Here is a 144,179-nt window from a genome sequence, read left to right as displayed (position 1 = left end):
TTTGTAGCCTTTTGCACTACAACATCAAAGCCACCTTTTGCTCAGTTGAATTACACTACTCACACTAATTACACTAATTACAATTCTTTTCTCAAAAATAGTGGAACAGAGACATGATTAATTTTTTTTAAAAAGGATATGAGAGCAGAGGCAAGAAAAAAAACCCAAAAAACAAAAAAGTCCCATAGTAACTTTATGTTAGCATGCAGTAGTTCTTATTTTTATAAAACAAAAACAGATTAGTCCTTTTCGATTTATAATTTTGTGACCTATATGGAGTTCTCAGGTACTGTTTAGTATAGACAAATGTATGGACTGGTTGCATACTCTTTGAAAGTCATAGTCTTGTTATGGTTTCCAGAATTGTCAGATCAAGCACAGAATATTCCATTGGAAGGCAGCTATGCTAACCGCTATACCACCAATGCTGTACTAGAAATATTCCATTGAAAATTAATTTTAAATTAGGTTATTTCTTTCTACATTATTCCTATTTCTTTTTTAAACTTATTATGTATGCAATTCTTGTTTTTTAATATTGATGTATCTTACATTACAAATTGAATTTGGCAAACTTATATGTGAGTTCTAGTGGGAATACTAATGAAATCTAATGGGAAAATTTTGAGTGTGTGGTATAAGAGGTAGAGCACTAGAATACAAGCAAGAATGCTCAATTTTTAAAATTCTATCTCTACCATTGACTGACTATTTAGCTTTGAAGAAATCGTATAATATTTCTTGGCCACGGTTTCCCCAATATTGTTAAATCAGGAGTTAAATTTAAATCTGAGTTTCCAAATGTATTTCCATGAAGCCACCAAGGCACTGGCTTGAGTGTACGTAAGCATCATCTGGAAAGCATGTGGATTCCTGGAACTCTTCTTCCCAATCCCAACATGCTGACTGAATAGTTCTAAAAATATGCACAGTTGTATGAATTTTAAGTAGGAGATCTTGGGCATTCAGCAGTAGGTTGGCCATCCATGATACTGAGAAATACATTCTAGTTTTGACTGGATGCCTCAAAAGTCATGTTAAGTGAAGAGGTTCCAGAGTACTCAGCATCCTGTTTGTCTGTCTTATACACTAGGTTCCCTTACGTTTTTCCCTAACTACATGAATTGATCATTGAACCCAATGTTTCATACCATTCTCAGACGAAAAGAAGAAACAAAATCAATTCAGTTATTCAAGGAATTATTTAGTGTAAATCATTAATTCCCTTTTATTGTTTGGACTCCTAATCCAGAATGTTTTAAAAAGAATACTGATTTATTATGAATCTGTCAGTTTGAAGGTTAATCATATAAAGGATCTTTATCTATGCTGTGACCCACAAGTAAAACAAGAAAAAAGACAAATGAGGATATATAACATGGAAGAGCATGTTTTACATAATACACTTCTCAGAACATAGACAAGTATATTAATTTGTTTTCTTGAGGAAGATACAAATAAGAAGAGATATTCTTCATTCGATCTAAGCATACATCAGTCACAGTGTTTACATTTCACTAAACACATGGAACATGATTTCTCTCACTAATTTTTTGGATGTGGGGCAGTAGAAATAACAACTGGGTATGCAAATTGAACAAATGTGTACCTCAAAGAGAAAAGCCACTGCAAAAATTAAATCAGGAATCCAATAGCATTAGTTACTCTTGAATAAATTGACTATAAAATTAAATTAGTTCAGACTATTAAAATTTATTTTCTAGAACTATACATAGAGAAAATGTAGATAAGTATCTCTAGTTAATTGTATGAGCATCCTATTGAGTGAAAATAAGTTTTCCAGTTTTCTTGCAATATAATTGACATATAATGTTGTATTAGCTAAGGAGTACAACATAATAATTTAAGTTATGTATATATTGTGAAATTATTACCCCAATAAATTTAGTTAACATCCATCACTTCACATAGTTGCCATCTTTTTTTTCTTGTGAAAAAGTGTAGAACTTTTAAGATCTAAACAAAGCATGAGTATTTTACCTTCTACTTCATATCTCCTACTCATCCCCTTCTCATGTGAAGAAGGGTAGCTAACTAGTGTTAAAAGATAAACTGAGGCATACTCAACATTTTAAGAGCTCATTTATTCATCAAACGGGCCAGTGCCAAACCAGAAGTTGTTCGGACCATTCTGCTGGGGGGAATGGCATCAGAGGAAAGACATAGAGAAAGAGCAGGAGCAAAGAAAAGAGATTATCGACTGGCTCTGGCTTAAAGCTTGGTTGGCTGTTTGTGACTGGCTGTCCTTAGCATTCTGATCTCGTAGCTTTGAGGCATTTACAGGTTTAGACGATAGTTGGCTTACATGGGCCACCACGGCATTAGAGTCACCTCAGTCCAATGGTCTCCTTGTTTAATTAATTTAACAATCTTTACTCTTAACTATTCCAGTTAAAAGGGTAGTGATCTCTAAATCACGGCAGTATTATATCTTATTTAATATTAATTTTGAGGGTTCTCAGTTTTTCTGTCAATTGTGCTCAAATATTTAAACCTATTTGCCACATGAGAGGACTAATGTATTTTTTCACAGTATAATTATCAGCTATTATGCTTATGTTATGTTTCAAATTTTCTTACGGCTATGTAAAATATACTTAAATGAGTAACCAACGGCAATTTTGAACATAAGGCATCAATACTTATGATTAATGCTTTCTAAGAACAACGTTTCACAGCATAGGTCTTAAATTATTCTCTTCAGACTAAGGATACAATATTCTGGTTGCTTGTGGTTGATTTTTGAAGAAATTCTCCCTTCTTCCATTTTACAGACCAGACATAAAAGGGACATGTTACATGACTTCATATTTTAGAAGAATTAAAACTAAGTCTATAGTAATCTCATTAACTATCAGTGGCCTGATTAAAAACTAAATATGATGTGATTTTGAAATTCTTAATTTGCTCTTATTGGGGAGGAAGAAAGCTTCCCTCTGTCCTTCTATGTCCTTCTGGTTGGTCAAAGAATTAAATTGACATGAGGCAGCTTAACAGGAGAAAATCAAATTTAATTTTGTATGCAAAGGAATGAGGATCAGAGATCACCCACATATCTGAGAGGTTCAAAGAGAGAAAAGTAAAATGAAAAGTATATGCCATTCTGAGCTAAGAAATGGGACAGGGGACCTGGAGCTTCCAAGAACTAGAGGGTCATTCACAGGATGATGAGAAGAGCAGATGTTTGGTAATTAGATATTTTCCCTGCCTTACAGATGGGGCTGCTTAGATAAAATCTGTCTCTGGTAACCATAAGGACTCTTTTTCTGGGAAAAAATCCCAATTTAAATTCTTCTTGGTAGTTAAGGGAGGGGGGATAGTTTGTCTTGACTTTAGCTCAAAATAATCCTGCAGCAAAAGTGACACATTTTGGGGAGGCTTGTTCTGAAAACCTACATTCTAATATAATACTCAATTTTCTCATTGTATACAATCTTGTAAATTTGTTCCTCTAGACACTTATTGATTAATTTCTGTCTGATTCAGGATGATTCAGATGTGCTTTTAAGTACTTTATGCCATGTAGAGCATTAATTAGTAATTGTTAGTTTGAAATGATGGAGTGGCCATTACTAGATTCAGAAAAGGGGAGTCAGTCATACTCCTGGCTCTGCAGTCGAGTGAAAAATCAGTAATATGGATAGATTACCAAAGTGTAATAAAAAAACCTGGGCATCAGGATTGTGGGTGATACAAATATAGTCAATGGAGATGATAATAAATTTTTCCAGCCTTAAATATTTTAACTCAGATCTTTGTATCTATCTCACTATAAAATACTCCAGATTGTTTTGGGAGTGCTTTCTTTATAAAATGAAGAGGAGCTGAATATGCCACCCCCAAATATGCCTCTTTGGCATAAGGATTATTTGGGGCTGTTTACTTTTGAGAGGCCACAAACAGAGGAATCTCTGAAAACAAAGTAGAAGTAGCCTTACATTTATAAGAAAATCTCCATTTGTAAGTGTCTTTCTGTAACAAGAAGAGAAGGATGACTAACTCTAGAAATTCCTAGTTTTCCTCCCTCACAAAAGCAATAATGAAGGATTAGATGTTTTAATTTCCAAAGCATCTGTGACAGTGTAAGTAAACTTCAGTCAGCTATCTTTAATATCGGCAGTGTCAGGGAGGAAGAAATTTTCCTCTACCCTTCTAGGTTCTTCTGGCTGGATTAAGAATTAAATTGACATGAGATAGATTAATAGGAGAAAATCAAACAACAATTTAATAACCTGTACACATGGGAGAGACTCAGGAATGGGTGGTAACAGGAACTTCCCAATTCTTCTGTTTCTTAAAAATAATCAGGCAAAATTAATCTTCATGACAAAGAGACACATTTTTGAGGTGGCAAATTTTGTTCCCCTACATTAATCTATTACCTAAACTTGTTACCTTGAAGGAAACTTTTATTTTTAGCATATTCAAAGTTATACATTTTCTATTTGAGATTTACAAAACAAATATGTGTATTTCTGTTTTGAAATAATTGCCTAGTAACACAGCTTTCGCAGTTTTAATCTTCCATTTTGTAAGAGTTTGTGTGGAAGAGACTGTCCCAAGTTAAGGAAAATAGTTTACATCTGGTGACAAAAATATGACTCGTGAAACTTTTTGAATAAAAGATTCATATTCCACAAATGTACAATTGTATTTGTGCAGATGCATACTATAGTAAGGAAATATTCTAACCATAGCTAATTAAAATAAAGAAAATACAAGAGAAACCAGATAATTATTTTAAATTACATGGATACTTTATACCTTAAACTTATACAGTGCTGTGTGACAATTATCTCAATAAAATGAGAAGATTAATTAATTAATTAATTAATGAGTTCTAGCCTGGAAAAATAAAAGTAAAAAAAATTACGTAGATGCTTATTTCTTGTCTGTAAAATTTAAATGTACCCTATTCATGTATTTTATTAATATTTTCTCAAATGTTTCAAATACAATCATGTTATTTTATCTTTTTGTTCAAAATGCAGTTTTTACTCCCACATCATCCTTTTCCCAGGCATTTAAAATCCAGACTTATTTGTAAATCCCTCCTGATAATTCATTGTCTTTAAACCCTTGCTTTCTATTGGTCAAACTTTAAGGCAAAACAAAACTTCATGAAACTAAATTTCTTTCATTATTCCTTTGACACAAAGTATTTTTTTTTCTATTTTAGATGTTTATATCTGCTGGATTGTACTTTGTATTTTGGATTTAAATAAAAGATTAAAGCAAATTCCACGGAAAATACCTTTATGCCAAAGTAATATCTCTTGTGAGCCCATAAAAAATAAATTAGAAATTTTAAAGAACTTACTGGAGAAAAAAATCAATACATTCAGTTTTGAATTAAATATGAAGCTTTCGAGAACTCATTGTCTTCTCACTTTTAATTCTTCTCATTTCCAGTTGAGTAGGGGATTCACCCTCCCTTTGCCCTCTTCTCCTTATCAGGTGATATACTGAAGCTTGAGGACAGGAGTTAGTTTTGTGATACCTTTACTCGAATCCCTCATTAACTCTAGCTGCTCACAGAGACCTTGCAGGCCCCCTTTAAATCTCTCTAAACAACTGATCTCAGTGATTTCCTACATGGCTGTAAGCTCTACAGATTTATAACACTGTGCTCATTCATACGCTCTATTTCCTTTTAGGAGTTTTAAATTTCCTATAAGTTGTTAGCATTATGTGTCCCTTTGCTCTTGTGTTATGGAGCCAGATGAAGAGGTGTGATCAGTGCTACTTTAATAACCTATTCATTATTTATCATGCTGCTGAAATGGAGCATTTGCTATCTCAATTCAAGTTCTGGTTTATTTAGTTATATCTAAATTGAAGAACTCTTTGAGTTGCTTTTGCCACTACCCATTAGGATAGCTTGTTCCTATTTTCATAGGCAGAAACTCTGATAGTGATGCTGAAAACTCAGCCTCTGTGCATCAGTGCCAAATCGAATCTCAGAGACAGAGTTTTGGGTGAGGTAGAAAAGAGGAGCTTTATTGCTTTGCCAGGCAAAGGGGAACACAGCAGGTTCATGCCCCTCAAAAACTTTGTGTCCCCACCCAGGAGGGTCTGGTGAGGAGTTTTATAGCAATAGTTCAAGGGTGGGGTTGCTGACAAGATTAGGGTGTGTGCAGGGCCTTCACTCCTTTAATCTGGTCTCAAGTAATCTCTTGATGTGCTTCTCTGGTTCCTTTAACCTGGCTTCAGGTGGTCTTCTCTGGAATGAAGAATGCCAATGTCTTCCATTTGTTGGGTTTTAGATCTGTAAAGAACTCAAAGATGTTGTTATATGTATCCCTTGAGGTGGAACCAAGATCCTGCCTCAAGGCTGCACTATTGTTTCTTGGCTGTCCCTCTCTTGTCTCTGCATCCCCTCCCTTCCCTGACTAGCAGCTGTTCAAATCTGCCCTTTGGAGCTCAGGGAAGGTTGTGGAGGCTGGAGTCTATTCCCTACAAACAAGGAGTAGGGAACACAAAGAGACTTCCATACCCAGGAGGCCCACAGGATTCTGCTTGACTTCAATACTGTGATAAAACAAAATGCTAAAGGTTAATACTGATCTGTTTTTTTTTATGTTACTTAATCATGAAATAATATTAAAGTTATAGCTGCTGATTAAGTAATTTTGGTTCCCATAGGGACATTTTGATATACCTGGTATCTATGTCCCGGGAAATATAAATATACTCATATAATTTTCTTAGTATATTTCTTCTCTGGGATTTAATGACTCCTTTTTTTTTTTTTTTTACTTTATTAATTGCATAAGTTGTTTTGATCTGTTTTCAGTTTGGCAGATAACTTGTGATGAGCCAAATAAACTCTTCATGCAACTGTATATTGCAGAGGAAGCTTCTGTAGGAGAGCAAAACTTGCCATCCCAAAATGTTTCTTTGACACGTGTATTGTTTCAACCTGAAAAAGATCAAGGTCCAAAAGACCCAGGAAGAAACTTCGACTTTCCCCCTTAACTGCATAAAAGAATTTAGATAACGGGCCTGCTCCCAGAATAGAGCCATTACTAGAGATCTCTGCAAAGACTATGCGCTAGGTGTGGTTGGGGAAACTCAGCAAGGCCTAGAGATCAGACTCTGTGTCCCACTGTCTCTGCAGGGCCCAGGAAACATTGTTTACCAAACATTTGCTTTTCGATCTCCCTCTTCCCTTTTGAAGTACCAAACAACTTCCCCCAACATCCTCTTTTGTCTTTAAGATGGCATTTAAGGTGAGAGTTTTGGCCATTTCAGTGAGTTACTCAGTATTTCTGGGTCTCCCGTATGCACACATGTTATTAAATTTTTGTTTCATTTTCTCCTTTTAACATAGCTTCTGTCAATTTAATTCTTAGACCAGCCAGAAGAAACTAGGAGGATAGAGGAAAATTTCTTCCTCCACAAAATTAACAACTAATTACTGATAATCTTTGGTTTTACTTTTGAATTTAGAAATGTATCCAATTCAAAATAAAAGATGAGCAATATTTTATGATAAATTATATATATATTCCATTATGCTTAGAACTTTAAAAAAATTATTCATATACATTTTGTTTTTATAACTGCTAATCATATTCTCTTAGATTTTCAAGTTTTATTAATTGAAATGTTTATGAAATGAATTATACCTAGCTTCCAAAAATGTATCTTCTTCCTCTAGGAAGTGTGCATGTGTATGTATGTGTGTTTAATTAAAAAGGATTATATCTTTATACTCCTATTTCAGCCAAGTGCTTATTTCTCCAGTCCTTTTTTTTGATCATAATTTGATCTCTGTTTGATGTCTGATATATCAAGAAATTAAAGAACCACTAGTAGTAAATGCATATTTACTTAGAAACAATATAAAAAATGCAGCTTGAAAGGAATATCAAAAGACGTTAACCATCAGTTCAGTAGGATTGTACCACCTGTGGTGAAATAAACAGTAATCTTTTACTTTCTCCTCCTGCTTTATTTAGTATTATGCATTCTAGAGTTTTAGTATCAAAGTGCTGTCTCCAACCAATGCCACTTCCTCTTGGGTTTCAGCAATGATAGGTCAGAGTTCACCTGTGGCTCTAAAACCTGCTAAGGGTGAAACCAAACAATAAAACTTACTTTATATAATTTTATTAACAGTTAACAGAAAAAAAATACACTTGCAGTAATATAATTATTTACATAAAAATGCTTTGTATCTTTCTGCCTGTTTGAATAACTAAAGATCAAATTTAAATTTTTAATTTAAAAAATTTAATTTATATTTGCTATTTAATACTATTTTATATATTTATTAATATTTATATTTTATTAATATTTGATATTATATTTAATATTAAAATTTTTAAGGCTTTTTGTAAATCAGTTGTTTCTCCTTTACCATAAGCATATCTTCTTTTCCTATTCCATACATTTTTAATAATTTTAAAAAGTAATAAATAAAAGCTCAATTTCCAACAAAGGTATTGCTAAAGTTAGTGAGTGATAAATGCTATTACAGGAAATTTCTAAATTTATTTTGGTGTTCAACATATATTTTATTTATCAATTCCCTTATTGATAGGCATTTATTTTTTCAAAAGTAAAAATTGTGCAACAAATCATCATTACAGATGTGCTGGAAGGTGGATATTGAATAATATCCTCTCATCTGAGAAGGAACTTTAAGACCGGAAAACAAAGCAGGCAACTCCATGAAGTGCAATTATAAAGTTTATTGTGGCAACTTACATACAGGGAGAATTGAGCAGAAGAAGATCCAGAGGCATTAGCAGCTGCACTCTGCACCACCAAAAGGGGTACAGGGGCGCTTAAAGGAGACAGAGCTGAAGACAGAATCTGACTACTAAGGGAGAAGCACTTTCTCACAGACCAGTACTGGGGTTTTTTCCTCCCCGCAGGGGTCTCATGACCATAAACTATATGCATCAGAATAAGACCCTCTTCCAGTTTTTAATATCAGATGAAAGCAAGAGTAAAAGTTGAGAGGACACTTTTCTGACTTGGGTGCATTCATTGTGAGCAGGCTAAAGCTCAGTCATGCAGAAAAGGGAAGGGTAGGACTTTAGGACTAAGATGGAGCTGACAAAAGTGGACTCAGTGTGATTCAGCCATGCATAGATGTCTCCTTGTGAACATATAAAGATTTTCTTTAGAATAAATCCCCAAAGTGTCATATCTGGGTCAAAGTGTCAGAAAATTTCAGTTTTATAAGTCACAGATAAATTGCTCGGCATAGTCACTATATTTATATTTTAACTCACTAACTCCCCAAAAGTTGTAAGCTTTGTGAATAATTACCATACCACAACATGTCATGGAAGGTGAGTAACGTACATAAGGAAATTGATGATGAAAATCCTTTGGTAGCGATTATCAATCATGTGTATAGGTCCATTCAGGAATGATTTTTCTAAGAAGAACCCTTAAGTGTTCTGTCATATACCCTTTTAAAAATGTTTTCTTTGGGGGAAATTTTAGAATTGTAGAAAAGTTGCAAAGATAGTAAAGAAAATTCCCACGTACACTTCACCAATTCCCTCTAATGTTAATAACTAAGATACATTTTTCAAAACTAAGAAACCAAACATTGGTACATAACTAAATTCTACACTTGATTTGGATTTCACCAGTTCTTCCATTTATGTCCTTTTTCTGTTCCAAGATCCATCCATGATACCACATATCACTTTGTTGTTATGTCTCTTAGTCTCCTCTGGTCTATGAAAGTTTCTCAGTCATTCCTTATTTTTCATGACCTTGATACTTTTGAGACATACTAGACAGGTATTCTGCAATATTCTCAATTTAGGTCTGTCTGGTGTTTTTTCTCATGATTATACTGGACCGATGGGTTTTCAGAAAGATTCAACAGAGTGAAATGTCCTTTGTATCAAATCATATGAAGGAGAACATAATAGCCACAGGACAGCACTCACGTTTGTAAATTTTATCACTTGTTTAAGGTAGCACTTGGCAGTTTCTCTGGTGTAAAGTTATTATTTTTCTCTTTCCTTACTCTATTCTTTGTAAACAAATCACTAAGTCTAGCCCACTTCAAGGGATGGGAGGATCAAACTTCATCCACTGGAGAGGAATCTACATATATCATTTGGAAATCTTCTGTAATGAAGTTTTGTTCTTTTTTGATCTTTATTTATGCAATTTTTAAATTTATATATGTATAGACTCAAGGGTATTTATTTTATAATTTGGGTTTATGTTATTTACATTGTTTTTAAGTTTTTTAGCTTTGGTCCCACATGCCCCCGTCCTCTTGTTTTTTGAGTTCTTCTTAACTTTCTGGTACTACAAAGTACTCCAGGCTCATCCTGTATTTTCCTTTCCAAGGGCTAGAATCAGGGATTTCTCTGAGCAATTTTCTTGGACAATGATATTTAGAAACCAAGATCTGATGGAGGGTATGCTCACTGCTCTTGAGGTGTCATTGCTTTGAGGCCTTCTCATGGACAGAGTTGTGTAATATATGTATGTATACATATGCATAAACACATTTATCATTGTTTCTGTGTCTAATCATCTGAATATATTTTAGGCTAAGTATAAATTTATATTGATGTCTCTGACTCTTATCCTGTCATGTGCTTTTAATTCCTCTCTCTCTTGCTTTATTTAAAGCATATGCAGACATTGGCACTGAAGAATGTAAATATTAAAAAGCAATTATACACAGTATTCATAGATATGTCCATAATTTATATTTTATATATTAGCAATGTTTTGATCTATCCCATGAACTAATCCCAATTAATCATAAGAAAACTAGATATTTATGGAAAATAGGTAATTGACTCAAGTTAAACATTTATTCAGTGGAAGAACCAGAAAACAGTACATGAATTAGGACAGATATGTCAGATGTCTTAGTAGTGTTTTCACATTTATTTCAAGTTGGGGTGAAAAACCTCCCACATTACCTTTAAGATCATGTGTATATGGTGACAATGAAGATACAGAATGGGAAAAGAGAAGTTGGAAGATGAGAGTGATATAAAAAATACTTAAAGCAATAAATATAGATATGAGTTGCATTAAATATTTATATGTTAATCCTTTTTTAACTAAATAGAGTTAATATAGTAAGTTTAAACATTTCTAAGCAGCATAAATGCCTTAGGAAGGATTTATGGTAATAAAGTTATTTGAAATTTCTTATGTATATGTTAGCTGACATTAGCATAAGTAAATTGCTTCTGTTCTGGAATTTCTCTTAAAGCCACTTTTGAATTTGATAATTCCTTATCTTTTAATATTCAAGTCATACTTAAATGAGAAATGAGAAGAAAATTGTGTCTGTTACTCCTGGACATTCAGTATGTTCAAGGATTTCTAAGCATAGCACATGGAACTAACTACCATTATGCAGCCACTGGGTGCCAGATTCTACACAACTCAAAATAGAGACCTCAATGATCTACCGAGATAGGTGATCAACTATAATATTTAATCTCTTCCTATATTTGGTTTATTTCCATGGACTATTATTTTGGAACTCAACAACAGAGCAGCAGAGGGCCTCCCCTGATAATATCTAAGCTGGCAGTCACAAATGCTTTTTTAGCAGTTTTAACAAGTATCCTTTGTGAGCATGGAGAGAAAATAAACTTGACAGTCTAGTATTGAATCTTCTTTCACTCAGGAAAATGTCTCTTAATTAGATCCTAATACTTGCCTTATCAGTGACATTGAGACTCCAAGGAAACTATGAATAGTGCTTCACAAAACTTACAGGTTTTTTAGAAAATAATCAGCAATATAAGCTCAAGAACAAAAAAAAGGACATAAAATCTAACTCCTCTTTTTTCCATGATTCTTAGTTGGTTGAAGCAAATAGACATCAACTGTAAGTAATTCTTGAAAGAATATTCAGTGCTGTAATCCAATTGTATAATTATTTAATAATAAAGGGTTCCAGGAATAGTGATTTAGGATATTCGAGCCAAGTTTAAGTGATAAAATTTTATTTTACATGTTGAGTGCCCTGATGTTCTGTGTAGTAGTTTCCTTCCTTTTATCCCCAAAGTTTTTATTTTTTTATTTTGAAATTTTGCAGTTGCCTCATACATTCTAAGTAGCTAGAGTTTTGTTTCTTCTTAGTTTCTTAGATATCTGAAATTCCTTTTTTTTAAAACTTCACAAACATTCCAGACATAGTAAGTAAGTATTTAAGTTATTTTCCATTATCTGAGGAAATTTTTTTTGAGTTGGATGACTCTTCCAAATTCTAGAATCAGATTCTTCCAAATATTAGTACATTTTTACACATCATTCAAAGAGGCACATTTATTAATATAATCAACAGTTTTACCAGAAAAGCCTTTAAGTTTTAAGAAGCTGTCAAGCTCATGATGGCAGATACGAGTTTTCTAAAATTTTAGTTTTTATTCAAAAACAATTTTTTTGTTTCTATTTTTAATTGAGATATAGTTGATGTACAGTTTCTATGTTAAAAGTTCAATTTTTATTATTGGCAACAAATTCTGTTATTTTGTTTTCTTTGAAATGACTGGCTTACTTTATCTATGTTCAAGAAAATATTTGTTAAATACTCAAGTCTGAATAAGCATAATTTGTCTGTCAGTTGTTTCATCAAGTAAAAATATTCTTCCATGGTGAAAAAGTTACTTTACCATCAACTCAAAAGAATTGCATACGTGCTTTTAGATAACCATCATATGTCAGTATGCAGCAGCAAGGCTTTGTATGTTCTGGTTTCATCATACAGAATATTTTTTAAAAATGTACTTAAGAATGAGCTTTCATAAAATTGATACTTTTTTTTTTTTTTTTTTTTGTGGTACGTGGGACTCCCACTGTTGTGGCCTCTCCCGTTGCGGAGCACAGGCTCCGGACGCGCAGGCTCAGCGGCCATGGCTCACGCGACCAGCCGCTCCGCGGCATGTGGGATCTTCCCAGACCAGGGCACGAACCCTTGTCCCCTGCATCGGCAGGCGGACTCTCAACCACTGCGCCACCAGGGAAGCCCAAAAATTGATACTTTTTACTGATATCAGAAAGACAATCTTCACTGCAACTTGTTTTTCTCTTCTGAGTGCATGGTGGAAAAAATAACATAACTATTCGTACAGCTTGGTACCACTGACTTGATTTGTGTTAAGGCAATGGGAATTTAAATCATCATGTAAATGACAACAAAAATGTTTCTGAATAAACCCTGAGATTTAAATTGGTTATTCAACTCTGAATATTTTAGCACCATTTCTATTCATTTCCAAGCATTCCTATAAAAGAATATTTTCTTTGATGATAAGTGGTATTGATCCAACAAAGCACAGAACAAGTCTACCTATTATTTATAGATTCATCTCTTTGTAAAGCATAGTTACAGTTCTGCCGATAACATACAGTATCAATTCATGCTTGCAGATAAATCTTTAATTTGGCAAGCTACTGTATTTTTGGAAAATGGAATATTGTGATGTCTATTACTGACTTTTCATCAGGCAGGTATTCAGCAATGTCAACATCATAAAGTTTTATTAATCATTTAGTTACTATGTGCATTTCTCAAACCAACATAGTATGATGGCATACCCTAATAAGCTGCTCCAGTGGCTATTTCATTTTCACTTTGAAAAATTATTTTAAAAAAATGCAGGGCTCCTGAAGAGTTCATCAAGTCTACGTTTACAATATTTAATTCAGTTTTCTTTTAAAATCTAGGCAGTTAGTCTTAAAATGATGCTACAACTTAGCTGGCAGCATAAAATTATGGGAAAAATCTCTTGTTACATAAGACATAAATTAAATTATTAACATCTATAAAGCCTAAAGAAGGATAAAGTTTGCCTTATCTGTGCTCACCACTTATACATTTTGTCCATTTTCTTTGGAGTAGATTCCTTTTCATGCATCAGAAAACTATGATACGTCTGTTTCATGTTTTTTCAGCATCATTAGACATAGATTATGTGGGCTGAAAGGCAAGTCTTCCATCTCTGCCTTTTAAACTCATAGTCCACTTTGAAATATTAGAAAAATACATAACAAATACACTTTATTTTATAATAGACTAATACTATGTTCTTTGTTTTAATAGAATTTATTTATTTATTTTTGGCTGCGTTGGGTCTCTGCTGCTGCTTGCGGGCTTTCTCTAGTTGCAGCGAGGGGGGGGCTACTCTTCGTTGCTGTGTGCAGGCTTCTGATTGTGGTGGCTTCTCTTGTTGCGGAGCACGGGCTCTAAGTGCATGGGCTTCAGCAGTTGTGGCACGTGGGATCAGTAGTTGTGGCTTGAGGGCTCAGTAGTTGTAGCTCGAGTGCTCTACAGTGCAGGCTCAGTAGTTGTGGTACATGGGCTTAGTTGCTCCATGGCATGTGGGATCTTCCCGGACCAGGGCTCGAACCCGTGTTCCCTGCATTGGCATGCCACCAGGGAAGCCCTAACACTATGTTCTAATATTTATCGGATAAATGTGAAATTGGGAAGATTATAACAGATGTAACTGAAGATAGCAGTAAGAACAGACGTATCCAGAAGAGTATGATTTAATGTTTGAATATGTACATATTTATATACTAAATCTACTCACTTAGAAAGTTCTAGAAAACCAATACACAACTATACTCTCAATTATTCAAAAGAGTGCTGACATCATTATACAGCATGTAGCTTCTGGAAAACAAAAACAAATACTTCTCTGCACACTCATGAGAGATTGAAAGTGAACAAGAACAATAATGATTTAGTAGTATTATGAATGCAGTTTGATCTTGCCAACTCCCAGAGCGGGTTACAGATTCTTCCTTTACTACTGCAGGACTAAAATTAAAATACTCAAATTTATTATATATACAAGGATGTGTATTGTTTTATAATATATACTTTGAGACATACATGCATATGTGTGCACCTAGCTCTGACATAAAATAGATTTCTAACTGTCAGTTGAATGAACCCAGCTCCGCCAAGAAAGCAGGGAATAACAAAGAGAAGGAAGTTGAGCTGAGGCCAATGGGGTCATACAGAGGGTGGTGGGTGCAGATCTTCTGATTTTTCAGAAATTTAACTTTCTATAAGATATATTTTTCTATAAAAAGATTGGCAAGCAATAATTTTTATAAATACTATTTGCCCCTCCTCCCCAAATACATCATTTTACTGAATTAATTTGTATCATGGTAGTTTTCCAAAGAAGATTGCCATAAAATAATTTAAGAACCTCCTCTGATTTTCATGCTCCTCATACTCCAAACAATTTTCTTGACTATCCTTCAGTATAATCAAGTATAAACCTTGATTAAGTACTCTCTTCTGATTCTCTCCTCCCATTACTATTCACTCTTCAAGACTTTCTAATTTGGCTTCCTGCACCATCACTATATTTAAACTGGTTTTGTAAATGTTACCAATAAATTCCACACTCAAAAATCCAATAGACACTGTTAATCTTACTAAATTTTTCTGAAATATTATAAATGTGCACTGTTTTCTCATTGAAATAAAATTATCTAGCTCTTTTTTTAGTCAGACAGGGCAACCTTTCTTGCTTTCCTTTGCTTGTTTATGTTTCCAAATGTCAGAGTGTCCTGGTTATAAGTCTTGCAAATTTAGCAATGCCTTCTCTCTTCGGCACAGTCCTTGCTATAATCATTTTGACCTGAATGAGAAAATTGAGGACAATAAAAAAAACATACAGGTTAATTCGAATGATTCGTTATTATCTTATTTCTTACTATATAAAATTCCAAGCATTACTCACTCTGGTTTTGCGTTAAATAAGATAGGATTCTTTGATATAAAATTCCTGGACCTAAGACCAGACAGGCCTCACGAAGCATTGACAATTAGTTATTTTATCATTATAATTATAAATGTAGAACAGAGAAATTTCTCCCAAAGCCTGTCTCCAAACATTGTAAACAACTAGGCTACAGTTTCTTTCCTTGGACATAATTTGTGGACTCACGTTAACATCTCTACAATTTTGTTTTACTTTATGCAAAGGAATATGCTTTCTCCCAGTTTACTTATAAGGGCGTAAATGACAAAAGAATAAGCAGGCAGGATTTCTAAACTAATGTTATGAAGCAAGGGAATTTCAAGTGTTCCATGTAATTTAACCTCTTTGCAGATTAAAGGTAGCTGTAGAATCTTTGACACTCCTCTTATTGAAAGGCAGGTCTTTGTTCAATCCCTTTGAATATGAGCTGACCTGTGACTGCTTGAAGTAATAGAGCATGGAGGAGATGACACTATGTCAGTACTGCTTCTAGCCTCTTTAGGCTCTTAGCATTCCTGAGGAACCCTGAGCTGCCATGTATGAACTTAACTATACACTGAAGAGACCACATAGGGTAGCCCTAAGGCTACCTGGAGAGAGAAAGGGGACCAGATGATTCCTTTCTTCCAGCTGTCACCACCAGTTCTCCAGACTAGAGCTGCCAGTTGAATACCACCTAGTGACTCCAGTTGATGCCACATGGAGCAGAAGTATCCAACAGCAAGTTGCACCTGAATCACTGATTCCAAAGTTATGAAATATGATTAAATTGTGGTTGTTTAAAGTTACTAAGCTTTGAAGTAGTTTGTTAGACAGCAGTAGACACCAGAATAAAATTTGGTAACTGGTAGTTGTTTGCTACCATAATAAAAATCCAGAACATGTGGCATTGGCTTTGAAACCAGGTTAGAATTTGAAAGGACCTTACTTTTAGTGGAAGCTGGCAGTGTTACCTGAAAAACTGGATTTGCCTCTTGGTGGGTGTTGAGTCAAAAGACACAACCAAACCAAAGAGTGGGAGAAGAAAGTATTTATTAATGCAGCAAGTAAGAAGAACAGCCGGGATCTTGCCCAAAGCATTGTCTCCCCAACAGCAAAATTGGGAAAGTTTAAAGCTAAGGGTATGTGCATATTCATGAAGAGGCTTGAGCAGAGGAGAATTCAACATAGAATTGGGACAAATTTTGGCCAAGTCCAAAATTGAACTTGAATTGAAGCCTTGAGGATCAGAAAAAGTTAACATCATCTCTTAGGTTCCAGTTGATTTGGTGGTTGAGCACTTCAGGCTAATCTTTACCATAAAAACAGAACTGGGAGTCTACAACTGATATATTATCTTTGCTATCGCTACTTCTCTTGCCTGATAACAGTCCTTTATCCTGCATTCTTTTCTTACTTAACATTATAAATTACTGACACCTGCTCAAAGACAAGCATTGTGGCCAGGCTTAGATCACAAAATAGCTTCAGCCAAAATGGCTTCTCTTATGTGAAGAAAGGCATGCCTGGTTCTCTTTCTCTGGGGATCCTCTAACCTCGATCATTTAGCCACCATCAAACTCCAAAAATAACATAGCCAGATGAGAGAGCACACACTGAGATGAGTGGAGCCAGTCCAGACTCAGAGAACTACTCAGCAGAGTAGTGAACTAAACAATGCTTGTTTTTCAAGCTGCTGAGTTTCAGGGTGGCTTGTTATGAGGCAAAATGTTACTGATGCAACCGTTTTAGCCTATGTCCTAACTATTACAGAAAAATGGTACCAAGAAATGGGTTGCTGTCATAGAAATTACCTACATTCAGAGCAGGCAGCAAGGATAAAATTACAACAGGCTAGAAAGCTAAGGATGTAAGTTAGGGAATGACAAAACATCTGTAAAGCTGTTACCTGAAATACCTTGGAAGTTAAACTATATAACAACACAGCCTATAATTTTTGCATAATTGATTGCAAAATTGATTGCTTTTAGAATGTGTATTTCAGTAATTATTCAAAACATTACAGTAAAATCAGGAAGATATGAACCCTTCACTAGGGAGAAGCTTCCAATGCCCACATTATCTATTCTTATCTAAAGAAAACTATATCCAATATATTGTTGGTGATGAAATAGAATTATATCTAATATAGTAAAAATAAAGTAGAATTAACGTCCACTGGAGAACAGTGTATTCTTGTTTGCCCTATAGCTTTATGGAAGCCAGTCTCCAAGATGACCCTCAGTGACCCAGACTTCCGAGTACTCATGAACTTGTGTGGTCTCCTCTCACGTTGAATAGGGTAGACTTGTATGATCAGAGGATATTAGGGAGGTGAAAGTATATAATTTCTGAGGCTAGATAAGAAAAGGCAGACTGACTTCTGCTTTTTTGTCTCTTGGCTCGCTCACATATGGGGAAGCCAGCTGCCTTGTCATGAGAACACAAGCAGTCCTGTGGAGAGAACTACAGAGAATTAGGTGGAGGACAGAGGCCTCCTGTCCACAACAAGCTGGCCATGTGAGTGACCCACTCTGGAAGTGTATCTTCCAGTCCTAGTCAAGCCTTCAGATGATTGCAGCCCTGGCTGACATTGTGACTGAAATCTCATGAAAGTTCCCCAAGGAAGAACTGCTTAGCTAAGTGGCTCCCAATTTCTGATCTGCCCAAATTGTGAGAAATTACATTTTCTTGTTATTTTAACTATATTTTAAGACAATTTTTATTACAGCAATAAATAACTAAGGCAAACTAGAAACAAAGTTTTTATGGTTAAAGTTTTACTTGAAGGCTGAATTGCCACTTACTCTGTGACCTTGGGCGAGTTGCTTATTTTCATATGTTCATTTCCCTAATCTATAAAATAGCATAGTTATTACATTGTTGAGGTGTGTGAAATTTAAATTAAATAACATACATATAGTGACTAAAAAAGTACCTGGTACATAGTAAACACCTAACCTCTACAAAAAGTCATTTTTGTGAAAGGGCTAGTTGATCAAGTTTGACTATACGACATATCACATTTGACTGAATTCTAATACTTCAGGCTTTGTTTTCCAAAATAATACTGTTACTATTTTTTTCTCATAGAATATTTCTAGAACTTGCTTTCAGTTCCACTTTTTTCTTGTTTCACAGAATCATAGTGCATTTTGTACTCTTGCTATAAACAAACCAAGCTTTATAAAGATAGGCAGTGATAGTCTCTAACAGATGAAATAGTCATCCTAAGGCATAGCATGGAAGATATATATCACTTCAAGGTCTTTATACAAAGTGGAGACTTCTATTAATATTAAATATGTACTTCTCCAATTTTAGACTCACATCTTTATCTGAGCTTCACACTCCTTGGGAGACATATCAAATTGCAATTCTTGCCCTTTTGATGTTTACTACAGCAAACAACTTACTTCCTATGGTGCTATTCATTTTACTCTCATAAATAAAACATTTTTTCATCTATTGTATATTTTATTTGTTGTTGAGAGCAAATCCTAGGACTAGCGTCAGGGTTTATCTCTTTGGTTTTGTCATTTTATTGTTCCTTTAAGCTACTGTATATTGGGAATACTTATGCATTAATACACTATGACTATTAGAAGCTTTCACTTTGTATAACTTGTGTCTGCCTTCCAACTCCCCAAATGACTAATTGTTCCTTAAATAATTCTTCCTTTTCAAGCTGAGCTATTTCTCATATATATGGTGAAAAAGTCATACTCCTAAAGAAGAAATAAGGACAAAATTCACTAACTGAACTCTGTTTAGAAATTTTGAAAATTTTTACTTCAGTAATCCAGGTTAATTTTTGAATCAATCATCCCTAAGTAAACAAATTAAAAAATTATTGCTTAAGGTGGTTAATTATGTAGTAATTTAATAGAGATGCTGCTTTCTAAATTGAGCTATTCTTTATTAGTTCAACATAAATTATCAATAGTTTTAATATTTGGAAGCAAATGACAATGGGATTTTCAATTATATTATTATATTAATATAATAAACTAAGGAGAACACTTGAATACATTATATAGGAGAAAGTAGTAAAGGCTATTGTGCTATCATTGGTTTTATTCTTGAGTTGGTTAATCACCAACATGAAGAACACACTTTCATTAAGCTTAATGTGCAAAACATTGAACTACATGTGCCAGACACTTGCTTCCAGTTAATAAGGTGGAATTTGCAGGAAAAAATAACCATTTAGGTGACATTGTAAAATTGTTGCTGCCAAGCAAGTCAATTTGCAAAAAGTAATATCACATTTTTGTAACATTTGTTTAAAATTATCTATCTCATGCTGACTAGTTACCATACACAGCCAGAGATGTAGGCAAAGTGGCCATCAGTCAAGTGTGTTGTATGGTGTTTAACACTCAAAAGAGAGAGGTCCACTCTATTTCCTCCCCATTCCTATCTCTGCTTGATAAGGACAGAGCTTGTGGCTGTGGAAAAATATCCAGTCATATCATACAGATACTTGACAGGAAGAGCATTATATATTCATATAATAATTAGATATAAATATTTATATAAGTATACACATGCATCCACATTCCTACTGGATTGCTTCTTGCTTTACAACCCTACACAGACTCTGCAGAGCCTCCAAAGGGATTATCTCCATTCTGTGTGTAAACTATAAACACTTTATATTTCTTCCTAAATGATCTGAGAGATTTGGGGAAAAAAAACGGATTTTTTTTTTTCAAAATCAGAAGACATGAGTTTTAAGAATAAATTGGTGCAGGAGTTTTCAAGCCTGTGTAATCTGGAACAATATTTACCAGAGTATTTTCTTCTAATTTAGCTCAAATACTCTTATTGTCATTATACTTTTGCTAGCTAAAATTTTAAGACATTGGTGTGCCCTATGCCCAAGGTAGAAATGGGAAATACATTTTGTATGTATAATAAGTACTTAATTATTAAACATTGATCAAGCAGAATCAAACAGAATGGATTAAGCCCAAGGAAGAAAGACAGAAAAGAGAGGAGGGGAGGAAGGAAGGAAGGAAGGGAGGAAGGAAATAAACCATCTGACACTTGATTTTCCCTCAAAAAACACCAAGTTTACACAAAGGGAAATACCTCAGTGTGTTTTCTGCTTTCTGCTTGAGGAAGAAGAGAAGCAATAATGACCTCTGAGTCTAGAAACCCTCCACCAATGACTAGAAGTTAGTGAGCTTAAATGAGAAGAGGATTTGCAACCAGGCAGATGAGCTTTTGAATCTCTATTCTATTACTCACTCTGTAGTACTAACTATACCTTACTGAACAATTTAAACCCAGTCAGTCTTTAAAATAAGAATAATAAAAATTAAGTTCCAGCTTCTTTGATGAAGAATTAAATGAAATGGTATATCTAATACCCCTGACATGAAACAGTTTTTTAAATGTACGTATTCTTTGGGACTGTGAACTATTGCTGGAGACCAGAACTGAACATAGGCTAAATTTCCACAGCATATCTTTCTAAATTGTTTGAGTTTTATATCAAATTCTATGCAGTAATGGCTAAACCCTATATTTTTTTAATCTGTCTGTCCTTCTATCTATCGACATGTATATTATTAAAAGAGAGACTACAAATCTTCAAATGTTTATTTTAAATAAATAGTCTGGCCTAGTAAAAATCTGCAAGTTAGAAAACAAACATGAACCAACCCACAATAAAAAGAACAAAGGTATAAACCCCAAATTAAAAAAGCACTGTTTTTGGGCTTCCCTGGTGGCGCAGTTGTTGAGAGTCCGCCTGCCGATGTAGGGGACGCAGGTTCGTGCCCCGGTCCAGGAAGATCCCACATGCCGCAGAGTGGCTGGGCCTGTGAGCCATGGCCGCTGAGCCTGCGCGTCCGGAGCCTGTGCTCTGCAACGGGAGAGGTCGCAACGGTGAGAGGCCCGCGTACCGCAAAAAAAAAAAAAAAAAAAGGCACTGTTTTAAGTAAGATTTAAATAAATAAGAATTTCTCTAAATTATAATGTAAATTGCATGGTATTAAAACTTTGGTTCAGAACCATAGATAAACCAATTAAAACCTTTTTCCAAATCATTTCCTTTAAAGGTACAGATTTATTTAGACGTCTAAGGGAAAACTAACTGGAAAATCATAGAGACATAATAAAATATTTGCTACACTCAAGGAGCAAACCTGACACAACTGCGATGTTTTAAATTTTTTATGTTAGTTCATAGCATAAAATGTTTATAGCATCATCAGTACATAACATATATCAAATTTCCATAGAGTGTAAACAAGGTTGAAGTACATTTAGGACCTTTTCATTTTATAGGATGCAAAGTAGGACTAACATAAAATTGGAATAAATGTTAGTATTGTCATATTATTCCAATCTGATTATTTAATAGTTACTGATCTTGTCAGTCCTAGTGAATTCCTCCAAAATTGTGGAGAAGTGTTGTCTTTCTAAATATGGTGAGAAAAAGTATAACACCATCAAAGAAAAGTAATAACTTTTTCCTGAAACATGATTATTCAGAAGCTTGAGATATGAGGTAGCTAAAAGGGCTTCTTGACTGTGGTAACTTGGCTCCTAACTTTATCTATAAGTAGAATTTTAATGTTATAAAAGTTATAAAAATAGATACTTCCAGTTCAATCAGAGAAAGATAAGTGCAAGGAGTGATGGAGTCAAACTTTGCCATTCCAGAAAAATTAGAATAAAAAAATAGAATACCTGAAAGCTATGATTTTGTTCTTATTTTGTGTATGTGTGCTGTTCAATTTGTTAGACGTTCTAATGTAATATGAAACAATCTTAGTACAAGTATCCTGTCTAGCCCTGCTTTTAATTAAAAATGGTTTCAATATTTCATCAGGATATTTTCAGTGATTATTATACTTAGAATGTTTAATTATTTTGTCATTTAAGATTTCTATTAGAAATAGTAACTGGGTCTTATTGAATACCTTTCAGTTTTTGTTGTTATAGTACATTTGTTTGCTGCTTTTTCTTGTTGATACAATGGGTTAGACTAATAAATATAGCAATGAACTACTTCAAAAATGTATTCCTTTAAAAGCTTTTTAAAGAATTAGCTATCGAACTCACTCAGTAATGCATTTTCAATACATTTAATTTATCATTCCTTGACTTCATTTATTATCTTGTTACCTGTTTTCCTATCTTGTTTTTAAATAAGTTTTATATATGAGTGGGACTTCCAAATTTCAGTTGTGTGTAAGGAGCTTGGAAATCTCCAGCAGTCCTAAAACAAGTAGAAAGCTAAACAGACTGAAAAGTCAACAACTATTCTTGGACCTGTAATAGCAGGGAGGACACAGGGCAAACAGCTGCTCCCTGGAGAGACAGACAGGCAAACAGAGGTACATGGCTTTTTGGAGCAGAGACTCATGCGTGGAAACTGCTCAGAGAACCAGTGCTCTGGTAGGAAAACCCGAACTGCAATTGACAAATTTGCTGGAGGCTCAGTGTGGGCAACTCTGAGAGTGAAACACTCCAGAGGGACCTTGTAGTAAGTGGACCCCTAGCAATATCGTAAAATTCACCTCCAGGAGCTCAATCAGATTCCCACAGTAAATATAGGAGAAAAATCTCCTCAGCCTTCAACCAGAGGAAAGGGAAAGGGGACCATTTTGAAATGTCAGAGTACTCTGCTCGTCTTAACCATGCTGGCCCTTAGGGGAAACTAGTTAAGGAGAGCCTCACTGACCTTTGAGAGGGAAACACCCAATTCCAGCCAGCTCTCGCCTTCTACATGGGAGAAGGGAAACGCACAACTTCAGCTACTCAAGCCATCCTGTCCCAGACAAGTGGAGAGAAAAGAGCTGAGAAACACTTGTGAAATTCACAATCTACAAGCATAGGTTCACTAAAAGACTCAGCCCTAATCATAAGACTGTACAATACTTCCAACCCAACACCTCACCACCACATTAACAAAGACCTATTTACAGCAGTTCCTTTTACCCAGTACATCAAATCTGGCTGTCAGGAAAAAATTACAAGGCACACCAAGAGGCAAAAAACACAATTTGAAGAGACATAACAAGGATCAGAACTACACATGACAGAATGTTAGAATTATCATACCAGCAAATTTAAAACAAGTAGGATTAGTATGCTAAGGGCTCTAATGGATAAAGCAGACTCCATGCAAGAACAGATGGACAATGTAAGCAGAAAGATGGAAATCCTAAGAAAGAACCAAAACAAAATGCTAAAGGTCAAAAGCACTGAAATAGAAGTGAAGAATGCCTTTGATGGGCTTATCAGTAAACTGGACAGGACTCAGGAAAGAATGTCTGACCTAGAGGATATATCAATAGAATCCTTAAAAATAAAAATAAAAAGAAAGAAAGAGAGAAAGAAAGAAAAAAAAAACACAATAGGATATCCAAGGACTGTGGAAGAACTACAGAAGGTGTAAAATATATGTAATATGAATATAAAAAGGAGAAGAAAGAGAGAAAGGAACAGAAGAATATTTGAAGCAATAATAACTGAGAATTTCCCCATATTAACATTAGACACCGAACTACATATCCAGGAAGCTTAGAGAAAATCAAGCAGGACACATGCTAGAAAAACTGTACCCAGGCATCTGATCTTCAAACTACAGAAAATCAAAGATAAAGAAAAAATCCAGAGATTCTTTCTCCTCTGAAAGAAGCCAGAGATAAGAGTTACATTCAATTCTTCAGAAACCATGCAAACAAGAAAGAGTAGAATGAAATATGTTAAGTGTTGAGAGAAAGAAAACAAACAAAAAACCCACGAACCTGGAATTGTGTATCCTGTGAAATAATCCTTCAAAAGTGAAGGAACAATAAACTCTCTCAGACAAAGAAAATCTGTAATCAGTTGCCAGTAGACCTGATTTACAGGATATGTTAAAAAAATAAAAAGTTCTTCAGTCCCTCACACCATACACAAAAATAAACTCCAAATGGCTTAAAGACTTAAATATAAGACATGACACCATAAGGCTCCTAGAAAAGAACATAGATAAAACATTCTCTAATATAAATCCTACCAAAGTTTTCTTAGTCAGTCTCCCAGGGTAACAGAAATAAAAGCAAAAATAAATAAATGGGACCTAATCAAACTTACAAGCTTTTGCACAGCAAAGGAAACCATAAACAAAATGAAAAGACAACCTACAGAATGGGAGAGTATATTTGCAAATGATGCAACTGACAAGGACTTAATTTTCAAAAAATACAAACAGCTCATACAACTCAATAAAAACAAAAGTAAAAAAAAATTTAAAAATTGGGCAGAAGACCTAAATAGACATTTCTCCAAAGAAGACATACAGATGGCCAATAAGCACCCGAAAAAATGTTCAGCATTGCTCATTATTAGAGAAATGCAAATCAAAACTACCATGAGGTACCACCTCACACCCGTCAGAATGGCCATCATCAAAAAGTCTATAAATAATAAATGCTGGAGAGGGTGAGGAAAAAAGGGAACCCTCTTGCACTGTTGGTAGGAATGTAAATTGGTGCAACCACTATGGATAACAGTATGGAGGTTCCTTAAAAAACTAAGAATAGAGTTACCATATGATCCAGCAATCCCATTCCTGGACATATATCTGGAGAAAACTCATTCAAAAAGATACATGCACCCCAATGTTCATAGCAGCACTATTTACAATTGCCAAGACATTGAAGCAACCTACATGTCCATTGACGGATGAATGGATAAAGAAGTGGTGTGTGTGTGTGTGTGTGTGTGTGTGTGTGTGTATATATATATATATATATATCTATATCTATATCTGTGTGTGTGTATATATATATATATATACACACACAAGGTGTGTGTGTAAATATATATATGTACACAATGTGTGTGTGTAAATATATATATGTACCCAGTGGAATACTAGTAGCCATAAAAAAATGAAATAACGCCATTTGCAGTAACATGGATGGACCCAGAGGTTATCATATCAAGTGAAGTAAGTCAGACAAAGACTAATATCATATGATATCACTTATATGTGGAATCTAAAATATGATACAAATGAACTTATTTACAAAAGAGAAACAGACTCACAGATATAGAAAACAAAATTATGGTTACCAAAGGGGAAAGGAGGGAGGGATAAATTAGAGGTTTGGGATTAGCAGATACAAACTACTATATATAAAACAGATAAACAACAAGGTCCTACTATATAGGATAGAGAACTGTATTCAATATCGTATAATAAAATGTAACAGAAAAGAATATATATGTATATATAAACTAACACAGCATTATGAATGAACTATACTTCAATTAAAAAAAAAGTTCTTTAGTGAAAAGGAATATAACATAGATTAGAAACTCAAATCTACATTAGAAAGGAAGTGCACTGAAGAAGAAATAAGTGAAGGTAAAATAACTTATTTTTCTTATTCTTAATTGGTGTAAGAGATAACAGTTTGCTCAAAATAATAATAGCAACAATATATTAAGTTATGTATCCTTATGTATAATCTTATACATAAGGTATGCTTATGTATAAGCTTTATATACTTATATATAAGTGAAATGAGTGGCTGCATGATTGGAGGGAGGAATTAGAATTATTTTGTTACTATAAGGTATATACTACTTGTGAGCAATATAGTGTTACTTGAAAGTGGACTTGAATTAGTTGTAAATGTATATTGCAAGCTCTAGGGAAACCACTAAGAAAAGTTTAAAAAAAGTATAACTGATATACTAATAAAGGAGAGAAAATAGAATCATATAAAGTGCTCAGTTAAAACCACAAAAGGCAGAAAAAAACTGGAAGACAAAAACAGGAACAAAGAGCAAGGGCTGCAAATTGAAAGCTCTAATGAATATAGTAGATATTAATCCAACTATATGGATAATCACTTTGAATATCAGTGGTCTAAATGCACCAATTAAAGGACAGAGATTGTTAGAGTGAATCATAAAACATGGCCCAACTATATGTTATCTATAAAAAACCCACTTTAAGTATGTAGACACGTATAGATAAAACATAAGTGGATGGAAAAAAATACACCATGCTAACACTAATCATAAGAAAGCAAGAGTAGCTGTATTAATTTCAGACAGAGCTAACTTCAAAGTAAGAAAAATTATTTGGAAGAAGGGCATTGCATAATGAAAAAGGGCTCAGTTCTCCAAGAAGCCATAACAATTCTTAACATGTATGCTAATGACAACAGAGTATCAAAGAAGTGAGGTGAAAACAGATAGAACTACAAGAGTAAATAGGTAAACCCACTATCATAGTTGGAGATTTCAACACACCTCTCTCAAAAATGGACAGATCCATCAAACAGAACTTCAGTAAGGACAGTTGAACTGAATAACAAGTGTCAAACTCAATATCAAGTGAATATAACTGACATCTATAGCCTATATCATCCAACAACAGCAGAATACACATTTTTCATAGGCTCACATGGAACATTCATCAAGATAGACCACATTCTGCACCATAAAACACACCTTAATGAATTTAAAACAATAGAAATTATATAATGTCTGTTCTCAGATCACAATGGAATTAAACTAGACATCAGTAACAGGAAGATAAAATTAAAATCTCCAAATATGTGGAAATTAAACAATATATTTCTAAATAACACATGAGTAAAAGAAGAAATCACAAGAGAAATTTTAAACTATTTTGAATTGAATGAAAATGAAAACACAACTTATCAATGTCTGTGAGATACAGCAAAAGCGGTGCTTGGAGGAAAAAGGGTTTTCTGGATCAGGGAAGCTGATAAAGGCTGATATCAGTCTAAGCTTTTGTTTTGTATAAAATCACAAAAAGACCTCCTAACTGGATTTATCCCAGTTTATGTAATTTTCTATTACAGATAATAGAAAGGGCTTGTGCCATTATTGGTACCACATTGTAACCTTGAAATCAAAGGCTTTAGGCTTAGAGATCAGGCTTACAAAAATGCATACATGCATCTATTAAATCTTTGGCTTCTGCTTCAAGCCAACAAAGGAAAAATTACCTTCAACAATCAATTGCCTTTTATCAAGTTGAAAATAGTGACATACATTTTTTTCTTATCTAGGAGAAGTTATAAGATGAATTTGAGAAAGGATGGTGAAAAAAATAGGAATCAAAGTAAGGAGTGTTTTTGTTGTTGTTTGGTTGGTTCATTTGTTTTATTTTCAATAAGATATTTTGATAATAAGCACTGGTAACATTTCCATTAAAATGGCTTCCAATGATTTCCAATCAAACAGCATTAATACCAAAACAAGCGGTGGGAAGAAGTTGTTATATGACATATCTGAATGTGATTTTTATAATACTGTACACATTTTAGGGGAAAAGGGGTTAGCCTTGTTATCTTTCTTTTTCTAGAGTTTTTAAGGCATTAGATAAATTTGTTAGTCTTTTCAATAAACATTTTGTATATAATTTGTCCATTCCAAAATCATTTCATGGAATATATTTAGAATCACAATAGATCTTACTAGTGTAATCATACATTGTTGAATAGAACTGAACAACTAATTCAGTATCTAAGTCCATGAAAACTTCTGAATATCTGTAGAATAAATTGGTATAAATATAGCACCAGACTTCAGATTTTCAGTGAAAGATAAATTTTAGTTTTTTGGAGAATTACATTATTAAGCAAATAAGAACTTGTTTCCCCAGCCAGTATCAACTTCCTTGGGCATCCCACAGCGTTCTATCATTACAGTGGCATTAGAGCTAGTCTATTATTGAAATTGCTTCTGTGAATTCATCTTCTATTTGTACATGTTTTACTTTAAGTTTCTTAAAGTTATATAATGAAAATATTTTAATGAGGAAATAGTAGCCTGTAGGATTAATAGAAAGAGCAATTTTGCTCCTAAGTATAAACAATAGTTTTTCATTCATTCATTCATTCATTAACTTAATCCACACTCACCATTTTCTACTTTTTAGAGATTCATCGTTGATGTATTGGTACAAAAATTAAGGACCTTCCCTGATTTTAATTTGTGGATAGGTTGTCTCTATTAAGTGAGTAGTTGTTAAAAACATCTTTAAACTTGGAAAGAATAGGTTATGACTGAAGAATTCCAATCAGAGTTCAGAGTCCTCAGCACTAATGAAGAATTTTGTTAACCCTCCACAAGGTAGTGTATTTCACTCAGAGGATAGAGTCACAGGTGTGAAATTCCACTGGTGAGGCAAGATGCAAGTGGAGAGTGGAGAACCCCAAAACTGGCTAGGAAGCAAAATGATTAGAATTAAGGCTGGACACTCAAAAATTTGTCTCTCTTCTGTGTCATTATGTCCATGGTTACAGGGACACAGTTGAAGCTGTGTCTTTAGCAGACTATGAAATATTTTGTGTATATTTACATCTTTTCTCTCTGACTTTTGAATCTATGATATTACCTAACACATAATGTTGCTCAGTAAGTGTTCGTTGAATGGGTAAAATAAAGTAAATACTTTGTTAAATGAGAAATGCCATGAAAATTAAAAATACAAGTTTTAGGCCTTCCCTGGTGGCACAGTGGTTGAGAGTCTGCCTGCCAATGCAGGGGACACGGGTTCGTGCCCCAGTCCGGGAGGATCCCACATGATGCGGAGCGGCTGGGCCCGTGAGCCATGGCCGCTGAGCCTGTGCGTCCAGAGCCTCTGCTCCGCAGCGGGAGAGGCCACAATGGTGAGAGGCCCGCGTACTGCAAAAAATAAATAAATAAAAAATAAAAACATGAGTTTTAAAGACCAAGAAATTCACTAGTCTTAATAAAACCCAATATTCTCCAAAACATTTGGTAATGATTCTATACCAAAGGTAAACCTTTTAAAATATTCTCTAAGACCCATGACATTTTTAAAAAATCATAAACGTTGATTATTTTAGTCTAGCACCAATTTTAGGTCACAAGTACTTAAAACAAATCAATTTATTTAAAAGTTCTGGTTTTTGTAATGACCCTTTATAATAAAATGTTCCCAATACCTTTGAAATTTTTCAAAATGCCCTGAAGTATAATTCCTCCATTGTAACTGACCTTGTATCAAAACTTTGTTTCAGATCAATATATTTAATATCTCTATTTCATCTTCTGCCCCGTTATTGAAATGAAAAAAATGATTTATGTTTGCAGCATATGGCAAATCACTTCAAGATCAAAATAATAATAAAGTAGTATATTTAAAAACAAATTAGTTTCAATGAAAACCTGTCACCATTAAGACTTGTACAAAATATTCATTACAGCTTTATTCAGAATAGCAAAAATTGAAAAACAACCAAAACGTCTATGAGTAATCAATAAAATGGATCCAACTACTAAGCAATAACAAGCAAAAAATTACCCACATACACAACATGGATGAACCCCACAGGCATTGTGCTAAATGAAATCAGCTGGTCGCAAACAACTTCATACTATACGACTGCATCTTTTTAAGTTCTAAAAAAGGCAAAACAATAGTGATGGTAGATCTGTGGTTGCAAGGGGCTGGGGATGAGAAAAAGAGACTGACTACAAAGGAACACAAAGCAGATGGGATGAAACTGCTGGAACATGTAGAGAAGTGAAAAATCAAACCCAAATAAAGATGGTTGCTGCAGAGTTAACCATCATTTTCCAACAGAGTCTAAGCTCAGAATAAACTGATAGGAGATGCAGGAATGAGCAGTGTATCTACCAGCTTTTAGGTCATGGATAAAGCAAAGCAGGATAGAGAGAGGTCACTTATGTCTCTACATGCCATTCAGTAGTAACTTATAAAGATCCAGAATAAATTCTAGAAAAGGCAACAGGAAAGAAAATGTGCAAAAAACATTATATTACTTCCAAACATGATTTACCCTACCTAAACCACTGAATAACAGATCTCAGTGGTTTTCAAACTGTGGTCTAGGGGTTATTTTTGCAATAATATAAACTCTTAGTAATGTCGTTGTCTTTTTCACTCTCATTCTCTCCCGATGTATAGTGGAAAACTTCTCAGAGACTACGTGATATGCTGACATCATCACTCTGAAGATTAATGAAATGTGTGTTTCTATATTCTTGGGTTTTAAATGGTTTTTGGTTTTAACTATTAATGTGGTAGACATTAGAAGAGATAACTCACATAAATAAAAGTATAGAAATAAGTCCTAAGACCAAAAAGTTGGAGAACTGCTAGTGTAGTTAAATAAATAATGGGCCACCTACCAAGACTGGAGCTAGAACCACCCCTTCCCTCCAGCATAAAAAGCAGCACTTGCTTCCAAGTCCAAGCTGTGAGAATTACTTTCTAACCACAGCAAAATATTTCATGGGGAGCTCATATGGCTGAAAAGCCGAACATAGTTAAGTTTCACTGCAGACCTCTGTAGGGGACACAGATGAAAAAGAAAAAATCTGAACATTCCTCCACTCAATAATGTAACATTACCATACAGCATTTCAAAATAGGAGCATCCTTATTTTAGTCTGCTCATGACAGACTATGCTCAGAGGAAGCTAATTCAGAAGAATAAACAGACTAGCACAACTACAAGAAATATATACTACATCTCAGAGCGCTGTTCTTGTGGAAGGAAAATCAAAAGGGAGTAGGTATTCCTAAGAGAGCTCTCTAAAATGAGGTTGAGAGGCCATTGAGGACGTGTGACTTACGCACATCTCAGCCTGGATGGAATCTGACCTTTTGACCACTTATTGTCCTAATGAAGGCATCCAGAACATCTGCCAGAAATTCAAGATACTTTTGGGACCCTTACCCTAAAACAACTCATGACAGACATCCCTTAAAGACAAATATTTCCCTTCTGGTGTCAGAGTACAGCCTCATGGCCTTTGTCTTTATAAGTCCCGGACCTCTTCTCTTCCCCAGAATCCTCTTTTGATTTAAGTCAAATCTGAGTCTCCTGAAGTGCAATTAATAAGACCCCAAATAAACTCTCTTATTTGCAAACTTCTGTGTATTTTTTTTTTTTGGTTGACACTCTCAAATATAAAAGCACAACAAAATACAAACAAATATTTGAGAAATATAAAAAATATTAAAGAAAAATTTACTATGAGCAATGAGGACAATTGGTCGAGCCAAAAGCTGTATCTATGAGTCTCAGGACAAAAACATAACACTATGAAATAAATATTATAGCAAGAATCAGGAGCATGTTATATTCAGAAAAAACTAAAAACTAACTTCTCTAGAAGGAGAGCAATCAGAAAATAAGAAATAATTATGTTAAAACACAATTTCTATTCTACTTCAATAGAATGTCTAGAAAAGATAATGCACATGTAAGTGACCTTCAATTTAAAATGTAAAATTCTCCTGAAGGTTCAACAATAAGTAAAAGAGATATAAGATGTAATAGAAAAGTTTAGAGATATAGAGCCCAAAGCCATATGTTCAAGCATCCCTATTAAAAGAGAATCAACAAGAGAAAACAGAATTTAGGGCTATAACTAAGAGCTGAAAATATACCTACTTATCTTTACATTTAGATAGTCTACTAATGTTTGGCAGAAAATTATTTTAAATATACATATACGTAGATATATACTCATAATGTTTCACAAAAAATAATTTAAAATGCTGAAATTTTTAATAATTATAACTTTACCTCCACAGTAGCAAGAATAAGACTGGCACGAGACATGTCATGAATAATATTTGATGCAAAGTGACTGACAAGCAGCAAGTCCTTTGTCTCTTCAAAGTTTTGATTACCATTGATCCTAGAATTATACATGACAAAAACAGTAAAATGTGAGGGCAAAATGAAAATATTGTCACGTATGTAACAACCCAAAAACCTTATCTTCCTGATAGTCTTTCTAAAAACAGCAATTTTTTTCATCAATGAAATGAGTTTTTAAGATCTTCATTTTCCTAATCAATAAATTCTGGATGGTTTCCAATGGGCCATTTCTGCTTGACATTTGCTAACAAAACTAACAAAAATATCCGTTACGAAAACAAAAATGACTTGATGAAGTGCACTAGAAAATGTAAAGGAGGAAGTTGTGCTCTACATCTAACCCGAGAGTGCGATGGATAAATGTGCCATTAGGCAGGAGCAGCCGGCCCAACAGTCTATGGGCCCAAATTATGTTAGGAGAACATATGAGAACTACTAGTGAAGTGATGAGAAGTCACTCATGACCCTGTACAATTTTACTGCATAACTGATGAAATCTATTCCTAAAATCATATATTCAATCATTTATCTTCCAGGGCATATATATGAAGGAAGCAAACCTAGGTGTATGCATACAGCATATATATGTGATATGCTACCACCCATCCACAGTGGTTGACAAAAGCATGATCATTATCTCACATGGTAAATGTCCATCAAGGGTCAGCTGGGGCTCTACTTTGCTTTGTCTTCACCCGAGAGCCCAGACTATTCACGTTCCATTTTTGGGTTTCCACATTTGTTGAGGTGGGAAGGAGTGCACGTGGTAAACTGTTCTCAAGCTCCAGATTTTCAGCCGGAAGTATGGAAATTGCATGTTTTCATGGACCTTTTTTTTTTTCATCAAAGCACAGCTAGCTTTAAGAGCAGTGAATTGTAATTCTCTGTCTAGAGGAGAAATGACCACAAATTTTTGCTGAATAGCATTTATGACTAACATTTTAAAGAATACCTTTTGTTTAATTTTATCATAATATCATCTTTGACACAAAAGGATTAAACTTATTTCTGTAAAAGAGGGGTATTAATTCTTTTAGCACATGCAGATTTAAGTCTGGGTTCTTATCCTATGGCCAAAGACCCATTATGTAATTAGGAGAAAATCATCCTGTCTCTAAGATCTTCCATTTTCCCAGGCATAAAGTCAATCTCAAAGATCTTCAACTTTCTTATCAATAAAATCCTAGAAGGTTTTAAAGGGGCCTTCCCTTCTTGCTTGACATTTGCTTCTACTTTACAGACAAGACATAAGAAATTTAGTACACAGAAAGGTTAGGTGACAACGAATTTCACAGTACATGTTCATGACCAATTTGAAATCTATTACACTATTTATATACCTCAGCTTACATATATTTTATTTCAAATACACACAGCAAATCCCTCAGAACAAAAGCAAAGGAGTAGTAATAATAATCGCAACTACAAAAACAGAATCTGTCTTAAAAAGGCCAAGTGATCTATTTTCTTCTTCAAATCTCCATTTGCCTATCACATACTGGGCTCTTAGAGGCAAATGATGGTTATAGAATGAAAAAATTAGATAAATTTAGAAGTGCCCTGAAAAATATGTCACGTCATAGTCAAGACAGTATGTAAGATGTATTGCATGAAATAGTTGTCAGCAAAATGCTCTTCAATCTCTGCAGGATTCTCTACACTTGAAAGAACAGATGCTCATTGTATTTGATGAGCTGCAGAACCACTGCCTGCATTGAAAACGAAACAATCAGGAGTGAAGTGACATTGAGGTGCAGCAAAAGCAGCCACTTTGCAACAAGTTTATATTCAGCCACTTTTACCTTCCTTGAGTAGTTTGTGAGATTCTGGTAACAAAATATCAAGAAAATATTTATTCCTTTTTCTTGATTTTAAATTATGGATTTGCTTAATTCATTTTTCCTCTCAATATGGGAAACAGCAAATTAAATACATGCAACCAAGATTTTTATTTTCAATGATATAATATAAAAATTACTGCATTCTCCTTATAAAAATGCAAGACTTGTAATGATAAAGAAGTTAAAAATAAAATTATCTTTCATTTTCATATTAAAATTGTCTTTCAACATTCATTTCATGTTTCTCTCCCAGAATCAGTTACTGGTTTTAGTTTTGTGTAAATGTTTACAAGTAATGTTATATGTTTATATGCCTCTCCACGTATAAAGTTTATGTAGATATATATTGTGTGTAAGTGTAAATATGTTTGTATTTGTGTACGTATATTGTATTCAAGATATAAATTATTGAGTTGTAATGTGTTTACTTCTGTGTGCATCGTGTTATTTCTCAAATATAAAGATCTCCTTCAAACTTTTTAAAGTTCAGTAGTAAGCTGATATTAAGCTAGTTATGTTAGGATATGATCAGACTGGTTCCTAAAATGTGGAAATAATTCTATACCTATATAGTAACTAGCATTTACCCCAGGACTTCCTAGTTCCCCCAGCCACCTTGCCTCTCCCAAGGAGCCCCATGCCCCAGCAATCAGCTTGACACTTGGCTAGCAGAAGTCCTTCAAACCTTGCTCCAGAGCCCAGGGCAGCCAACAATTATTCTGAATGGCCAAAGAAGTTAATTATTATCAGTATCGCCCCAGGATATATCAAAACATAATTTGCCTTTTTTTTTTGCGGTTTGCGGGCCTCTCACTGCTGTGGCCTCTCCCGTTGCAGAGCACAGGCTCCGGACGCGCAGGCTCAGCGGCCACGGCTCACAGGCCCAGCCGGTCCGCGGCATGTGGGATCTTCCCGGACCGGGGCACGAACCCGTGTCCCCTACATCAGCAAGCGGACTCTCAACCACTGCGCCACCAGGGAAGCCCCTGTCATTTTGCCATCGGTCATTCTTTCTCCTACCTTCTTATATTACTTGTCTTCATAACATTTTTCATCTTCTAATAAATGATCAAAAATAATCATAATTACATTAACTTGATAAGGGTGGAAGGTTTTCCTGTGTTTTTACTGCTGCATCCTAATTGCCAGGCATATGGCAGCCTCAAGGAATGTTTATTGAATTAACATCCTCATGCTCCTACCCACACTGAAAATCTCTATAATTTTTGCTAATAAAATAAACTAAAAATATCACATTGTTTTGTCCATTAGCATTTCCTGCTTATAAGTGAGATTGGACATAATATTTTCAAAAGATTACTGCTTACATACATATATATATTCTATAAATTGCCAGTTTATTGTTCACTGATTTGTTTTCTCTTATATCGGTCTCTGTTAAGTTTGTTGAAGTCCTTGTACTTCTGAAGGCAACTTGCTATCAGACACATTTCAATATATAGTTTTCACTTATTCCTTTCCTTCATTTATGTTGTTTAACTTGCAGATTTAGCTTGATTTCCTTTATTTCTAGGGTAGAATTTTCTTTTTAATTTCTGTAACTTAAAATTTTTCTTTTCTTGTTAGTTACCAGCTTTATTTCACTGCAGTAAGAACAAAAGACTTGCATGACTTCTTTTATTTTGAAAAATGTATTTTTTAAATTTTCAGTAAAAGTTAGTCACATTAGACAGGCCAAGTGGGTTTGTACTCGGATTATATAACCCCAGGGCCTCAGTGACTTGGCATGTAAACATTTCTTCTTACCCTTTTTGGGTGGCTGTGGAGGCTCACTTCTACACACTCACTCAGGGCAAATGGGATCTTGAACTTCTGTCCTCCAGGGCTATGACATAATACATTTCTATTGTTTAAGCCACCCAGTCTATGGTATTTTGTTAATGTCAGTGAGTTGACTAAGACAGGGCATTTCATGTGCCCTCATCCTCGGTGGCTATTGAAGAATATGCCCAGCTTTCACAGTTCTCTTCATACTCACTGCAGATTGGGGTCCCAAGGGCTGTTTGCTTTCAAAGAGTCATGGGAATTTTCAAGTCTAGACTCATGGTTTGTTTAGCAGCACTTCAGTCTCTATTCACATCCACTCGAATCTAATCAATTCCATGTGCCAGCTATTTTTGGAAAATAGTTTTCAGATCTGCTATCTTTCTTTACTTTTTGCCAAATGTCTGTCTCTCAAATTAAGCTTTCATAGTCCTCTGGCAAAAGCTATACCCCTACTCTGATTCATGTCCTGAATCATTTTATGCACTGACAGATATTACTAGTTTTCATACCATTGTACTGCTATATTTTCCTGAATTACCTTAATCAGGTGAGAAATTTTAATAATAAGAAAGCAAGCTACACTCTTAGTCTGACTTTTTCTTCCAGGCTGAATTTCAGAGGCCTTTGTTGCTACCATATTTTCATGATTTTATCTCCTGCTGTAAAGATTAAAAAGCATTTTACTGCTTCATTATTTGTATACCCTGAATTTTTCAGATTTCTTCATTACTTTTTATTTTGGCTTGAAAACAATCTATTTTCTGAGTTCATCATTTTCATGTAATACCTGGTCATATCCAGTCAGTAGTGATCAATACACAGTATTATAATTCAATTGTAGAATATCTTCTCCACGATCTAAAAAAGTTCAGTAGGCAAACGATCTAGCTTCTGAGCTATATCTGATGAGTTTTACCAAACGTTTTGCCACTTCATGGCATAGAAGGCTGTCCTTCCATTCTCAGGAATCAATTTCTTAATTGCCCATCACCTGGTCCTTAAAATAATGCCAGCTATTTTAGGCTTCTGATAGGACAACCTCACTTCCAATAACTATACCATTATTTATATTAGGATAGGATTGGATAGCATAGAATGGATATGCTATAGTAATACCAAAATTCCAAAGGCTTAAAACAACATATCTATTTCTAATTCTTATGGCATGTATGATGTGAGCTGGCAGAGGTTTCTGCTCCCTTAGGAGGTGGGATCTTTGAATTTGGACTTGGCCTGGGATTGGTTTTACCAATGGGATGGTGGGAAATGCGATGCAAGCAGAGACTTGAAACCACCAACATGAACCAAGTGAACCATAATAGTGCACAAGAAGATGAGGGGACACGCGGAAGAGAAGGGAGTGCCCTGTGTCACAATTTACTAACTTCCAGAGATAAGAAGGTCATTTCAGATCATCTCACTACTGGCCAGCTGTCAATAGGCATATGATAGAGCCCATCAGAAATCATTTGAACTCCCTCAGACCAGGAGAACTACCTAGACACTAAAAAAATCATGAGCTAAATGAAATAATTAGCTTTTTAAGGCAATATGTTTATGAAACCAAATAGATTTTCAAGATTTAAGTTTCAGATTTTTTGTTGTTGTTGTTACACAGCAAAATCTAACTGATACATGAACTATTATCTAGAAATGGGGTGCTGCTGTAAAAAAACCTAAAACATGTTGTATTAATTTTGTGTCTGGAATAAGTGAAATCTGGAGAAGCATCAAGGAAATTGTGGAACTTGGAAAAGTGGCATAAAACTGCTATATCAGGCTGGAAAAATGGCAACCTGTATTATACGCTGTTGGAAAAATTGTTAAAACTGCTGCCTATGGCAACTTGGAATATAGAAATGTACCTGTGGAGCTTAAGAATCTGGCCAAAGAAATTGCTAGAATTTAATATAGAAAATTCACAAATATTTATATCTTTGAATAAACAATATTAGCAGTTTTCTCAGTGAGTCCCCCCTTGCCCCCCTTATGTATATTCTGGTATGTTTAAGAAAAATAGATGGGTGTAATCATGTGCTATAGAAGAACATGATTATATAAATATTACCTTATATCAACTTTACAATGCATGCTGAACACATTGAACTGAAGTATTACAAAACAAACTTGAATTTAACATGTGGTGAATCATTTTGAAAGGAAATTTAGGTGTGATTCCAGTGCTTAAAGTTAAAATTCTAATCACTCTTAAATAATCATAATGCTATACTATAAAGAAAGATTAAAAACAGAAGTTTGTAATTAGGATTTGAAAAGTGTGTATAATATAATAGCAAATGCCCCATATATTATCTAGGGGAAAAAAATAGCAAATGCACCAGTCAAAACAAAATTAGCTTGAAGAAAATGCATTTATTCCATTTTCTTACTGAAGATAATTATGTATCTTTGATTTTGTATTTTCACTTTCTTTTCAGTCTAATCATAGACTTTAGACTTTCTGCAAATGTCATTTTATAGACTCATCTTGTTTTGAAAATCTCAGTAAAGAATACATTAGTGTCAGACAAATGTATCCAAAAAGAAACCCAGTAAGCAGAATGGGAAATCCTGTTTTTAATTTGATTTATTTCTGCTGAAAGCCATCACTAAACTTTATCTAAACATCAAGGAAATACATGATGAGACAGTATCCATAATTCTTTAAATATATTTACTACTAAATTCTATATTCTGAGCACAGTGAAAATAAAAATAACTAGGATTTGGACAAAAAATTCATATATTAATATGTATATATTTACTCTCAAAGTTGGTGTGCCCAAGGGCTCAGTCCCTGATCATTTTCTGTCTATACTCACTCACTTAGTGATCTCATCACATTCCTGACTTTAAATATCATTATAACCTGATGATACAGAATATGTATTTATGTCAGAGAAGTTTCTCTCAAACTTTAAACCTGAGCCCAAATTCTACTTGTTATTTCCACTCAAATTCCTAACAAATATCAAAACTTAGTTTGTCCAGAGCTGCCCTCCTGATCTTCCCACATCCCAAACTGCTACAATCACAGCCTTTCACATAACATTTGATGGGAAACTCATTGTTTCATTTGCTCAGACCAAAAAATTTAAGGACAGTTTGATTTTCTTTTTCTCACACCCCACATCCAGTTCATCAGGAAAACCTGTTGGCTGTACCTTCAAAAATATATCTAGAATCTGACCACCTCTCTCCATCACCATGTTCCTGATATGATTCCCCATCATCTCTGCCTGGACCACTGCCATACCTTCCTAACTGTTCTCTGTTTCCGTCCTTCCTCAGCTATATTCTTAAACATGTATATCAAGTCATGACTCTCCTCTGTTCAAAACCCCACAGGAGTTCCACATATTACCAAGAATAAAACCAAAACCAAAACTTTCCTCATTTCTCATTCTGCTCAATTCACAGGGGTCTCTTTGATACTTCTTGGTAGAGTCAGGTACATCCTTATCTTAGGACATTTGCACTGGCTAGAATGCTCTTCTCTCAGATATTCACTTTGCCAATTTCCACACCTTTTCAAGTTTGTTCAAATGTCACTATCACATTGAGGCCAACCTTGTCCAAACTGCAACATGATCACTGCTTCCTTTCCACCCACTCTTGATTTTCCTTATGCTCCTGGGTATATATACACATTGTGTGTGGGGGTGTCTGTGTGCATTTTACTTGTTCAATAGCATTTATATAGTGCCTGGTACATGTGCTCAAAAAATATTTGTTGAGCACATGTAAAAATGAATGTTAGTGAATGAACATTTATGACTAAAGAATTCTAAAATTAGCTAGAATGCAAATAGAGTAAAACACAATTGGTAAACACTGCAATGTAATTTCTAATTTCAGAGGATTAAGTCATTTCAATATCATCTTCCTTAGTAGTACTTAAATTATTAGAAATACATTTAGCTTCCCTCTTTTCTCAGGCAAATCTCATTTCATTTATACTTTTTTTAAAAAAAAATTATTTCTGGCTGCGTTGGGTCTTCGTTGCTCGGTGCAGGCTTTCTTTAGCTGCAGTGAGCGGGAGCTACTCTTCATTGTGGTACGGGCTTCTCATTGTGGCGGCTTCTTTCGTTGCGGAGCGTGGGCTCTAGGCGCGCAGGCTTCAGTAGTTGTGGTGCGCGGGCTCAGTAGTTGTGGCTTGCGAGCTCTAGAGCACAGGCTCAGTAGCTGTGGTGCACCGGCTTAGTTGCTCTGCGGCATATGGGATCTTCCTGGACCAGGGATCGAACCCATGTCCCCTGAATTGGCAGGCAGATTCTCAACCATAGCGCCACCAGGGAAGTCCCTCATTTATACTTTAAATGTAAACTTAATTTCCCTTCTCTTCTGAATATATTCACAAATAAAGACAATTTAATTTAAAAATATGCATGACCATAAAATAAACCCTGTTAATGGGATTGTTTTAGAACATTTACATTTAATTTAAATGTAGATAAGTATAAACTGCCACCTTGCTGTTTGGTTTATATTTATGCCATGTGTTCTTTGTTCTTCTTTTCCTCAACAGTTATAGTTTTATATTTATACAAATATATAATTTTGAGATCTAATATGATAGGTAAAGCTATTTTATAATTGCATACAAGACTAACAAATGGAACTGTAATGCTGAATCCTATTCAGATTAGGAAGATGTATTGACAAAATGACAACAGCAATTTCATCTAGTATTCAAACCAGTTTTGATTTTGTGTTCACAGTTAGGATTTGCTTTGCCCCGTTAAGTTCACAAAAGTTTTGTACATTTAGAAGTTGTAAAATTAAATTTTCATATCTAACTAATATGCTATTTGACAATATTGTGATTCTTCTTTTAGAAAATAAGAAAAAGACCAAATTATGATGTTGTGCACAAGATATGATAACTAAAGATGTCATGTCTCCCCTGCTCACTTAGCATGAGAATTTGGGGGTGAAGATAAAGTGTAATATTCTTTGTAGACAATGGGCATTGGAGACATATTGGGTCTAAAATGTCACATGGAACTAGGGAGCGTGGTAGTAATAAAGACCAAATTTAAACATAGAGATGTATTCAGATTTCATCAACATGATTCTGTGTTTATTATATCTTTTCTTAGTGTATTGCTTTGAGGCAGCAATAGAAGGTGGAATTTAAATTTTTAAAAAATATATAAAAACTTTACAAGCTTTTAAAATTAAACGTAACTCTCACAAATTTTATCTCCTCCCTTTTCCTGAATATACTGAAGTATATTTTTATTTTGAGTAAAAGAAGACAAAAATAAGATTATGATGGATAATAATTAAAATATCATTTTAAGGAGATACTTGCTTTCAGGTTTTTTTTTTTTTAATTTACTAAAATTTCATCACTCTGATAGCTACAGATACTTTTTACAGTAATTTCTAGGTCGTACAGTTTAATAATAAGAGACTATCATTGAAATACTGCATTTTATTCATCAGTTGGCAGTAAGGCCCAGGCTATGATCAATATTGTTCTTGAAATAAATGTGTAGGAAAAAGCATGAATAGATGGGCAGATAGATACGTCAATAAATAAATTGATAGATCCTTGCAATTTAATCATAGAGAAAATTATATACAATATGTAGTGCATTGCTTATAAGTTAGTAGGGAAAAGCACAGTTGTACTGTCCTGGCTGGATCCTTTATGGCAGTATTTGGAGAGAGATGGGATGTCCCATTGAGTTAGCTCTTCTTCTCAAGTTTAATTAATTGATTCTAGAAGAGCTAATTTACCTGTTACAAACGAGCACAAAGCATGAAGGATATTGTTGGGGAACAGGTATGAGGAGGAGAGTGAAAACCTGACTCTCCGCACATCAAAGCAAATCCTTTGCAAAAATATTTAGCCTATTTTCCTTTACTAAAAGCCTTTTTCTTTTTACTTCACCAAGGCTAAAAATGCTCTCTGCATCCCCGTGGGAACACTGCTTTGACCACCCTACAATCAATGTAAATGACCCAACTGCTCACAGGTATATTAGAGGCAGTATCATGTAGGTCACTGAAGTGGATAATTTCCTTTGAAAACAAAAAACAATTCATGGTGAAAGGAGCTGACCATCTCCAGGTGTTATTTACTAAGCTGAACTTTCAAATATACAGAAGTATCCTTCTCCCTTTAGAGTGCTGTCCCCAATGTCCAATCACATGATAGCTTCTCATAAGGACCCCATTCACATAGTCATTATTGTTCTGATGAAGACCTTCTAAGTAACAAATAAAATAAATTTGCTTCTGGGTACACACGGGCATGAAAATTAATGGAGAAAGAAGGTCCTTTTTCTGTGTGGATCATCTATAGTTACACCTTGCTAAACAAAGAGAGAGAGAAAACAGATGGCTTGAGAAAATTACAGAAGACTTGGGATTCCATGTGGGTATTTATCACCAAAATTTCTATTAAGGGAAAATAATTACAGTTAATTACTCATTGCCTTGATTTTCTTTGTATGAGTTTTGTTACTGAACCCAGGTTTGGCTGCTTACTGCTTATAAGCCTATAATTCAAGAGGCAAGTGTCAGTAGAAAGGAAAGGTGCTTTAATCAGAAAAGCTGGCAATCTGGGGAGATGGTGGACTCATGTCCAGAGACCAACTCTGAAGATTCTGCTCGGTCATGAGAGTTTTTAAAGGGAGAAATGGAAGGGGAAGAATCTCAGTGAATCATGGAGGCAAGAGGGTATGAGAGCTAAGCATTTTTAACTACTTAATTCTTGATTCTTACTTCTTTTTATCTAGGAAAAGAATCAACAGGTTAGACAAGGTATGGCATGCATTCAGGAGAGAGCATAAGTCAGGAGTTAGTTTCAATTACTTAGTGATCTCATTCCTATAATTAGATTTTTAAGGTTAGAGGGGAACAGAAATGGATAAACAGGAAAGGGACAAAGAGCTGCTTTCAGTTTGACTCAAATATATAATTTGCTTTATCATTTAAACCAGGCATAGCACTAGTTTATCAAGTAATGAAACCAAATAAATTACTATATATGGAAAATATCTCAATAAATGTTATCATTGGGTTTATCCTGATTCTAGCATTCTTTAACATAATTTGTCTTAATGTTTGAAAGTTGGAAATACTCATCTTCACGTCATATATTATAATTAATAATATTTATTTGGTTTAGCCTCTGTACTCAATGCCAATTACTAAAACAAAACAATTAAAAGGGAAAGTCTAATGAGGAGGTTGGCTTGCCGTACATATTTTGTTTTATTTATAAAACAATAAAAATAGGTAACATACTATGTCTCAAGCACAGATGTTTTATCTTTAAAAATAATTCTGAGAGTACAACGTCATTATCTTCATTTTCTAGATGAGGAAGTTGAGGCTTAGTTAGAGAGGTAAAACATTTTGCTCAAGGCTAATCATTTAAAAAATTGTAGAGAAGAAATTGAACCTAAGTTTTTCTGGCAACAAATATTTTACTCTTTTTATTATACTATAAAGCTTCTAAATTTGAACTGAAATTTAGCTTTAAGTTTAAATACTAGGATTAGAAAATAGTAAGAAAGATTTTTCTCGTTTGTCTTATGCAAGAATTTGCACTAATTTTTGAGTAATCATGCCAAAACTATATATTGTATATCTGATATATCAATTACAAAATTCTACCATATCAAGACAATTATTGTTTTAGTTCTCATATATTTCATTTAATATGTATGCATTTTTATACTGTCATCTTTAGTGGCCTCTGGTGACAGTCCACTAAAATAACATTACTTTCTCCTTTGCTTACAGACCCTAATTTGTTCCCATCTTATGGGAAGATAACTATTTCCTGCTCAAGGAGTATATCTAAATTTGTCTGAAGTTCGGTTGTGGCAATTGTATTCTTCTTTTCAGTGATTAGTTCATGGTCATTTGATTCAATTCTGGCCAATAAGATGTGAAAAAATGTCTTCAGGGACTTTTAGGAAAAAATCCGTATTATTTAAAATGAACTTTGAGGAAGAAATAGTCTTTCTTCTTCTATGTGACTTTGCTATGTCTGAACATGGTACACAGAACTCTTGCTGCTGTAAGAAGCCTGGAAGAAGAGCTTCTAACACACTGAGTTTGGTGGAGCAGAAAAAATAAAACTCAGGGGTTCTTGATTAAACAACAAGACCTGGGGACACTGTACCAATAAGTTTCAGGCTACATATGATAACAAATTTCCTATGCTTAAACCATTTGAGATGAGCTTTTCTGTTATTTGTGGCTGAAGGCATCCTACTTGTCACCCTGTGATACAGAGGTGCATTTCTATTTCTAATCACTATGAAACCCAACTTCCTTATGGTTCAGTCTAAATGAAAGTTCATTCAAGTGAAATCAAAGGGTCATTCAGAGCAACTGGTACCTGTGATGCACTTCCTCTCCTTTTCTCTCTCTCTGTACCAGCATTTTTTCTTCGTTAATAATTTGAGGTTAGGGCTTCCCTGGTGGCGCAGTGGTTGAGAGTCCGCCTGCCGATGCAGGGGACACGGGTTCGTGCCCCGGTCCGGGAAGATCCCACATGCCGCAGAGCCGCTGGGCTCGTGAGCCATGGCCGCTGAGCCTGTGCGTCCGGAGCCTGTGCTCCGCAACAGGAGAGGCCACAACGGTGAGAGGCCCGCGTACCGCAAAATAATAATAATAATTTGAGGTGAAATTCACACATAAAGTTAAGTAAAAGTGAACAATTTGATGACACTTGGTACATTCACACTGCTGTGCAACCATCTCCTCTATCTAGTTTCAAATTATTCCCATCCCTCCAAAGTACATATGGCCACACCATACCTTGAGAGCAAGGCATATTCAATACTTGTCTTTGTATATCCAAAATATAACACAACTCCTGGCACAGAGTAGATACTCAAAACAAGGTCTTTAAAAATACAAGAGTTATTTCTTTATCACTAAACTTTCTTTTTAATAAACACAAACCTAAACTTAGATCCCATAACACATTTAATGAAATTATTTATTGTTGACAACCAGATTAGTTAATATTATAAAACTTGCCATTTTTTAAGAATCTGTCCAATAAAGTAAAATATTACAGAAAAATGCAATATTCTGAGAAAAAACTTTTACGGATAATTTGTTTGGTTTTTTTTTTGTGCGGTATGCGGGCCTCTCACTGTCATGGCCTCTCCCGTTGCGGAGCACAGGCTCCGGACGCGCAGGCTCAGCGGCCATGGCTCATGGGCCCAGCCGCTCCGCGGCACGTGGGATCTTCCCGGACCGGGGCACAAACCCGCGTCCCCTGCATCGGCAGGCAGACTCTCAACCACTGCGCCACCAAGGAAGCCCTTTACGGATAATTTTGATGCTTATAGAGGCAATCTATCACTCTATTACATTAATTTAAGTAAACATGTGTTATAAGGTAAATTACTCTATAAATTAGTGTAAATATATATTATAGAGGTATATAAATTATTTTATTTTATATTTAGCATTATAAAATATATCTAACAAAATAACATAATGCATATTATATGTATGTGTGTGTGTGTATATATATATATATATACTCATAAATCTATATGTGTAAATTTGAAAAAGTTAAAACCAAACTCAGAATTTACAATAGATTCCAAAACATAAAAAAGTGAAATATGGTGGAAAAGACTGTTTTCCTTTTGTTCACAGACTGTCAGGTCTAAATTGTTAACGTGAGAAATACTTTATTGTGTTTCTTAAAATCATCACTAAATAACAGTTGTTATCCAGCTGCTTAGTTGATATTGATATTTACACTTATTTTTAGTTTGTGTTACTTATGGGAAATGTTTAGATTTCAAAAGAAAATTCTGAAGAAAAAAACGTAGAAATAGATAATATTATGGTGGGCAGTTGGGATACTGAGACACCATCACAAAACAGTTACAAGACACATGCTGAAGAAAGGAGGGGTTGAAACGTCTGCAAACTAGCATTTCAAGAGAAGCAAATATAAGCCACACCACATTTTAATGGACTTTTCAGTTATTTCAACATTATTTTTTTTATAAATTAGACCTTGTATTTAATCTTAGTTTAATCTAAACTTTTCAAAAGCAGTTACAATAAAGAGTATTTTCATGTTGCTCAAGGGGTCAAGGTCATGCATTTGACACCAATTCTGACTGGTTAGTTCAACCTAGAAAACTTTGACTCCCTGGTGAGGAGTCCACTGGCCTCAATGAAAATGGTAATGTCTCAACAGGAGCTCATCCCCCCAATGTAGGGGAACAGACTGGAGTGCTGTGTTCTGACAGAGTGAGGAGCAACCTGCTGTTCCAAAGCCAACAAAGCTAACATCTGCAATTTTACTTAACATCAAGGGATCATTTGAAAAGAATAATCATAATTAATTCACATCAACAAATGAGTATTAACTATGGTCATCTCCTACACACACAAATTTACGCTTTTGCTACAATGACCAGGTGTAGTAGTTACTGTTTTCTCTGTGTGTACATATTTGTGTGTGTTTAATCCTGGAGTGTAAGCTGTTTACACACTCATTGTACAGAGAGATATGTATCTGTGTATGCCTGTGCTAACAAAATTATTTGTATTTGAAAATTCAGTCAATCTTCTGTTAAGATGAAAAGAACTAAGAACTGCAGCATATATTCACCCAAAAGTAATACTGATTCCATTCTCTGTCAACAAAATAACTAAGAGGGTAATACTGATTAGACCAGTAAGGCTTGGTATCCTTGCTGTGTGGGGAATTACCTGGATGGAATAATAAACTCCAAGTACACCAACAAAGAAGTTTTCCAGTCAGTGGTCATGGAACAGAAAGGTTCACAAACCAAATTAAATTGCCTGAACCACAATGTTAATGTGGTTGACATTAATACCACACGTAGCATAAAGCAAGGGGAAAGAGCTGGAGTAAGTTAACACATTTAGGATAGAATGCAAGTGCTTTGGAAGGACTCTACTAACCTGAATGCATAGTACACAATCCCTAGTACACAAAATTGTCCTGTCTATCTGCCTATCCTGTGATGATATTGTTACCAGAATGAGCATCGAGGTTCAAGCAAGGGAGCCCACCTGGGGAAGATGCCCAGGGCAAATGACACACTCTTGCTTTATCACAGATACACAGAACACGTTTGTCTGGCTAATAGCTGTGGCTTGCCAATTAACTTGCTGAATAGCCATGGGTTTTATGTGAGTTTCTTGCGCATAGAACTGTTAGGGCCAAAATGGGTGTCATCAGTGGGTGGCTGAATTAAGACCTCATGCGTAATGAGTGGTGCATATGCCTCATGTTTATTTAATAATATTCGTTATTTAGTGCTTCTGGTACCTCATGAATAATCAGTGTTCTTAGTCGTCCCATCCTCTCTCTTTTTAACTCATACATGCTCTACTTACTAACTTCTTATCTATACTTAATACAGCTTATGAGTTTCACCCATTTTTCCTTGCAAGAATCAAATATTCTCAAACAATACAACAAATAACTGAACCTCAGCCATTAAACTCTGAACTACTTTAAACCAGCTAAAATAATCAGAATTTTTTAAATCTAGGAAAAAAGCAAAAGTTGGATATATTTTCATGGATATGTTTATGTATGTGTGTGGATGGATAGATAACTAGGTAGATATTAAAGAGACGATTGTATTCACACATAATGATGAGCAACTAACTTGTATGTACGAGAATTATTTTGATTTGCAAGCCTGGGAGTCACATGATAGTAGTTATGAGAGAGAAATTTTACATTTCTTTTTTGAAAATTAACAAATTTAATTAATTGATAAGAAATTCAACATTAAAGTAATTTGAAGCAATTATTCTTTGAAAGAGCTGAATTACCAGAAGCACCAAATTATTTTATGAAACTAAATGTATATATGTGGTATTAAAATTTGTATTCTCTTTTTTTAGAATAAAAATGTATTATCAACTGTCATAAGTTTATTTCTGCACTCTCTATTATAGCTGAAAATAGTACTCTCAATTAATTGCAGAGAGTGCTGTGTTCCTCTCAGACTGACTTATGCAACTGTATCAAACCTAAAATTAATATAATGTATAATATGTCCAGTTCGTACTACTCTAAGTATTAAACGTAATTATTAAGCAGGATCAACTCATCCAGTATATGTCAGTCTTGACACATTCCATCTGAATGGTATGCTATCTTGGCAGTTTCAGTTGGTAACGAATGTATCAATTTTAGATTATAAACCAGTGTGTTGTTGTGTGTATGGGTATATTGGGGATAAAGGTAGTGTTGATGGTATGAGCTTCTCTCTGTACCCAGATATCAGCATGGGAGGAAGAAGGTGATGATGCACCTTTTTGGAAGGAAAGAGAAAAGGAGAAAATCAACCATGATGCAGAACATGAATTTTAAATTTTCAGAATAATATGCACAATGAAGCTCTTTGTTTTAAACAGTAGAATCACATTTATTTTTTAATGTTAAATTTATTTTTTGGTTCCTTCTGTCATCAGAATAAAATGAGACCAGTTATAAACTACAAAGAAATTTAATGTTTTGTGGAGAGTTGAATACAGGAGTGAAGTGAGCAGTTCTAACTTTAAGCTACATATTTAAATTTCAGAGTATACAGCTGATCTCTTATAAATAGCATACAGTTAGGTCCTGGGGTTTTTTTTTAATCGATTGTGGCAGAGTTTCCCTTTTAATAGGGTTAATTAAATTCATTTATTTTAATGCAATTATGACATAGTTGTGTTTAAGACTATCCTCTTGCTATTATTGTAAGCATTCCCTCTCTTTCTTGTTCTTTCGATTCTGCTTTCCTGCTTTCTTTGAGACTAAATATTATTGCATAGTATTCAACTGTATTTCTTGATATTCTCTCTCTCTGTCCTTCTCTCTTTTTCTTTTAGTTGTTGATCTGAGGAGTACATTATAATCGTTAATTTCTACTTTTCACTACTTATTTACCATTTCAATTCTTTCTCTAAATGGAACCATTCAACTGGTCTCATGCTGATGAAACTTATGTGGCATTTCTTACAGTGCTAGTTAGTCTGCTGATGACAAAGTCCCTTGGCTTTAATTTGTCAGAAAATATAATTTGGACTATTTTAACTGGATAGAGATTTCTGGTATTACTTTTGTGTGTACTTTAAAAATGTAATTCCAGGGCTTCCCTGGTGGCGCAGTGGTTGAGAGTCCGCCTGCTGATGCAGGGGACATGGGTTCGTGCCCCGGTCCAGGAGGATCCAACATGCCGAGGAGTGGCTGGGCCCGTGAGCCATGGCCGCTGAGCCTGCGTGTCCGGAGCCTGTGCTCCGCAACGGGAGAGGCCACAGCAGTGAGAGGCCCACGTACCGCAAAAAAAAAAAAAAAAAAAATGTAATTCCATTGCCCTCTATTTTGCATTTATTGTTGATGTGAAGTCAGCACTGTCATTATTATGATTGGTCCCCTTTGTGTGTGTGTGTGTGTGTGTGTGTGTGTTTATTGAGTGATTTTAGGATTTTCTCCTTCACTTAATACTCAGTTATTGGACTATCGTGTACTTATGTTTGGTTTTCTGAGCTACTTGTATTTAAGGATTGATCATTTTAATTATTTTTTTAAAATTCCATCCATTATTTCATTAGATAACATTTCTGCTCAATCCTCCCCCCTTTTCTTTTAAGACTCCAATAACATCTTTATTAGTTTTTGTCTGTTACTGTTCTTTTTCTCTTTTTTGTGCTTCATTTTAGATAATTTCAACTGATATTTTTCTAGTTCAATGATTAATTCCTTTACAGTGTTCATTTTGTATTTTGTATGTATTTCTGATTTCAGAAATTGTTTTTCTATATTAGAATATATTTTGTTTTTATAGTTCTAATTTCATTGCTGAGATTTTTCTGCATTTTCTCTCATTCTTTCCATTTTTCCTGTGAACCTTTGATTATACATATATAATGATTATTTTAAAGTTCTTTTATACTAGTTCTAATATCTGGGTTAGCTGAGGAATTTGTTTCTGCTAATTTTATCCCCATCTTATGCATCCTATTTATTGCTTCTTCAAATTTCTAATAAATTTTAACTGTATATTAATATTGTGTATATAATAAAAGGTTTTCTGAGCAACTCTATTTTTGTTTTGTTTTTTCAGAGAATATAAGTTTGTTTTTAGGACTAGTGGCTAAGTGAAGACTTGATCCTTCAGATTTGTAACAATAATCATATTGTTATCTACGTACACAACAGATTTAAAAACATTTATCTCAGTTTTTCTGGCAGTTTAGTGCACTTATAATATTTGTTTATGTATCTTTTCAATAAATGTATAGTTTATAATAATAATTCCATTATTAAAACATAAACTAAAGAGATATAGAATATTTAGAAGCTAAAGCAGTTTCAAAATAGCACAGAACTAATAGTTCCTTAACATAATGCATGCATATATGTTCGGCTTGTATATCTTCAAATGCATAATCATAATTATGTAACATAAAGAAAAGTTCCCAACAACAGCCGAATAACAAACATTTAAGGAGACAAATGTCATAGCAGAATCTAGGGATATTTAATATTATTAGTTCTTTAAAAATAAAGAAAATAACATTGTGTTTCTTTTTAAAATGTTTTCATATGAAACAAAAAGTTGCCTGTGTGTATATACATGTCAAAATATAAGAATAATTCATTGGCCAGCCAAAAGAACTACTGCTGAAAATGGTGTTGAAAAAAATTGTTAATGAGCTGGAAAATTAGGAATGTATAGGATATCAATCATATGTTTTTTTCAATGACCAGAATTTATACATCTTTGCAAAATTACAAAGAAGAGATAAAATGAAAAGAATCATTGTAATTGTTACTTTACTGGGGTTTGTATAACAGAGCAATACTTCCTTAAAATTGCTATATTGATTCTCATGGGAGCAAACTATATTTATGAGAAATTGCAGAAGAGGAGATAAATATTACATCATTTTTCAGTGAACTGATATTTAGAGCTATACATAATTATACTTACATTATTTATATTGACTGCTTATTGTGATCTCAGCTTGATAATAGACTACTATGACTCTTTAAAGCCTGATATACAAAATCATTTCTTCTGTTTCAAATTTGGAAATATTGGGGAAAGTATCACCAAAAAATTTAGAAATAAAGGTTGAAAGAGAGTTGGTAATAAATGAAGAAAAAAACAAAAAAACCTGACAGTATTTCTTTACATATTTCTTAGAATTCCCTCATGAATAATCTGGAGTTTCCTTGTGGGAAGTTTGTAACTACAAATTTAATCTCTCTAATAGATATAAGTACTATTCTGATAATCTTTTTCTTTCTTGAATGATCTTTAGGAGTTTGTGGCATTCAAGTAATTTATTTCACCAAAATTGACACATTTACTGGCATGAAGTTGTTAATAACATTCACTTGTTATCCTAATCATCTCTGTAAAATTGGTAGTGATATCTCCCCTCTCATTATGGAATTTAGAACTAGTATCACATAGAAGTCAAATTTTCATGCACAGACTAAGTGCTTTCATGGTCATTTTGCCAGTCCTATTTTCATTTTTTTTGTTTTTAAGATAATGAAAGGCTGGGCTAATTAAGGCATCAAAATAAAAGACATTAAGTTGGTTCTTGCAAAATTTCAAACTATAGAAATTAAGAAAAGAACTCAGAAATCAGTGGTATCTTTCAACAAATAGGCGTTTTTGAGGCTTACTAAATCCTTTTGGCAAAATGTTATTATATTTTATACCTCATATGTTTTTAATGATGCATACTAATTCCATCTGTTTGACTAGAAGCATCATATCTCTTCATGGACATGTTATTTCACATATATTGCTACACTTGAAAATTCAGTTAACATATTTCAAATACATGTCATTAGTTTAAAGTTATGATCATGTTGGGGGAAAGAAATGAGGCATGCTTTATTTTGTATATTCTAAAATGTACCTGTTTTATATTCTATAAATTACATATTACAGTGTATGTATTTTATATATTCTAAAACCTAGATTTTCCAAGGGGTAACTGTTAATTTAATTATTGGCAAAGAAAATTTGCTTTAGTTTTTCTTGGATTCTTTTAAACTTTTAGCCTTTTGAAAAAAAATCAACAATATTTGAAAATATAGTCATCTATTTTCAAATTAGGCAAAGAAAAATAAGTTATTTGTTTTTCCTTATATAAGATAGACTAAGCCATTTTCTTATATTACACATGGATTACTTTGAAGAATTTTGGGATAGCTGGATATGAAGCAGGTATCCTGCTTAGAAAAAATACAAAAGGAAGTTGTGAATTAAAGATACATGAGTTTCTTTTATATTTTCCTCAGCCATGTTAACTATTGTCATAAACTTCGAACAACAACAATGCATATTATCGAAATAAATATTATGGTAGGAATTAAGATGCCCACATCTGTTATTGAAGGATTAACTGCTACAAAATTGCCCTCTCACTATAAATGACTAGAAAACCAAACCAAACACATGAAACAACTGTTTTCAGATATGGGGCAATGGGCAGCACAGGGTTTCTTTCCTGAAAGAAGGAAACAAACAAGGTGAATGTTATGACTGCTCCATTTTACTTCCTGGAGGCAAATGTCAAGCTTTAGTTTAGGAAGGGTAATAAAAACAGTCCAGCAGTTAAGGAGACAGAAATCTGAGTCGAAAGAGTTGTAAGACCTAGTTATACACAAGATATAGCGTAGAGGTCTCGGAATAGCCTCACCTTTACTAGAGGGTAAAAAATTAATCATAGACTAATCAAGCAAGCTTTTAAAGGATCAAACTGATCCCAAATAACTTACCTGCATGAAAGAACAAAGTTCCACATTATTTAAAGGAATATAATAAAATTTTCCCCTTTTTAGTAATATTTGGAAACCGACAAAATTCTCTCCCTGACCAAACTTTGATCAGGCTCATCTGAGTTCTCATTTAAATTCAGAGCTTCTGTGTCCTTCCTTATAGAGTTCAGTTCTAATAAGAATCCTGCTAAGTCAGTCTAGCAAGAATCCTTACCTGCCCCCTTGATATCTGAAATTCCTCACCCCATACCTTTGGTACCTGATTATCCTGGCCTGACTTCAGCAAGAATTTTGTCAAATTGGTTTATCCAGAATTCCCCACACACCCTTAGTTTTTCCTCTAGTAATTTTCTATCCACTGACATCCACTTTTCCTTTTTGTTTTCAGAATTGAGCCCAGTTCTACAATGAGCTCTCTTTTTTCCCATTACAATCATTTTTAATATATAATAAAAGTTATCTTCATCCCTTTACTTTCTGTCTGCTCTGGTTTTCTTTGATTAAAAACCAATAAGAATTATCAGGCATAGAGGTAGCTGAGGATAAACACAGCAGCATAGCTATCTACATCCCTAAATTTCCTCTCCAAAGACATGAGAAAATAAGAAGGCATAAATAGCTTCTACACAAAATCATGCCTTTGGCACAACTGTAAGAAAGAGAAAGCTGAAAATACAAACTAACTGTGAGTGAAGAGAGAAACACCAGTCTCAGCATGAAATCTCTCATGCTACTGCCTTAGCCTTACCCAGCCACAAGGCTACATGGAGAGCAAAACCATAATGAGAAAAACTATGGGGAAGATGGAAGATGAAAACTAGCAAAGGGGCCTAAGAGTGATATGGCATGATTGTCAGAAATAGTAAATCCATCCCCTTCCTATAATTGTTGGAAATGTTTTCAGACAGATCAGAGTATTTCAAAGTATGTGTGGTTTAAAGGAGCAGGTGCTATTTAAAGAAGCAGACGCAATGTAAAGACAGGCATGACTTAAACGGACAAGCACATATAAAGGAGCAGTTTTTGAAATGCATAGCTTTTGGTGGAGAAGCTTTATGTCCATTTGACATAAAGAGGGGAAAAGTGTTTGGCATTTGGGTGGTGAAGGTAAAAAGAGGGGAAAATCTTAGGCTCCTACAAGGCAAAAGGGAACCATTAAGCAGGACGATTCACAACTCTTCTTCACCATCAGAACAAACAGAAAAGCAAACAAACCTGCAAAATTATCTGATATATTTTGCAAATATGTTCTCCTACTTTATCAGTTGTCCTTTGACTTTTTTTTATTTGCTATTGCTATGCAAAAGTGTTTTTTTATGTAGTCAAATTTATCAAATATTTTATTTCCTCTGAATTTTGAATCAGAATGCCTTTTCCTACAACAAGATTAAAGAATTTAGTCATACTTTTTTCTAGTATTTGTTATAGCTTTATTTTTTTAAATTTAGGTCTACAATCAATTTGGAATTTATTAGTATGTATGGTATGATGCATAGCTCTAATTTCATCTCTTTTTCCCAAATTTCTACCATTTCCCAATAGAACAATGGGAAAAATATGTGAACAGTCATATATGTGTATGTATGTATGTATACACACACACGTGTGCGTGTATATATAAAGCATACAAAAAACATTCAATCTCACTCATAGTTAAAGAGATGCAAATTAAAATAACTCTGAAATACCCTTTCTCATCATCAGATTGTGAAAACAAAAAGTATTACAGTAAATTCTGTTGGCAAAGCAATGAGGAAACAGTCATTCTTATACAGTGCAGGTGGGAATACAAATCAATACAACTTTTTTGGAGGAGAATTTGTCAGTAACAAATCTATATATGTGCTTATCTTTTGACCCAGCAATCACACTTCTAAGACTCTACCCTAAAGACACACCTCCAAGAGTACAAAAATACATATGAACCAGGTTATTTATTTAGCACTGTATATAATTGCAAAATATTCTGTCTAGCTTAAATACCCTTAAGTAGAAGAATATTGAAGAAAGTATCCTACATCCTACATAATGGAGTAGTATGTAGACTTAAAAAAAAATGAGAACAATCTCTCTGCATTGATTTGAAGTGATTTTCAGAATATACTGTTAAATGAAACAACTAAAATGAGAAAAAAACTGTAAAATACTATTTGTCATATAAAAATGATGGGGATAGAGAAAAACAGAGATATATCTAATCATTGGTAAAAAAGAATTACAGCAAGGGTAATCCACAAGCTAAAAAGATTATATACCTACAAGGAAAGAAGTGGGTCCAGTATGCGCACATGTAATACTTACTGGGTGAATTATTAGTGATAAATGAATATTTATTATTCACAGTAAATTGTGTCATAAAGAACTTATTGTTTTAAACTGAAAACAGTTGTGTTATTTTTAACAAATGGCAGACAATATGAGTATCAAATTTAACCAGTGTATTATTGCCAACAGATTTTTTTCCCTTAATTTAGAGATAGTCAACCATCAGATAATCTGTCCAAAATTCATCTCCTAATAAATAGGAAGACATAACATTTACTATGAACTAGGAATTCCTGAGCACATTAGGATTTTGTATACATTACCCCAAGAATAGTTTACTTTAGATATAAATCAACAAGGATGTTGGATTATCACCTTTCTTCTTCCTCATTACGTCAGAACAGATTACACTGTACTTTATAATCTGTTGGAAGATTGTCATAGTAAATTGACCTTTTTAAAACCTGTTATTATCATCTATCAGAGAACTGTAAAATTGTTTATCTTTGGAATTAACAACTTTAAATACATATTTACATATATATAATCTATGCATATAAATATTCAAAACAATAAAGATGACTATGATCTGATATCTTAGGTACGCTTGTATGGCACCATTAGACAACGCACTACTTTCAAATCCAAATATTATACCAGTTAAGGCACTTCTTTTAATTAATTTGCAATTATTCCCTCAAGGAGGAAGCCTGACACTTTATAGAAACATTCATACTCTGAAATAGGTGTCAAAGCCAGCTTTTGCCCTCTCCATCCATGGAGATTTTATTCAGGGTTTTAATTGCTGTTTCTTGCCCTTTTATGACACTCAAATGGCCTATCCAGCAAAAACAGTAAAATTATTGTTGAAGTCTTAGACAGTTATCTCTCTGCAAGTATCCTGACCACCATAAATTCCATCCTTCACTCCTTTCTCCAGTAATCATCAAGCACTAAATAACAATAATTTTATTTCCTGGGGGGAAAAATCAATCTGCATTCCCAAGGAGACACACTTTGTGGAATTTTTCTAAGACAATCCCATACCATTCACTCATGACAATAGTAATACAGTCATATGAGTATTAGTCTTATTTTCCCAAAGGAATATGATAAAATGATACTTCTTTTTCTAAAGAAAGTTGAATGATAGAACTGGAAAGAATATTGGGAGATTATTATGTGTAATGACTTGATTTTCCTTTTTTAAGTTCTTAGACCTGATTCCAAGGTGTATGCATGTGTGTGTGGAGGAGGGGGCGACTTCTCCACATACCAGCAAGGAGTTCTTGGACACCTGTGTCCAAGAATTGGACTCAGTTCTGACACTGTCAGGAGACAGCATCATATTCCACAGGTTGATGATTCAGTCCTACAAGACAATTTACTGCTCCCCCCACAACCTCAGACACCAATTACAAGCCCAGGCTGTTACCTGTGCTTCTGACCCACCAGCTACAAATTGGAGGTTTCAATGACCCCCTCCAACCCCAGGATTTCCATCACAAATCCAAGTTGTTATTTCTACTTCTGACAGACTGGCTATAAATCAGAGGTTCCCATGACCTCCTTCTTGAGTCTGACTAACTTGCTAGAGTGGATCATAGAACTCAGAGAAACATTTTACTTAGTAGATTACCAATTTATTATAAAAAGATATAATTCAGAAACAGCCAAATGGAAGAGATGCACAGGGCAATGTATGGGGAAAAGACATGGAGCTTCCATGCCCTCTCCAGGCATGCCATTCTCCCAGCATCTCCAGGTGTTCACCAACTCTCCAAACCGTTTCCTTTTTTGGGAGGGTTTATGGAGGCTTCATTACATAGGCATGACTGATTAAGTCATTTTCCCTTCTCCTGTCCCTCTCTCCTCCCCAGAGTTAGGGGGGTGCAGGTGGGACTGAAAGTTCCAATCCTCTAATCTCATGGTTGGCTCCACTGCCAACCAGAACCCATCCTTAGGTGCTTTCCAAAAGTCACCTCATTAGCATAACATAATAGACACCTTTGAGATCTCATTACTTAGGAAATTCTAAGGGTTTTAGGAGCTGTTAGCCAAGAACCCTGGGTGGTTTCTGATTATATTAAATCATAAAATCACAATTTTGTAAATAGAAAACTGAGGGATGGGGGGAGGGAGGGGATATATGTATACATATAGCTGATTCACTTCGTTGTACAACATAAACTAACACAACGTTGTAAAGCAACTATACCCCAATAAAGAAAAAAAAAAAAGGAAACTGAGGCTCAGAGTTGTCAAGGGGTTGGCCAATACTGGCACCCACAGATATGAACAGGGCCGTCAGTGAAACCTATCTTTACTGAATCAACAAATCTACTACTTATATTTCAATTTCTTTTCTACTAAAATGTAGAAAATCTTTCTGCAGTGTTCCAGAATAATGATATGAAAGACAATTTGTAAATTGGGCTTTAAAACTTGATATTTATTTTTATCCTTTGCAGTTTTATGGAAGGCAATCAAAATTAAGAGTTTGCATATTAAATCACATGTAAAATAAACTCTTTTTAACAGGGAGATCTGTACTAAAATTCAGTTCTTTTGATGAACTTATCAACAAAATCTTGGTATGCTAATGACTAAATGTCATGATCCATTTCAATCTTTTGTGCACTAATATAATAAGCAGTATTGTATAGAGAAAACTTTATTATCAACTCCTACTATGTACATTTAGCCACTTTCAAATTCCCAAGAAATATTTTTTACTATGTACATTACAGCCATTAGATGGTAAATCTGAAAGGCACAAAGCACTGCACATTTTGCTTAAAAATTGTGTTCATGAGATCTTTCTAACTGTGTATCACCATGAAAGATTTATCTTTTGGCTATCAGATTTTTATACGATTCTAGACATAAAGGACTTTTAATGCTATCTGGGGTGGAATTCCGAGACCATTCAAGCAGATTGATCTCAGAAACACTTGCAGGTTAAATGGAAAGCTCAACAGTAGTTGAAATAAATATGAGTTATGTCAAAAAGTAAACTCTCTCTTTTCAAATCCATAGGCTACTATTCTCAGATCAAAAGGAAAAATGTAAATTTTTGACATTCATAGATATCAACAGAAGTCTGAAACCCATCTTTACCAAATCAATCAATCCACTAACTATATTTCAAGTTTTACTCTCTTTTACAGACAACTATGCAATAAAAGTTTATATAAAAGGAGACTCAGAACCTCAGATTCTACAAGTGACATTTTCAATTAGAAAGACATAGGAAGGTATAACGAGAACTACAAACCTCCATGAATAAAATCTGACATTTAGCTGTTGACATATGTTTAAAAGGATTTTCTATTCAGTGACAAGAAGGCAGAATAGCTTACTGATCTAAAAGTAAACTCTTTAGAAGAGATGGTGGTAAATTTTTCTTAGCACACTAAGGGTTATGTACAATATTTCTTTCCTATGCACTGATATATTTGAAGTTTTTACTTTTATAACTAATTTTCATCTAAAGTATACAGACACTCCAATGGATCCAAATGTTGATCTCTCCTGGAACACCTTATCATATTCATAATTTTGGCACAGTTTTCTTCTTGGGTGGACTCTGGTGGTACAAAGTGTTAAGCTATAGTAGAAGACATTATTACAATTGCTAATTAGTAGGCTTACCCTTTGAACTCTCAAATGAACGTGAACATATGAAGCCTATAGGACCTAATATGTATAAAGTTTCTCTCCTTCAGGAATTCTTCTGTGCCTATTAAGCCATGATGTTTCTTAAGCTGGTACCATTTACAAAAAGATTCTTCTCCTATGTGGTTTCTCCACTGAATATGAAGATTTAAACTCTAGATGAAACCATTACTACACTTGCCAGATTCATGGATTTTCTTCACTTTGTAGATATTCTCATGATTATAAAGGTCAGATGTTTGGGAGAAGCACTTCCTACTCACAAGACAATTATAGTGAATGTATCTTGCCTGATATGTTTGATGAATGATTGGTTGTTATTTTCACTAGGAAAAATCATTATATGATGTGGAGTTGCAGGTTTGCTATTTCATAAAGTCTCATATTTGTCCTTGACAAGTGAAGACCATGATCTAATTGATAAAATAGATGGCATACTAAGATTTTTCTGTATGTGCCCTTCTTTGGGACATTTATTCTTATAAGTGCCACTCTGTCAGTGTCACTTCTGATTGTAAAATGGCATTTGCTTTAAAGATAATTCTAACTCATTTATAGAGTCACTTAAGGTCCCAAGGTATCAAGACACAATTTCAAGGAATCTCCAGGCTCAAACTTTGTGTTGTTTTAAAGAATATTATTCATTTAAAAATTTCTTTCTGCCTCTGTACTTGAACTCCAATAATTCACCTTGAAAAGTCACTATGTACTATCTGATTTTCTCACATCTGTAATCCACTTTCATGAAATTTTAGGGGAAAAATACTCATCAGTTTCCACATATAGTGGTACTTTCTAAAGATTCCTCATTAAAAAAATACAAGTCTTGTTCTGTGCAATGATTATTGAAAGTTAAGACTGCTACTTTTCTGGGAATTGAATGACCATTATTTAAGTACTTTTGGATAAATATGAAAGTGGCAGAACTTTTTTTTTTCTTCTAGGGGAAAAGTTTGCCCTATTTTCCTAAGTGCTATGAAATTAAACTTTTAAGTCAGAAAAAAGGGAGCTACATGGACCAGGTTATTTTTAAAGGCTACATTTTAACATAATCTATATACAACCATTATTATAATTTTTCCAACAACTTATAATGTGTAGTGTCCTAAGAAGACAGCAAGAAATCATCAAAGAATCTCAAAATAGGAGAGAAAAGCAGCTGTTTTACTTGCAGGAGTATTCAAAGGAAACCTCTTTAACATGTTCATCTAAGGGTTAATCTAGAGGGTAAAATGCTGCTGCTTTCTGAGAGGGAATATTATATTTTGGGTTCTTATCTATGGAAATAATAAATTTAACCTAGGAAGAGTAACTTACAATAACTTTACATTCTTGATTATGTATTGGCAGGGGAAATTAAATGAGGTAATTTTCAGTGCATTCTCACCAGAGTCTTCTGATTACTGTACATGACACTGGTTTCAAATAGATGGAATGGTAAAGAAATCAAAGAGAAAAAAAAATCAAAATAATTAAGCCTGTGATTTCCTTGAGATCAAGGACATTGTGTAATTAGTCTTTTTATATTATATTTTACATCCACTAAATGCTTTGTATTCATTTAACCCATGTTAAATTTATTGACAGATTAAGTTGCTAGTGGTTGAGATCCAGGTCAGAAAACATGAATGCTTTGGGGCCATGTTTGATACGAATTACTCCTAACATAAGATGGAAAAATAAGTATAATTACTCCTAGGCTATATATGTTAAGATGTAATGAACCTCAATCACATCTTTCAATATTTACTAAGAGTAGAACAGAGGAAAAAATCCTTGTGTTCTCCTCATCTATTGGCATGACAAAATAATTCGAGAACCATGCCTATTATGTATCAATTAAAGAAATAAAATTGAAAAAGAAGAGACAAAATTGATGTTCCTGGCTGAAGATATAATAAAAAATACATATAAATTTTAAGAGATTCAACTGTCCAAGTATTAGAAATTTTAAAAGAATTTGGTAATTACATTTAAATATAATAGTTCATAAAAATCAACAGTTTTCCTACACATCAGCAAAGGAACAAACATAACTTGCCATAGGAGAAAAATGCATTCAAGGTAACAACAAAACTATTAAATATTTATCATTAAACCTAATAAAATACATAAAACATCAAAAAGCAAGTGTATACATTTAAGAAATGGTATATAAGAATGTAATAAAGATTTATGTTCAAAAATAGAATAAATATTATAAAGAAGTCAGTTTTCCCCTTAAAATAATCTATAAATTTGATGCATCTGAATCAAAATCTCAACAAAGTCTTGAAATTTGTAATACTAATATAGAAAAATGAAGGAGTAAGGATATTCAAAGTATGTTGGAGAAGAAAGAGGAGAATTTGGCCACCAAAAACAAAAGGGAAGAAAAAAATCTCAGAACCATTATTTCATATCAATTACACATTAATAATAAGTATCTACCTGGACTAAAGACTTCTATATGTAAAATAAGGCTAAGAAATTATTTTTTTAAATAGGATTCTATGCTTATGAACTTCAATATTGAAAGGTCTCCTTGAGGACCCCACACATACACACACATATACACACACAATAAATATGAAAAATAGGAAAATTTGATAAACTTCATTAACACTGTATTTTAAACTGATCTATGATGAAAGCAATATAAACAAAGTTGAAAGACAAATAGCAGAATGAGGAAATGTGTCAACTGATATAACAAAGAATTACTACTCTGAATATATACGGAATACTTTCAAACCAAAGCAAAAGATTTTAAAAATAGAAAGTGGAAAAGAATACAAAAGCAATACTACAGAAAGGAGATAAAATTGGAAATAACATACAAAAAGAACATACCTAAAGTAGTAATCTGGGAGATAAAAATTAAACAACGTGTAGGTCAGATATCACCCATCAGATTGATGAATAATTCTAAATGAATAATATCAGATGTTTGCAAGTGTGTGGCAAGTGTACTGATAGAGAGACTGCACACTGATACAGCTACTTCCTAGTGCAATTTGGTTACATCTGTTAAATTTAGGAAGAGACATTCTTTATACCTCAGCAATCCTACTGTTTTTATTATGTACCCCAGAGACTTACTCATATATCTGAACCATTTGTATTATGCTCTTAAATATTTAGATAATCTTTACTGAATTTTTGTAGTAGTGAAATTTTTGAAAAAAATTAAATGCCAACTTATAGGAACATATCTAGATTATACTATTAAACACAATGGAATAGCATGGCACATTTTGAAAGACTGATATAGATCCACATATATTAACAGCAGAGTTCTTCAAGAGATACTGTTAAGTGAAAAAAGCTAATGGTATAAACATATTTCATATCATGTATTTTGAAATAGTACATATTTTTCTACATTTTAAAACATAGTTATGGTCTAGAATGTACAAACCTAATTACAGAAGTTACATCTGCCTAGGAAGTGCAAGGGAAAAGAATTAACAATGGGGACACAAATGAAACTGCCTTCTTTGTAATGTTTAAACATTTATATTACAAGGACTTGTGGGTTTTAATAAAATTGGTTAAAATCCAATTTTCAATATCCTCTTTACACTCTCTCCCCCAAAATGTAAAGTCTAGAACAAATTACATCCTAGGCAACAACTTCATCATTGCCAGGAGATAGAGAACATCATAATCTTCAGATCAATTGTAAATATAGAACGAAATAAATTCCAGCATACCCTACACCACTTTGTCTGCTCTTCATTGTAAACCTGTGAGTGCAGAGAGCAAGGGAGAGAAGACTTTTATAAAACTCTGTGAAATAATGCTGAAAGAAAGGACCTGTAGAAAGCGTAGACAAAACCACCACAAGAGATGGCAAACTGCAAATGAATGAAGATTAGGACTCGTAATTTGGTCCGAATTGACTAAAGGAAAGCATGAAAATGTGTGGGACTGAAGTGTCAGCCTCAGAGAAGTATAGCTCTGGAAAAGAATGAGATGTAAAGAGGCTAATAGAAAACAGAAAGCAGTACTTCTTAAAGATGAGGTAAAGAAGGAAATCAGAGGGGGAAATTAAAGATCTGGCAGAAATGAAAGCGAAACAAGATATACCAACCTGTTCTCATCCCCTCCCACAAGCAATAACACTTTCCAAAAAGAACCTGCACAGAAGAGCATGGAGCTAATAGAAATGAGCACTCCCAAACCAGAGATCCTGACCTCAAAATGAATAGAAGTAGAAAAAAAGCAGACCACATCCTTTAACAAACAATCCTGAAAAAAAAAGCCTTAAAATACAAATGAAAGTTTCCCTGTTGATGAAAAATCTTGGCCAAATGCAATCAATGGAGCTGAAGATAACTGTAACTCAACATTCCAAGGTAAAATAACTATCTTAAGTAAGATTTTGAGAATATTTAAAGTTTTGAGAATATGAAAAAAAGAACTTCAAATCAGAAATATAAAAATTAAAAAAAACATGGGCAAAACCTAGAAACAATTAAAATGAGAGTTGAATGGGTTTAGCAAAGGAATATGAGAAACAGGCAAAATCATATCAGAAATAAAGACTAAATTACAAAGTTCTTAAGGGAGAAGAAGAATAGGAAATCAGATATTTGAAAATAAAAATGAGGTAAGGAAAGAAAACAATCCAAAGAAAAAATGGGTGGAAAGGAAGACAGCTGAAGCTCATCCTTAAGTAGAGTCCTTGGAAACACTTGTAAAGGGCTCCCTGAATTCTGGCACATTCAAAACTGTTTTCCTAGGCTCTTGAAATTGCGACAGCTTGGTCTGCACTTTCTTTAAGATTTTTTGGTTTTCATTTTGTTTCCTTAAGTTTCTTGAAAATTCCATTTCATATTGCCTTTCATTACATGTTTTTTTTTTATAGAGGAATTTGATGATATTCTGATTCTTTAATGATTTTATTCTATTTTATCTCTTCGCTTGAGGCCCTGTGGACTTTATAGTTTTATAATTTTACTAGAATATATCTTATAGTTGTTTGTTCTTGGTCAATTTCCCCTGGTAACCAGTAGGCTCTTCCAAAGTGGAAATTCACATTGTCTTTTATTTCTGGAAATTTTCCTTTTACTCTTTTAAGTATTATTTCTATTCCAATGTTTTGACTTTCTTCTTGAGAGTCACCATTCTGCATGCCTATTTAAAGAAAACGATTTTAAAATTGGCTCCTGAAACAAAATCAAACTCTATGCTGTGTAAGAGAGACACACTTAAAATGCATAATTCAAATAGGTTGAAGATAACAAAATGCATAAAGATTTACCAAACAGAAAGAAAACAGAGCTTGCAAATCTGATACCAAGGTAGACTTCAAGCCAAAAGGCATTAAATGAGACAAAAAATAATACTTTATAATGTTAAAAGCCACATTCTAAAATGAAGATAGCAATTAAGCATATCTATTTAGCAAATAATACAGAAGCTGTCTGTAATGATTAATTGTATGTGTCAATTTGACTGGGCCATGATTAAATATCATTTCTGGTTATGTCTATGAGAGTGTTTCTGGATGAAATTAGCCTTTAGATCAGCGGATTCAGTAAAGTAGATAGTCTTCCCCAATGTGTGTGGGCATCATCCAATTGTTAAGGGCCTGATTAGAACAAAAAGGATGTGTCTCCATAAGCCAAATCCCTCACAGTTCTGGAGTATGGGAAGTCCAAGAACAAAGTATCAAATTAGGTGTCTGGTGAGGGCCTGCTTCTTCACTGAGAGCTGTCTTCTCACCGTGCCCTCATGTTGCAGAAGGGCTAGAGAGCTCTATGGAGCTTTTTTCATAAGGGCACTAATCCCAATCTTGAGGGCTGCATATTCACCCTCCCCAAAGGCTTCACCTCCTAATAACATCGCCTTGGGTATTAGGGTTTCAACATATGAATTTTGGGAGGGAGTGGGCACAAACATTCAGACTATAGCACTCATTTTTACTCATTATGAATAAAACTAAAGATTTTATCAAAGAAAAATTCTGACACTAATCTGCTGAGACCCATCATGAATATAGTACCAAACAATTCCACTCATTCCCTGCTTAATTACCCCTTCTTCTTATCTTCCATACTTCAGGAATTGCTTTTATTTATGTCTCCCTTGTTCTTTAGAATCATTGTAGCCAACCAAAAATACTGTATCAAAAAATCATATGAGAAGAAACACAATACCATTGTCTCAAGATATTGGCAAGATTAAAATGAATGTGCTTACACAAACATACACTTTCACACACACACACGCATATACTTTCACATACACACACAGACACTGACACTCACATACTGAGCCCTGAGGATAGTTGAACAAAAAGCCATTTCATTTAAGACAATTCAGCTTTCCCAGATGATATGCTAATGAACCATGTGAGCATTGGTTGATATCACTTCATTCAGCACACAATTTCCAAAAACAAGTTAATGAACTAGTTTTTAAAAGTCATTTAGAGGAAGCACACTTTGACACATACCAGGGAAGCTAGTTCATTTGCTTGTGGAAATAGACTCTATCTTGGGTCCTCTTTAAACTAAAGCAAGCTTGATGTCGGCTGTCATCAGAAATGGTGCGAAAATAAAAATGAATAAGTGTACCCCTAGACTGTTGGCAGAAGGACTGTTTCCTCAATTAGCATAGGTAAATTATATTCAAATGACCAAAATAATATCATAAGAACTAAATGCTTCTTGATAAAGTTGGAAGTAAAAGAGTATTTTTCATTTTATTAAATGTTCTTAAAGTAATTATTCAAAGAACTTGAATGAGAGGAAACTAGCCTTCCTTATTCTGAGGTACTTGTGTATCATTTGGTTCTGTCTGTGCTTGTATGCATGCTTGTCTGTGTCTCCGGTGGTTTATGTTTGTGTGGGGACAGAACAAACTTGGAAACATTTAGTCTATTGTTTCAGGTACACATTCTATAAGATAAATATCCATACGTATTTTACTGCTCTTGGAAGGTCTTCAATCAGAGTTTCTACTTGAAATATTTTTAGATAAATCCAGCAAGAATTATTCCCTGGAAATATGAACTGTTTCTAATAACATTTTTCTCTGGTCCAGCTTTATCTCCTTTTCTTTATACTTTCATGCCTCTTAACTGTTACTGTCTATTACTATTTTGCTAATCCAAGTAATACTGTTTGCTTATCCGTGGTCCTTCATTTATCTGCAGCAACATCTTCAGAGTCTTCAGAGCTTTATCTGAAAAATTGTTAAGGTTCTATCTGATATCTAGTTCTACACTGAGAAAACCTCTCCCCAGAAATTCTCTAATCTACTGATTGGTTATTCTCCCAAGATCATCTATCATAGTCTGTTGTTTCAGTGTTTCTTGTGATTTTTATACCATTACTTTTCCACTTCATACCATTCCACTTTATACCATCACTTTTCCAATATTGTGGATCTTTATTTCTCGTACCATGCGTAGCACAGTACTCTGCATTGCTGCCGACTCACCAACTCTGAGTCTAACTGTTCATTCACTGAGGAATTGTGTGATGAACTTGAAGTTCTCCACCTCACACTAATTCTTGCCATTACCATAAAAGACATACATATACATATATTGGTATATATATATATATGTATATACATATATATATCTCAATCTGTACATGTTATCCAGCAAAACAATCTCAAAATTATTTAGCTTCTTAACTCCAATAATTCTCGACTATAGTTGGTATCAATAAACTATAAAGAGGATCCTAATCTAGAATTTATCACAAAAAAAAGATCCCATCTCTGAAATCAGAAATATTGCATACTCTGACCACAAGCTACCTCTCTCACTGACTTTACTTACATTAAATCTGTTCTTAAATTTCATTCAGACAAAATTGCCCTTTGCTAACTGCTCCTTTCCTGTCATAGTGTCCAGTCTAGTGAGGGACACAGGATGGGAAGTAATTAGATTACAGTGTGGTTTAGTGCTGTGATAGGCCACCAGCACTTTCTCAGATCCTGTGGATTCTACTTACTTACTATCTCCCAAATTCATCCCTTTATTTTCCATCTTTCCTCCATGTTTTAAGGAGTTGACCACAGGCATCTCTTGCCCGGATGACTCTGACATTTCCTTAGTGAAACTTCCTGACTCGTGGATTGCATGTGTTGAATCCATTTCTCATGGTGCAGCACTTCCTTGTTTAAAATATTTCAGTGGCCATCCCATTAATACTGGAGCAAAGAACAAATTCTTTAACTTGATTAATAAAACCTATGGGAGGTTTCCTCTGCTGTCTTCTCTCCTTGCTCAACTTCGTTTCCTCACATGTAACCCATGGGGCAGTTATGCTGCACTGTTGGAGGAATTATGCTTCTTCACACTCAGCAACTTGGCACATGCCATTTCTCTGATGCAAACACAATCTTATATTCAGCTTTCCTAACCTCTGGTTAATTTCTGTTTTCATTCACCTCAGGCTTCTTAGACATTGGCAAGGAGAATGATTTTTTGATGTCTTTATTGCATTTTTTCAGCCAGGTAGGAGATCAGGACTTTACACAATCTAAATTCCGCATGGATTTAATGCCTTGAAATAGAAAGTGCTATGAATTAATAATGCCCATGTCTCTAAATAAAAGGTGCTATGATTAGTAAGACACGTTAGGTTCACTGTCTAAATTTACACTTTCTTTTTGCCTGTTTTTACTCCATTCATGGCAGCGTAAGAAAACTAAACTGTGGGATTCATGTAGCTGGTCCATGACTAAATATTTGCCATCTACCACATGGATCTCAGTTGGCTCTGAATGTAGTAATCAGATAAGCTCTACCTTTGGGTTTAGATGTCAGAGACCTAGACTGTGGCTACCATGTACAATGGTAGAATGTATAAAAGAAAACAGGAGAGTAGTACAGGGGTCCTAATTATGAAGGGAACATGCCAATTTCTTGAATACAGTAAAGAAAAAAAAATTCTTGAAGCTATTGCAAACTAAAGGCTATAAAAGAATTTGAAACATATGTGTCTGGTTGACTCTCTTTCCATAAAGCAGATTTTCATAAATCAAAGAATAATTGAATTTGCTTTAAAGACATGCTTCTTTAGTTTTACCTTTAAAACAGAAGTGTGAAATAGTATAAAAGAAATATAAAGGAAAACAAGCTTGTTAAACTCCTTAGGAGAATGTTTGAGAGCTTAGAAAACTGAGTAGAAAGAGAAAAAGAAATGAGCCTGAGTCTAGCTGCTCTTGAAGCGAAAATTTCAAAAGAAAGATGTTTTAGGTGTTGCTAGAGCCAGGAGAGAAATGATTACTTAAAGAAAAATGAAGAGAGTCATTCAGAGGGATCCCAGATCCAATACGGTGTTTGGAGTCATATTGTTCATGCATAGACTCTGTAATGAGAGCAATTGGGGACTGAGACAGCTTTAAAAAGTGGTTTCATTAAAGATGGACAAATTTAAGTGGCCAAAAATAGGAATATCAAAAAAAAAAGTATTCAAATGCTATTAAGAGAGTTTCACACAACATAATTACTGTGGTTGGAGATGCAGGTATTACCTGTACCCCAAGGGAACATACAATATAAATTTTAAAAACACAACTCTAAGGGAAGTACTGAATATGGAATATAAGATATACTAAAATTTCGGTTTTGGCAGGACCATAATAGATTGAATGGTTTCTTGGATTACTTGTTAGCCTAATTACAAAACACCTCCTGTGTGCTACTGTACAGCTCAGGGAAGTAAATGGAGACAAGATTAATTTTAAATAGCAGGTATGTTTTGCTCACTTAGAAGTGACCGAACTCATGTTTCTTACTCAGAGTGAACTCAAAAGAAAAACAATCTAGAGAAGATGTCAGAAAATAAATGTCTGAGCCTGAAAGCAAAAGCAAAGTTAAAGGAAGGAGGGAAGACCTTCCACCCAATGCTAGTTGCACAGAAGCAAAAAGCCCAACATAACAGTCAAGTCACATGTTAAAAATGCAGATGTATGCCTTTTTGCAAGGAGTGCATCCGAGGGGAAAACACCCTAGTTACATATCTCACAACTGCAGAAGATTTAGTGGAACAATGAAAGGAAAAAACAGAAAGAGATATCCAGCTCAAAAAGAAAAGGACTATCTGTATTTGTTTTCTATTGCTATTGTAACAAATCACCACAACCTAATTGCTTGAAATAACATAAATTTATTTTCTTACTTTTTGTATGTTAAGAAGTCCAACACAAGTCTCACTGGCATAAAAATCAAGGTGTCAGAAGTCTTGTGTTTCTTTCTGGATGTTCTCAGGGAAAATCCATTTCTTTGCCCTTTCAAACTTCTAGCTCCTTCTTCAAGCTTCATATCCATCTGTAGTGAGTTGAGTCTTTCTCACCTCGCATTGCTCTCACCTTCTCTTCTGCTTCCCTCTTCCACTTTTAAGTACCCTTGTCATTGCATTGGGCCCACTTAGAAAATTTAGGATAATTTCTCCATTACAAGTTCAGATGATTGGCAATTTTAATAATATCTGCAACCTTAATTTCCCTTTGCCATATATTATAACACATTAACAAATTCCAGGGATTAGAATGTGGACATCTTTGGTGGACTTAGTTCAATTCAGACTATTCTAACAAAACACCATAGACTGGGTGGCTTAAACAACATACATTAACTTCTCATAGTTCTGGCGGCTGAAAATCTGAGATCAGGGTGTTAGCACATCCAGGCCCTTGGTGAGGGCTCTCTTCCTGGTTTACAGACAGCTGTCTTCTTGCTATATCCTCACATGGCAGAGAGAGATCATCTGTGTCTCTGCTTACAAAGGCATTAATCGTATCACAAGAGTTCTACCATCATGACCTAATTACCTTTCAAAGGCCCCACCACCAAATACCATCACATTGGCCATTGGAGGTTTGACACATGAATTTGGGGGTGACACAGGCATTCAGTCCGTAGCGCCTATCACACCATCTCTATGAAATACCATTGGAACAAAAATGAGCAGTGCCGAATCTATGGGCCTGAGGCAATGGCAACCAGGGATTTTGGCTTTTAAGGGACATCAGGTGCTAAACAGCTCTGTTAGACATGTTATAAGATACCTGTAATTAAAACAATGTAACGAGTGATGCTAGGACACCTGGATTTTGTATGGGAAGCAAGATAGAATTAGATTCATTATTTACTATGTACCGTGATAAATATCTCAATTCTAGATGTAAAATACAAATCATACACGTATGAATGAAAAACATAAATAACGGGGAAATATTTCTAGTTATGACTCAAAATGCATACAAACTAAAGAAAACAGAAAAGGAAAAGAGAAACTTTTGTGGACTACCTTCACGAAAGCAGAAGTCGATTTCCTAATAGATCAGTCATCTCCTCCCCCAAAAAAGGCTGTGATTTTCAAGGATAACTAGAGAAGTAAAGGTTAAATCCAATTGGCTGATAGAAAAAAAGAAAGGAAAGAAAAGAAAAGAAAAGAACCCAGGGAACCTTAGAAAATAACTTCTATCTCTCTGGTCTTGAGGCAGGAGATAGATAGGCCCCAGTCTGAACAGCCAGAATTTGTCCCCTATGGACAGATGCTCCAAAATAGCAGGAGACAGGAGAAGCTGAGCTCTGCCCAGATAAGAGATAAAAGACCAAATATCCCTCATTCTTGAAGTCAAGGAGACCTCCCCGACACATGCACAGAAAGGCTCCTCAGAGGTCAAAAGCGAGGGGGCGTCACCTATAGTAAGTGATGCCAACCTTCCCGTAGGCCTCTTTGCTAGAATCCATCTTGGCTAAGAGATGCACACACACACATGGGAGGACCCTGAGATATACCAAATACGGACTCAGAACCAGGCAAACCAAGATGACCGACCAAAAGAAACCCAGAAGAAATGCCCAGTAAAAGTGATTCAAACTACGACGAGGGCATGACTCTCTGAGCCAGCCCATGTGTCTATCCACATGTACCCTTTTTCCTCCTAATAAACACTTTACTTGCTTCACTACTTTCCATCTCTATGTGGAAATTCATTTCTACACAGCTGACGGGCCAGGGCCTTGTCACTGGCCACTGGTCTAGTGGCTAGGATTCAGCGCTCTCACTGCTATGGCCTGACTTCAATCTCTGGCCAGGAATCAGATATCCTGCTTCAAGCCCCTGCAGGCTGAGGCCACCCAAGGTCAGTCTCATTTCCATGAGGGTCATCACGCAGAGTCACAGCCCCTATCCTCCTTCTTTCTCCTTCTCCCACCCCAGAAAATCTAACATCTCTTGGACTTTGACATTTTTCAATTGGTTGGAGGTAGCCCGCTAAATTACTAAAAGCGGGAGTTCTTCATTTATTTGTTATTTGAGTTACAAATATCACACCCCACTTAAAGTGCCTTTGGTAAAATTTCTAATTTTAAGTTTAATGGATGAGTCTTTTCCTTTACATCAAATATTTTGTATATTGTTCAGCAAGTCTTCCCTTCCCTTAGGTCGGGAGGACATGCTTCTACGTTTTCTTCTAAAAATTTAAGTGTTACTTTTCACATTTTGCTTTTGATTCCACTTGATAAAAGAAGACAGAATAACCTAAAAAACACCGGCAAAATCTCAAAAAAAATACCTAGTTCACGAACAGGATGATCCAAACAGCCGAAAAACATACAAAATTGTATTCAACCTCATTAGTAATCACAGAAGTGATTACAATGAAACGCCTCTAGAGACACACTGATTGGATAAAAATTTTGAAGTTTAACGGTTCCAAGTATTGATGAGGATGGGAAACATGAGAAATTTTGACACTGATGGTGGGAGTGTTTTAAATCTGATGCACATGCACCAAAATGTAACTGGTTCCACCCATTTGGGGAAACGGGCATTAGTTGATATGTTGAAGATACACATGTCCCAACTCCACTGGAAGGACTACATCCTAGAGAAACTTCACATATGAACCAGAATATATACCATAGTTCATGGCATCAGTTTTCACAATAGTATAAACTAGAAATAGCCCAAATGTCCATCCAAAATAGAGTGCTATATATTTTGTGATGTATTTATATAATAGGATACAAAATACAACAACAAAAGTAAAACAAAAGAGCAAAAATTAGCTGTATTACATGCAGGGCCCCCCAAATGGTAGTGGGGTTGTCAAGGGACCACTGGGACCTCTGTGAAAAAAAATGGAAAGTACCTTTAGAATTAAAATTATTAAAGTGAAAATTATGAAGAAAAGAGAAAAAAGATGCCACAGCATTCAAAAAACGATGAGTTTTAGTCAAACAGATTATGTGGTTGTGAATTAATCTTTAGCAAACTCATTTTTAGGGCACATGTCCTGTCTGTAATTATATAATCAGCAATTCCCTTTTGGTATTAACATTCTATGGTTTAGAAACAGGAGAAACAGCTGAAATCCAAGCATTAACACCAAGTAAACAGAGAAATTAACGTTCTCTTAGTTGCTCATAATGAATCCTAAAAATATCTAGCCCTCATTCGAGCCTGCTCTATACTGCATACCTTTGAAGGAGGATGGATTTAATCTCTGAACAAAAAAATCTGTTGCAGCCAGAACACTTTTTTTAAACGTAAAGAACGAGGGAAATAACTTTTAAGACTTTGAGTTCTTTCAGAGTCATATTTGTGAGTAAATTGAGCAATTTCAGCTCACTTTTTTTTTAAAAAGACTAGATAATGCAAAAATTATGCATAGCGTGAATAATAAAAGATGTGACTGGAGAGATTAAAAGTTAAACCTGCAGAAATCACAGGATGACAGCAAATTCTAGATGGCTGCAAAATCCCCAGAGTCCTTGAGGAGTTTTGAAAGGGCAGGTTGCGTGTCACCAAACAGATTTTCATCCCTGTAGACTTATAAAGGAAGAAAGAAATGTTTCTGAAAACACACAGCTTCAAGGAACAGTTGTTTTGAACTCAGTGTGTGGGCTTGGCCTAGTCCATGATCCAGTCATCCAAGGAAGCCCACACCCAAGAAATCAGAATAGTTCTAACAAGACTTTTCCCCTCTGCCCTCAATGCTATTCATTTGTTCTGCACGTGTATCAACTCTGAAATTAGGTCTTGCATTTTCTTAACTTTTTAGTAGAGGTCATAAGAAAAAGTGGGATTGAGTAATACAAGCAAGACTTTGGGGGACCCATGCGAGACCAATGCTCCTGATGGATGGGAGACCCTGGATTTGGGGGAAACTCTGCTTCTAGAAACAACTCTTGTCTTTATGGAAAATAATAATGTTGTGGTATGAAATAGTTGTAAGGCGTACAGTCTTTACAGCAAGGCACACGGGTTTTGAATCTTGGATCTGCCACTTTATTGGTTGTATGCTCCTTAAGTGAAGTTTTCTTGTGCTTTTTTTTTTTTTTTTTTTTAGCGGTACACGGGCCTCTCACTGTTGTGGCCTCTCCCGTTGCAGAGCACAGGCTCTGGACGCACAGGCTCAGCGGCCATGGCTCACGGGCCATGAATTCTCTTGCTCTTTACTGCTAACACCTCATGTATCCCCTCATTCAGCTAATGACATTGCTTAGAAATTCACAGAAATGAAATAATCAATATGTTCTCCATCCTCCTACTATCAATAAGCACATGTACATATGCATCCTACTTCTCTTCAATTAAAAGGAACTGCCTATGTCATTATTTAAGATAAACTTCACCAATTTTTTAATAGGTCCTATCTCCTCCTGCTTCTGGAAGAATTCAACTCTCAATAATTATCTCCCCTCTCTCCTTAAAATAAGTTTTTCTTTAATTAATCAGAATCATTGTCACCAGTTTCAAACATGTGTGGTAGCTTTCTTCTAAAATTAAAATAAAATAAAATAAAAAATTACCCATGATCACACATCTCCTTACAGCTACTACCATATTTTTTCTGTTCCCTTTAACAACAAAAACTCCTTTGATGTTTACTACACTTTTTCTCATGCCCCACATTTAATTCATAATAAAATTCTATCAGGTCTAATTAAAATATATATCATGAATCCAACCACTTCTCACTTCCCAACTTCTACTGTCACCACCTTAGGACCAGCCACCATCACCTCTCTCTCCACAATCATAATAGCCTCATGGCCACTCTCCTTGCTTCTACCCTGGCCCTTAGAGCCTCTTTCCATACAGTTATTCATTTAAAAATTTAATTAGATCATATGACTTCCCTGTCGTCAACCATCCAAAGGCTTCCCCTCACACTTGGAATAATATCCAAAATCCTGATAAAGCCCCAAACAATATTGCTCCTGGCTTCATCTCTGAAATCATCTATCATTCACTGCTCCAATAGCATTGGTTTATTAATTTTTCTGGTACACACAGCCCTCCATCTCAGCATCTTTGCACTGCTTTCTGACTCTAAAACAGATCACCCCATTTAGGAGAAAGGATACTCTCTCACCTCAAAGAGAGGTCTTTGCTCAAACATCAGGGAGGACTTCCCCTCTCATGGAACAAAAATATCATCCCCTTCCTTTCTCTAATTCAGGGGTCGGGTTGTAAATATTTTCTGTAAAGAGCAATGTAGTAAATATTTTAGGTATCACAAGCCACATATAGTCTCTGTTGCTTTTTTTGGTTTATTTTTACAATATAAAATTTTAAAATATAGAAACCATTCTTAGCTTGCAGGCTGTACAAAGTCAGGCCACGGGCCACTTTTGACCCATTGGCTATAATTTGGCCACCCCTGCTTAGGTCCAGTCCATTCCCTGGCTCTACTTTTCATCACACCACTTATCATGTAAGAGCAGGGACTTCTTAAGTTCAGTGTTATATTTCTAGCACCTAGAGCAGTGCTTGGCAAATAGTAGGTAGAAGAGGAAAGGCTGTGATATTAAATTCCAGGCTTTGCTGGATTTCACTCCTACCTATCTAAGCAGCCTCATTTATTGACTCACTCCCCCTTGCTCCTTCACTGTCTATCCACATTTGCCTTCCCTTCAGTCTCCTGTTTCAGGGACATTTTCACAGGCAATTATCTCTGCCCAGAATCTTTAACTCTTTATACTCTTTAAGTTTTGCGTTTAAATGTCATTTCCTCAACATGGTATTTGCTTCCTTAACCTAAAATATCTTTCCTTCCATCACCTGTACTTGAAATATACTATTATTTTTCCTCCACAACCTTACGAAAATTGTGACTCTATTGTTATTTGCATGATCATGTGTTTATTGTACATACCTCTCCCTTACTAAACTGAAATCTTCATGAAGGCAGGGATTACATTATTTTTGTTGTTTTTCTCATCTTTGTATTCCTAACATCTAAAATCGTGCTTAGCATCTAATAAGCACTCAATATTACCCTAATGAAATCTGTGCCTCCTTATAGTTCATCACAGAGTGGTGTCAAAAGCAATGTTATAAGTAACTAATACTGTAAAGTAATTGAAATCTTTACTGAAGTCTTTGGAAGAGGCACCATATGGGCAATTCATTTTCATGAATGCATCTGTCTCTTGAGTTCTCATGGCAATCACTCCAAATATCATTTTTCTCTGTATTTATCTATATATGCCTGCCTGTCTACCTACCTATCTATCTATCTATCATCTATCTATCTATCTCCTCCATGTTGTGACTTAGCTCCTCAATGAATGGATAAATTTAGTCTCTTTAGAGTCATTTAAAATACTGCAATATTCCAATTATAATAAATAATCCCCCCAAAACCTTCAGATAAATACAAAACTATCCTTATCAATCACCAGGCAGTCGGGTGTTTAAATACTTACAAGTATTTGTCCTTTTCAAAAATGGATAAATGGATGATTGATAGAACAGAGTTCTGCGTGTGAATGAGGGTATTGTAGTGGACAAGCATGGATTTCAAATCAGTCTGTCTTGGCCCAAATTCCTTCTACAGCATTTATTAACCGGTAACATTGAAAGGTTAATTATCCTCTCTCAAACTCATTGTTCTGGTCTGTAAAATGGCAGTAAACATACCATGTGTGGAGAATTGTGAGAGTTACATAAAACGATATGAAATAACTAGCAGATTAGACAGAGCATAGTGCCAGCTCAACAAATATACTATGCCTCTTCTTTAAAAAGGCAAGTAACCCCATATAAATTTGTGCTTTTAGCTTTTAGCGCTGGGTGCTATTTCAAGGTTTAGAATTCTTCACATCAAACAACTCATATTTGCTTAAGAATGCAGTATCAAGGAAACTGCATTTTCTCTCCCTTGAAGGGCAGGTGAGAATCCTCAGCTATTTTCCACCACTGATTATAAACCACTTAGCATCACTTTATCAAACAGAAAAAAAATAACAACATACATTTTATAAACTTCCTGGGGAAAGTGATTTTTCACTTAGTTGTGATGTATTCTTACCCATCACCTGGGTTGGGAGGTACTTTCTGTGATTTGATGAAAGAGGCAGTGCTATTCTCTTCCTCATTCTTACATTTATTCTTTAGCATCTGGAAAAAGAAGACAACAAAATAGCCAAGTTGTGTTTTTCTTGGCAGTTGACAACAGCTGGATTCTGAGAGATGATTCGTACCTTGAGCAGTCTCAACACCACGATTCACAGATTCCTTTGAACCTGAATTGAGTACTGATATTTCTATTTATTCTATATCTGAGATGACAATTGTGGCTAATATTTTCTCTGTGTGAAAAACATCCTTAAGGAAACAAATTTTGCAAGCTTAACAGTGAGCTGTGGCACAGCAACAGTAAAGACCCATCTTATTCTTAAAATTTTAGCAACAACAATAGATGAAAGATATGATGTCATAAAGTATATATTATAATATTTGTTACAGTGATAGAAGGTGAAACACATGTTATTGTAAAAGAAAATCCAATTTACTGCCTGCTGCCTTCGATTTTGATTTGACAAATGCTCAATCTTGTGCTGAATTTAGACTCTCTTCATTTATCTTTTGGAGCATATACAGTAATGTCTCCTTAAGGCAAATAAAAGAATCTTTCCATTTAATTTACTAAAAATGTTCATGTATGTTGGAGTTTACTAAATGCAAATATAGGAAAATCATTTTCTGTTGTTAAAGATTTCTTTAACAGTGTGAGATTGATCCTGACTTTATTGTTTAAGGTTGAAACTACTGATCACATCTGTGTTTGTGTGACAAGAAGCAAGCCTACCAAAGTTATTCTTATTTTCCACACATGTACAACATACAATTGTGATCCATATGAGATTTATTTAAATAACAGCATCAAGTCAAAGTATTTAATTATTCACCTTAATTAGTTTAATTGAATATGAAAGCAAAAGTTTTCTATAGGCTTTTGTTATTTTAATTTTGTATTTAAAATCAAGAGAAATCTCTTAAAACATCAAAAAATGTTGTTCTGTTTATTCATTCACTCCTAGACAATTATTGTAGAAAAATACAAAATATTATGTGAAAGCATATCTCAGAAACTAAATCTCTAAATTTTAAAATAATCACAGAGACTTCCAGCTAAACTCGTCATATGAAACACATTTGTTTCTTGCCACTCTCTCTAAAAATTCCAACAAAAGACAGCAAATGAATAAAAGGGATATATTCTCTAATACATAGAGAAAAGAAAGGGAAAGAAAAGAAGTGAAATATACCAACCACAGTTTAGGAGGATGAAAAGTGTATGGATGAGTACTACCTGACTTTCAGGGTAGAAAACCTGAAATCTAGATGCCAAGTGAAGAGAAAGCTAAAACTTAATTCAATGCACAGCAAAATACTCAAGAAGAGATTAGGAATTGATGGCAACAGGTGTCTCTGGTAGACTTACCAGGTAAAATAGAAAACTCAGTTAAACCTGAAAATTATAACTTTTGGAAGCATAAATATGTCCCAAACAATGCACGGGCCCTACTTATTCAAAAATATATATTTACTATTTTTCTGAAATTCAAATGTAACTAAGAATCCTTTAATTTTATATATCTTTCCACCTACTCTGAGAGTGGGTGAGAAGTGTTGCTGTATATGGATTAGTTGAAAGTAGGTATAAGAAGCAGTGTCATCTCTAGATTTCCTCCCACCACCCCACCCATCCATGGAGGACAAGATACCTCCTGAAGCCCGGTAGACATTGGCTTTGCTCTCTGCAGAAAATGAGCCAGAGAAACTGGGTTTAGGGGCAAGTACTCTGTACAGCAGATCAGGGTGAGTCATTCTGAAAACACTGGTATTAAGTAAAAGTCTAGATAAGGAAGAGTGAGACCCTCTAGCATCCTTTCCCCACTCAGGTTATAGATTCTAGAAGACAGAATTACCTACCCCCACATGGATCAAGCCAGAAATTAGAGAACCCTTTTAAGAACAGGCCTAAGAGAAAAAAATCCATAGATACCCATGTTTGAAGGTCACCAAGCAAAATGGTCCAGCTCTCTCCCTGTGACCACTCCACAGTAAAACTGAGATGCTGACAAGCTCAAACCTGCTCACAGGCATTCATAAGAGATTTTCAGTATCTGCTTTTAAAATAAAGACTGCCAAATGATCATCTATTCTTCCAACAAAAAGTACTATTCTAGACACTGAGATGCCTCAGTAAACAAAAGATCAAGAAATATTTGACAAAATTTTCTAATATGGGAGGAAGAAACCAAAAGAAAAAAGATAACAAAGAATAAACAATAAGAAAAACTATAGTTAATAAACTCAGAGAAGGAAAAAAAGATTTTGTCCCTAACTTAAAAACAGTTTATTTTTAAAAAGAAACATTTAGATGATAACAAAAAGCCTTTGGAAATTAAAATAATAATATTACAGACAAAAATTATTAGAAAGATGACAATAAATTTGAGAAAATATCACATATAAAAGAATAAAAATCAGAGAATAAGAGAGAAATGATTAAAAAATTAGAGACAACAGTTTATACAACCAACAAAAGTTACCGAAAGGGAAAAAAAGGAAGAAAAATGGAACTGAGGAAATTACTTAAAAATTACACAAGAAATAAAATTCCACAACTAAGGAATATGAGTTTTCACATTGAAAAGTGTGCAAAATGTTCAGCATGATAGATACACACACACAAAATCTCACACTTGTGAGACTGTAAAACAATAGAGATAAAAGGAATATCCTAAAGGCTTCCAAAGTGAGGGGAAAAAGTTCAGGTTCTCAAATGAAGGACCAGAATGAGAATGACATTGTACTTCTCAAAAGCAGTACAAGGTGCTATAAGAGCAATGAGTAATGCCTTAAAAAAAACTCAGGAAAATTTATTTGCAACTGAGAATTCTAACAAATTTACCAATCAAATGTGAAAGTAAAAAGAGCATGTTTTCAGATTTGCAAGATCTGGAAAACTTATCTCCAAAGCATCTATTCTCAGCAATAAATGTAAGAGAATTTATCTCTTCCACGGAAGAAGACGATAGGTAATGTATGTAGTGAAAAAACAGAATTATAAACTGCTATGTTTGCATCAGAAGAGGTAAAGAATTGAAAGTGGTTTCCTCAGGAGCTTAGGATATGAGTGTGTTATATTTCATGTAAAGGACTGTGTTTTTTGTTTTGGGCTTTTGAGTATTCTGCCTTTTTAAACTAGGTACAGACAATACTTTGGTAAACATAAAAGTTAAACAAAATAAAAATTCCACAGAGTACTACACAATCCAATGACCCCTCTTAATAAAATAAGGAACACAAGTAAATGTTATATAAATTGGAGCCATAGAATTCCAATCAACTTTTGGAATTGATTTGTGCAGTTTGGATAAAACATTTGTTTAACTGTGACTTTAATTACTTGAACAAAATAATGCTAACAAAGCAGTTAGAAAAGCACAAAGTTCTGCACAGCAAAGGAAACTATAAACAAGACAAAAAGACAACCCTCAGAATGGGAGAAAATATTTGCAAACGAATCCACAAAGGATTAATCTTCAAAATATATAAACGGCTCATGAAGCTCAATATTAAAAAAACAAACAACCCAATCAAAAAATGGGCAGAATACCTAAATAGACATTTCTCCAAAGAAGACATACAGATGACCAAGAAGCACATGAAAAGCTGCTCAACATCACTAAGTATTAGAGAAATGCAAATCAAAACTACAATGAAGTATCACCTCACACTAGTTAGAATGGGCATCATTAGAAAATCTTTAAACAATAAATGCTGGAGAGGATGTGGAGAAAAGGCTGTTTGCACTGTTTGTGGGAATGTAAATTGATACAGCCACTGTGGAGAACATTATGGAGGTTCCTTAAAAAACTAAACATAGAATTACCATATGACCCAGGAATATCACTACTGGGCATATACCCAGAGAAAACCATAATTCAAAAAGATACATGCACCCCAATGTTCACTGAAGCACTGTTTACAATAGCTAGGTCATGGAAGCACCTAAATGCCCATTGACAGACGAATGGATATAGAAGATGTGGTACATATATACAATGGAATATTACTCAGCCATAAAAAGGAATCAAGTTGGGTCATTTGTAGAGACATGGATGGACCTAGACTGTCATATAGAGTGAAGTAAGTCAGAAAGAGAAAAACAAATATCATATATTAACGCATATATGTGGATTCTAGAAAAAAGGTACAGATGAACTGGTTTGTAAGGCAGAAATAGAGACACAGATGTAGAGAAAAAATGTATGGACACCAAGGGGGGAAAGTTGTGATGGGATGTATTGGGAGATTGGGATTGACATATACACACTATGCATAAAATAGATAACTAATAAGAACTTGTTGTATAGCACAGGGAACTCCACTTCACTGTACAGTAGCAACTAACACAACATTGTAAAACAACTATACCCCAATTTAAAAAAAAAAAAGAAAATGGTGGGGAAAAAAAAGCACAAAGATTCGTATACTCTCTAAAACAAAAAGTCAATAAAACATATTTCCTGAAGGTATACAATTTACCACACTTCTGAAAGCTACTCCCAAGTCATTTAGTCACATGAGTACCATAAGATGACACATGCTACGTAATGCTTTTCATAGATCTAGGTTCTTTGGTTCCAAACATTATACAAACTTGGTGAAAATAATTTTGTCAGTTAATCACAAGCTTAATGATTAAAATATAGGTGACTTTTAGTGCAATGATGAAAAGGTAATTAATAGTAGGTCCTACCAAGGAAATCAAGCAGAAAATTGCTGAGTCTATTTTTAAAAGAAGAGCAAGATAGAAGTGACAGCAGGGGCTAAGACAGTTTTATGCTGCCTTAGTTACCCCAAAGTAGTAATTATTTGAAGACACACCAATCTAGAGTGGATCCTGACTGACATGAGCCTCAGATGGCTTCTATCTCTTCAAATATTGTCACTTGAATTATCTATAGAATGATAGACCATGCTTAGAATGAGAAAGTTTATTTATACCAAATATTCCTGGTATATGTGTCAAAAATTGTAGTACCCAATAAAATAGCTCCTTGGCTTGCTTCTTTGGTAAAGCTTTGGCCAGATTACTTATCCCTCTCTATTTGATCTATACATTTTATTTACCCTGTGGATAATATGGTAACAGTGAGTATGCCCCTCTAAAATGTTGGGGAAACTGCCAAAAAGCTGTTATTCCTATCCTGCTTCTTACTACACAAGACAGCTAGGAAGATAACTTATGGTAGAAACAGGACTTAGGCTGCAGTGTGTCTATGTGCAAACCAGAAAATATAAAGATATAGGGTTTTCTAATGTCAGGCAGGAGTCAAACAAGAGGGAAACTAGGGAGGTTGGTAGTGGGGAGAAGTGGACAACAGACCCAAGGATGAGAAGGAGTCTACTCTTTAGCACATGGTGTTAATTATTTATTGATATTTTTAAATAATAAATTATGACTGTCATGCAAACATTCAGTGTCTCTATCAGAAAATTATTGTTGCCCTGGAAATGTTTTCTAGGTTGTTTTATTCAGTCACTTAAAAATATTCATTGTTTAAAAAAAAACATTCATTGAGAAGTATTTATTCAAACATGCTTAAGCTCTCACTGTATACCAGGTAGTTTTATAAGTACAAAAACATTTTATAAGTACAAAACTGTGTACTAAGAGACAATAGTCTCTACTTCAGTGAAGCTTATTTACATTCTATCGGGGGAACTAGGAGGCTGACAGTAAATCAAAAAAGTAAGGAAATATATATTATGTAAGATGAAGATAAATACAAAAAACTAGGAAAAACAACAGAATATTTCAATAATCCATCAAAATATGCTGATGGCTTGGCCCAGGGTAGAGGTGGTAGTTGGAAGGCAGTAGTAGGGTAGTTGTAATAATTGCAAAAAATTTTAAGGAAAGCAATTTTCTAAATTAGACTGTTGTTCATTGCCTGTATTCAAAGAAAGGATTTTGTGTGAGTTCATGTTGACCCCTGGCAGTTAGTTTTTAGGATTAGTTGTTGCTGATGTTAAAAATTTAGCTTGTTGGTCATTTTTTTCGTAAATTTCTTACGTTGCCAAGAACAAATCTATAATCACAGAATTTGCTTAAGCCTTTTACAAATGGATTTATTGGCCTGTCTCTACTGATAGTTCCTAACCTCCTGTAAAGCACTGTCTCCAAAACCTGTCTATGTATAACAGTCACTTGGCTTGCTTATTAATACTGCAGATTTCTGAGCTTCACTGCAGATGCAATGAATCAGAATCTCTGTATATGAGACAAAACGGTTTTAATAAACAGCCCAGGTAATTTACACATAACCTGAAAGTCGGACACTCATTTGCTAATGTCGTAAGGTATGATGAACAAATTCTTATTCATTCAGTTTATACTCTGATATACTTAGAAATCGAGTACGAGGACAATCAGATTCTGTCTTTCCAGCCTTACCACCCTCTATACATTTATGTATAATCAGAGGATTACCATAGAGATCATGAAGGATAAACTGCAGAGACCCTCATTTTCATTTGCCTCTTCCAGGGCTTTGTACCTCAATTTGTGATGATCCCAAACACTGCATAAGCCTATAATCTCACCAAACATAAGGGGTTCCTGTTTACTTATTCTTTTAGAGAAGAGTTTCTTGCAAACTAGAAACCAAAGGTGAGGCTCACAGAGCCAAGATTCCAAGCCAAGTTCTCTTAATATTGTACCTGGTATAAATTACACATTTGCAACTGTTTTAAACCAACTGTCACTTCTTGACTTAAAGTTTTACTTACTAGCCTTTTATTGAATTAACACTTTTAGAAAAAAAATAAAATTTTGGTATTTAAAATTTTAAATACCAATATTTTAAATACCAATCATCTGAATGAACATCTATATTTAATGTTCTTCACTTTTGCTGGTGATTTACTACTACTACACAACTACTACAATTACTACTACTGCTATATACACACACACACAAATTCACAAAAAATTTATATTTCAGATTATCAAGAGGTCATTTAGTATAATATAACTGTGTTATAAAAATATGAAAGAATAAGTTTGCCTGTTTAGAAAATGATGCCTTGATAAGTTTTAAATACTCAGTTTGTCTAATTGCTAAAATACTGAATATAGTCTTTCCATATATGTTTTCAGATAGCTAGTGGTTTATCTTGTACAATTGAAATATTATAAAATTACTTTCAAAATAAATGAAGTCCTATAGTGACTTCCATTTTGTAAGTTCATCATAGCCTTAAAATCAGTTATTCATTCAATTTTTGTTGTTATCTTGAGAAACACACACAATCAGGAAGGACACACACACTCACAATTGCTGGCAGATTATTGAGAATGCAATTTTTCTGGCATAGAAGATATGTTTATGGAAAACTAAGAGGAACTCAAGGTTGGGAATAGGTGTTTCTGGAACACTTGTGGACAGCACAGTGAGTAAATGCAGGCTTGGCATTCAATAAATGTTTGATGATGAATGAATTCATATCTATATTCTTGCCTGAAAACTAAAGTGACTTCCTCACCATGTGCTTGAATAAAAAGATGTTTAATTACAAACTTGATCACAACTATTGCTTCAATAGTTTTTAGACTCTAAAATACAATAAACAGATCAATTTATCAGGAGATCACTATTCATGATCCAGCATGATTGGTTCAGGATTGAGAACTAATGGCTTCTTCCAGTGTAGAAATTCAAATTCAAAAATAATTTATTTACAGGCATTCGACTGACACTCAGTTTCAGTTCCTATAGAAACACATTAGAGAAAATGGGTGTTTTTTTTAAGAATTGTTTTCCCTGACATGTGTTGCAGTGTGATATTTACACTGCTGTCTCTGCTCATTATGGATTGCATTGATTATACAGCAGGAGTGTCAACATAACTGAGTGGTTTATTCCTCCATGGGACCATAGCACAAATGAAGTAGTCTAGCTTACCTCAGTGTGTCCTTATTGCTTAAGAAAATTTTTCATAAATAAAATCCTATCAACCCTTCCTGTTTCAGATTTAACCACACCCTTCAAACAAAAAACAAAGTTCACTGCAGGGACTTTTATTAATTGTAGAAATTGAAAATTAATGGATTGATGTATTGCTGTCAAATAATGAACTAGCAGAAGGTTTGTACAAAATAAGGCAATCCAATGTTCTATTAGTGCATTCAGGCTCTAGATAGCCTGTGTAATACTTAAAGACTTTCTTAAATAAGTCAGAATGGCAAAACAATAAGACTTGTGCAATTTTATATGAAAATGATCTTTGGTAGGGTATTTTTTTAAGACAAGACAATAAATACTGATCCTAAGGGAAAAATCTGGTATTTTTGATCTGTTATAACATGAACAGACATCATGCAGAGAGAGAAAATAAAAGCTGTGGAATGTGAGAAGAGCTCAGCATCACATACAACAAAGATTTTATATTTACTTTATATAAAAAGCTCTTACCAGTCAACAACAAAAAAATAAGAAAACGACATATCAGTTTTCATAAAAGAGGATAAAAAGGATATCCAAGTGACCAATAAATATAAGGCCATGAAATCTATATTAGGGCAACAATGTAATACCATTAATAGCCAAAGAATGGTTGTAAAAGAAAAAGGCTGAGAAGACGAGGCATGGTAAGGATGTAGCCCAAGCAAAGCTCTTATACATTGCAGGAGGCAGAGAAATTTGTAAAGTTTGGCATTATCTACTAAAGATGAACATACACAACTACTCCTACTCAGCAACGCTGCACCTAGGTATAAAATCAATAAAACGTGTATGCTTCCATACCAAGAGGCATTTACAAGACTAATCATAGCTCAATGATTTGTAACAGACAAAAACTGGGAACTATTAAGATAATTATCAACAGTAGAAAGGGATAAAAAGAATGTATACATGTAATAGAATAATACACAAAAATAAACTACAGCATTACACAACATGGATGAATCCCACAAACACAATGATTATGAAAGAAGCTCAAATACAAAAGAGTACATACTATATAATCTCAGTTCGCTGAGTTCTATCCAAAACATAATAAATTAAACATTAGGTTTTGTGATACATATCACACCATGCAATAGTAAAAATAATATGAAGAAAACTGGAAAAAATTAATTGCCCTCTCAGTCAGATAAGTTGTTACGTGGTAGGGAGGGAGCTGTGGAGGATAACTTCTGGAGGACTGGTGATTTCTCTTTCTTGACCTGACTGGTAGTTATGGGGTATTCTCTTTATAATAATTTCTTAAATCTTATAATTGTCTTGTGGAATTCTCTGTATGTGTTATTTCACAAGAAATATATTAAAATATATAAATGTCTAATACATATATTTTAAAACTTAAACTTTATTAGTCATCAAAACAATACAAAGTTGGTAAAATATCGATTTTGTGTATTTAAGTTATTAAAAATTAAATTGTATATAATACTGGAGATTGTCCGATGCTATTGGTATTACCAAGTACTGTTAGTGAATATGCTGATCAAAAAACTTTTGGAAAATAATTTAACAATCTATAGTAAGTGCTTTTGCATATTAGTTCCAGTCATTCTCATTCTAGAAATCTCCTTAAGAAATTAATCCAAAATGAGAAAAAATGCATACAAAATAGTTTAATCATTGTATTATTTATAGAAGCAGCATTGGAAACCAAACAAATGACCAATAATAGGGAATATTTGAATTCATTAAATTGGCTATTGGATTTTTAAATATATTTTGACTATTATGTATAAAAAATTGATATATATTATACAATATTGAATACGCAGAAAAGTTTTCTTAGAAACATGAAATATGCCTGATATGGTCTGAATGTCTGTGTCCCCTCCAAAATTCATGTGTAGAAATCATAATTCTCGATCTGATGGTGCTAGGAGGGTGTGGGTGCTTTGGGAAGTGAGTAGATCATGAGGGTGGAGCCCCCATGAGTGGAATTAACGTTCTTGTAAAAGAGTTCCCACAGAGCTCCCTAGCCCCTTTCAATATATGAGGATCCCAAGAGAAGTCTGTAACCCAGAAGAGAGGCTTCACCCAACTATGCTGGCACCCTGATCTAGGACTTCCAGCCTCCAGAATTGTGAGAATATTGTTTTCACTTCTAAGGTATGTAAAATTTAAAACTGTCTAGTTTTGCTTTATTTATAAACATATACTACTAAACCTTGACTCTTTTTCAGATTTTATTTTTTTGATCGATTGGTCAGATGACTGACACAAACGCAGAGGACCAAAATCTGGAGCTCGTGGAAATTCTGAGACTCAGCTTGACTGTGCAGAGTTACATCAGGGCAAATCCTACTGGGTAGGTGTTGCATCCACAGAGGTAGGGGAGGATAGTAATTTATTTTAAATTACTCAACATAAAATTAATGTATCTTTTCAGACATATATTCAGTCAATTTATATGCACAGTCAAGCATTATTTAAGTAGAAAATGCTCACTAGTTCAAATAGCCAATTGCCTCAAGCTCTGAGCTAGGTTTACTATATTATACATTTTCACATATTTAAAATTTAATCTAAAAATAACTTCTTACCTCAAGTTGACTTTTCAAGAAGTAGTTTTAAAAAGTACATATGACTGAGTCTTACCCAGTACCACTGGATCTACATCTGTGGATTCAATCAACTGCTGATCAAAAATATTCTGGGAAAAAAATTCCAGAACATTCCAAAAAGCAAAACAATTTGCTGTGCACTGTCAACAATTTATTATACTTAGCATTTATATTGCATTTGGCACTGTAAGTAACCTAGAGATGATTTAAAATATACAGGAGGATGTGTGTAGGTTTTATGCAAATACTACACTGTTTTATATAAGGGACTTGAGCATCCTGGATTTTGGTATCCATGGGGAAAGGCGGGGGAGTCTTGGAACAAATCCCTCAAGGATACTGAGGGACAACTATATAAACAACTGAAAATCAAAAAATAATTAATGAAAATCAATCTCTCTCCTTAGAGAGACAGACATATAGATAGACACAGGTAGGTAACAGGAAAAGTGGTTTGAAGCAAATATTTTGGGTATGTTTTACAATAAAAATCATATTGTTTCATTTCTGCCTTTTTCATCAGCTTCTTCATTAGAAAATCAAGGATATTTGTGCTTGGTGGAGAACTGTGGGTTTGTTTTTTATTGCTTTCCTCATGCCAAAAGAATGAATTTGAGATATAAAATAGATTAGTGGGATTAGAATGTTACTCTATTCAATTTTAAACTACATTTTCATATAATGTTTTTCCCAGTATGGGTTGATAATATGGTCTAAGTAGTGAGAACACAGAGAACAAAATAATTACATCAAATTCTATTTACTCTATTTTCAGCAGAGCCTCTGTTCCACACTAAACAATCCTCCTCTGGAGGGCAAAAGCATTTTCCCTAAACAGACAGAATCAAATCCTGGAGCAGCATCATTATTTCCTTCCACTGTTACCAGAAGACTTAGGGGAGAACTCTAGCTTTCTATTCCTGATGTTTCACCCAGTATTTACCACATTTTACCTACATGGCAAATAAGGAATTTGACTCCTAAATAGCTTTTTCCATAAACTTACTTTTAAGCTCAATCTGTCTTCAGAGTAGTCATATATTATTCAGTGTACCTGAAATTTTTTCATAGAAATTTTCTGTGCTTAAATGACAGATAGATTTGGTCTCAATATCTGTCAATGCCTCTTTTCAAAATTTACTTTAAGGAATACATATTTAACGGTTCAGTGCTCATACACTAACACATATACACAATACATGCACAGTATATATATTCATACTATTTATATGTACACACACATATGTATATATGTATATATTTGGTTAGAACTATTTTTTGTATTGTTACTACAGGTAACCTCCTAAGGCACATCAAATATCTGATTTTTTTTTTAAATGATGAAGTAGGAAACTGCAGTGAGGATGTAGCTTATTTTTCCTTATTCCCCAAAGGTAGTTATTTCATGCCCTAAGCCACAAATTTAATTATCTACATCTTTACCATGCTTACTTTACAAACTAGAGCTATTTTTAGCAATCGTTTAATCTTTTTTTGAATCCAGTGACAGCATTTCCATATCCTCTTGGAACTGAAAAATCTACAACTTCATCACATAATGTACCGGGGAGAGGGGGATATTTTATTTTATAATCACTTTAAGTTTTGTCTAGATTAATTAGTTCTGTCAAATAAAACTATTATTTCATGTAATGCCTGAGCTTATGCATTTTTCCTTTGGTAGAGATAAATCAGGCAAAGGAGCTTTAAGCTCCTTAATAAATACCAAAGAACTTTCTTCTCAGGATAAAATAGTTGTAAATGCAAATTCTGAATTAGCGTTAACTTTTCCATTTTTCCTCCTGATTACATCCAGCTACTTTAAAAGAAATTTGAATCAAATGTGTCGTGTTTCTTTAGTTATAAAAAATAATTTTTCATAGTAAGTCTCATTTACTTTGATGAAAGACAACTCTATTTAAAGTTAACGGTATGGAAGTTTTTAGCAAACTTGAGCAGAGTACCTACTATGTATAAGGAGCCTCTAATCTAGAATTTTTTAAATAATGATTTTTTAAAATAGTAAAAACGTAATTCTTGCTCTCAAAAAAAAGTCAATGTAGGATGAACCCCGAGGAGAAGTGAACATTGGATGCTATTTGAAAATTAATGAATGCATAGTAATTTTTTCCTTCTGGTATTCAGTATCATATTGTAACACCATATTATCATTGAGAAAGTTATCCATTCACCATTTTTTAATGAGCACTATGTCTAAACTCTGCCACACATTTCATATGAACATAAATAATGACAGTAGGACCATGTACAGAGGGATTACCGTGTGTAAGGCACTGCTTTAAGCTCTTTAGAGGCATTATGACATTTAATCTGATAACATAGTTATTGTAATTATCCAGTTTTTTTGTTGAAATAACTGAGTGATGAACATGCTAAACTTCTCATGATTACAGAAACTTCAGAAATTTACTTTAACATTTTTAAGTTAAAATTCGGGCAACCTGGTTCTAGAACCCACACTCTACAGCCTATGAAGTGCCCTTTACTTTCTCATATAATAACTCTTCAAGTTCCTTAGCTTTCAGTTTAACATGGCGATAAGTGTTGATAACTTCTATCTCTTATGTGTGTGTATGTTGTTTTATTTGTTTATTTTTTTAAGCAACAAGGATCTACTGCACAGCACAGGGAATTATACCCAATATTTTGTAATAACCTATAATGGAATATAATCTGCAAAAAAAAAAAAAAAAACCCAAATCCCTATGCTTACACACGAAACAAACACAACACTGTAAATCAACTATACTTCAATTAAAAAAAGAACTATGTGGAACTTATACACCAAGATCTATCAAGACAGAATATAGGATGGCCAAGCAAAAACTGGACCGTTATTCAGTATAAAGATCTTGCAGAAGGGCTTCCCTGGTGGCGCAGTGGTTGAGAGTCCACCTGCAGATGCAGGGGACACGGGTTCGTGCCCCGGTCCGGGAAGATCCCACATGCCGTGGAGCAGCTGGACCCGTGAGCCACGGCCGCTGAGCCTGTGCATCCGGAGCCTGTGCTCCGCAACGGCAGAGGCCACACCCGTGAGAGGCCTGCGTACCGCAAAAAAAAAGTAGATAGGAAGAACAGTCTTAGAAAGCTGAAAGGGAATCTCAATTACAAATGCACCCATTTCATTGGATAGTCTAAACTCAGTAAGATAGGAACATAAAACATCTTGCATATTTTCTGAAATTTCTGCAAAAAATAAAATCGCTTCAATAAAAATGTTTTTAAAATCTTTGTCTAACCACTGCACCACCAGGGAAGCCCCTTCCTATCTACTTTAAGGTGTATCTGTTGATGATGAGGGAGCCACGAGGAATGCCAAGGGAGAATTATAAATCAGTATCCCATCTGAGATTCGAGAGTCCCTGCTCTTCATGGTTAAAAGCCTCTCTCAGGTTCTACCACATCTATCTGGCTGAAGGATCACCTTTATTTCTGTTTCTCTGTCTCTCACTCTGTTCCCCCCCCAATCCCTAAGAACCTCTGTTTCTCATAGTTCAATTTGGCAAAAAGAAAAGAATGAGGAGAGTACAGAGAAAAGGTGAACTTGGCATGCATATGGGATACAGTGGTTTATCACTCACAGATGTGCTGATCACTATTCTACAACCAGTCACCGGTTCCATTGCTCCAGGACCCACCAGCTCTTTGCACCATTTGTCTTTGAGTTTCAAGCACTGTGGAACCATTTCTAGCATTTTCAAAAAGACTTTTCCTCTGTCTTTTGGACTGAGGTTTTTTGATATAGGGGCAATTCCATCTTTTAGAGATCCCTCAAAATTGGTGTTTTACTCCTAGCACTTTTTTTTTCTCTTTTTGGGTGCTATTAGATTATACATTCTGAAATATAGGCATGTTTAAAAATGCATTTCTAAATACATGTAAATTCAATAGTAAATTTTAAATTGAATAATCTCACTGACCTACCTGAACATCTGCCAACATTCCCCACTGTAGTTAGGACGACATACAGTTGTCTTTCTTAGGCCCAAAGAGCCAAGCAGGACTGATTTCTGTCACTCCTTCCAACCTCATCTCACACTGCACACCCCAATCCCCTGGAGAACCCAGACTAATAGACTATTTGAACTTAGAAAGAACTGAAGCGGTCTTGGTTGAGAAGAGAAAGAACCAGTACCATGGAGCTGGCCCACTCTATCCCCTAAGGGATTTTATTTTGACCCTTATATGAATATAATGCAAGAAAAGGAGGATAATGGAGAGTAATGAACATCTGAAAAGGCACTTACAGAAAATTAAGACACATCATAAAACAATGACCAAAAAGCAGAGAAAGACTATAATAAATGAGCTGAAAGATGTGAAGAAAATGTTAGAAGTTAGAAGAACATAAACAAGAATTATAAAAGCTCTTAAATGAGATGGGTAGACAATAGAAACACATAGAAAGAGATCTTACAGTTCTCAGAAAATAACTTTAAACATTTCAAATATGAAGGTTAAACTAGAAGAAAAATAAGAGCAAATGGACATCAGGAAAAGTTGAGATATTAATCCTTAATAAGGTTTATAGTGAGGATGTTTATTGTGGGCAAACATCTACCTAAGCAACTAAACATACATACAGATTACCTTGCCAGAGGAAGCAAGATACTCCGTCTATTGAATGGACTGTTTCTGCTGATAATGGCAGATAACTAGAGGCCCTGTAATTAAGCAGCAACTTAATAAAAAGTAATTTTGGGGTCACTTTGTGATGACAGTGAAATAAATGTTTTGGTGTTAATCCAAGATCTGACAGAAAAAGACACATTACAATCAAATAATTGAAAACCCAGGCACTATCCTTTTAGCCAGTGAATTGTTTCTTTCCTTTGAGCAGGCTGCTAGTCTAGGCTATGCTGGACTGTGTTTTAGCAATGTCATTGTGATACCCCATTTTCCTCCTAGTTTGTAGCAAAAGCACTCTCGTAAAGGGTTTTTACTTTGGCAAAGTATCTGCTAAGACATTAACTTCAAGCTTTAAAGAAATTCAGTAGGTCCAGAATAAGGAAAATTCTCTGTCTTCAGTACTCAAAGCACCAGAAATAGTAATAATCCTGTAACAACTCTAACATACTGATCATTTACTATTTACTAGGTATTCTGATAATAAATCTTATATAATGCAATTACAGTGAGATGAGATGCACAAGAGGCATGTTTAATCCTGTTGTTTTTTTATATAACCTGTTTTGGTTTTGATTTTTGTCTTCATCCTGGACACTAAGTGAGGAAAAAATAGGTGAATTATATAAATGCCAGAATGTTCAATTAATTTGATAGAGATCATTCAGCCAGAAAGTAACAGAAACCTACATTCAAACTTGGATCAGCTGACCCCTAAATTCCATACATTTTACATTATTAATTTAACTGAGTTATTTAGCAAAAAATATAAAATATATCAGAAATGTTTTATTGCTTTTTTTTTAATTTTCATAAACTAAGGCATTCAAGAATATTTTCTTTTGTTTGGCATGTGGACATTTAATTTTATCAAGTTCTTCAAAATCTGTTAATTCTGTTCCCAAAGAGAAGGTAGTGCTTGATTATAAATTCATATACTTCTGATTAATCTTTCAACGATTAACTAAAATTCAGTGCAGCAAGCTTTAATATTTTTTAAAATTTTGATTGCGTTAAATTATAAAACATTAAATCTAGTCTTAACTGTTGAATTTTAACACTAGAATGCTCATTTTAAATATGATTCAAACAATAATAATTCGAAGAAATGAATACTTGAATTGAATCAGGTAATATTTTATTCCAATCCTGTAAGTTTTACACCTAATACTTAAAATTAATTAGTTTTCCTCATTGAGAATAAGTAAACAATAGCATAAAAGTGACCTAGAGGGACTATATTTAAATCAGACAATTACTAGGTTTATCTTAACCTCTGATTTGGTTGTCTCATCTTTGGGGATGCTATAAAGTTTGTTCATTATATAAATAGTTTTCTTATATTTGACTATTATACCCTTGATTTGCCTGCTTAAAATTATTAAAGTTATATATAAAATTCAAAAGGAAATAAGTCAGAGTAATTAAATTTTCAGATGATTTTTTTTTATGTTTGTGCCGTTATAGTTCCAAGGTTGTTGAGACTCAAAACTACACTATGATTTTAGGACACCCTCTAGATACAACTGTATTTTCTATTTAGGAGAAAGGTTTCATTCTACTGTTTTGTCTTTCATTCTTGTTTGTGATAACCATTACCACCTGCTTACTCATAGGCTAAATCAGTGAGTGTGAGCCCTGAGACATAAAAAGAAAGGCTCTGCACCCAGATAGCTACCATAACCCGCAGAACTAGAGGTAAACCTAGTTGACAGAACAGGAACTGTCACTAGCTTTGCAGCTCTGTCCTCATACTGTCACTGGTGACAAACTCCAAGCCCCTACCATCAAAACCAGCACCCTCAACAGTCAGAGTAGAACTCATCAAAAATGAGTTAACAGCCATGCAGTAGAATATTTATAACATGGGGTATGCTAGTAAATGTTTAATAACCAACTCTTAAGAAAGAAGGAAAAAAGCCGTTATTTGTGGCATTGATGATTAATATGGCGTGAATATTTCCACCAAGATCTCCTTCAAGCTAACAATGTAATGTCACTGAATGGAGTTGGGGAGAAAGGCACACGAACAGCTCCCTGGGCCAGTCTGAGTCAGCTCCAGCACACTGATGACTTAATACAACAGGGTACCGATTTTCATTCCCTCAGAAAATGTTTAGTGAGGTCTTCCTATACCAGACATTGTTTCAGGTGTTAAAGATATGTACTGAACATAGCAGAAATGGTTCTAATTTTTATGAGATTTACATTCTAGATAGAGCAAGCAAAAAACAAAAATTTAAAGGTATATAATATCAGATTTTTTATAAGTGTTGAGAATCAGTAGAATAGAGTGACCAAGGGTACAGTTAGATTAGTTTAAAGCAAGTAGGGAATACTCACATTCAAGCCGATGCTGAACGATAAGATGGAAGCAGGGAAAGCTCTGAACTGAGAATTTCAGACAGAGAGAACAGTAATGGCAGGAGCTAGTGTGGTGTACCAGGTACAGAAAAAAGACAGCAGGTGAGGCAGAGAGTGAGGAAGAAAGTAGGGGGAGATGAAAACAGAAACATGGCAGAAGTCAGATAACATAAAGCCTTAGAGAGAATGGTGAGGAGGTTGGAATTTATTCTAAGAGCAAAGTGAAAACTTTTGAGGGTCTTAAGCAGGAGTGAGACCTGAAATTATTGATATTTTGAGAATATAGTAAGAGTAAAGCAGGAAGACAGTCAAGAGTCTACTGCACAAAAAACTGGCAGAAAATATTGGCCATACAGACAAAAGACTGTCAAGAAATTTTACAACTCAACAGACAAACCCTTTTAAAAATGGGCAGAAGGTTTGAATAAGCATAGCAAAAGAAAAATGACAAGTTCATTCTCCTATGAACGATGAATAAGTACATGAAAAGGTGTTCAACATCCTTAGTCCATATACTGTTATGATGGCTAAAATTAAGACTCACTTTATCAAAGGTTGGCGAGGATGGTGTAAATGAAACTCTCATACACTGCCATTACACTCATAGGCATTTAGCAAAGAGAAAAGAAAACATATATCCACGTAAGCACTTGTACACAAATATTCATGGCAACTTTAATTATAATAACCAAAATACTAGAAACGATCAAATATCCATCAACAAGTGAATGGATAAAGAAAATTTTGTAGTGTATCTATGAAATGCAACATTAGCAGGCAACAAATAAAATCTCGAAATAATTGTCAAGCGAAAGAAGTCAGAAAAAAAGATGAGATAAGGTATACATTTTATATACAGAAAATTCAAACAAACTTTTAGTGTCATGAAGCAAATCTGCCTAGGGGTGGAGAGAAGGGAGAGAGAGTTATAAAGGTGCATGAGAAAATTCTCAGAGGTGATAGATATGTTCATTACCTTGATTGAGGTGATGGTTTAATGGTTGTATACTTATATCCAATCCAGTCAAATTATACACCTTAAAAATGCCAGTTCATTGTACTTCACATGTGCCTCAGTATAAAAGGAGAAGAAAATAGCATTGATTGTATATCCAAGCAAGAAATTATGATGGTCTGAAACGGCAACAGTTTCAGATGAAAAGAAATGCCAGATTTAAAATAATTTTGAAGTTGAAGCTGACAGGAATTTTATGTGGCTTAAGGAGAAGAGTTGGGACAGAGGGAATTGCACACTGATTTCAAGGTATATGTATCTGGAGAGTGGCTATTTCCTGTGTAATTGCTTACCTTCTTCATTATTCTTTTGTACCAACTGATAGAAACATGTTTTTTTGTTTTTGTTTTTGTTATTTTTTGCGGTACGCAGTCCTCTCACTGTTGTGGCCTCTCCCATTGCAGAGCCCAGGCTCCGGACGCGCAGGCTCAGCGGCCATGGCTCATGGGCCCAGCCGCTCCGCGGCATGTGGGATCCTCCCGGACCGGGGCACAAACCCGTGTCCCCTGCATCGGCAGGCGGACTCTCAACCATTGCGCCACCAGGGAAGCCCTAGAAACATGTTTTGATCTTTCATTACGAAATACTTCTGGCTCATCTTCACTGCCTGCATCTCCACTATTTCAGTTTCAGCCTCTAAAAAATGTTAAAAATAATAATTTGTTCAATCAGATTCTTAGTTTCTGGCTATCATAACAATTTACTACCTTGGCATTACAGGTGAAGAAACAGGATACTGAAATTTCTGAAACATTACTTTCATGCTTAGCTATAAATGGATATGCTAACATATTACTCACAAGGAATATTAGCTAGGGTCAAGGAAGAGAAAAAAATCTCATTATATATTCAAAATATATAAATTAATGAAGAAACACAGCAAAAGTGATAATATTCTTAAGACTGTCAACATTTACCTCTCATATTGTGCAATAACTTTTAAATAAGTGAACCGTTTAATATTTATAATATTTGTTAGCATTAAAACCATTTTACAAATAAGATGGTTGAATTTTGGAGAATTTAAATAACATCCATGGGCAGTCATAAGTGAGCATTTGATGACGTTAGATTAAACTTGATTACTCTAATTCTTTCTACATCAAACCATCACTTTCTCTAATCCACTTATTATAACCAAAAATATTATTTTAAACCTTTACCTTCAGATAATTTAATTTCAGGTTACTTTTTTTTCCCTCTAGCTACAACATTACTTTTCTTAGCATTAAAAACTTAGAGATTGAGCTGTCAGAACTGAGCTAGATTACTTTTTTTTATTCCAATGTACAGAAAACGACAGAAGTAATCCCCACCCCATGTCCACCATCTTACTGGGAGAACAGTAACTAATGAACAGTGTACCACTTTTTTCCCTATAGCCAAAATTTGTGAGTCTAGGAACAAAGGAGTTGAAATTGGAATGTCACTTGTTTGGCACATTTGAAAGCTACATGTTTCATTCTTATTCTTTTGAATTCTGCTGGGTTGGAAGACTTAGTACCAGTAAAAGTAGGGATAAGGTAGGTTATGCTATGGCAAATAAGGAAATAAGCAAACAAATCTCTTTGGCATGACAAAAACCATTCTTTCCACATATACTTATCACAGTCTGATGCAGACTGGTCAGTATTTCCCACCTGGTAGCTACAACAACTAGGACATGTGACCTCCAATTCCATTGCAGAAGGGGAGAAAGGGCGATAGGTTCAAATGGGGTTCTTTTAAGGACCACATCTGGAAACAGCTAATGTTGTTTCTGACCATATCACATTAACTAAACTTCAGTCACACGGCCCCAAACAAACTGCAGAAACGGATGGGAAAAGTTTTCCTCTGGGTCTTGAAAGAGAAAGCAATGTGGTAGACACGTAGCAGAGTTCCTATCACAGAACCCAAGAAAGGGATATTTCTACATGGTGAAAAAACATTGATTCCTTTAAACTGGAAGCCAAAATTGCTGAAAATATGCCATTAATGGACTCCTTGTGGCACAGAAGAATGGACAAAAAAATGAGTTATGATGTTGACTGTATAGATTGATCTTGATTATCACACGGAATAATGTTATTGATTTCCAATGGTTGCTGAGAGAGGTATGTTTGGAATTTAGGGTGTTCTTTGGGATCTGTGAGTGCTTCCATGTAAACATTAAGAGAAGACTACAGCAAACTTTGACAGGCAAGATGACTGAGACATCAACTTGATATGGAATTAGTGTTTGGGATATGGTGCCACATAAAAGTTCTGGACAAGCTGAAGTTCTGACTGAAGGTAAACAGAACATAGAGCAGACAGTGAAGAATGGTCCTAGAATCTCAGGACCATTTGCAAAAATGACTCTAACATCTGAACATATATTTATTCTTATAGCAAACATACTATCTTCTTTCCCTCTGTCTCTCTCTCTCTCTCTCTTTATATATATATATATATATATATATATATACACACACACATATATATATATTCATATTTTAACTGATTCTTCTTTTCTTACTCTTCTAACATTTGCTGTACTATTTTATACAAGGTAAACTTTTGGAGATTTACTTTACATATTATGCTAGGTTACGGAGTGTCAAGAAGGGGCTTTGAGGAGGTGGTGTAGGGATGCACATCACCTAGGTATCTTGGACTTGGTACAATGTGCCTTGACTACTGGGACGTAGGGTTTCAACCTTTTCAGGAGGTGAGTATGTATCTTCTTCTTTTTTTTTTTTTTTTTTCCAGAGGAAAGTTGCATCAGCTTGTATGAGATTACTTTTCTGTTGGAAAATTTAAGGATAGAAAAAAGCTATATATTGACATTGAGGAGACGATAGTGTACATTTATCGAATTTTGTGGTCACCCAGAATTTTTGAACACTCCTCTACCCCATATTAAGATATTTATATTAGTAAGTCCTACTTGCCCAAGGGAAAAGCTAGAAATTTATTTTCTCAACTTTCTTGAACATAACGCATGGGCAGGTAACCTAGGCTCTACTAATGAAGTGTAACTGCTTCAGACCTTGATTTGTAAAAGCTACCTGAGGAGGGAGGTATCCTGCAGGAACTAATATCTGATTGAGAGGTAAAGGATGTGTCATGCTTTGCAGAGTGGAGATTTTGACATCTGATGCACAGCATCATGGTGTGAGCTGTGTTGTCTGTGCCCTAGGGAAGCAGCCATGTGGGCTTTCTTAACAGCAGAGAGTGCAGTGTGATATGGGCATTTGTTCTTGCAGGAAAGTCACCAGATCAGATTCTCTGGTCCTCCTGAGTGTTGATTGACTGTGTGATATCCTATTATGAATGTTTTTTCTTCTTTAACTAACCACTGATTTCACTGCTTGAATTTAGGAACCTTAACTGGTACAATGTAGCAGAAATTTAGAGACACAAACTTACTTGCCCATGGTCACTCCATAGTGGAAGGAAGGGTCAGAAAGAACATAATTCTTCTAACGCCAAAATGTATTCTGCTCCTATAACTTTCACTCTTACTTTTGCACTATTTCAGAATTGCAGTTTTACATTATACTTTGGATGGATCTTATTTCATGTCCTCCTGTCTTTCCTTACCCACTTCTAAATTAAATCTAATTTCCTAAACACTAAAAGCTGCTTGGTTTATGTTACTTGGGAATTTCAGGGCTGATATTTATTCTAATTTATTCCCTATCTTCAGAAATGAAAAAGAGGAAAGAATAATGTAATAAACAAGATGAGAAAAAAAAACACAATATGAAGATGAATGAGCAAATTACCAATTAACTAATTACCAACAGTTATAATTTATCTTCATTGAAATATTGAGACAAGTGTGATTGGCAAATTGAATGTGAAGGGGAATGCATCCCATTTAGTGACTTAATAGAATAGGTAGGTCCAGATTTACAAATGGGATTAACTATGCATTTAAACTGGTTTATTTTCCATTAGTGCCCTCCAGAAACATTTTGAAAAGTTTTTTTTTTCAAATATGAAAATAAGTGTGTTTTTTCTAGAATTTGGGAATTAAATCTTGCTGAGCAAAGCTCTCATTTGCTAATGGAACTTGAAGAGTGTCACCTAAAAAGTTACTAAATAATCAAGTCAGAATAATTTAAAATAGAGACTGTTTTCTCAAAGCCTATTCATCAATACCTCAATGAAACTGATTGTGAATACTCTTTCCCAGTCAGGGTCAAAGATAGTTTTAATTCTATTTAACAGTGTGTGTGTGTGTGTGTGTGTGTGCATGTGCATTTCAGAAGAGAGGTGTAAGTGAGGAAAAAACAAAATGACAAGCCTAAACGGATCATGTAGAAGGAATCTAATCAAAGGAATCTAATCAAATGTATAATGACCTTATAGTGAAGTGGGGGAAGTGTTCTTCCCCCACTTCTGGTTTCTGATTCAGACCTAGGTTAGCCCCAGTCCAGAGAAAGTTATACTTCAGAGTATCTTTTATTTATTTACTTTTTACACAGGAAGACACTGTTACTCTCAAGCAGGTTGTTGTACAAAATGACAAATCAGAAAAATGCTTCTATTAAAATATGTAAGCGATGAATTCAATCTTGTCAAGACAGAAAATAGCAAGTTATCTGGTTGCTTTCAATATTGTTTTTTACTAACAGTGAAAAGGAAAATGCACTTATAGGCCAAGCTTTGTGCTTGTACCCAGAAACGAAGAAATCTAAATAAGCCAATTAGCTATGATAATCACAAATGCATCACAATTCATTTGCTTACAACTACTAAAGGAGAACACACTTCACAGAGTCAGTAATAACGGGCCATAAAGACACAATAAATATTTGACATTTTGGTTCCTCACCCTGTCCTTTGGTTCCTCACCCTGTCCTTTGGTTCCCTCACCCTGTCCTCACCCTGTTCCACCCTTTGGTTCCTCACCCTGTCCTCAGATTGTTAATTTTACCAAAACAAATAATTATAATTTATAATTTAAAAGGTTTACAGCTCTTTCTTGATGTGTATTTAATATGGTCTGGATCTCCAGATGGTCCCTACATCCTCCATGTTGCTAAGTGCTTAACAGTAACTGTCTTTCCCAGAGCAAATATTCACTATTTCTTGAATTAATGAATTATGAATTTCAATGAATATGAAAGTTGAAAACATATCTACTTTCAAATAACTTACTTCACCTCAGAAATATGGTGAAGATAGGGGTAGATAGAGAATCCTTTGATCTTATTGTATATTTAATAATTATCTCTGAGGAGATGAACATGAATCTTTTGTTATTGTCTCACAGGTCCCTGAAACTCTGTTCATTTCTGTTTTTTCTCTACTGTTTAGATTAGGTAAATTCTACTGATACATTCTCAAATTCACTGAATCTGTTCTCTGTCATTTACACTCTACTATTGAGTCCATCTAGTGATTTGTTTTTAATTTTTTATTTCCATTATAATATTTTTCAGTTATATCAGCTTCATTTGATTCTTTACTATTACTTCTATTCACTGTTGAGAACTTTTATATTTTCATTTTTCTTAAATGAATTTTTCATTGATTTTGAAACATTTTTATGGTGGCTGCCTTAAAGTCTTTGTCAGATAACTCCAGCAACTCAATGTTGGAATCAGTTGATTTTCTATTCTCATTCAAGTGTTATTTTCTGATTCTTGATAAGATGGGTGATGTTGGTTTGTATGATGAACATGTTGTCTGTGTTAGGAGAGCCTAAGTCCTATTTAAATTTTTTATTTTAGCAAGCAGTCACTCTGTTTAGGTTATGTGCACTGTTGCTATTCTACCTTGTTGTTCTGTGGCTCCATAAATTTAATTTTCAGAGACTTCGGTTTATTTGGTTTATCTGATGCCAGTGGGGTACCCAAACCTAGCTGCTGATGGTATCAGAGGGAGCAGAAGGGTTCCCCCAGTCCAGGCCAGTGTCTCTTGGTAGGAGAAAGGAGTCTCAGGTGCCTAGGGACAAAAAGATTTCCAAGGTTGAACTGCTTGTTGTAGGGTTTCCCATGCTAGTGTCACCTAACACCTTGGTGTTCTCAGAGTCTCTTGAAAAGCAGTTGTAATTTTGATGATGTTCATATTACCATTTTTTGTAGTGTGTATGTGTGCATGTGTACTCACACATGTAATTTCTTGTTTTGTTTTGCTTTTATGCTTAGTGTTTTGTGTGTCCTAAAAAATATTTTCTACTCAGTGGTGTAGAAATGTTGTCTTCTGTTTTCTTCTAGAAAAAGTTTTAACTTTTTGTTTTAGGTGTATGATCCAAAAATTAATTTTCATGTATGGCATGAGGGAGGAGTTGATGTTTTGTTTTGTTTTTTTAACAAATATTTTTCTGGTTGTTTCAGCACTTTTGCATTAAAAATACAATCCTTTCCCCATTGAATTACCTTAGCAACTTTATGAAAAAAATCAATTGACCTTAAATGTTTGGGCTATTTCTAGACCCTCTATTTTGTCCTATTGATCTATTCTTCTAAGATTAAACCAATACCACATATCTTGAGTATTATAGATTTATATTGTCTCGAAGGCAGGTTGCATGTGCCTTCTAATATTCATCTTCAGTTCAAGAAGTTTTGGATATTCTAGGTCCTTGAAATATCCACATAAGTTTAGAATCAGATTGTTAATTTTACCAAAACAAATGAACAAAAAACCCTACTAGGGATTTCTGTTGAAATCATATTAAAACTATAAATAAATTTGTAGGGTATTATGTATTGAATTGTGTCCCCCCCCAAAATTCATGTGTTGACCTCATAACCCCTAATACTTAAGAATGTACTCTTATTTGAAAATAGGGTCATTGCAGATGTAATTAGTTAAAAAGGAGCCATACTGGAGTAGAGTGGCCTTCTAATCCAACATGATTGGTGTCCTTATTAAAAGGGGAAATTTAGATACAGACATACACACCAGAAGAACGCCATGTGACATGAAACTAGAAGTTAGGGTGATGCCTGTACAAGCCAAGGAACACAAAAGATTACCAGCAAGCCAACATAATATAAGAGAGAGGCATGGAATAGATGTTCCCTCACAGCCAACAGAAAGATCTTAATTTCAGCCTTCTAGCCTCTAGAATGTGAGCAATTTCTATTATTTAACTACTCAGTTTGTGGTACTTTTCAATGGCAGCTTCAGAAAACTAATACAAAAAGAAAGGACATCTTAACAGTATTCAGTCTTCTCAATAAGTTCATAAATCTGTTATTGTTACCCTATTTACTTAGGTTTTCTTTAATTACTCTGAAACATTTCGTAGTTTTTAGTATAAAGAGATTTTTCATAGCTTAAGTTGTTTTGTTTCTTGATATGTTTTGAGGGATTTTTTTTTAATTTTCATTTTCTAATTATCTATTGCTAGAATATTAATATTGACTTGATTTTTATATATTGACCATATGCCCTACCTTACTAAATTCACTTGCTAATTTGAGTAGTTACCGTTCCAGGATATATGCCACTATTTCATTTTCTTGCATTATTGCCCTGACTAGGACTTCCAGTACAATGTTAAGTAAAAGATAAGAGAATGGTCACCCTTTTCTGATTTCTCATCTTGGATGAAGCATTTAACATATAACTATTGAGTAGTATAGTTGATGTAGGATTTCCTTAGTTGTCCTTTATAAGATGGAGAAACTGGGCTTCCCTGGTGGTGCAGTGGTTGAGAGTCCGCCTGCCGATGCAGGGGACACGGGTTCGTGCCCCGGTCCGGGAGGATCCCACATGCCGCGGAGCGGCTGTGCCCGTGAGCCATGGCCGCTGAGCCTGCGCGTCCGGAGCCTGTGCTCCGCAACGGGAGAGGCCACAACAGTGAGAGGCCCGCGTACCGCAAAAAAAAAAAAAAAAAAAGATGGAGAAACTTCCATTTCCCTCTTAGGTTGCTCAGTTTTTCCGTTGTGGAGTACAGGGTCTGGATGCGCAGGCTCAGCAGCCATGGCTCACGCGCCCAGCCGCTCCGCGGCATACGGGATCTTCCCAGACCGGGGCACGAACCCGTGTCCCCTGCATCGGCAGGCAGACTCTCAACCACTGCACCACCAGGGAAGCCCGAGCTTGCTCAGTTTTTATCATTAATGGGTGCTGCATTTTGCCAAATGCTTTATTTCCTAGTTAATGACATGATACTTGACATTCTCCTTAGGCCACCTGCTAACTTACTTTATGTAGATACATATAATACAAATTTTCTTGAATCATGAATGTAATTTTCTACTGCAATTCAACCAGTTAACTCTCTTTTACTTTTTCTGCCTATCAAAAATACACATTTAAAAATGAAATCATTTCTAATAAACTGTCCCAGTCTTTGAAAATAAAGTGCATGCATTCTTCCTGTGACAAAAATGACAAGACTATGTATATATGAATACAAATATACATCTTTACAGTTTATACTGAGTCAGGCTTCAATGATTTTAATTACTGCAATCACTGTAATAGAAAATCTTTAATGTAAAACAATCTACTGCTTAGTGATATAAAAAATTAAGTGGTGATACAAGGTATTTAGAAATATTAAACTTTTGATAGTGTCACATCATTAATAAATCCATTATAGGCCTATCTATAATTTTAGACCTGTGACCTTACCATGTTAAACATATATAATATGCATATTTGAAAAGCAACATTTAGCATTTAGAATTTCTCATGAGGAACTGAATCAATTATCATAAGATTTAACTATACATCAGAATAAAATTAGGCTTACTTAGTCCCAAATAAGTCATCTAGATCATTTTTTCTACCCCTACAGGATTAATCCTAACTCTGCCTAATCAGGGGGTCTAAAATCCTCAAGCCAACTGTCATAAACTTTCAAAATTGTCACCCAAGGTAAACATGCTATGATATAATTGTCAGCCAGGGCAAACATGGTAAACACTTCAAGAAAAGGTTTAGACATTATTTATGCCTACATGTCTCAGGAAAGTTAACACAATAGAAAATGATTAATTTTCTAGTACTCAGTAAAACTGACCATCAGTTCTACTAATGTATACAGTTACATTATACGCTACATCTTGTCCAGTCACTGCAAAAAGAGAACAGCTGGTATCTACTCTCAAAGCCGATAACTAAGGAATCCATAAATTTCACGAGTGCAGTACCTGGTGTGATGCGCCTCCCAGATTCCTTTCAGGAGTCTGGCACTAACTCCCCCAGCTGCCTCTGGTCATTGTCCTCCAGAAGAGAGCTACCTGCTCCTATTTATGCACTCTTCTCAGAGGCAGCCCACATATAATAGCTGGGCAATGTTGGGAGAGTAAGGCTCAGCCTTTCACCTTGACTGGAGACGACTCTGTGGGACTGTCCAGCTCTGGAGCTTCCGAAGATCTCCCAAGGCTTCTGTTCCAATAGCATCGTGGTTAAACTTTCCCCTCTGCCCAGTCCTGCTTCCCCCTTTAGTGCTGTTGTTCCCGAGATGTCTTCCCAATCAACCTTCTGCAGCAAATCTCCAACTCAGAATCTGTTTCTCATGGCAATCTACCCAAGATAATGAGTCACAATGTCTCATTTTTAAGAACACTTTACATCTAGAAAGGTTTTTTTTTTTTAATTTATAAAATGCTCTCTCTTACCCTCTGTTCACCAATTGGACCTCCTATATGCTACCAATTATTTTAGTACCAGTTCAAAAGTAATCTCCTCTTAGAAGACCTCACCTGATCTTTCCCATCCTTGAGAAGGAGCTGTTGCTTCCGTTGTGTTACCATACCACTCTGTTCATAACCTTTTTCCAGCATGTGTCATACTATTAGGTAGTGAATTATTATTAAGTAAGAGAAAAATTATATTTACCAGGATTTCAGAGGGTTTTAGACAGGCAGACTTCCTGAGGCACTGGAGAAGGGGGAGTAGGGTAGCAGGATGGGTCTCATGAGAACAGCAGGTAGAGTAGAGAACAAGGAGCCACTGTCCAGGCTGCTCCATGTGGCAGGTGGATAACTAGAAGGGAGTGGGTAGGCTTCAGAAGGCAGGGGAATATCAAGGTCAATAGCATTGATGTGGATGTGACTGAGGCTGCACAGGGTACTCTATGATTCTGCTCTATACACTGAGCGTTAAGAATAGGGCACTATATCCACACTGCTGAGCACGATTGTATCTCTCAGGGAATACAGTAAAGGGGGCCAAGTTTCACTCAGGTTTTATACGGACAGAAATAATACAAGTTGCAAGGTCTCAGAGCGAGAAGCTTCAAAAATAAGGCACAGAAATGTAGCAATGGCACACTTGGCATGCAGAAGAAGGATCTTAGGAGTCTGGGCCTTCTTCCCTGGAGGCACTTGTAGCTTCTGAGTGGACTGTATGGATCTTCATCCTTCTCATCCTCTTCCTATTGGTAGAGCTACAGCAATGTGATCAGATTTCAGTGTGCCATCCTAGTGGAAATGTCTACTCAGAACTATGTTTCTATATAGCTCTATAAGCAGAGCTCAATGTTTAAAGTGTTTCCCTCACTCTTTTATAGCAAAACCAGATTTTCACTGATCTCTCCTCTTTCTCTCAAGGCCACTATTATCAGAAGCAAGAGTTTATCTCTCTCTAGGTTACATCTTCCCAAGACTAAACAAAGCCCTGAGAACTCTTATTATTATATTTGCTCAACAGTTATGCCTTATTAGGAACACAAAATTTATCCCTAATATATATCAAAATATTTATCAAAAAAAGGATTCTTAACTGGCAGATGTATATTTTTGTACATAAAAACATATTTTTTATAAATTACAATAAATCAGAAAGTTCACAACTCGGTATATTCCATTTCAGTATATTTTGTATTTTTATGAAGAGTAAAGATTTTGATTCATGTACTTGACTTTTCTAGTTCAAAATGCCAGTTTCTAAACATAAGTAGAATCCCTATTGGAAGTGAAGATAATTTCCTACAGTGAAAAGGAGCTCAAATCATTTGGAAATTAAAAAATAACAAAAAGCAGCTACAGTAACTCTCCATCTGCAAAGCATGCTATAAAAATGACAATTGTGAGGCAAAAAACTGCAGTGCTGTGAATATATAATGTAACACAGAGAACTGATAAAATGATATGCCTGGAATTATGGCTCTCCTATGTTGTATAAATGTCTTATAGCCAAACATTTTCAAAAAGATAAGAATTTCAAAGAAAAATGTAGCAGATGTAGCAAATACTTGATTTCAAGGTTATTAAAAATGATAGAGGCCAATTTAGCAATATCTGTATGATCTCTGAGAATGACAGAGTTTAAAGGTCTATAAATCCCATCCCTTATTTTGGCTATTTCAATACAACCCTCAGAACTGAAAATACAGCAATCCATGGCCTCTTAGCCAGACACTGGCTGCTTATCACAGCTTAACAGTGAGATGAAGTTTGTCAAGAAGAAAATATGGAGTATTTTAGTGGAAAATCCACTAAGACTAGGCTGCATACAATTATTTGATAAATTTAAATAGACCAGATTGTCAGAATTATTTCCCAGCAAAGACATTGCTGAATGACAGAGAACTGATGTGTTGCAGAAATAGCTGATAAGGGACTAGACTGCAGCCAACACTAATCAAATCCCAGACTCTAATAGCCCAAGGGAGTTCAAACTCTTCAAGCCAGCAGCACAAACTACAGCCAATTCCATCAGAGTCATTATAACAATATGTTTATATGGTAAGCATGTCTTCCCTCACAAACATAATGATAAATGCTAACCTTCTCTCCTTCAACACCTCCTCTTAAACACCCATGGGGTTTAAAAGCTAGACCAGAAGCAACCATGCATTAGAACCTGTTCAGAATACTGGCAGCATTCTGCACTTGCTATTCGAGGACTTAAGCAATTTGACTTATCCCTCTAAGTTATGTCTAGTTAAACTGGACAACTACTGGAGGTATTTGGAATGCAGTCTTAGATCAGATTCCCTAGAAGCAGACCCTGAAATAAGCATTTGGGTACACGATATGAAGGAAGGGCTCCCAGGAAAAACTAGTAAGGGAGCAGAGGAAGGAGAAGAGAAGTGGTGGCCAAGCAAGATGCCATCTCAGGCAAAGTCCTGCCATCGCAGGCAGCATCAGCCTGATCCCAGGGGGAAGCTGCAAGGTAAGTCACTGCTGAGTCATCCTGAGCAGGGGAGCTTGGCTCTTACATTCTAGCACCAGTTTGGTCATTGGCTAAAGGCTTCCCCCAGGAACTACAACTCCCAGGACCTTATAGGTCTTACAACTTATACCTTAGGGCCAGCAGGCTCCAGTAGCCCAAGGGTTTTCTTCTGATAAAGATATGCAGGCTCTGGCTGTTGGAAGGGAAACTGTACCAGGTGGGAGTAGGGAAGGAAAGAAGGGAGGACAAGAAACAGTAAAAACGATCCAAGGAAATGTGAGGAGAACATCAACAGTTTTCACTATAGGGGCCATTCCTTAAGGATGGTTGTACAGCATAACTGCACCACTTTGTTATAGGAACATACAGACTCAAACTATAAGAGGGACACAAAGAGAAAAGCCAAAGAAAGGAGCACCAATATCCAGTTGAGGCACAGCCCAGGCAGAAAAATTCTCTTTACAGAGAAGACATCTGAAGGATGAACGTGCTTTTTCAAAAGAGCATATGTCACATAGCCTTCTAGAAATAAAAGTAGGATGAACAAAACTGCAGAACTAAAAATATATAGGGTAATCCTGAGATACACTGAATAAGGCATTCTGGGTTATCTACTGGAGGTAGGGAGTGATAGACTTTGAAAAGTGAATAAGCCTTTTTTTTTTTTCTTGCTGTACGTGGGCCTCTCGCCGTTGTGGCCTCTCCCGTCGCGGAGCACAGGCTCCGGACGCTCAGGCCCAACGGCCATGGCTCACAGGCCCAGCCGCTCCGTGGCACGTGGGATCGTCCCGGACCGGGGCACGAACCCGCGTCCCCCACATCGGCAGGTGGACTCCCAACCACTGCGCCACCAGGTAAGCCCGAATAAGCCTTTTTATGAAACCTTTTTAATCAAAAACAATGATCATTAATTATTTTCTATTATTTTTTTAACATCTTTATTGGAGTATAATTGCTTTTTCTATTATTTTTTTAACATCTTTATTGGAGTATAATTGCTTTATATTGTTGTGTTAGTTTCTGCTGTATAACAAAGTAAATCAGCTATACATATACATATATCCCTATATCCCCTCCCCCTTGTGTGTCCCTCCCACTCTCCCTATTGCACCCCTCTAGGTGGTCACAAAGCACCAAACTGATCTCCCTGTGCTATGTGGCTGCTTCCCACTAGCTATCTTTTTTTTTTTTTTTTTTTGTCGTACGCGGGCCTCTTACTGTTGTGGCCTCTCCCGTTGCAGAGCACAGGCTCCGGACGGGCAGGCCCAGCGGCCATGGCTCATGGGCCCAGCTGCTCCACAGCATGTGGGATCTTCCCAGACCGGGACACGAACCCGTGTCCCCTGCATCAGCAGGCGGACTCTCAACCACTGCGCCACCAGGGAAGCCCTAGCTATCTATTTTACATTTGGTAGTGTATATATGTCAATACCACTCTCTCACTTTGTCCCACCTTACCCTTCCCCCCTCCCTGTGTCCTCAAGTCCATTCTCTACTTCTGCGTCTTTATTCCTCTCCCCCTAGATTCTTCAGAACCTTTTTTCTTTTTTCAGATTCCATATATATGTGTTAGCATACAGTATTTGTTTTTCTCTTTCTGACTTACTTCACTCTGTATGACAGACTCTAGATCCATCCACCTCACTACAAATAACTCAATTTCATTTCTTTTTATGGCTGAGTAATATTCCACTGTATACATGTGCCACATCTTCTTTATCCATTCGTCTGTCAATGGACACTTAGGTTGCTTCCATGTCCTGGCTATTGTAAATAGAGCTGCAATGAACATTGTGGTACATGACTCTTTTTGAATTATGGTTTTCTCAGGGTATGTGCCCAGCAGTGGGATTGCTGGGTCATACGGTAGTTCTATTTTTAGTTTTTTAAGGAACCTCCATACTGTTCTCCATAGTGGCTGTATCAATTTACATTCCCAACAACAGTGCAAGAGGGTTCCACTTTCTCCATACCCTCTCCAGCATTTGTTGTTGGTAGATTTTTTGATGATGGCCATTCTGACTGGTGTGAGGTGATGTATCATTGCAGTTTTGATTTGCATTTCTCTAATGATTAGTGATGTTGAGCATCCTTTCATGTGTTTGTTGGCAATCTGTATATCTTCTTTGAAGAAATGTCAGTTTAGGTCTTCTGCCCATTTTTGGTTTGGGTTGTTTGTTTTTTGATATTGAGCTGCATGAGCTGCTTGTATATTTTGGAGATTCATCCTTTGTCAATTGCTTCATTTGCAACATTTTCTCCCATTCTGAGGGTTGCCTTTTTGTCTTGTTTATGGTTTCTTTTGCTGTGCAAAAGCTTTGAAGTTTCATTAGGTCCCATTTGTTTATTTTGTTTTTATTTCCATTTCTCTAGGAGGTGGGTCAAAAAGGATCTTGCTGTGATTTATGTCATAGAGTGTTCTGCCTATGTTTTCCTCTAAGAGTTTGATAGTGTCTGGCCTTACATTTAGGTCTTTAATCCATTTTGAGCTTATTTTTGTGTATGGTGTTAGGGAGTGTTCTAATTTCATTCTTTTACATGTAGCTGTCCAGTTTTCCCAGCACCACATATTGAAGAGGCTGTCTTTTCTCCATTGTATATTCTTGCCTCCTTTATCAAAGATAAGGTGGCCATATGTGTGTGGGTTTATCTCTGGGCTTTCTATTCTGTTCCATTGATCTATGTTTCTGTTTTTGTTCCAGTAGCATACTGTCTTGATTACTGTAGCTTTGTAGTATAGTCTGAAGTCAGGGAGCCTGACTCCTCTAGCTCTGTTTTTCTTTCTCAATATTGCTTTGGCTATTCAGGGTCTTTTGTGTTTCCATAAAAATTGTGAAAATTTTTGTTCTAGTTCTGTGAAAAATGCCAGTGGTAGTTTGATAGGGATTGCATTGAATCTGTAGATTGCTTTGGGCAGTATAGTCATTTTCACAATGTTAATTCTTCCAATCCAAGAACATGGTATTTCTCTCCATCTGTTGGTATCATCTTTAATTTCTTTCATCAGTGCCTTATAGTTTTCTGCATACAGATCTTTTGTCTCCTTATGTAGGTTTATTTATTCTCCTAGGTACTTTATTCTTTTTGTTGCAATGGTAAATGGGAGTGTTTCCTTAATTTCTCTTTCAGATTTTTCATCATTTGTGTATAGGAATGCAGGAGGTTTCTGTGCATTAATTTTGTATCCTGCTACTTTACCAAATTCATTGACTAGCTCTAGTAGTTTTTTGGTGGCATCTTTAGGATTCTGTACGTATAGTATCCTGTCATCTGCAAACAGTGACGGTTTTATTTCTTCTTTTCCAATTTGGATTCCTTTTATTTCTTTTTCTTCCCTGATTGCTGTGGCTAAAACTTCCAAAACTATGTTGAATTATATTGGTGAGAGTGGGCAACCTTGTCTTGTTCCTGATCTTGGTGGAAATGTAACAAACAGAAGTCCAGCACCAGATGGCTTCACAGGCCAATTCTTTCAAACGTTTAGAGAAGAGCTTACACCTATCGTTCTCAAACTCTTCCAAAATATAGCAGAGGGAGGAACACTCCCAAGCTCATTCTACGAGGTCACCATTACACTGACACCAAAACCAGACAAAGATATCAAAACAAGAGAAAACTACAGGCCAATATCACTGATCAACATATTGCAAAAATCCTCAACAAAATACTAGCAAACAAGATCCAACAGTACATTAACAGGATCATGCACCATGATCAAGTGGGGTCTATCGGAGGAATGTAAGTATTCTTCAATATATGCAAATCAGTCAATGTGATAAACCATATTAACAAATTGATGAATAAAAAACATGATAATCTCAATAGATGCAGGAAAAGCTTTCGACAAAATTCAACACCGATTTATAATAAACAACTCTCCAGAAAGTAGGCATAGAGAGAACTTACCTCAACATAATAAAGGCCATATATGACAAACCCACAGCCAACATCGTTCTCAATGGTCATTAATTTTTTAGCGATGGGGATTAGTGTTCTGAGAACTAAGGAGTTATGATTAAATGTATGTATTAGGCAGGACAATCTAGCAACAGTGTGTTAGTTGACTTGAAAGTGCTTTAAGAACACTACAATCTTGAATTTGGGTCCCAGAAAAGAGAATGGAAAAGAGGAAGTATTGCAGAAATGGAATCTACAAGGTTTCACAGCTTCCCAAATAGAGAATTCAATGTGGGTATGGCTTTTCTAATCTGGGTAACTGAAAAAATTTTGGTATATTTAATTTCAGACAAAAATCAGTAGATGGTTTGGGAAGGATGATTCAGTTATTTTGTTTGTTTGTTTTTATGCATCTTTATTATTTGCAAAACTGATTTGAGGGAAATTACTATGCTAGTAGTAAAATAAATTATAAAAATAAGTCTAAGAGTGCTTCGGTAAGGTGAGCAAAATGGTTTCACCAAAACACAGGAGCAAAGACAGTTTTTAAACATGTGATGTTAACTCCAGCTGGTGCCTATTACAATCATTAGTAAATGTCTCTTTCTTTGCATATTTTTGATCATTAAACATTATATGGATAACACATGCTTAGAAGAAAACAAACTAGAACAGATGATGCTGATGTCAAACAAGGTAGACCAGAAGGGCATACACTCCCCAAATCATTATGATTTGGCCACTTAAGGAGATGGATATACATGCCCAGTTTGAATATAGAAGTAGGCTGCATTATTGGGTTCCTTGGGAAGTAAAACTACTTCAGGAAAATACCTTGTCAGAATGAAAACAGAGGAAAATTATTGTGTAAATATGTAAATATAAAATATATATTTGAGAACTTGTGGGAAGTAGCGCACTTACTGTCTATCCCACATGGTCGGTCAACATAATCAGTAAATCCTATGGTCTGATAACCACATAGTGATATATGTGGTCCCTCACATGTTCTATCAACGAGTTGACATCTTTGCCTCGTACAAACCATACCTGGGAAAAGGTGGAGATTCACTTTCCTTATGTCTCCTGAGAGTGGACTTGGATTGCAGCAAATCAGGCTGCAAATCAGGTCTCCCTGTCACTGTCTTGATGCTAGAGAGGTGATCACCTAGAGGGGTAAACAGAACCAGGAGATAATATATGCCACATGTGTGACCTCAAAAATCTAATAGTCATTGATATTGCATAAAGGACAAATCAGTTAAGCCATGGGGGGGAAGAGAAAGAGAAAGAGGAAAAATATATATATATTCTTTTTATTATATATACATAAATATTAAAGAAGCCCCTGATGAGGAAGTTTTAAAAAATCTTAATTTTGTAGCAGCCTGAGCAAATGGATTACCTAGCTCTCTTTCTCTATTAGAGGGAAGCATAGAAACATATGACAGAGAAGTTTTGAAAGGAAGTCGCTACAGAAAAAAGTCCTTTATATATTGGGCTTAAGTAAATTAATAACAGACATAAGTGTAAAAGGGTTGTGGGATAATCATTCAGCAATCATTCTTTTATTCATTCATTCATTCATTAAATGTTTATTCATTACATATATATTATAAGCCCAGTAGAGAATATTGTTACTAAAAAGGTAGCAAAAAAATCTCAAATGGAACTCAAAATCACTTTCCATAAAGAAAAATATTGATAAATTAGACCTTAAAAATAAAAAATTTATTAATCAAAAATTTCCTTAAAAGTATACAAAGGCAAACCACAGTATGGTGTAAGATGTTTGAAACATAAAATCAACAAAGGGCTAGGATCCAGAATAAAGAACTCTCGCAAATAATAAGGAAAAAGACAGATAATCAAACAGAAAAAATGAGCAAAATACTTAAGTAGACACTTCATAAAAGAAGATATCCAAAAGCCCAGTAGACATTATGAAAATATGCTTAAGTGCTCAGCCTCATTAATAATCAAGAGAATGCCAACTTAAGATATAACACGAGTGTAATGTGAAATCCTGGTGCATATTCACCAGGACGCTTCAAGTGAGAAACACTAATAAACTGTTGGCAAGGATGTAAAGCAAGCAACCAGAACTCATGACAGTAAAACATAGATTAATCACTGTGGAGATCAGCATAGTGATGTCACCCGAAACTGAATACATACATGTCCAATGCCTATGCTATTTAACTCCCAGGTATATTTTCAATGAAAACATGTACTTGTATTCCCCAAGACACAAGTAATTGATTATTCAAAAAAGCATTATTCAGAATATTCTTAAACTACAAACAACCAAAATGTCCATCAACTACACAATGAATAAGTAAATTGCCGTATATTCTATCAGTGGAATACTATAGAGTGATGAAAATAATTAGCTACAGTCCACACAATAAAATGTATTAATTTTAAAAGTAAAATATTAAGCAAAACAAGCTACATACACACACACGGGCATGCTAACACACACCCACAGAGCCTTGCTATGTTATTCAATTTGTATAAAGTTCAGAATAGACAAAACTAAAAAAAAAAAAAAGTGTCATGAATAAGAGTGGTTACTTTTGGAATGGAGGGAGGAAGGAGAGATTCAGAGATGGCATGAGCTTCTTGAGTACAAGCAATATTCTATTTTTATCTGTCATGCTTCATGTGTTCACTTTGCAATATTTTATTGAATTCTATATATTTGATTTTTATACTTCCTTAATAAGTTTTATATTTCTATAGATAAATATTTTTAAAAGTGAACTCTGGATATGAAAATTTAGATAAGCCACAATTAATTTATTTCACTTGTATTTCTTTTTCTTTTATGTATGTATGGCAGGCAGAATAATGGCCTCCAGAGATATCCACATCCTAAAATCCCCAAAATTTGTGATTATGTTACCTTATATGCTAAAGGGGACTTTACAAATGTGACTAAATTAAAGATTTTGAGATAGGAAGATTACCCTGGACAAAGGTCCTTATAAGAGAGAAACAGGAGGCTCACAGTCAGAGAAGTTAATGTGATTACAGAAGCAGATGTGAGAATTGGGGAGAGATGGCAGGGGATGGAGAGAGGGAAGAAAGAAGAGAAGAATGGAGGGAAGGAGGGACAGGGAAAGAAATCTGAAGATACTCTGCTGCTGACTTTGAAGATGGAGAAGTGGGCTTAGCCAAGGAATATAGGATAGGCAGCCTCTAGAAGCTGGAAGAAGTAACGAAAAGGATTTTCTCCTGTTGCTCCAGAAGAAACACACCCCTGCTGACCCATTTTGGGCTTCTGATATCCAGATCTGTAAGACAATAAATCTGCATTGTTTTAAACCATTAAGTTTGTGGTAATTTATTACAACAACAAAAGGAAATTAATATAATATGCAAAATGGTGGTGAGTTATGAAGGAGTTCAGAACATGTCACCCCAAAATATGTCACTGGACACACTGACTATTTTAAGTTAAAGGCATTTGGAAAAGAGCAGATGCAAGAAGGACACTCTGACCTTCTATTTTTTTTTTCTTCCCTGAAAGCAAGAGATAACGCTGTCATGGGAAAGATGTTTTCTTTATACCATGAGGAAAGAAACATTCTCACCAGAGATGGGAAGTTGAGGTGGAGAGAAATCTGTACAAATAAAGCTTGTTAAACCAATTCTTATCCTTTTAGTCCCTTTTTCATGATTAACTACCCTAGCCCACCCCCCTTTGACTTGTCAAGGTTTCATAATTTACTACTCTTTATATAAACTCTGTATATAAACATTTGACTCTAACTGAAACTTTGGGTTTTCATTTTTCTTATGAAGACTCCTGTATACGTGTTAAAAAAAATACTAAAACATGTATGCTTTTCTCCTGTTAATCTGTCCTATGTCCGTGTAATTCTTAGGTACAGCCAGAAACGCTAAGACAGTAGAGGAGAAATTTTTCCTCCTCTGCATTAAAAAAACAAAAACCTAGGTCTGACTGAGTTGTAAAGATCTTTTTTCCAAAAACATAAAACTAAATTTTTAAATAAGAAAATATTATATTATTGATTAATTAAAAGTCGCTTTTTACTTAGTGATAGGTAGAAATAGTTGTATTAGCTTACCTTTGGTGAAATATGGAATGTATTTCTGTAATGGCTGGATTTTGTATAATGAACATAATGAAAGTGTATTTATTTTCTTCCATTAGAACCCATTCCTTAGTTCAAAAAGCTTAACCTATATAGATTAATTGTAGGATATGAAATAGTTTATGAAAATGATGGCAAGTGAATTCATTTGGGCTACTGGGCCTCACTGTCACTGCCTGGGGAAATCGTTAGCCTCTGAAATAAATAGATCTTTGCCACTACTCGTTGGAGGAGCTTCTTACAGCTATGCTTGTGACTGTGAAAATAGGCTTCTTTGAGGAATAATTATATTTTTGAGGTACAATCTTAACCTCCAAAGTAAATTTTGAATGTGTCACATAACATGTATTCCAAATGGACTACTCAAAACTTACTCTCCAAAATTTGGTAAAAATTTATCCAGCAATTTTCCCAAAATGTGATAACAAATAAAGACAATCAGAAAAAAAAAAAAAAGGTCCTTTTACTCATACAGATTATTTTTCTATTGACTGTAACTGGTAAAATATTTTGACGTGTTCTATAAAGCCATCATTGCTCCCTGAATCTATTATCACTGCCCTGTGCTTTAGGATATATACCAGGATGAGGGGTAAGTCTGGCTATTGTGAATTGAGAACTAGTCTGAGATAGTTGCTATCAAAATGGCAGAACCACTAGGTGTGAAAATCCACCTCACTTATTCCAGATCAGAACAACTGGATACCATCTAAATGCTGTTGCTATTTCACTCATGACTGGAATAAATGTAGGACAAGGTGAGATTCTAAAACGCTTTAAATCACAGAAAGAGATGGCAAAATACTGGCTTTGATTAAATCACTTACAAAGAAGTAAGTTGCCATTTAAAAAGATAACACTTTAGATAACTGTCTAAAGAGGGGTCCCCAACCCCCGGGCCACGGACCTGTACTGCACAGCAGGAGGTGAGCGGCAGGTGAGCGAACGAAGCTTCATCTGTATTTACAGGCGTTCCCCGTCGCTCGCATTACCGCCTGGGCTCCACCTCCTGTCAGATCGGCTGCGTTAGATTCTTTTAGGAGATGGAACCCTACCGTGAACTGTGCCAGCCAGGGATCTTGGTTGCAGGCTTCTTAAGATAATTTAATGCCTGATTATCTGAGGTGGAGCTGACGCAGTGATGCTAGCGCTGGGGAGTGGCTGCAAATACAGAGTATCATTAGCAGAGAGGTTTGACTGCACAGAGACCATAATAGATCAATTGCTTGCAGACTCACATCAAAACCCTATCAGTGAGTAGCAAGTGAAAACAAGCTCAGGGCTCCCACTGATTCTGCGTTATGGTGAGTTGTATAATTATTTCATTATATATTACAATGTAATAATAATAGAAATAAAGTGCACAATAAACATAATGTGCTTGAATCATCCTGAAACCATACCCTCCCTCCACTGGTCTGTGAAAAAATTGTCTTCCACAAAACTGGTCCCTGGTGCCAAAAAGACTGGGGACCTCTGGTCTAAGGGACGTCTTAACAGTGCAATATACAATTAAATGTGTCTCTTTCCTTCGAAAGATGGCTAACAGGTCAACCTGTTGCTGTACCATGTTTAAGATACCTATTCTTTACTCTTGAAAGGTAATTTAATCTTTTTTTATTTACCTTCTAGAAATATTTGCTACCACTTTTTTAAGGTTATGGCTAAACAGGAACCAGCTTATTATTTTAATATTTCAGAATATGAAGAAGCCAATATTTAAGATTAATTTTCCACAGTTATAAACACAAAGGATATTATTTATCATTTCCTAAAATAAAAAGGTTTATAAAAATTCTACTATAACTACATTTTCATGCTAATAATAATGCCAGTTCTTATTAGTAGAGTTACTTAACTGAACCACTGGTCCTATAACAATGAAAAAAGCATCAAATTTTTAAAGTATAAAAAAGTGATCATTCTGCAGGTCTACTGATTCATCTGACTTTACTATTTCATAAATTGTTTATTTAATAATATATTCATTCCCAGCAAAACTTTTTAATAGAAATTTATAAAGAAAATTACCGACCTGTGAAATTGGAGGCAAAACTTTTGCAGCTCAACTGAATTTTATTTTTTACTATTTTGCCAACAGTAATCTGCACTTGCTTTTATAGTGCCTCCAACTAAAAAGGATTATCTAGTCAGAATATATCAGTACATAATAAATGTGCTTCATTTCTTCCAAGTTCTTTTAGCTGACAGCCAAAATGAATGTTTGTCTCAGTGCTGGCACCAGGGTTACTTCAGCAGAGACTATTTCATGGTCCACTGAACCCTAAAGGACATTGTTTTTAAAGGCATATTATCAGAAATGGAGAAGCAAGCCATCGGAGAGGCTATTACAGATATTATTGAAACTGGAGCATGTACTTCTGCTTAGTTGGTATTTTGAAGACACTGCTATTCCAAAGGTATCAGCTATAAATTGTACATTTCTCAAAAACTTCATAATTTTATCTACCTGATAAATAAAATATCTATCTGTGTATATCTGGAAGGTTTGGCAAGGCAAGCATGCAAGTTGTAATGTCTTAAATTGTAAATACTTATGAATGTAAGACCTTTACTTCTCATCATTCAAACCTTTCATCAGATATCCTAGCTTCCTTGAATCTTCACCTGGCCTTCCAATCACTAGAAAGAATTATACACTTGGTAACCCTGTATTTCTCCTCTGTGCTGTTGCTGTAATATGTTTAAGACATTTATTGATGCCCTTGTAACCAAGCACCGTGTTTTTTGTTTATATGGGCTTTCCCTACAAGATTGAATTACTTGAATGCAAAGTCCAAGGTTTTTCACCCTTATAGTCTAACATCAAGCACAATGACTGACAACACTGAAGGAGTTTAATGTTTTGAATATGGAGCAGCTATCAAAATAAATGATACTAACTACATTACAAATGTAGAAGGTCACACAACTTCATGTTTTATGTTTGGTAACTGGCATAATTTTCTAATGTATTTTTTAAACTCTGTTCTCATACCTTATTGAACATTTTCACACACACACACAAATATATAACTTTTTGTATTATTACAATAAAAATAAGTCAATTCAACTGAATCCAAACCACCCACTTGGTGAGTAGAGACCATCTTATCGTTCAGTTTATAAACAATAAGTACATACAGTTTGTTTTTATTGTATCTCAGAAACCTTTTGCTAATGCAGTTATTTAATTTGGTAATTTCTAAAATCATTGAAGTTTATAATTAGAAAACTCTATGATTATCAAGTTCCTGTACGTTGGAGATTTAATTAGTTGGTAAGATTGAAATTCTTAGTAAAAACTGAGGTACCTAGGAAAGATTTTTCAACATAATTAATAGTCAGTTGTAATAACAGAGGTAATTATTTCTGCCTGCACAACAAAAAAATCACCAAAACTCGCACTTTCTGAAAATGGGTTGTTTCTGACTTAAAAGAAAAAAAAAATGTCCACAAAGAGCCCATGCAAGGATTTTCATATCAGCTTTACTTCTCATCACCAAAACTAGGAATCAACCAAGATATTCTTCACTAGGTGAACAGATAAATAAACTGTGGTACACCCAGACAACGGGATATTCTTCAGTGCTAAAAATAAATGAGCTAGTAAGCCATAATGGAGGACCCTTAAATACATATTACTCATGTTATTAAGTGAAAGAAGCCAATATAAAACATAGGATTCTGGGATAGGGAGGGTGGGAGGGAGGGAGATGCAAGAGGGAAGAGATATGGGAACATATGTATATGTATAACTGATTCACTTTGTTATAAAGCAGAAACTAACACACCATTGTAAAGCAATTATACTCCAATAAAGATGTAAAAAAAAATACGATTCCAAATATATGACATTCTGGAGAAGACAAAACTACTGAGATAAACAAAACAAAACAAAAAAAACTACTGAGACAGTAAAAAGATTAGTGCAGGGGCTATGGGGAGGGAGAAGTTAATAGCCAGAGCAAAGCAAATTTTTAGGATAATGAAACTATTTTGTATGATACTACAATTCTGGATACATGTTGCTATATACTTCTTAAAACCCATAGACTGTTCAACATCGAGTGAACCCTAGTGTAAACTATGGGCTTTAGATGATAATGATGTGTCAGTGTAGGTTCGTCAATTGTAACATCACTCTAATGAGGGATGTTGACAGTAGGGAGGCTGTGCTCATAAGGAGACAGGGTATATATGAGAACTCTCTGTACTTTCTGCTCAGTTTTTCTTTGAACCTAAAACTGCTCTTAAAAATTGAAGTCCATTTAAAAGGGGAGGAAAAGGCTGAATTTGGTTTAGAAATCTCTGCTCCATCGTGAAGCTACTTATGTGGAACACTCTAGAACACACCCCCTGCTCCTGTACACTGAGGTACTTCAACTCCATACATGTTCCACATTCTCCTTGCCTCTATGCCTTTGCACACATTGCTGTCACTGCCAGGGATGCATATTTCCCTGCACTCCTCTTCATTGAACTATTGGCAAGTTGTTTTGTAAGACAAAGCCTGGGAAAAATTTGTCTTCTTAGTTCCTCATCTTTTCTAGGACAAACCAAATTTAAGCTATGTCAGCATCAGTGAAGTGTAACCCGCATATTAACTTTTCTTTACTTGGAAATTTTGAGGAACTCTGTCTACCTGCCTGCTTTTCATGCAGGGATGTGTGTCTGTCCAAGATTCCAAAATGAGTCATCCCTATTCAAGGGAAACAAATCAACACAATTGCAAAGAAAATCCACACCAGCTACAAATACTGTAGTCTTAGAGTCTTAAATAAAACCAGACCATCCTAATACCAGACACTAGAAGAAATCAAACAACATGAAAATGATGGACTAATCTGAATTAGCGAAGCAAGTGAAATTGGAGGTGTCTATTAATGAAAGAAAAAGAAGTTTTCATGCAGCTGTGCATAGCAAGAGATAAAAAGTGTAAGAGAAACATAAAGAGACACATAGAGATAGAACCAAGAGATAGAACATCTGCATAATAAAATTTCAGAAAGAAGAATAATTAATGGATGAGGGGAGCTAATAAGAAAAAATACGATCACCAGAATGAAAGGGAGCACCAACAATACAGCAAATTTTTAAAATAACACAAATATTTAGAAATATCTTTCTGAATTTTCAAAACTATGAGTATAAAAGCCAAGAGAGAAAGAAAAGAAAAAATGAAGTGCCTGTCATCACATTTTTTACAGCCAGCCTACACCCCACATGACAATAATCTGTTGAAGTATTAAGAATTAACTCCATTCTTAGAAAAACTGTTGGCCAAATTTTAAGTCAAAATAAAATCAGACATTCAACTGACTCAAAATATCTTGCTGTAAAACAAAACAAAACAAAAAATCCAAACAAAAAACAAGATCTCAATAAAAGAATGGTGTGGGTTTTTTTGGCGCATCTAAATATGAATCAGAAGACAGGAAATGTTAGAAAAAAATTAAAGGAGATTATGCTAGAATATGACACATATATATTCTCCAATTTTTAGAATCAACCTATCAATAAAACATAGAGGGCCATCGTATTTAAAGAATCATTTATAACTGGTATAAACCTGAACTGTGTAAACAAAACTATAAAAAACAGAAATTGGAAAGCAGAGATTGGCAGTAGAGGTTGGGGAAAAAGAGAAATAAGAAATTGTTGCAGAGTCAGCTTGAAATCAGTAAATTCTGTGTCTAATTAACAAACAATCAAATTTGTCTTAATTATATAATATAGATTAATATATAGAGATTAAATAATTAAATTATAAATGATTTATAAATATATACATATATAGATTACAAAAATATATAATATAAATTAATGAATATCTAGAACAAATTGAGTTAAAGAGAAATTGGTAGAGAAGCTAAAAATGTCATTGCTAAAATTAAGAAAATACTAGAGGAAGGGCTTCCCTGGTGGCGCAGTGGTTGAGAGTCCGCCTGCCAATGCAGGGGACACGGGTTCGTGCCCTGGTCCGGGAAGATCCCACATGCCGCGGAGCGGCTGGGCCCGTGAGCCATGGCTGCTGAGCCTGCGCATCCGGAGACTGTGCTCCAAAACGGGAGAGGCCACAACAGTGAGAGGCTCGCGTACAAAAAAAAAAAAAAAGAAAAGAAAATACTAGAGGAAAAGAGAGAGGAGAATGAAACTCAATTATCCAAGGAGCCAAAAGACCCTGTTCAAAATTAATATATTCATAAACAATGATATAAGTATATAAATATATAATGTACCCACTTGAAGAGCTAAATAAAGAAAAATTCTGGGCAATGTTTGCCTCAGAAAAATGGGCTTAGGAAGGGGTATAGTGAGGAAAATAAAATCTTCACTTGCGCATTCTGTAACTTCATGTGCTGTTGCTGTTACTTTTAAGTGGTCTACAAAGATTACATCACTATTATACTGATAATAACTAAAAACAATAATGGTAGTAAAAACACATTAACTCTTCCAGTCTTCAACATTTAGTTGTGTGTAGAAAATCTGGCTCTTTATGAACTTGTGCTAATTTAAATGATCAAAGAGTTACAACATTTTTATTAAAATAAGAGAAATCTAATAGAGACTCACACTGTATTTTACTTCCATACATGTAGAAGAGAGAGGTGCTTAAGAACTTATGTTAACTTAATAAAACTCAAAATATAAGTGTTTATATCATTCAAAAAACAGTGATATCCATTTAAATACAGTTTTCAATCATAATTATATATTATGAGTGGTTAAAGACAATTTTCACAGTGGCTGAAATGATCCCTAAATCCAGGTGTTCTCTAAAATGCCTTCATTGGAAATGATACTTTCAAGAACAGCTATGAAGCAGGAGAGTATTTGCTATAATATAGCACCATGGAAAGAATAAATCATTTTCTAATTTTCATTTTACTGACCAGCTCTGAGAAAGATCATAAGTTATCATTGTAAAGAAAACAACCTGGCCTCTTAAGTTACTATTATAAAGAAAAATAACAATCCCTTTAGTATTGGTCTAATTTAAAATTACAATCAAGAACCAGTATTAAAAGAATCCTTTTAAAATTAAGAAGTTAGAAGGTCAAAAGATTTTGCTTTTTCTTGAATAATTTTAGGAAATGTAGCAAGAAATATTTGGCAATACATTCTTTCTAAAACCCTACTCTGCAATTTTTAAAAATTATTTTAAAGTATGTTCCACTAAGTGTTAATAACTCCCCAAGCTTTGTTTTTCTAAGATTTTTAATCACACAGAGATTCCCAATACACTAATTCCAGAAAAGTACTACACAAAACACAATTTCTATTATTTACTCCTATTTTCCAGATTTCCAATGTCAAATTTGAAATGTGCATTTATCGAAAAATAATAGCCACCAGCAAGCTTATAATGTACACTGTGAATGACAAGAACAGACAGGTTAGTCAGGCATGAAGAGAAAAATTAATGAAGTGAGAAAAGAAATAAGCCAGGAAATCAAAGGGAGAAAAAGTAATTAAATGAGAGCAATAATGCTACAGCAAACACACTTTTATTTCCTGCTGCTTCTCCTCTCCAATTTATTTTTTTAATATATCTCATACATAGTACAGGTCTTACACATGCTTAGAGCTAGGGTCTTAAGAAGGCATTGCACTCATTTTTTACACATTCACTAGAAGCAGTAGAGTCAGGTTAATTAGTCCAGTATTTGCAATATGGTTAGTGTAACTATTCTTCTGGGCTTGCCAGGGACAGTCACAATTTATATCTTTTGGTCCTGTGTAATTGTTAATAGTTCCACCTTTTCCTCTAAATGTTATTTTGGTATAAATGATAGGGGATCATCCTATGTACTGAAGGTTTAACTAAGAAAAGCTTAATACTCAAGTCACATCAGGAAAAATTGTGATCTTACTCCTTTTATTGCAATGGGAAAAAAAGATCTTTAAAAAATCTTGCTTAAGAAATTTAAACATTGGCTAACAAAACCGGAAAATTCAGAAATATTTTCGTTTTTAGGTGCACAACTACCCATTTCAGTGACAGCACCGAAGGATAGGGCAGAACTTTGAGCAGTACACACCTGGTTGTTAATTTTACCTGGAAGGAGAAATGGACAGAGGTACAAGTCTATTCAAGTCCATGGGCTGTACCCAATTATTTGGATGGATGGTTCAAGGATACAGAAGGGAATGATTGGAAAATTGATGACGGGAGGTCTGGAGATGAGGTATGTGGATATATAACTCTCTGAAAGCCAAAACTTTGAAGATATTTACCTCTCAGGTGAAGGCTCACAAAAGGATGACTTCAGCACAGAAGAATTTTAATAATCATGTGACTAGGATCACCTGTCTGCGGAGGCTAGTCAGATACTTTCCCAACCATTCCTGCCCTGCCATTGCTCAAAGGGCAAATGGCCAAAGCAAATATGGTGGAAAGGATGGAGGTCATACATAGGCTTGACAACATGAACTTCCATTCACCAAGGATGACCTGGCTACAGCCACTGTAATACAGCCTATTTGTCAGTAGCAGAGACCAACACTGAGTCCCCATTATGGCATCATTCCCTGGGGTGATCAGCCAGGCCTCTGGTGGCAGGTTGATCATATTGGACAGCTACTATCATGGAAGGGCAGGAATTTTTAATTCCTGAAATAGATATTACTCTACATGGATTTGTCTTACCTATAAGGAAATTTTCTTCCAAAATGATCATCCATGGAATTGAAACATGTCTAGTCCACCATGGCGGTATTCCACAGCATCGCTTCTTGTCAAGGAGCTCATCTAATAGTAAATGAAATATAACAATAGGCCTATGCTCATGGAATTCACTGGTCGTACCATGTTCATCCTGAAGCAGCTGGTTTGACAGACTTGTAAAAAAAACCTTTTAAAGGCGCAGTTACAGTGTGAACTATATGGAAACACTGCAGGGCTAGGGTAATGTCCTCCAGGATGTGGTATATGTTCTAAATCAGCCTTCAACACATGGTGTTTTTCTCATAACCAGGATTTGTTGTCTAGGAATTAAGCGGTGGAAATGGAGGTGTCTCTGCTCATTATTGCCCACTAGTGATCTACTTCCTAGTGTTGATCCACCAGAAAATTTTTGCTTCCCATCTTGGTCACCTTAGGTCCTGCTGGTCTAAAGATCTTAGCTCGGGCTTCCCTGGTGGCGCAGTGGTTGAGAGTCCGCCTGCCGATGCAGGGGACACGGGTTCGTGCCCCGGTCCGGGAAGATCCCACATGCCGCGGAGCGGCTGGGCCCGTGAGCCATGGCCACTGAGCCTGCGCGTCCGGAGCCTGTGCTCCGCAACGGGAGAGGCCGCAGCAGTGAGAGGCCCGTGTACCGCAAAAAAATAAAAATGAAAATAAAGATCTTAGCTCTAAATGAATGAATGCTTCTCCCAGGAGACACAACAATGATTGAGTTGGAAGTTAAAACTGTAACCAGGTCAGTTTGGACTCCTCATGCCTTTTAATTCAGAGGCAAAGAAAGGGTTTAATGTACTGGCTGGAGTGACTGAGCCTGATTACCATGGAGAAATTGGACTGCCACTCCACGATAGAGGTAAGGAAGAGTATGTCTGGAGTACAGGAGATCCCTTAGGGCATCACTTAGTACAATCGTCTTGTGACCTGAGTCAGTGTAAAACTACAACCTAAGTCAGTTCAGGACTACTAAGGTCCCAGACCCTTCAGGAATAAAGGGTTGGTCAAAGCACCAGACAAATTACCACAATTATCTGAAGTCTTTGCTGAGGATAAAGGAAATATGGAATGGACAGTGAAAGCAAATAGTTAAAAAAAAATCTATGACCATGTGACCAATTACAGAAATTAGGACTGTAATACTTATATTTTCTGTAATTTTTTGAATATGTCATATATATGAGACTATCCTAAATAATCTGTTCATCTGTGTGGATCTGATTCAGTAAATTGAAAAGGTCTTAAGAGAAGAATTGAAGTTTCCCCGAAGAGGACGAAATTCCACTTATAAACAGCAGCTTCAGCCCATGCCTGAAAGCTTCAGCCTGACCTTCCTGACAGCCTGCTTTACACATTTCAGACTTGCCTAGCCAGCCCCATAATCAGATAAACTGATTCTTTGAAAAACATCTTGTAATGTGTATCCCCTACTGGTTCTGCTTCTCTATTTGAATTCTAAGTGATATACTATTTTTTCTGAACGTAGAAAATTACACTAAAATCCCACCACTTCATATCATATGCTGAGCTAAAGCTCTCTGCCAGTTTTCATTCTGAATACTCTTATCAACAGACAGAACTCACATCATGGATGTACCTTGTATATTTGCTTTTAGAAAAATGAAAGAATGTTATTACTGAATATAAACTAGAGGAGTGTAGAAGCAGCATCATTAAAGGAAGTAAACCAAGTATATGTGGACAAAATTTCTTGTTAATAGTTATGTGTTTTACAGGAAATTATGAGGGACAGTTTTTCCAATCTAAAAATGTTAACATAATTGATGACCTGGACTTCATGAAAATTATAAACGACTTTTCTGTGAAAGACAGTCAAGACAATGAGAAGACAAGTCACTGGGAAAAAATATTTACAAAAGACATATCTGATAAAAGATTATTATACCAATAGACAAAAAAACTCTTACAACTCAATAATAAGAAAATGAACAACCTGATTTTAAAATAAGCGAAAGATCTAAACTAACACCTTACCAAAGAAGATAAACAGATGGCAAATAAGCATATGAAAAGATGCTCAAAATCATGTTATTAAGGCATTGCAAATTAACACAACAATGAGATACCACTACTGTTAGAACGGTCAAAATCCAAAACACTAACAGCACCAAAGTCTAGTGAGGATATGGAGCAACAGGAACTCTCATTCACTGCTGGTGAGAATTCAAAATAGTACAGCCACTTTGGGCTTCCCTGGTGGCACAGTGGTTGAGAGTCTGCCTGCCGATGCGGGGGACACGGGTTCGTGCCCCGGTCCGGGAGGATCCCACATGCCACGGAGTGGCTGGGCCCGTAAGCCATGGCCACTAAGCCTGCGCGTCCAGAGCCTGTGCTCCGCAAGGGAAGAGGCCATAACGGTGAGAGGCCCGTGTACAGCAAAAAAAAAAAAAAAAAGTACAGCAACTTTGGAAGACAGTTTTTTATAAAATGAAACATACTCTTACCACATGGTCCAGCAATCATGACCCTTGGTTGTTACCCAAAGTCACTGAAAACTTACGTTCACACAAAAACCTATACACAGGTGGTTATGGCAACTTTTTCATAATTGCCAAAACTGGGAAGCAATCAAGATGTCCTTGAGTAGGTAAATGAAAAATAAACAATAGTAGATCCAGAAAATGAAATATTACTCAGTACTAAAAGGAAACACGCTATCAAGCCATGAAAAGACATGGAGGGATCTTAAATGCATTCTACTAAGTGAAAGAAGCCAAATGGAAAAAGCCTCCATACCGTATGATTCCAGCTATATGACATTCTGGAAAAAACAAAACAATGGAGAGAGTCAAAGATCATTGGCTGCCAAGGGTTAAGAAAGGGGAAGGAATAAATAGGTGGAACACAGGATTTTTAGGACAGTGAAACTATTCTGCATGACACTATAACAGTAGATACATGCCATTATATACTTGTCAAAGCTAATGGAGCATACAACACTGAAAGAGAACCTTAAAGTGAACTGTGGACTTTGGGTGATAATGATATGTCACAGTAGGTTCATGACTGTTACAAACACTCTGGTGGGTGATGCTTATGGTCAGGCAGGGTGTGCATGTGGGGGGCAGAAGGTATATGAGAAATCTCTGTACCCTTTATTCAATTTTTCTTTGAACCTAAAACTGCTCTAAAAACTAAAATCTATTTTAAAAAATCTCTTTAAGACTTTGCCACCATCACTAAAATGAATTCTAAGAACATATAAAAAAAGAAATTAAGTCATTAAAGCTTGGGGGGTGTGTTTCTTCTAACTATAGAACCTCCTTAATTAAATGAGTTGCTATAATGCAAATTTGCACCACCTGAGGTTTCATTATGAATTACTGGGATTTGTTATCATGAGACATTGAATTAACCATTTTGACAAACTTGAGATAGAAAAATAATCAAAATATCCACTAGACAAATAACTTATAATTGCAAAATCACAAATTATGACCAACTTAATATAATTGCACTTCATTAAGAGTATATTATATTGTGAACTCATTATATATTAAATTGCCACAAAGGGATTGTCTAGCTAACATAATAAGATAGTGTTTATATATGATAAAATATATTTAAGTGTCAAAAAGGATCTGAAAGAGAAAAATCTATTTTTTCTAAAGTATTCACCTTATTTATTAGGAATCATATTTCAGCATCAGCAAAAACTTAGTGAAGGAGTTTACAATGCTGAGAGAATGCAACATTTACAATGAAATGAATTTTTACTTGGATAAAGAGAGTATATTGAATTTTTTGGTTTAACAGCCACGGTGTCAAAGAACTGATAATTTCACTACCAAAAAAAGACCTACCAGTAGCAAAGATGTCAGCAATGAACATTTAACACAACACAGATGAAACAGTTCATTGCAGCTTCAAATTAAACATGAGTAAAAGAATCTATTATTTTTTACATTTCTCCAATTTTCACCATTTGCAAAGTAATCCATATCATAATTCACTGCCTCAGGGACCTCCAGCCCACATGTATATCCTCTTGGATTCAGTATTCATTCTCTACACTGTGTAACTGCCTCGTAATATTCACCTCCACCTGCTTTTTTTAATTGGCAGAGACATACCCAAGTCCTAAGACCCACAAACCTGCCTGAACTAGTAAGGAAACAATGACATAAGCCTTTCCATACTCCTATAAATCATATATACCATAATAGCTATAATTTTTATTGAACAATAATGAGCTCCTAACTCTGACAGAATAGGAGAGGTAAACTAAAAAATGTTTGAAATCAAAACTCATTGAACAGACACAAAAATTTCTAAGAAATAAAATTTGTCTTTGGAGCCTCTCAGGGCTACTTTCAAAGCTTTTATACACATCTTTGGTATTTCTGGTCTTCACTACAAGTTACCAGAGTTGCATCAACTCAACTCTGTATGTCTAATCCATCCTTTCCCACCAGATAACCACACATATAAATCCCTCCTTTAAAAAACATCCCTCCCTTTTTCCAATTCACCTATTATCACAGTGAAAAACAACAGGTTACAAAATAATTTATTTGTATATGATAACAGTTTAATACATTAGCCTCTTTATTTCAACAGAATAACACTATATTTATCCAAGACATAATATAATGATGGACACCCAGGCAGAATGACAGTTGGGTCAAAGTAATATTTTTGTACATGGGAACTTCTACCACTTGAGACAGTCACTCATGTTTTATAATCTTGACAGGAGAAAGTATTTTTCACCCTTTTCCCCAAACCTCAATTAATTTTGATTCCTCTAGTCATAACCAGGGTTAATTGTCTTCAAAGTGCTGTGTGCAAGGCAATCCATTGAAAAGTGGGGAAAATACATTAATTTCCTGTTCATGTTAACAAGTATAACATTACAGACTACCTCAAACTTAGTGCTGTAAAACAACAATCATTTGTTTAGCTCATGAATGTGCAATTTAGGTAGAGCTGGATGGGGACAGCTTGTCTCTGCTCTACATGGCATTAGTTGGGGATGCTCAAAGGATGGCGTGTGCCAGCCTCACTCACACACCTGGCGGTTAATGTTGTCAGGCAGGACTTAGGCTGGGGCTGCCAAGAAGAATATATACACATAGCTTGCCAACATGGTGAGTAGGATCAAAAAGAAGCAAGAGAGAGAGAGAGAGATTGAGAGAGAGAGAGAGAGAGAGAGAGAGAGACTGAGAGAGAGAGAGAGAGAGAACAAGCCCTAGGAGGAACCTAGATTGCCTTCCTGAGCTCAATTCCTGAGCACTCCATTAGTTGAGGCAATTACAGTGCTTTGCTAGGCTCAACAGAAGAAAGAATAGACTACAAATTCTGATGGGCGAATGACAAGGTTCTGGGTGCTTATATGGGATAAGAAGTATTGTAGCTATTTTTCAAAAATAGAAATCACTCTTTATATTTATTTTTACCAAAAAATAAAGCAGATAATTAATCTTACTAATATTTTATGTGAGGCTCAGTATGGTCTCCTCTGAGTTCAGTCCTTATGTTAGTGACATGTTATTTACTATCAGTGAATTACCGTGAAGGAAGGGTGAAAGTTCCAGAACACAGAGATATTGAGAGAGGTGCCTTGCTTTTTCCTTCATTTCTAGCCTACAGTGATATGTGTAGCAGTCAGTGCCCCTGGCTAACTAGCTTTAAGTGTACTGTTAAGTGGTCTTAAATTATTCCTCACAAAATGGACCAGTGCCTTAAAAAAAGAGTTCTGCAAAGAAACTTCAGATTAACTCTAATAACAGAAACTCATGTGAACTGTGAGAAGATGATTTGTCACTTTCCCTTCTCTCCAGAAAGGTTGTAGATTGACCATTAGACGATGTAAAAATAATAATGACTTAGTCATACAAGAAAAAAAGTTGTCCAAAATATTTGTTTTAAATTATCAAGAAGACCATTTGAAATACTGTTGAAGACTGTTATTCGTTTATATTGTACATTGAACTGTTAGCAAATTAATATGAACCCGTCGTGATTTGCAGACATTTGAAAATTAAACAACTGAACCCTGAAAGAAAAAACCTTTAAGGTCATACAATATTCATACTAGTAATATATTTAATGTCTCTAAATACAAAATTGAAGCCAACTTCACATTTTTAAATATAGCAGTACCATATGTATGTGTATATATAGTAAATAGAGATGTGTATAAAACTTTAAAAATAACTAAATATATACAATTATGTATATAGATAGGTACATGACTAACATGTATAATATATGTATAAATATATGTCTATATGAATCTGTGTAAATTCTCTACATAATATATATGAACACATATATGTGAGATAATTCTTTTTTCAGTTTCTTTTTTCAAGCTTTTGCTTGCTTGAAAGCTCACTTCCATGTAAGAAGTCCAACAATCATGAAAGAACTATGGTGCATGAACAGAGAGAAGCCACATGAAGGTTGATCGAACCATGAACCCTCTTGGACCTGCCAGCATGGCTGAACTACCAGCTGAGTAGTGTAGAGTAAATGACTCTAGCCAAAGCCACAGAAAGGAGAACTGCCCAGAAGAGCACCACCTGGATTTCTGACCCATGAATGTTAACCAAATGAAATAAAGTGTTCTTTTTTGAATTCCATGAATTGTGGGGTATGTTCTTAATTTAGAGAGAGATAGTAAAAATACACACAGTTTCCGTGGAAATCATAGGCTTTATCCTGCAATTGCTACTTATTAGCTGTGACTTTGAGCAAATTACTTAACCTCTTCGGGCCTCTATTTCTTTACCTTCAAAAAAGGATCATAAAAGTATCTATTTCATAGGATTCTCTTTTAGGAATTAATGAGTAAATATATATAAACACTTAAAACAGTACCTAGCACATTTTAAGTTACTTATAAGTGTTGGCTATAATCATTTATCATGAGTGTTTATATAGGTCAATTCTCTAATAAATAAATCTTTTTTGTTTTCTATGGTACATTTCTTGACCATCACTCCTATTGCAGTTTAATCTCTTACAGGCTCATTTACTGGACATATTTAAAACAGTAGAAATGTATTGTGTAAATGACTATATTTTCTCAGAAAAGTCTATAGAATCCATTCATTTAAACATTTATAGAACAACTGAAATTTATCAGATATAAGTGCTAACAATAAATAATGAATTATATTTCATCTCTGATCTTAAGAAGCTAATCATTTTTTGGTGATATAGAAAGACAAGCAAACCAACTAATGTCAGTACAGTATAATAAGTGCTATAATTGAGATAGTAGGGTGTATGACAGCATTAGATGAGGGGCAACCTTTCACTATTTCATGAGAGAGTTTTGAGGGGGGGGGAAGGTCAACAGATGACACCACAGGAAAAAGTTAACCTTGAGCTGAGTCATAAAAGATGAGAAGTACTTGGTAAGGCGGAAGACTGTAGAAGGATAATTTCAAAAATTTAGGTACAAATGAAATTTATGTGGATGAAGAATATAGAGAAGTAAAACTGATGACACTCAAGAAAAATACAATGCCAAGGTTGAGATGGAAAATATTTTTAAGATTTTTTTTTGATATGGACCATTTTTAAAGTCTTTACTGAATTTGTTACAATATTGCTTCTGTTTTGTTTTGGTTTTTTGACCACAAGGCATGTGGGATCTTAGCTCCCCAACCAGGGATCAAAGCCATAACCCCTGCATTGGAAGGCGATACCTTAACCACTGGATCACCAGGGAAATCCCCAAATGTAAATTTTTAATATGTAATCTAATGAGTATTAACTTCATTTTAAAAGGCATAGAGCCATTGAAAAGATCTGATTAGATATCTGTGTTACACAGATTATCATAGAGGGTAGCTTGGAAGATGAGGAGAATTAAAACAAGACCAACATGGAGATCATTGATAAAGTCTGGTTGATAAGAGCTAGTCTCAAGTAGGAGTAAAGTGGTTAGAAAACAGCGTACAAGTTCAAGATATACTTCAAAGGTAGAATCAATAGGACTTGGTGATGGATTAGATTAAGTCAAGGTATTATTTCATATAAAAATATAACAGCAGCATTACATGATATATATATTTTTAACATCTTTATTAGAGTATAATTGCTTTACAATGGTGTGGTAGCTTCTGCTTTATAACAAAGTGAATACATATATCCCCATATCTCCTCCCACTTGTGTCTCCCTCCCACCCTCCCTAACTCACCCCTCTAGGTGGTCACAAAGCACCGAGCTGATCTCCCTGTGCTATGTGGCTTCTTCCCACTAGCTATCTATTTTACATTTGGTAGTTTATATACGTCCATGTCACTCTCTTTGTCCCAGCTTACCCTTCCCACTCCCCGTATCAAAAATGGCAGAAGACCTAAATAGACATTTCTCCAAAGAAGATACAGATTGCCAATGAACACATGAAAGGATGCTCAACATCACTAATCATCATAGAAATGCAAATCAAAACTGCAATGAGGTATCACCTCACACCAGTCAGAATGGGCATCATTTAAAAATCTACAAATAATAAATGCTGGAGAGGGTGTGAAGAAAAGGGAACCCTCTTGCACTGTTGGTGGGACTGTAAATTGATACAGCCACTATGGAGAACAGTAAGGAGGTTCCTTAAAAAACTACAAATAGAACTACCATATCACCCAACAATCCCACTACTGGGCATATACCCTGAGAAAACCATAATTCAAAAAGAGTCATGTACCACAATGTTCACTGCAGCTCTATTTACAATAGCCAGGACATGGAAGCAACCTAAGTGTCCATTGACAGATGAATGGATAAAGAAGATGTGGCACATAAATACAATGGAATATTACTCAGCCATAAAAAGAAATGAAATTGAGTTATTTGTAGTGAGGTGGATGGACCTAGAGTCTGTCATACAGAGTGAAGTCAGTCAGAAAGAGAAAAATAAATACCTTATGCTAAAACATATATATGGAATCTAAAAAAAAAAATGGTTCTGAAGAACCTAGGGGCAGGACAGGAATAAAGATGCAGACGTACATAGTATATTAGTGTATACTGAATTACACTAAAATATAACTGCATTTTCACATAGTGTATTTTATTATATTCAGAGAAAAACATTTATTTTAAAACTGTCAAGTCTACAGGGTTGACGTAAGCAGTGCTGGAAGGAAAGTGTGGATGTGAAACAGAAGGTAAAAGAGCAAAGTAAGCCTCAGCTCAGTGGCACTTACTCAAAACACTGCCATTAGCTGTAAAAGAAGTATTTGGCATCAGGAAGTGGAATAGGCAGAAATATTATGATTAATATTATGCAAATATTTTAGTCTTTCTTCCAGTGTCTTTTATAAATTATTTAGTTTCTAATAAGAGTATGATGATAATTCAGAGAGGAGCAACAGGTAAGCATAGGGTATTACTTTTAATGTGAAAACTTCATTTTAGATAATTTTAAGTGTTCAGTTCATCATGAATTACAAAAATTTCTCAGCCTAATTCTTCAAGTAAGCCTGAATAATTTAAGAAACAAGACTTTTCTTTATAAATATAGGCATTAAGAGAACACAGAAAGTTAATTATTCACTTTTTTTAGATTTTCCATGTTTGGACTTAGTAGTCTTTCCAAAACTTACATAATAACTCAGCAGAGTGGCAAGATATAGTCATGTGGTAAAATTACTTAAAAAAAAAAAAAGGTAAACACACACACACACACACACACACACACATGATCAAGTTGGAAAAAGATCTACTATCTCAATTTTTCTTTAAAATGAGGTGACAAAGTGAGTCAAATAATTCTTCCAGAATACTTTCAATAAAAATATGTAGACCCTATGGGCTATTTCATAACCATGTTTGAAAAAATATTTTTTTCTCAGAAAAAATGTTTTCCTTAAAGCAATACTTATCAGTCATTCTCCAGAACACATGTCTGCCCATTGGGAATTTATATTAGGGAATGAACTATATTCCCTGCATAAAATGCATGATTATTTACAAACATTAATATTCGTATTTAATATAGTCTACATTTTGAATATATAGTAATAATAAATGTATTAATGATACATCCTCAGTTTAGCTCCTGTTTTAGTTAATTGAAAAAAAATCTTGCATTATCAAGTCTATGTTCTAACAAAAATTGTCTCCATCAATAAGATGCAGTAACAAGTCATCAGTGGAGATATGTCTTTAAGTATCATATTAACTGTATAAACATTTTATTTCCAAATGATTTTTTAATATTACTTTAAGAGCACATAAAGAAAACCAACTTAGGGCCATTAAGGCATTTCAAGATTAAACTGCCTAACAATTTCTTTTATGTTAAAAACTTTCCAAATTGGCAGATAGCAAGTTAGAGTTAAGCTGAAATTAAACATGGGCTATAAATTTTAATTAATAAAGGTATGATACAAAATTGTTTCATATGAAAAGTCGTTATTGATGGAATTTTATTTAAAGATTAAGAAAAAGCTTAGATATAAGGCAGGATATGTTTTTCTTTTATTCCTGGATTCACGTTTACATGTCCCGTTACAGAACTTATATTTTTGGAAAATAATTACTCTCTGTATTTTGGAAGAACCTCCAGCATTGTCTGTATGTATTCTAATAGTTTGAAGTGTATAAATATAATAAGTATAATCTCACAGCAATGTGAAGCGCCCAAAAGAAAATTTAGCAAAACAAATCGTTGTGTCAGAAACGTGCATGTGTGCATTTAATTCACTTCTAGATTCTTAATGTTCTTGACATTGTTTCTCATTGCATTTGATAAAAGTGAACTATTAAATGTGCTGTCAAAAAACCTAAGCATATCTTTTGAGCAAAGATATACTTGATATTATGTTTACGTGACAAAAGTTTGTTTTATCTAGAATACTTCTTAGGAGTCCTGGGGAGGACAACACCCCAAAACTGATATTTTTTTGAGGAGCTGTTTAGAATTTCTCTTTTAACTCTCCATCCCCATGGAAGACATAAAGTCTCTTAAGGAGATTAGTTTAAAGGACATTCAATTATTAGAGACAATAATCTCTGCCACCACCCTCAAACAAATTCATACATATTTAAGAAGAAGTTTGCTGTATTCAGATTGCTGCCAGGAATTTAAATTCCTTCTAATAAAATTATGTCATAACGATGGCAGAAATATTTTTTAAATATGAACACACCAAGACAATGGGCAAGAAGACCCGAAAGGTATCAGTATAATTTTAGAATGTGTGAAGCAGCTTTATCTGATAAAATTGATAACTGAATGCCTGCAGATGCCATGAAAAGCAGGTCAGTCTACTCTGGAAGGGCTGAGGAACTGCACGTACAATGCACTGTGGAAGGCAGCATGAAGCAGGAGTTGAAAATAGGAGAAGTGTTTAAAAGTCTATATGAGGGGCAATGAGACCCTCAGTCTTCTCCCAGATTCAGCACCTTTCTCCTCCACCCAGTAGACTACAGGTTTAATTTGTAGAGAACTGGAAGCAGAGAAGCCCCAGCTCAGGGAAACCAAGCATTGGAAAGAAAGCAAAGGCCCTACTGGAAATGGGGCCAGACTCTATGGACAAACCCCAACCAGAAGCCAGACAAGGAAGCCCGAGAGGCAATCCGTACCCATCAGTCCACAGTGATCAGCTGGCGGCACAAAGCAGAAAGGGGGTGTAAAATTAATCTAAAGGGATAAATAGAGAACTTTCTTCACAGAAAGTAATAAAAAATGAAAAAGCATATGGAAAAGAAAAACAAGAAAGGGCTCTAGGAAATTAATTAATAATAGGATATATGAAAATATATATTGTATAATATGTATATGTGTATACATTATACACACACAAATTCTTTAGAAAGTTTGGATGTCTGCAAGATAACATTTAAATAATTTCCATAACATAACAGCAAAAGGGGGCTTCCGGGAAGATGGCGGAAGAGTAAGACACGGAGATCATCTTCCCCCCCACAGAGACACCAGAAATACATTTACACGTGGAACAACTCCTACAGAACACCTACTGAACACTGGCAAAAGACCTCAGACCTCCCAAAAGGCAAGAAACCCCCCCACGTACCTGGAGGAGATTAAAAACGCTGCTTAAAGGAGCTCCAGAGACAGGCGCGAGCCGCGGCTAAAAGCGCGGACCTCAGAGACGGGCATGAGACGCTAAGGCTGCTGCTGCCACCACCAAGAAGCCTGTGTGTGAGCACAGGTCACTATCCACACCCCCCTTCCGGGGAGCCTGTGCAGCCCGCCACTGCCAGGGTCCCGGGGTCCAGGGACAACTTCCCCGGGAGAACACGGCGCGCCTCAGGCTGGTGCAACGTCACGCCGGCCTCTGCCGCCGCAGGCCCGCCCCGCCCTCCGTGCCCCTCCCTCCCCCGCGGCCTGAGTGAGCCACAGTCCCGGAATCAGCGGCTCCTTTAACCCTGTCCTGTCTGAGCGAAGAACAGACGCCCTCCGGCGACCTACAAGCAGAGGCGGGGCCAAATCCAAAGCTGAGCCCCTGGGAGCTGTGAGAACAAAGAAGAGAAAGGGATATCTCTCCCAGCAGCCTCAGAAGCAGCGGATTAAAGCTCCACAATCAACTTGATGTACCCTGCATCTGTGGAATACCTGAATAGACAACGAATCATCCCAAATTAAGGAGGTGAATTTTGAGAGCAAGATTTATGATTTTTTCCCCTTTTCCTCTTTTTGTGAGTGTGTATGTGTATGCTTCAGTGTGAGATTTTGTCTCTATAGTTTTGCTTCTACCATTTGTCCTAGGGTTCTATCCATCCGTTTTTGTTTTTTTTTTCTCTTAATAATTATTTTTTATTTTAATAACTATTATATTTTATCTTACTTTATTTTACTTTATCTTCTTTCTTTCTTTTTTCCTTCCTTCCCTCCTTCCTTCCTTCCTTCCTCCCTCCCTCCCTCCCTCCCTCCCTCCTTTCTTTCTTTCTACTTTCTACTAATTCTTTCTTCCTACTTTTTCTCCCTTTTATTCTGAGCTGTGTGGATGAAAGGCTCTTGGTGCTGAAGCCAGGAGTCAGTGCTGTGCCTCGGAGGTGGGAGAGCCAACTTCAGGACACTGGTCCACAAGAGACCTCCCAGCTCCACATAATATCAAATGGCAAAAATCTCCCAGAGATCTCCATCTCAACACCAGCACCCAGCTTCACTCAACAACCAGCAAGCTACAGTGCTGGACATCCTATGCCAAACAACTAGCAAGACAGGAACACAACCCCTACCCATTAGCACAGAGGTTGCCTAAAATCATAATAAGTCCACAGACACCCCAAAACACACCACCAGACGTGGACCTGCCCACCAGAAAGACAAGATCCAGCCTCATCCACCAGAACACAGGCACTAGTCCCCTCCACCAGGAAGCCTACACAACCCACTGAACCAACCTTATCCACTGGGGACAGACACCAAAAACAACGGGAACTATGAACCTGCAGCCTGCAAAAAGGAGACCTCAAACACAGTAAGATAAGCAAAAACAGAAGACAGAAACACACACAGCAGATGAAGGAGCAAGATAAAAACCCACCAGACTTAACAAATGAAGAGGAAATAGGCAGTCCACCTTAAAAAGAATTCAGAATAATGATAGTAAAGATGATCCAAAATCTTGGAAATAGAATACACAAAATGCAAGAAACATTTAACAAGGACCTAGAAGAACTAAAGATGAAACAAACAACGATGAACAACACAATAAATGAAATTAAAAATACTCTAGATGGGATCAATAGCAGAATAACTGAGGCAGAAGAACGGATAAGTGACCTGGAAGATAAAATAGTGGAAATAACTACTGCAGAGCAGAATAAAGAAAACAGAATGAAAAGAACTGAGGACAGTCTCCGAAACCTCTGGGACAACATTAAAATCACCAACATTCGAATTATAGGGGTCCCAGAAGAAGAAGAGAAAAAGAAAGGGACTGAAAAAATATTTGAAGAGATTATAGTTAAAAACTTCCCTAATATGGGTAAGGAAATAGTTAATCAAGTCCAGGAAGCACAGAGAGTCCCATACAGTATAAATCCAAGGAGAAATATACCAAGACCCATATTAATCAAACTGTCAAAAATTAAATACAAAGAAAACATATTAAAAGCAGCAAGGGAAAAACAACAAATAACACAAGGGAATCCCCATAACGTTAACAGCTGATCTTTCAGCAGAAACTCTGCAAGCCAGAAGGGACTGGCAGGATATATTTAAAGTGATGAAGGAGAAAAACCTGCAACCAACATTACTCTACCCAGCAAGGATCTCATTCAGATTTGATGGAGAAATTAAAACCTTTACAAACAAGCAAAAGCTGAGAGAGTTCAGCACCACCAAACCAGCTTTACAACAACTGCTAAAGGAACTTCTCTAGGCAAGAAACACAAGAAAAGGAAAAGACCTACAACAATGAACCCAAAACAATTAAGAAAATGGGAATAGGAACATACATATCGATAATTACCTTAAATGTAAAAGGACTAAATGCTCCTACCAAAAGACACAGATTGGCTGAATGGATACAAAAACCAGACCCATATACTTGCTGTCTACAAGAGACCCACGTCAGACCTAGAGACACATACAGACCGAAAGTAAGGGGATGGAAAAAGATATTTCATGCAAATGGAAACCAAAAGAAAGCTGGAGTAGCAACTCTCATATCAGACAAAATAGACTTAAAAATAAAGACTATTAGAAGAGACAAAGAAGGACACTACATAATGATCAAGGGATTGATCCAAGAAGAAGATATAACAATTGTAAATATTTATGCACCCAACATAGGAGCACCTCAATACATAAGGCAAATACTAACAGCCATAAAAGGGGAAATCCACAGTAACACATTCATAGTAGGGGACTTTAACACCCCACTTTCACCAATGGACAGATCATTGAAAATGAAAATAAATAAGGAAACACAAGCTTTAAATGATACATTAAACAAGATGGACTTAATTGATATTTATAGGACATTCCATCCAAAAACAACAGAATACACATTTTTCTCAAGTGCTCATGGAACATTCTCCAAGATAGATCATATCTTGGGTCACAAATCAAGCCTTGGTAAATTTAAGAAAATTGAAATCATACCAAGTATCTTTTCCGACCACAACGCTATGAGACTAGATATCAATTACAGGAAAAGATCTGTAAAAAATGGAGGCTAAACAGTACACTACTTAATAACGAAGTGATCACTGAAGAAATCAAAGAAAAAATCAAAAAATACCTAGAAACAAATGACAATGGAGACACCACGACCCAAAATCTATGGGATTCAGCAAGAGCAGTTCTAAGAGGGAAGTTTATAGCAATACAATCCTACCTTAAGAAACAGGAAACATCTCGAATAAACAACCTAACCTTGCACCTAAAGCAATTAGAGAAAGAAGAACAAAAAAACGCCAAAGTTAGCAGAAGGAAACAAATCATAAAAATCAGATCAGAAATAAATGAAAAAGAAATGAAGGAAACGATAGCAAAGATCAATAAAACTAAAAGCTGGTTCTATGTGAAGATAAACAAAATTGATAAACCACTAGCCAGACTCATCAAGAAAAAGAGAAGACTCAAATCAATAGAATTAGAAATGAAAAACGAGAAGTAACAACTGACACTGCAGAAATATAAAAGATCATGAGAGATTACTACAAGCAACTCTATGCCAATAAAATGGACAAACTCGAAGCAATGGACAAATTCTTAGAAATGCACAACGTGCCAAGACTGAATCAGGAAGAAATAGCAAATATGAACAGACCAATCACAAGCACTGAAATTGAGACTGTGATTAAAAATCTTCCAACTAACAAAAGCCCAGGACCAGATGGCTTCACAGGCGAATTCTATCAAACATTTAGAGAAGAGCTAACACCCATCCTTCTCAAAGTCTTCCAAAATATAGCAGAGGGAGGAACACTCCCAAACTCATTCTACGAGGCCACCATCACCCTGATACCAAAAGCAGACAAGCATGTCACAAAGAAAGAAAACTACAGGCCAATATCACTGATGAACATAGATGGAAAAATCCTCAACAAAATACTAGCAAACAGAATCCAACAGCACATTAAAAGGATCATACACCATGATCAAGTGGGGTTTATTCCAGGAATGCAAGGATTCTTCAATATACGCAAAACAATCAATGTGATAAACCATAGTAACAAATTGAAGGAGAAAAACCATATGATCATCTCAATAGATGCAGAGAAAGCTTTTAACAAAATTCAACACCCATTTATGATAAAAACCCTGCAGAAAGTAGGCATAGAGGGAACTTTCCTCAACATAATAAAAGCCATATATGACAAACCCACAGCCAACATCGTCCTCAATTGCGAAAAACTGAAACCATTTCCACAAGATCAGGAACAAGACAAGGTTGTCCACTCTCACCACTCTTATTCAACATAGTTTTGGAAGTTTTATCCACAGTAGTCAGAGAAGAAAAGGAAATAAAAGGAATCCAAATTGGAAAAGAAGAAATAAAGCTGTCACTGTTTGCAGATGACATGATACTATACATAGAGAATCCTAAAGATGCTACCAGAAAACTAGTAGAGCTATCAATGAATTTGGTAAAGTAGCAGGATACAAAATTAATGCACAGAAATCTCTGACATTCCTATACACTAATGATGAAAAATCTGAAAGTGAAATCAAGAAAACACTCCCATTTACCACTGCAACAAAAAGAATAAAATATCTAGGAATAAACCTACCTAAGGAGACAAAAGACCTGTATGCAGAAAATTATAAGACACTGATGAAAGAAATTAAAGATGATACAAATAGATGTAGAGATATACCATGTTCTTGGATTGGAAGAATCAACATTGTGAAAATGACTCTACTACCCAAAGCAATCTACAGATTCAATGCAATCCCTATCAAACTACCACTGGCATTTTTCACAGAACTAGAACACAAAATTTCACAATTTGTATGGAAACACAAAAGACCCCGAATAGCCAAAGCAATCTTGAGAACAAAACACGGAGCTGGAGGAATCAGGCTCCCTGACTTCAGACTATACTACAAAGCTACAGTAATCAAGACAGTATGGTACTGGCAGAAAAACATAAATATAGATCAATGGAACAGGATAGAAAGCCCAGAGATAAACCCACGTACATATGGTCACCTTATCTTTTATAAAGGAGGCAGGAATGTACAGTGGAGAAAGGACAGCCTCTTCAATAACTGGTGCTGGGAAAACTGGACAGGTACATGTAAAAGTAGGAGACTAGATCACTCCCTAACACCATACACAAAAATAAGCTCAAAATGGATTAAAGACCTAAATGTAAGGCCAGAAACTATCAAACTCTTAGAGGAAAATATAGCCAGGACACTCTATGACATAAATCACAGCAAGATCCTTTTTGACCCACCTCCCAGAGAAATGGAAATAAAAACAAAAATAATCAAATGGGACATAATGAAACTTCAAATCTTTTGCACAGCAAAGGAAACCATAAACAAGACCAAAAGACAACCCTCAGAATGGGAGAAAATATTTGCAAATGAAGCAACTGTCAAAGGATTAATCTCCAAAATTTATAAGCAGCTCATGCAGCTTAATAACAAAAAAACAAACAACGCAATCCAAAAATGGGCAGAAGACCTAAATAGACATTTCTCCAAAGAAAAGATACAGACTGCCAACAAAACACATGAAAGAATGCTGAACATCACAAATCATTAGAGAAATGCAAATCAAAACTACAATGAGATATCATCTCACACCAGTCAGAATGGCCATCATCAAAAAATCTAGAAACAATAAATGCTGGAGAGGGTGTGGAGAAAAGGGAACACTCTTGCACTGTTGCTGGGAATGTGAATTGATACAGCCACTGTGGAGAACAGTATGGAGGTTCCTTTAAAAACTACAAATAGAACTACCATATGACCCAGCAATCCCACTACTGGGCATATACCCTGAGAAAACCATAATTCAAAAAGATTCATGTACCAAAATGTTCATTGCAGCTCTATTTACAATAGCCCAGAGATGGAAACAACCTAAGTGTCCATGATCGGATGAATGGATAAAGAAGATGTGGGATATATATACAATGGAATATTACTCAGCCATGAAAAGAAACGAAATTGAGCGATTTGTAATGAGGTGGATAGACCTAGAGTCTGTCATGCAGAGTGAAGTAAGTCAGAAAGAGAGAGACAAATACCGTATGCTAACACATATATATGGAATTTAAGAAAAAAATGTCATGAAGAACCTAGGGGTAAGACAGGAATAAGGACACAGACCTACTAGAGAATGGACTTGAGGATATGGGGAGGGGGAAGGGTAAGCTGTGACAAAGCGAGAGAGAGGCATGGACATATATACACTACCAAACGTAAGGTAGCTAGTGGGAAGCAGCCGCATAGAACAGGGAGATCAGCTCGGTGCTTTGTGACCGCCTGGAGGGGTGGAATAGGGAGGGTGAGAGGGAGGGAGATGCAAGAGGGAAGAGATATGGGAACATATATATATATATAACTGATTCATTTTGTTGTAAAGCAGAAACTAACACACCATTGTAAAGCAATTATACTCCAATAAAGATGTTAAAAAAGAAAAAAAGCAAAAGGTAAGTGATGTAAAGCAGGAGAAAATAGTTTTAAAATTAGAGAAATTGTCTAGGAGTTTCTACAGCCAATATTAAGAATTCCAGAAAGAGGAAAGAAAATTAAGAGTGGGAGAAATACCAAAAAAAAAAAAAAAAAAAAAACAACTCTCAGAATTGAAAGAAATGACTTTTTTCACTGAAAGTGTCCAATACGTGCTAAAAAGGATTAATAATAAAGACTTTCCTTAACCAAAAAGATGAAACTGGAAAAATTTCTGAACCCCAGTGATAATGAATAAATTCTAAAGTTTCTAGTCTCCAAAAATCAGTTCTGTAAAATGGAATAAAAATCACAGTGGCCTTTGACTTTTCAGTGCCTACACTGGAAACTAGAAGACCATAAGGAAAGCCTTCAAAGGTCTGAGGGAAGGCAATATTCAGCCTAGATTTCTAAAGTCAGTTCTGTCTACAATTCATGTTTTGAGGTGAAAAGATAGATATTTTGATACATGCAAGTGTTCAGAAGTTTCAAAAATCATAAATTATCCCTAAAGGAAGTTTCTTTAGAATTGTCGTCCATGAGACCACACTACTCTGCTTTTCTCCAACCTCTCATTATTCCTTCTCTTTCTTTGCAGGCTAATCCTTCTTTACGGAAATATCAAAGTGTGCTTTGTTTTTGTGCACTGATAATTTTTTCTTTTATCTTTTTTCAGATAACTGTCACTTGAAATATTTATCTGTTAATATGTGTACGTAAATATGTACTAATACAAATATATGTTCATATCCATATCTAACAAAAATTATTAAATTCAGATTTTTACTTGAAACTATTTATTCAGAAAATTAGTGTTAAAAAAGTCAAGTCTTGTACCAATTTACTATGTGAAATAAATATATATGATCAAAATCTTTTCCTTTTAAATTCATACAACAAGAATTGATGAGTTCCAATTCCAAAACTATCCTTTTAAAAACTATTAAATGTAGGAAAGTTTTCAATCCTCTTTCAGAATCAGTTACCTTATATTTAATATTTGAATGATGATAATACCTGTATTATGGGTTGATTGGGAGGCTGAAATGCAATTATGTCAGGTAAAATGACTAGATACAATTGGTGCTTTAAAAACCTTTAATGTTGTTTTTTCACTTCAGCCTGCCTTATTTCTTCCCTCAGTCTGAGCATAAACAGAAAAGATGGAATTTTTTTTAGAAATACATATTCCAAATGGAAGAAGATCCTGGCTAGATAGAGTGGAGAAGTGAAGTCAAGATTATCTGAGACATGAGGAGGTAGAATGATTTTATTAGCTGCCATGTGTATAGACTTTGGAGGTAGATGGTAATACCTAAACAGTAAATTTTAGGAGCTTTTCTCTGTTTTGTGAGCTATATATTCTCTTTTACTGATTTTTCAGAAATAACTCCAAGCCTTTTACCAGACTGTGGAGTTGAATTTGTGCATCTTTTGAATATAGCACAATAATGAATCTTATCTTGAGGCAAGAGAAAAATACAGACATTTGTATTTTTCTATTCAGATGCAGAGAAATCACTGCAAGTAAGCTTATTATACTTCATATGGCCTCCATTGACAGTCCATTCTAACAGACTTTTTCCTAGTCACCTTTTGACCAGAAATTACCCCATTTGCATACATGGCATACAGCTTGTGTTTAGAAATCTTCATACAGCTTGTGTTTAGAAATCTTCACCCTGTTTTACTCTGATGGTATTGAGAAAAATTATGCCTTTAACGTTCAGTGAAAGTTCAGAGTGACCTCTCATCTAAGGCACCCCAATATAAATGACATCCAATTCTTCATTTTACGGATGAGATAATCCTAACCCAAATAAGTGAATTAAATTTTCGAAGGTCACACAGTTAGCAGCTGGCAAAGGAGGACTCAGAGCCCACATCTCCTGAATGCTCGCTCAATTTGTCACCTTATATTTCTCTGAATACTCAGAGATTCATTAAAAGAATATAATATGGTGATATCTCTCTATAATTAGGCCAATATAACACCTTAATTTTCTCCCGTAACATTTCTTCAGTGTAGACCTCTGAATGCTCAGCCTCAATCCTTGAGGAAATCTACAAAGGCTTGCTTGACTTGAAACCCAAACTCATTGCTAAATAAAACCATTGTAGCATAAAGCATGGCTTTTGAGAAACATGTCCAAAA

At 35.1% G+C, this 144,179-nt stretch overlaps 2 long non-coding RNA genes across 3 annotated transcripts; both read right to left on the bottom strand.

The window, feature by feature from the left end:
• Positions 1–14,519: 14,519 nt before the first annotated feature.
• LOC125964400 (uncharacterized) lies at positions 14,520–28,663 on the bottom strand. The gene is made up of 2 exons (XR_007477390.1): positions 23,452–28,663; positions 14,520–22,183 (listed from the first exon to the last, which is right to left on the bottom strand). It is a non-coding gene; the product is annotated as an uncharacterized LOC125964400 (long non-coding RNA).
• A 3,277-nt stretch (positions 28,664–31,940) lies between these two features.
• On the bottom strand, positions 31,941–117,105 carry LOC117195955 (uncharacterized). 2 transcript variants are annotated; one of them, XR_007477392.1, is made up of 4 exons: positions 116,781–117,105; positions 111,672–111,789; positions 76,002–76,146; positions 31,941–32,450 (listed from the first exon to the last, which is right to left on the bottom strand). It is a non-coding gene; the product is annotated as an uncharacterized LOC117195955 (long non-coding RNA). The 2 variants fall into 2 exon arrangements; XR_004475892.2 differs by lacking the exons at positions 31,941–32,450; positions 76,002–76,146 and adding an exon at positions 95,217–95,300.
• Between the last annotated feature and the right edge of the window lie 27,074 nt (positions 117,106–144,179).

This window comes from Orcinus orca, chromosome 5 (genome assembly GCF_937001465.1).
Source record: "Orcinus orca chromosome 5, mOrcOrc1.1, whole genome shotgun sequence".
In the NCBI taxonomy this organism is placed as follows: domain Eukaryota; kingdom Metazoa; phylum Chordata; class Mammalia; order Artiodactyla; family Delphinidae; genus Orcinus; species Orcinus orca.
The sequence above is the reverse complement of the archived record's forward strand: the minus strand, read 5'-3'. Positions and strand labels throughout refer to the sequence as shown.